At 46.2% G+C, this 144,179-nt stretch overlaps 1 protein-coding gene across 4 annotated transcripts; it reads right to left on the bottom strand.

The window, feature by feature from the left end:
• Nucleotides 1-22,551: 22,551 nt before the first annotated feature.
• On the bottom strand, nucleotides 22,552-116,185 carry LOC144114410 (phosphatidylinositol 3,4,5-trisphosphate 3-phosphatase and dual-specificity protein phosphatase PTEN-like). 4 transcript variants are annotated; one of them, XM_077648133.1, is made up of 13 exons: nucleotides 116,111-116,185; nucleotides 115,394-115,502; nucleotides 111,685-111,795; nucleotides 102,878-102,962; nucleotides 98,985-99,029; nucleotides 87,439-87,613; nucleotides 84,899-85,006; nucleotides 77,649-77,790; nucleotides 76,070-76,248; nucleotides 72,220-72,371; nucleotides 63,965-64,039; nucleotides 35,759-35,867; nucleotides 22,552-23,633 (listed from the first exon to the last, which is right to left on the bottom strand). In XM_077648133.1, the coding sequence occupies exons 3-13, from the start codon at nucleotides 111,767-111,769 to the stop codon at nucleotides 23,493-23,495; spliced, it is 1,296 nt and encodes a 431-aa protein (XP_077504259.1). In that variant the 5' UTR covers nucleotides 111,770-111,795; nucleotides 115,394-115,502; nucleotides 116,111-116,185; the 3' UTR covers nucleotides 22,552-23,492. The 4 variants fall into 4 exon arrangements, with proteins under 4 accessions (XP_077504259.1, XP_077504260.1, XP_077504258.1 ...); XM_077648134.1 differs by lacking the exon at nucleotides 63,965-64,039 and having other exon boundaries at nucleotides 116,111-116,180; XM_077648132.1 differs by lacking the exon at nucleotides 116,111-116,185 and having other exon boundaries at nucleotides 115,394-115,532.
• Between the last annotated feature and the right edge of the window lie 27,994 nt (nucleotides 116,186-144,179).

The raw sequence follows: 144,179 nt of genomic DNA, 5'->3' as shown, positions 1-144,179 counted from the left end.
CGGGCGCCTCCTCGGCTGTATTTTGTTGATTGTGAAGCATGGCTTTGTGTTCAATATTATTTAAGACTTTGTGTCTATCCACTAGCACTATGGTGTGCACAGCTTTTCGGATCATAGAAATGATTCTGAATTTGTTTCGCTGTATCTGGCGTGCTGACAAGCTGGCGGAAACCTATCGAAGTACCCATGAAGTGATGCTTTATGTGCCCCTCCTTCCCCCCTCAATTCGAGGTATTTCCACCAGTTTCTCCAGGCAAGATGTTATCGTTATTGGTCGTAGATTTGGGAGATTTCCCAAGCTTTGGGCTCGTGACTATATGTATGCTTTCTAACAGAATGGGGGCAAGGTGCCTGTTGTCCAAGCTTTGTTGTGCTCCAGGAGGTTTCTTTTTTTTCCCAGGGAGGTTTCGTAACATGCCGTAGGTGACATGGTCGGGTCCTGGTGCCATTTTGCTTTTCTAGCGATAGCTACATTACGCTAGCACTTCGAGCCTTCAGCGTCGCACCCCTTGAGCTGCGTGGCCGCCCTTGAGCTCCGTGGCTGGTCACGTGGTGCGCGGCGCGCCGGCGAAACCGAGTGCGGGGAGTATAGGGGGGGACGGAGCGCATCTACGTCCAGGGACGAATATGAAGGAACGCCCAGCGAAACGGAGCGGCGAAAGGCTGACTTTGCAATTCGACTGAGCAAGTTCCACTCGGCCAGATATAGCTATCGCGTCATTCCACGTTTAACCAGAGCTAAACCACAGCGATTTTTTAGTTTTTAAGTTCCTACTTGGAGCATTCGGAGTTTATGGCCGTCTGGATCTTCCCCGAGTGCTTTTCTGCACTGCTTCTCTGAAGTTGTGGTTGTTCAGAGTTATGGGGCGGAACGCATCTCGCATATTTTCTTTAGGTTCTTCAGTGGCGATTTTTACAGCCATTTGAAGCTTCTTTAAGTAGTATTTCTATGTCTATGCCCTAGCGAAGATCTCAAAATTTGCCACTCTATTGACGTATGAAGTTGACCATTCATGTCGTCGCATTCTTAGAGCCAGTTCTTGGTAGCCAGATCATTTTCGTACTGTTGTGCCTCTGTGGTAAAACTGTCACAAACATCGTGCACCTTTCATCATTTTGGTTGCGCTTCCAGGCACACACCGAGTTCTACTTCTGCAAGGTTCAGTAGGTGCCTGTCTATATTGGGGTGTTTCTCTGTGCGAATAATTTATTTACATTACTGATTGATGGTTGTTTGAATTACTTTCCTCCAATTTACGATGTCCATGTCCTTGGTGTCAATTTATTCCAGGATTATCTTGCTTTTTTCCAATCCGTGAGATGTGTGGTGTGTCGTTGCACGCTTGCCTTCTGCTGACCCTAGCTGGATAATTCTGCGATCCCTTCCTCAGCTTTCTAAAGTTCTCCCAGCAGGCTTTGTGGCCTCCTTTTACCACAGTCAAGTCGGGGTTAGTGTCAGTTTCGTTTCGTGTACCTTCCTTATGGGTTGCGAGTTGCCACTATGCAGAGTCGTCTGTTGATATTGCACTTTTTTCGAGGTTGCGACCCTCCGTGCAGGTCATCAACGCATCTGAGTCGTACAATGGTGTTTCGACAGTTATTTCTAACTAACTTCCTGCAGGGGTGGTACATTTGGTCTACAGGCGTTGGGAGTCCTATGTGTTTATTACTGTTAGCTGGTCATCATTAATTTGCGCAAGGGTGATCACATGTTCCTTGAGCTCGGTTGTCAGTTCGGGATTGCTTACCTGAACATTATAACCAGCTGTTGTTAATTTATCAATACTGTTGGCCGGAGGCCGTTACAGGGCGACTACAAGATATACAGGATAGCAGTGCTGGCGCAGTCAAGAACAGACCAAGTAAATACATACAAAAAAGGCGCAGTGCAAAGCAAGAAGCAACAGACAAAATAGATCAGGGTGTCATCAATTTTGTCACAGACGCTAGATTGAACGTATTACATCCAGGAACATGTTTTTATTTGGACAAATTATCATATTTAACAATAACATCATTTTTAACAATAATGACCGTATGCAGCCGTTATTGTTGCCTTCGATGGTTGGTTTGAAACATTTTTGTTTTTGCTGGTTATGCTCGACCGCGTGAATTTTCGTAGCCGGGCAGTTCAATATCCACGATTCTTGCAGGGTTGATGTCTAGCTTTGCGTTTGTGATTTGCACGAACTGCAGGAGCGCTTTTTGTTTCGCTTTCTCTACAGTTGCAGTGCCATAATGCGATGTTGATTTGCGGGTTAAACTTTTCCTTCGTTTTTTTTTATCCATGAAGTTTTCTACGCGGGTGGAGGTGCCCACCTCAGGAATGTAGGCTGCTTGGTGGCAGCGGGGAGCTTGCAGCTCGCTTGCATGGGTTTTGGAGAGCTGCGACAGCAATTTCCATTTTTCGGATTGTCAATAGTCTTGGTTGATCCTGGCATTAATTTCCTCATTTTGCTCAATTAGTCTTTGCGTGAATTTGTCTCTGCGTTGCATGTCCCTCTGCATCGTTTGTATATGCATGTTTGAGTGGTAAATGACGTTCGTAAGTTGGTCTGCATTGGTTAACAGGTCTGCAATTTCTTGGAAAATGCCCATGCTGCATGCCTAGCTGCATTGTTTGAGGTGTTAATTTCATTTCATTACTCTCAGGGCCGGTCACGTTACATAGAGGAGCGATTAATATAACGAGAAAATCAAGATTAAAAAAAAAAACGAGTGGCTGCAGTGCGCAAGTAGAAACGGCATCTTTGAATTTTACATGGTCCATAACTGTGATGACGGAGGAGGGCATATGTACGTGTTTCCAATCCGAGGCAGTTTTGGGGACGAAGGAGTTAACAGGGATTGCTTTAGTATATTGTTAGTGTAATATATTTTATGAAAAGTGCACAGGCCAGAAATGCGACGTCGTATGGAAACATCTGGAAGATTAGTGTTTTATTTGGGAAACGCTGGCATGACGTAACTAGACATTATAAATCCTGCAGTGACATTTTAAATTGATTAAAGTAAGTGTATAGATCCCGCACCGAGGCAGCGTACTCAAGCTTCGAACGCACTAGTTTTATACAGCCGTAGTTTTAGAGGAACAGGGGTCAGGGAGAAGTTTCCACGGATGAAACCAAGCATCCTTTTAGTGTCATTAGTGACATTATTCAATGTGTGCCTTCCAGGACAAATCATCTGTTATTTGAACACCAAGATACTCACTTATTAACTTGGGTGAGTGAGGTGTCTAAGGGAGTATGAGCACGATATTGTCTGCTTAGTCATGCGTCTAATTCTCATCACTTTACATTTCTTAACTTCGTCTCATAAGGCAGTGTTACAGCAAGTTCCAATATTTTTGATGTCATTTTTTTATTGATACTGTAAGCCCCATCAGGGACTGTAACAGGAAGGGTGATGAATAATACTACCAGGTGTAGTGCACATATTGGTAAGTAAAACAACTTGAACAGTAACATATGGTACAAAACGTTACAAAATCGGTTAGAATTCAAGTTGAGGTACAAATAATAGGCTGCATTGTGACAAGCAAAAAAAAAGGAAAATCGCCTGTAGTTAGTGCTGTAATTTTCAGTCTAGGCACAAAAAAACGGTAAAAATAAACAGGGCAGAATAGGAAAGTGTGGAAAATGAGGATAACTACTGGGAAACAAACAGGTGATCTCTAACCAGGGTACTAAACTCATCTAATGATGAGCTGTTAGTAATATCTGTTAAAAGTACATGTCAAAAGTACATGGAGTACATGCATCCACATAGGTTAGTAACTTCTCTGTGTAAAACACAATCAGCGAAAAGCCTTATTTTGGAAGTAACTAAAGAGGGAATGATCATTAATCTAGATTAGGAAAAGAAGAGGTCTTGGAACTGATCCTTGTGGAACGCCAGATGTTACAAGAGAAAAGGGGGAGTCATGATCATTAGCAGTTACATATTGGTGCTGATTACTTAATACTCTATCCATTTTAGGATATCAAAATCAATATTTAGTTTACTTAGCTTATGAAGCAACAGTTGGTATGAGCGTTTGCAAAAGTCAATATAGTCAGTAAGAGATGAGCGATCAAGAGCAGAAATCAAATCATTAGTGAATGCAATTTGTTGTTTCGCAGGAATGATACTTATGAAAACCGTGTTGCGAGTCTGCAAAAAAACGAATTACATTCCAGGTAGTCCACAAAGTGTGAATAATATGTTCAAGGAGCTTGCACGGAATTGATGTCGTGGGTTTTTCCTGATCGCTTTGCAAAACATGCCTGGAATGGTGCAGTCTAGCGGTTTTAGAAGGGTGGGGAGTTGGTGGTGAGCCGGGCCGGTCACCTGTGTGTGGGGTGCGGCGGCTTGCCTGGTAGGCTCTGCTTTTTTTGATGTTGCCTGGATTCTTGGTCCTTCGGCCTTGGGTGGGCTCACAGATGGGTTACTTTGTCCCGTGTTCTGGTCTCTCTCTAATTCTGCTGTGGATTTGTTTGGGGCCTCGCAGCGGGTCGAAGCGATTGCTCATGTGAAGACTCGGCCACTCACCGCCTGCTTGTGTTGTATGCTCGCCGTTTTCTATTGCCTGCGCGCCTTTGCTGCTTTGTCAGCTTCCTGGCATGTGGGGCAGGTTGGCGAAGTGGGAGCACACTTACCGTCGCAGTTCTGACAGTGAAACTTACATTCGCGGAGAGTATCCGGGTCCTCACCGCCACTCTCTTACTGCATATTGAGCCATATAGTGTGGTTGTCTTGTTCGGGGAAACGTAAACGCGATGCATTACATATCAGGTGCAAAGCGTGCTTCGTGGCCTGGAGGGGTACACGCGGATTTCTAGGCGGTTGTAGAAGGCGTAGCGGGCACCTTGCATGCGCCTCCCGCTCAGGAATTCGTCAGATTTCTTCCTCTGTCACCATCACCGAGGTTCCACAGATGACACCTCTGGCATTGATGCGGTCGCTGGCCTCGTAGGACGTGGTTGGGCCACGGTGGTTGGCTTTTAGGAAGAAGGCTACTGACTGGATGCGCATAAATTGTTTCGCAGCTGGGGCTCGGTGCGTGCCTCTGGCAAGTATATTTAGGGTTCGGCGTAGCTTCATGGAAATCGCCTTTTTCCGCTTGTCACGTTGGCGGCTTTCAGGACGCTGGCTCCGAGCAAGACTTACTGATTTTAGCGACGTTGATGTTATTAGCCAATTTCATGATGATAGTGCAGCTTCAGCTCTGTCGTGGTGAGCCGACCACTCTCCATTCGTACATCGGGGGTGCGGTATTCATGTTGGCTGGCGTGACGGCTATGGATTGAGCAAGTGGCCCTCCGCAGCAGCCCGACGAGCGCAGAGGGCACTCCAGTGCGCGGCGCCTCAGAAAGCCCAGACGGGGGCGGCGAGGCGAAGATCTCGGGTTACAAGCGTTGCACGGAGCTCCCCGAGGCACCTCTAGCCCCTCCGAGCGTCTCGAAACCAGCTGTGCTTAGGGAGCTATGTTCTCGTGCCCTACAGGCATAACACCAAAGGCCCAGATGATGGGTGACTCTTTTTGTTCAACGGGTTAGCCACTAGGGGTTCAGAAATGGCACGAAGATGACGCACGGCTTGTTCGCCAAATGGCTTGCCGAGTTCGACCATGGCGTGGCGTAAAAAGGGAAGTTTCTGCTCGTGCTCGATATATGTGCTGCCTTTTCGGACTACGGTGATCATGCTCTTCTGCAACAGTATGCAAGACAAGCCATTGGACATTTGTCATTCACGCGCTCAAGGTGTCCTATCGGCGAGTGTGTCACCAAAGCAAGTTGTTGGCAGTGGACCCACCAGATGCCGATGTCCCTGTAAGGATGTCTCTGTTCGCCGCATTGGAAAGTATTAAGGCCGTGTGGGTAGAAATGACTGCACTCCGCAGAGTTTATGAACCCAAGGACGATGGACGCTGCCGAACGCCCACGCGACCAGACGCACATAGGACCTGTCGGGACTGTACAGCCGGCCGGATCTGTGTTGCCTGGGTGACGTTGTACGGATGTTGACGCCGACATCGCAAAGACACGCGCTTACTGAGTCATTGTATGCGAACTATGAGCACACTTTAACTGCCAGGTCTGATAAAGCGACAACACTGAGGCGGACCAACCAGAAGGTGCTGTAAATGCTTGAAGAGCGATTAGTTATATATATCGCGACCATAAAGCAGGCCGTTCGCAACAAGGGTCTCGGAGAGCTGCACACAAGTGTCCGCTTTCGAGAAGCAGATGAGCATACCGGATTTTTTTGCAATACAAACGCCACCTTTGTCCGACTCTGGATTTGGGACAGTATCAGAGGAAGCCCATTAACTCCGAACCTGGGATACAACGAATGCAATCCGCGCGACCGCCAGGTTCAATACGTGGTCTCGACTGTATGTGTGAATAAATATATATATATATAAACTGCGCAATGTGCGACAAGACAAAGTAGAATTGCGCAGTGTATGTAAAACTTGTACGTAGTCTCTTCGGCCATATGCCTAGATATTTTCATTTCTACTGGCGTTCGGCATTGAACCACTGCTGTCGCTCTTCTGGCGACACTGCCTGTAACTTGTCTAGTGCACCGTAATGCAGTCATTCCCATTTGCACTGCAGCGCAAAGCCCGTGCCAAAATTGCCGAGATAATCTGGGCCTCAACCCGGGGCTAGTCACATGGCTGAACTAGGGAGAAAGGCGAGGCATCACGGCATAAGAAGTTGCAGTGTAGTATGCGCGTGAACCGCCCTTAAAGGACGTAAACCATGACAGCCAACGCATGGAACGAACCCCGTTTATTCAGCAACTGATCCTTGCTATGCAAGCTGCATTGCGTTTCGTTCGTCGCGATTACCGCCCGACACAAAAGTCAAGGGTTTCGCCAGTCCGCCGAGTGCAGCAACACTGAGGCTTTTTTTTTGTCCCATCTAGTTCTTTTCTACAAAGGCAACTTGCCTATTTAAGTACACAGATTTTATTAACTTAAAAGTGAAAGACAGCATCCGCCGTAATGTTGGACTCAAGCAAAGATCTACAGTGTGTGTGCAGCATAGAGACATCCACGACGACGATTAAAAGAGCACAATGTTTATTTACAGCAGCTTTTGGCACAGACTCATCTGTATGATACGCACTAAACACACACACGCTCACATACAAAAACGCGCGGAGGGGAACAAAGGGGACAGACAGAAAAAAAATCCATGTATTCGTACAGATATATCACAACGTCGGGACGTAAGTACACTGGGAGATGAGGAAAAAAGAGGGGGGGGGGGGGGGGGGGGGGGGGATGGGGTAAAACGTTGTGTAACACTGCGCAGGCCTGGCAGCAACAAGCAACTAAACAAAGCGCGAAACAACACAACGAAATGGACGCCGCGGCAGCGCGTCGCATTTCGTTTGCGTCTACCAGATGTGTTTGCACCAGCGTCACTCTTGGAAGTAAAACGCATCGGTGTGACGGGAAAAAGAAAAAAAAAGGAAAGTAATGAAAGGGTTGGATGATCCTCCACTCAGTGGCCAAGTGCAACGACAGACACAAACTCCTCCCTCAATGACTTCAACCTGGCGCTCAATCCCTTCACGCAATGCATTCAGAGGTTAAACATCCCTAGGTGACCGAGGGCAGAGCAACCAAGAACTGGCCAAGATACTGCCACGAACCGTCGGAGTATTGCCTTGCCGATGGAACGAGATACTGCGACGTGACACCACTGCTAGCCCGCCCCAGGCGTTGTCGAACCCTAGCCGCCACAATGAATCTCACCATCTCAAGTGCTAGAGACTGCAGCGAGTTGACGGAGCGGAGCGACCGCAGCACGTCGCGCACCGAAGGCATCGCCGGCGGCATTACCAGGAATGAGAGCTGAATACCACGAACAGTTCTCTGTTGCGCCGCAACCGGCACGATCCATCGTCACAGCCTCGCACCTGCCCCTTCAGAACCTAACACCCCAAGGCTACATGCATGCACGTGACCTAGGCAAACCGTACTTCGCTGCCCTCGTAGAAACATCGGCTGGAGCAGTGTGGCGGCGACTGCGCTGCTCCCGGTCGAAAAACACAGCAAATATAACATGTTTAGACTATCGATAACTGCACGCGTATTGCTGCGCGCATGATACGACGAGTTGGTTCGAACGCGCGAATTCCGCTCTATGGCCCGGAGAGAGGCCCCGAACACCTACAGAGACGCCAGCTCGCAAACCTAGCGTCCTCCCCTCTCTGTCACTCTGCAGAGCGGAAATCGGGCATACGGTACGCTGTTGTCACATTTGGTGTCAATCAACGCGCGCACCTCCGTCGTCGGCAAAGGGACGTTACAATTACACAGCACTTCCAACGTACCGCGCTTGCAACGCGTTTCGGCGCACCTCTCGACAGGTGGAAACAAAGGTAAGGCGTCGAAGTTAGATGAGCTTCAGCTCACGCGACCCGCACGCGGTGCCGACTGCGCGGCTACCGAATATGCTGTGGGGTGAAGGAAACTCCTCGCGCCGCCAGATTTCTTGCTAGATTCGGTCTCACCAGCTTTGCGTAGCACAGCAGGCCATGAACGCGAAGAAATAGCGGCGCCCGTTACAATGCAGCGTTGTACAAGCTAGTGGCAAGTTTACGAAAAAAAAAGCATGCGAACAGGGTTTCGCCCCGCCGCTAGTGCCTAATTGTTGTGATTACCTTTACCTTACCCATCCCTTGCTTTTTGGACGCTTTGCATGAAATCAAACGCGTCTCGGAAGCATGTCCAATTTTAAGGTGCTAACCGGCTGCTGACGGCCCACATGCCACCGCAGCAGAGCGATGCACCGTTGGCGCACGTTTCGATACCGTGATCGGACCGGTCAAAACATACTCCCCCCCCCCACCCCCTCCCCCGAGGCGCCAACCAGCTCCGACACCGATGGCAGTTTCACTTCGGCTGCTTCAGCGCATGGCGTCGATTCATGTACCGCCCCGTGAAGGAGCGCTGGCCCATCTGCAGTGTACACCTCGCACGATGTCAGCCTGCGCTTCCGATTACGTCATGGACGAAACCGATGCAAAATCTGGTCTGCAGCAGATGCGGGCCTTCGTGAAACGGACAGCCCCTCATCCAACAGTCTACTGCGGAAAAAAAGAACAAAAGACCTACCCTGACTCTCGCTTACGCGGCCACAGCGGGACCATCTGATAGCACGACGCGTCCTCAGAATTCGCACACACAAATGGAACTTTTTTTAAGGTACTAACACATTGGCGGAAAAATGTGCGGCGCGCCACAGGCGGCAAGCAACGTGCCGCGAACCTTGCCGCAGCGGCGGGTTGATCTGCCGCGCAGCGAATCGGTCGAGCAGCAGTTTTCGGCAGCGTGCCGCGGAGACCAATAAAAAGCGCCTAGCTTAGTCACGTGGGGAGCGTCTGCACTGCGACCTCTTGGCTCAAACATTCCAGCGGCTGCGGCGGAGCTCTAGAGTTTCTTACTATTAACTAGAGGGAAAGCTGGCAGCGCTGCACCTGAACCACCATGGGCGCGCAAAGCATCATGGGGAGATGAGCTACTTGGTGCGGGACAGTAGGTTTTTTTCAGGAACACAGAGTGGCGTCACTAAGATGTACCATTCCGTATCCACGGCACGCTCTGCGCGCAGAAAATTTCGGTATAAAAGTAGTGTGCAAAAGCCATAGTAGCGAAAACGCAACAGCACACGATGCCAATAAAAGGTTTTTGTTTTCCGAAACGCTGTGGAAAAACCTTGTAAAATATTGAAGCGACATTTTTTCGAGAACATTCTTTAAAAAGTGAGCCTGTTAATCACGAAATATTGGCTTTTGTGGTCTACAATGCTTGCCCAATAGGAGAGCAAACCATTGCTCATTTTGAGCAAATTTGCATTTACATGCTTTTCTGCTCGTTTGTTACAATTTATAGACAGGATATGGAATGATATACATTATTAATTGTCGAACAACGTCTGTTTCTTCATTACTTTTTGGCCAAAAGTTGTAGTTCTGCAGTCGGTAGCTCTCCGCCCCATGATGCTTAGAGCACCCATGGTGGTAAAGGTGGCCTCGATGAAGCTCCATGCAAACTCCCATAGGCCAGCTTTCCCTCTAGTATAGTAAGGAACTCTATGGGCGGATCCGCGCGCACACCTCCAGATCTCTGGCCTCGACCTGTTTGGCATGAAGAGAGCTATGCTCGGCGGCACTTTCCCCCGTACTCCTCGCCACCAGTACGGGCGTCCCTTTCGCGGCGGAGGTTGTGCCGCCAGCGGCGTGCCACGCATTTTATAGCTACATTACGGTAGCAATTCGAGCCTTCAGCGTGGCGGCGCCGCCCTGTGGCTGCGCCGCCACCCCGTCACGTGGTTCTTCATGTGGTGCAGAGCAGCTGCTGCTGCCGGAGGCGCGCTGTCGAAATAGAGCTGCCACAGCTGTGTGCATGCGCCGTGTCAAGCGGGACCAAGATGAAGGAACACCCATGGAAACGGAGCGGCGAAAGACTGACTTCGCAATTCAACTGAGCAAGTTCCACTCGGCCAGCTTTAGCTATCGCGTCACTCTCATGTTTAACCAGAGCTAAACCACCGCCAATTTTTTCCGCTAGTGTTCGTACCAGCGGCGGCAGCGAGCCGCGAGCACTCCTCCAGAATCACGGACCTCGACCGGTTTGGCATAGTTTGGCATGAAGAGAGCTGTGCGCGGCGACGCTTTCCCGCGTATTCTCTCGCGGCCTGTATGGCCGTCCTTCCGCGACGGAGGCTGTGCTGTCACAGGCATGCCGCGCGGTTTTCCGCTAGTGTGTCCGTACCTTCACTCCTAGAGGCAGACCCTTAGCGAGTGTTCTTGAAAGCCACTGCTTAACTCCTTGCACACAAAAACGGCCGATCGGTCGGTCGTCGCGACATAAACAGAGTACCACTTCGGCCCCTTTTCGTGAAACCGGTCAACAAACACTCGCGTCAAAGAGGAAAAAAATGAAATAAAAAAAAATGTTCGCGATGCGCATCCGTCAACAAGAGTTCCACAGCCGTGTTGTATGTACGTAAGGCCGGTAGCCAACTTCCAGACGTAGTTGACATACGGCACTTTCAACACCATTTGAAGCAGACGGCGACGACACAGCACAAAAGTTCCGAGGCCGCACTTCGCCAGAAAAAACAAAACAGCGAACCAATCACGTCGCAGTGAAGTAACGTCCATGGGAGCGTCATCGTTGCGTCATCACTCGGTGCGCTGGGAAGTGGGCCAGCTGGCATTCCTCGACAACCTCGAGTTTGTGCGCGGCCAGACACGGTTCGAACAGTAATGCACGCTTTCACACACATACACACACAGACATGAGCACGAACGAGTGACAACTATGGCTGGCGTACGTCGCTTGAAGTCGTTCGTTCTGCTGTCGAGCATGACACAGCGGGCGACCGGGCCCACGTCTCCACCGAAGGTGAGAAGATTCGACTCTTGCAATGTTACACTGTACACTGCCATGTGTATGGCACCACCACGAGCTCCAAGCAGTTGGCACAAATCTTCCCCACAGACAACGGCACTCACAGACAGCCTAAAGGCACGCCGGGCCACCCGGCGTCAAGCTTTGTCTGCTTCTACCCGAGCATGCAAATTCTGTGACGTCTGCATGATCGATATCTATGGTCACGGACGTACTCGTCGCTACCCGTTGAATGACCCCGGGGCCAATATTGGAGGAGCTCAGTTTGCCCTTAACTGCACGAACACCCGCAAACAGAGCAACAAGATTTTTTTTTTGCTCTTCTTCACAAGACATGCTTACTCCGGAGCTGGCCAAGCCCACAAAGAGGACTCGGCTAAAAGCACTTCAGACACGTCACCGTTCTTTCGTCCGCGTTATGTAGTCTCCGCACTATATTGGCAGTGGGCATTTTTTTTATTTGTCTCTTGCGCGACCGTTTCGCTCCGCCATTGGACATGTCCACGCTGTGCGCTGTCCAGATCATAAATTTTTCGAGCCCCCCATCAGCGTTGTCAGCACAATAATGTCATCCGCCTTTCTTTTGTGCTACAGACCACACGGACTGCAATGCACTTTTCAACTGGCGGTGCTGTGCGCAACACGCGATCTGGAAAGCTTCGCAGAAGAAAGTGTTTGGGGGGGCTATGGGTGCGTCCTCCACGAAGCATGTTCGATCCTAGCTTGCTAATCACAGTCCCCACGCTCGGATACAAGCAGACAAATGCTTCCCAAGGCCACCAACAGTGTAGTGCCAACCTCCTTCACGTGCCTCGTGCCGAATGAACTAGGATCGATGTATGAAAGGGCGAGGGGGGAGGACGTAAAGGCGAGATGCGCAAACGAAAGCAGGCACTTTTTTTGTTTTGGTTTCTCTCTCTCTCCCTCACACACAGACACAGGTTGACAATCAGGGCTATGCGACCAGCGATGAGCTAGGTTCCCCCGAGGTTGGGCATCCTCCATCTGTGCGATTGTGACGATTAGAAGGCCAATAAGCTCCACATAAATAAAATAAGACGGAGTCGGACACGAGCAAGAATATAGTTTCTTCAGGTTAGGCTGCTGTCATACAACCTCGGACCATATGAGGTAAAAACCAAAGCAGAAAACAGCACAAGGCTTAGGAGCTGGCGTGCCACGTTTGCCACATTGCAGGCCACATGGCGTTCACAACACACACACACACCCCAAAGGAAAAAGCAGACACGCCCATTGCAGCAGCCCACCAATTCCTGCTCCAGTAAAATGGCCACAGCCATAGACGAAGGAGCATGTGTGCACAAGTTCAACTGTACACCACATCCAAGACGCGAACCGCGGCTCAATCCACATACACTAACAATCCATACTTCACATAAAAAAAGGACCTCACAATCCAGTGTGCGCACTAAATAGGCAGGTCACGGGTTATCGTTTGTACACGTAACAGGCACACTAGTACAAGAGCACAGGGTTACACTTTCATTCGCAACTCAACCAAGGTACATAAATTAGATAACTGCACAGGTTTTGTTGTAGCAAAAAATAAAGGAGCACAGAATGTGGAAGTATCCAGCTAGTGTGCAATGGGAGGTGCACAATGACACTACAGAAGGTGAATGTGCAACATTCCCCCACTGTCAGCAGTGCAGATTCTCACCATGCGCTCTGAACTGTGGCAAACGGGTACAACTACGGTGGCCACACCAGCAAACCCAAAGAACGACGTTTCCGCGACTGCTGAGAAGTTTTTCACAGAAATTCGAAACCAGAAGTTAGAAATCCTGGCCCATTTTGAGTGCTGAAGTGCGATACAAAAAGAGAAAAATTGCCACCCGGTTTTCGGACCCACTCTGTGGTGCCGGTTTTGGGACCCACTCTGTGGTGCCTCCCAAGAAGCCGAAAATAAGACACTGCAAGGAAACTTAATAAATGCTTGATTCTTTTAGCTTAAATTGGTATATTTCGTCAGTCTGTGATACACATCTGTTGCCCGCGATTTCTAACGGCTAGTACCCGATCGAATGCCTGGTCAAGGTACTATCGATGCAATAGGCGCAGTGCAGCAACCAGCCGATTTTAATCGACACCTTTCAAAAAATTCTTACTCCGACGCCGCTCGCTTGATCGCACTCTAGTTTTGCACGGAGACCCCACTTTGATGCCTACTTCATTCTGCAGTGGTACGTGCCCGGCTTGTGCGGTAGGAAGGAAAAACCTCTATTGCCTGCAAGATTCAGGCTTAAATCAGCTTCCTCTTTATACTGGAGCGCCAAAGGTCATCACCATACGAGTAACTTAGGAATGAACCAGCACAGCCATCCACCGGGAAAACAGAATAAATAAACTCGCCACTGGTCTGACGAGTTCAGCTAGACAGTGGCACCAGTCCATTCGACTAGCTGAACTCGCTCTCCACAGATGCAAGGCGGTTGTGCGTATAGGGCAAGGTACCACCACCAATTTTTTTTACTATATGAAGCAGACCATGTAATGCAATATCAGTGCGTGACTTGAGCGCTAATAGGTTATCGTATTATTCTAAACGTTTACCACGTTCAGTTCATCAGTGCCAGGTGTGGCTGTGTGGCAATGCGAGTGGCACTAATAAAAAATAAGCAAAATTAAACAATAATAAGCAAAAGATACATAAAAACCATTTTAAGAGGCAAGGTGGCACTCGCCACTGCCCCAATTCAAAGGGATGCCAGTAGTACCTATCCAGCACTCAGGCATCATGCAACAACTTTTTGATACAGCACATTTCAAATTTGAAGCTGGCACAGCGCTACGTGTATAGCACACCACTGGATATATTGATCCAGTATGAAGGGATGACGGAGTCAACGTAAAACACATTGAATTCCAGAGATCTACGCAGGAGGGGGGTTACAGCCTCTCAGAAGAAGGGATCATTTCACTGCTTTGCAGAAGCTAAAAAAGAAATGAAGGCACTGTTGCGGACTTAAGTAGAGCTTCTGGGAATTTCTTCAGTGCCAAATACCTCGGCTAATACATACCACCAACAATAATACAACCAGCGAGTGGTCAGCCGCAGTGCAAGGAGGTGGAAAGGAAATGAAAGGTGCAGAAGAGCTGAACCAACAGTTGCATGCTTGGAGGCCTTCCACAATGCCAGTGAATGGTACTTAAAGATTTTATGGTGGTTCTGTGTACTTAAACTCTCAACAAACTTCATTTAAGCCATAAACAGAGCCTTAATTTCAGTTGCAATGTTAAAATTATCAGGAGGTTTGTTCTGGATGCAGTCCACAAGCTAAGCTCAATTGTTTTTTTGCTAATGTGCACACTTTTTTCTTAATTGATCGTCATGTGCCTGTGCACAAGTCTGGAAGCAAGTGTACTTAAACATTCAAGACAATTTCTTTACAAAGCAGAATTAATTTGATTAAAAACTACATATCTACAAGTAATTACAACACTTGCTGAAAGAGGGAGTTAATGTGCATGACCCTGATACAGACCCATGCATTTCAATTTAGTACATTTCTATTTAGGCCAGTGCCTCTGAAGATTCAGAAGTTCACATATCTGCTGTCAGCTTGAACATATGCCTGCCTCTGAATGTTTCAAATGAATGCTTCACTTTTACTTCCAGGCACTGGTATCAATACAAGGCACTTAGGCATTCAAATACATGTGTGCAAACCAACCATGGCAACAATTCCAGAAACACAAGGGCCACACATTATGAAAGTGGAACAAAAAGGCAAAGGGTTGCACAGTTTCTTAGCATCTGATGCCATTTGGCCAAGGAAGATAGAATTAAGCAAAATTTTAAGAAAAAGTGTGCACATAAGCCCTGCATTTATGTTTTAACAGGTGGTGCAGTGAAACGGCAAGTACTCAAGAGTTCACAGATATGAATTCTGTTTGTAAGCATGCAACAAGGTTTAGTGGTATACCTCTGGAACCCATGGCTTGATTTCAGACTCATTAAATGAGGCCACGAAGTCTTTTTTTTTTGCTAAAGTGGCAGCAAAACACCAAAGGATGAGGTGCTGCACTGTCACCAGCACTGCATACAGAATGGCAGCATGACTTGGATCAGCCCGTTTCATCTACTTCCAGCTTGGCCACTCAGTTTAGAACTATTCAAATAATTCTAAAGCCTTCAGCACAATTCCATGGCAGAAACACATACAAAGTTCCGGTACCATCATTCATTCAATCATTTTGAATTCGACGTCTAAGTTGAATACCATCTGATTCGAGGGCATCTCACAGCCAATTGTGCACACAAAAACAACAGCAAAACTAATGCAAACAGTGCAGTCCCCTCTAGCATTGCCAAATGAAATAAACACTGAGCCACGTTTTCCAAGAGTGAATATGGCCAGGTACTTTCCAGACAAACTTGACTGCCACTTCAACAATCTGAACATTCTACTCAACTGTCGTCAGCAATAAAAATGACAGGCTGCCCTGTCCAGCATCAGAAAGTTGAGTGGGTAATGAGAAAAAAAAAACTCACAAGCTCATCTTTGCCAAACACACATTCATTATCCCAAGAACTTAAACTCTGCTCAACAACTTATAGCCACTGGTTGGGTTCCATTGTTGCTGTTACATAATATTTCTCAAATATTACTGAAAGCCACAGAGCCAGAATCACTTCCAAGTAGAGATGACGACAGGACAGATTATTTGAACACTGCAACTACTGCTTCCACACAACACTGCAGTTTTTATACTTGCAAAAAAACAGAGAAAACCTCTACTAAAATTAAATTGTCTATCAACATCAATTTCAAAATTTTAGAACTTTTACATAGAAGACTGTTCTAACAGGGCACCCCATAATATTTCATCTTTCCGCAGGCAGATTTAGCCGGAGGGCATTCTCTGTATGACTGCTCCCCCTCCAAGCTTGTTCTACCCAAGACTCTTCAACAAACTCAACTCTGCACCACTTACTAGCAAGCATGCGGGGAGACTGAATGAGCAATTCTTTAGGCAAATAACCCAAGTTCTTCGCACAGCACTTCAAGCACCCATTTCGCACACAATGCACCCTTTGCTAAGCCCCAAACGCAAGTTGTCGAGCTGAAGCTGCAGCCAATTATGGTGACATGTGCTAGTCCCAGCCTAACAAAGCAGTGTCACATGTTAAACGTAGGGGGTGTGCTGCTACACTTTATCAGACTCACAGCTGGCCCCTAACAGTTACCAGCACTAAAAAGGAAAAAAATAAAATCTACAGAACTGAATAACATGCCATCCTAAAGCTTGAAGTGTCTACAACTCAGGCAGCAAATGATGTGGGGGAATGCATGCACTGCCCCATGCAAACACTGAACCTCTGAGAGATTAAAGGGCGTATCCAATTTCAATGTCTACAGAAACCCACTCAGCAACACTAGGGTGCACAAGTGAAAATTAGCAAGTGGGCTTCACTCAAATTTGTTAGCTGCGTTTGGGCATACAAAAAAAAAAAAGAGGAAAGAGGAATGGGGCAATAAAAAAACATTGTAGAAAACAAGAAATATGGCATGAGATCACATGCTTCGTCTACTCTCTTTGATCTTAAGATTTTGCAATGGAAGAGCACTAAAATTTATCTCTGAACAGTGCAGTTTAGCAGTAGACAGAACTCGGTACCTGGACCAGCTACATAAACCATGCAAGAGTACAGGCCCATACTGAAATAAGCTTCCTTCAGGTACGTAAAGCCAATGCACCAATAACAAACAATTTCATAAAAAAGGAGCCCCCCTCCCACTCCTTACCGGCAACAACAGTTTCATAAAAAAAATGAGCCCCCCCCCCATCCCTACCAGCAACACTGAGATCCAAGACTTCAGTGCTTTTTGCCTTTTATAGACCCTTTGCAAAACACTAGAAGTCAGCTTCCCTGCATAGCAAAAAACCCCTTTTACCATGGCAGTGCGGCCTGTCTTAGGAACAGAATTTGGGTGCCAAGCTGGAGACTTCCATCGCAAGCCATTTGGACTGTATGCACCTGCCAAGCAGTGGCCCCGCAGAGCTCCGTTTCATCACCCCACTGTAGCTGCTACACACGGCAGAAGCAGGCAGGAAGGGTGTTTGGCACAATTATGGTTCCAGATGCCTCCAGCACTGCATCTAAGTTCTGCCCCCATAACAGGCTGCATCGCTATTATGAAAGGGTTTTCACTGTGCAGGAAGCTGGCTTCCAAAGTTTTGCAAAAGGTCTTTAATGTGCTCAATGTCACAACAACACCCCAGAGTGGTTTTATCCCTAAATGTATATCTTTCAGAACAGCCTGTAGCTCACATACTGTCAGCTAGTGGGTGAAGGCAGAAAAATGAATGATTTCCCACTTGCAAGCAGCAGCACCTGAGCATCAGCTTACCAAATTACAATGTGTAATGCAGTAGGTAATCATGGAAACACAAAATCATAAAGCAGGCAATGTGAATGTGAAAATGGCAATGCCAATAAAAACTGCCTCTGTGCAACTAGCCAAACAAGCAACCAGTCAGCCAGAATATTTAAGAAGTTCATCAGTCCTTAAGAGATAAAAGTGCTGGCACTGCAACATTAGCACAATAAGGACAAAAACAGAAAAATATAAAAAACAAAATATATAACCAGGACAAAAGTTAAAGGCATCGCATAAAAACATCAACATAGCACCACAAAGAAAGGGAAAAGAAATGTACTCAAGACAGTGTAAAGCGAGCGAAGAAGGTGACCTGTAAAGAAACCCAACCAGCACAGCACGTAACCAGATCACTGCAAACAGCATGCAGGTGTACGAAGGACAACTTAAAGACAGTAAGAACTGCAGTGATCTGTGGATAGTGCTACCACGAACAGCACACAAAATTCAATGCGATAAGGATGGCTAAGATTATTTAAAAAAAAAAAAAATGCACATTCCATCAACAGCTCTACAGCAAAGAAGTCGTGACCAGAACAGGCAGCAGTCAAGGTGACAATGAGGCAGTTGCCTGTCCGGACAAGCCAGAAGATAAGCAGAAGCTCAAGCATCATTTGTCAGCAGTGCTGCTGCAATCAAATCTTTGTCTGCATTTGCTTTGGAGCAGTGGCCTTAAGCATGAAAACAAAACTTTTGAGAAGGTAAAAAAAATTCTGAAACCATGTACTCTTTCCCCTGTGGCCTGAAACGACCGCTTACAGACAATGCTCTTATTGATTACAAATAAATTAAAAAATTGTTGCAGCTCAAACAATCCTGCACTGCAAAGCAGGAAGCTCATAAACTAACATGGTTTCTCAATGCTTTGCTCAGGGATCAAAATGGTCTTCGGTAACGTTATCAACACACTGCAGAACACAAGACAGATTCATAACTGTAGCTTCAATGGATTTGGTTCTTTGCCAACATGAATCATGCTCATGAAGCAGACAGTGTTTAACATGCTGTCGTGAAACAACGATTAACTGAATATTCTGACAAACTTGAGGTAGAACATCTCGAAGGCTTCAGAATAGAAACCGACCCCACATAAATCTACAGGTTTTAGAAAATACAAGGCTGCTTGACACTATCATCTCCACACAATTGCACAAGACCCCCTAGGATTTATGCACAACTTTCATTCAAGAAGACATGTGGCTTATTCCCAGTTCACCGATTTTTGTTTGATTCTAAAAGACAAAAAGACAACAAGCTACAAAATAAGAAAATATGCTCAAAACAACACAGAAGAGCAGCAGAACCACAGTCTATGTACAGTAAAGCAAGGAAAACATTACGCAGTAGCATCTTCACAGCCAGTGCAACATCATTGGTCTTCACTAAGAGATCATTAAGCCTCACAACTTGCCTCGTCTCACTAGCAGCATATCCCCACAGCTTGCACTTAAACCTTGCACTGAAATCAGGGAATGCAAGTTTAGCTTTGGCTGCACATTTCAGTACTCAATGAATTAGTGGAGCAAAATTTACATCTGAACAAGTACCTGTGCATTATCCAATCATATTTTTCGTTGCTTGCTACGTGCCAATTAGTTGATGCAGCCTTATACTAGGTTTCTGCAAATCCACTGCTGCATTCACATTTATGTTCATGCAGTCAACTCTACATATTCGCACACTAATGACATGTTTGTAAACAACAAAAATTGAGAAATGGACACGCATGTTCCTTTTAAGTCACATTGGTGAACAAATGTGGCCTTTGAAAACAAGTGCTCGGGATCACTGTCAATGTCTTCAATTATCAGGTACCACTCACTAGCTAGTGCAATTCAGATGCAATCGTAAACTCTCTATGAACAAGGAATTGACTGCAATACGTCTTCCTGTGTGCGTTTATTCAAGAATGCACATCCAGTCCAAAACTCAATGCACATCAGTTTTGTCTTCTTTCTAAAGAATAAACTAAAAATGTGACTGGTTTTTATTTGCTAACACACATACCATATTTACACGATTGTAAATCGACTCGGATATAAGTCGACCCCCCCAAATCACATTTCCGAAAAATAAAAAAAACTTCGGAGGTTGTTTAAGCTTGGCCTTGAATAGTTGAACGCGATAGGATTACCCAGCAGCCGCCGCTTATCGCCAGCCGCTATTGGCTACCACGCGCGGGCATGCCCGCGGGCACATTCCAAAACGAAAATGTATTAGTCCCTGGACTACTTGTCCTCACTAGCGCTGCCGTCATGATTGCTGCTGCGGTCCCACAGCACGTCGTTTTAACATCGTCGTCCAACGAAATCCAGCAATTCACAAACAGCCACATCACGACATCGCGTGGAACAGCTGAAAATTTTCCTCGCTGCAGCTGCCACACCTGTATCACCCATTGCGAACGTCGAACTTGCGGCACGGCGCGCGGCTGTTCGTTTCTTCGGCGTAAAAAATGACAGCCATCTTGAATGTAGCCCTGAAGGAGTGCCGGTTGCTTGACGGACCTGGAGCACAAATGATGACTGACGAAGCACTACATCAAAAATTTGTGAAATGCGCCAAAGAGAAACTACGCTTGCATGGCGTCAGCTCTTTCGTCGGCTACCGACACTCCCCGGAACTGCTGCCGTTCTGAGCGGCCCTTCCATCAACTATCATTGCTCCCTTGAGTACCAAGCGCCATTTGAAATTAAAAAAAAAAAAACTTGTTGGATGCTTGAGCTTCCTGTCGAATGCGGTTGCGTTATCGGGCCGACGCTGCTTATCAGCAACCACAGTCAGCAGCCATGTGTGGGGTGCCAGTCTGCTGCTTATCGATAGCCGCCATCGGCCGCTGCCCGCGCAGGCAGGGAGGGGATGCCAGTTCTGCTCGTTGACATAGCAACTGCTCAAGGCCAGCACCAAGAGCGATGCGACGGGAGCCGCGCAGCAAAAATGCAACCACACTGTAGCTTGCCCGATATCTTGTTTGTCTCGCCTTTACTTATAGAGCGGAACGGCAGCCCTTCCATCAACTATCAACGCTCCCTTGAGCGCTGCGAGCGTGCATTTGAAAGTAAAAAGAAAACTTGGACGCCTGAGCTTCCCTTAGAACGCGACTGCGTTATCGGGCCGCCGCCGCTAATCAGCAACCGCAGTCAGCAGCCACGTTTGGGGAGTATGGGGTGCCAGTTTGCTGTTTATCGATAGCCGCCATCAGCCGCCGCCCGCGCGTACGAGGAGGGGATACTAGCTCTGCGCGTTGACATAGCAGCTGCTCAAGGCCAGCATCGAGAGCGATGCAACGGAGCCACACAGCAAAAATGCAACCACGCTGTAGCATGCCTGATATCTCGTTTGTCTCGCCTTTATGAAGCAATGTTTTCGTTTCGATTGTAAGTCGACCCCCCAATTTCAGATTTTTAAATTTTAATAGGTGACTTACAATCGTGTAGGTATGGTAGTCCTTCTAAAACTGGCAACATTTTTTTTTTTTGGCCACAATACGTTTTCTTTTCATTTGGTATAGTAGAAAATAACTGCTTCCAGAAATGTAAAGCAGTGCAAATCCAAATGGTACCTCAACCAGTGCTGCAGATCATGTTTTGTAATGTGACCAATACTCTAATGAGATCTGGTCTCTTTTGAACTCTTTCCTGACCCTCTCTGAATAGTTGAGCAGTTTCTGAAGCCTGGAGAAAACCTTCCTGGTTAACTGCAAGCTCACTGAAGCTTTTGTGTGCACCTAGCGTTTTCTCACTAGGCCTTCAAAAGGCAGAGAGAATGAAATCTGGCAGCAAGATCTCAATAGGACAGACATCAATTGTAAAGCATTAACAAAATGACACCTCCATACATGCACCCCTCACCTAATATTAATATTGTCAATCATTCAAGCCTCATTAGAAAATGTAAATACATATAATACTTGGCTCAGGCATGCACAGTTTTTAGCCTAAAATGCAACTTGTGTTCACTGTACAAAAAAAAAAGGCATTACGCTCACTGTCAGAACACTTAAGATTTTTGCAAGCACACAAAGCCTCCATAAAGCTCTACTAAATAGCCAGTGTGTGTATATATATATATATATATATACATATATAAACATATCCAGGTACTCATACACATGCCACAGCAACTCTCAATACCAAGCCTCCCTTCACCAAGACGACTCACTGGGCATGAAACAACAAAGAAGAGAGCTGGGCTCTGTGACCCAATATACACAGGATAAGCAGGCTTTTCACAAACCACGGACTTGCAAGCAGAGGCAAGATGCCTGGAAATCTGGCCACTCATGTACTCATGTATGCTTTCACTAACAGGTGCTTAAAAAAAAGAGTGAGTGGTGCGATGCGATATTTGCAGGGAGGGAGCCAAAAAAAAATACCTGTGAGGCCCAAATTATTAAAGCACGCCACGAAAATAGGAAGGTTGGTTTATGAAAATAAAGATCTAGCTTAAGATAAGCCCAAACTGAATTATATATACCATACGTCTTGCTCTTTTCTGGGCCAAGTATTCATCACGAGCCTTGCCAAACATTGAACTGAAGCAGCGTCACATCAATGACTTGGCAGGTAACCTCAACAATGAGGGGTCACTAACATGTTAAGAAAACACACCTTCCTTTTTTTTCTGGCTGGTCACTGCCCAAATTACAAACTCTGCATTACTCTCCACAAGTAATGAAGGCGGAATGCATGATGTCATTTGAACACAGTGAAACTAACTGCATTACAGCACACTCTTTATGCACCAAATACAATGCTTCCGACGTCATGAAGATCACAAAGAATCTGCACTAAGTGATGTGAAGAGCATTCCAGGTACTTAACAAAATATGAATCAAATGCCCGCATGCACAATTAACAGCTCATCTCTCGATCTTAGACACCCATGATTTGGCTTTCAAGCAAAAAAGTTAAAAAGCAAAAGCAAATTCTCTAAAAGAGCTACCAAAATGACTAACACAAACAATGCACATCTAAGGACACAATTATATTGCCACTGGAGTTTCAGCTGCCTAAAACTCCTTCCTCAACATGGTACAACTTCTCCATGCTACATGCATGGAGAAGTTGGGTTGCCAAGTAGGCCTCTTAGAAGCACGATTCTTTTCAATCATTAGCAATTTCTCCCCCCAAAACCACGACAGTTTCACATCACAATTCCTGCCAACAATTCCTTTATCAAAAAAGAGTGTACCACAAGGCTTCTGACAACAACATGCAGCCAAACGTAAGTAACCCCAATTCACCACAGGAATCAACTGTGAGCAAGGCAAGGCCTCACTGCTGCCAAAAAGTGCACAGCAAGGTTCCTCCTAGTCAAACTGCCTACACAATTCGCCATGAAAAAATATGCCTCACAAGAGCAGAAATGGTGTCCAATCGCTGTTTGAATAAATACAAAACTGTTCCACAACAAAGCACACCACCAACTCCACATACAAATACACACATACACTAACACAAGGCAACAGTTACACATGTATATGGGTGAGAGAGAGAGAAATGCCAATGGTGTGGCAGAAGGTGTGAGGATGAGGGGGTGCTTGTGCCCGTGGTGGCATGCTCCGGGCAGTGGGGATGAGTTGTGGAGGGCGACGGGTGTGTGTGTGCGTATGTCTGTGTGCGTACGTCTGTGTGCGAGGGGTGGGGAAGAAGCAGTGCTCCCTATATGTGGGTGGCTTCCTGTGTGTCCCAGTCGTCGTCGTCTGTCGTGTCGCTCTCAGTGCCAAAATCACTGCCGCCGGCGTCATCACCCCCAGCAGCCGAGGGACCAAGCTGATTCCGGGGCCCAAATTTAAGCGACACCTGCAGGAAGTAAGGAAAGAACACCTATTGAGAAACAACTGGGTAGAGCCTAGACAACCTGCCGCTAATGTAACCACAACTGCAGTAAGCCTACAAGACGGCCCCCACTCTGTATGAAAACACTGCTACCAGAGTCCTTCAATAATTTTCTGGTCATGAAGAGTCCGCATCACACTATGAGAGAGCTTTGTACGCTGCCAGGAGTGGGCGCGCCGCGGCACTACCGGCCAAATGGGGGCCAGTGGGGAGGGAAAGTGCTGAGCACTGGCAGCGATGTGATGCGATGGAAAGAATTGACATGAAATTTCTTCAGTTTATTCTGTGTAGTGTGCGTGAAATGCTGTGTGGGATCGTAACGATGAATGCTGAAGATGAGCTGTGCACCACACTGCTGGTTCAGCTGCAGGAGAACGCATGAAAACGCGTCATTTTCTGCCTCACCCTGTGACTGTGAACGACTAGGAGTGCTTCAATAGGCCATGCCACAGCAGGAAATGATGGTTGTTTCTTTTAGCTCTCAGAACGGATGCTGTCCTGACTGCTCCAGCTCGTAAAAGGAGGCCTCCTGGTGTGCTTGTCAAAGTCGGGATTGATATCTTGACCACTGACAAGCCAGTAACGTTATGGATGCCATTTAGATCTGTCGCCTGATCAGGACACAGCAGAAAATGGCGCCTATCTCGTGGTCGAAATCTCCAGCACAACTGATGTAAACCATGGCTAGTATGTAGCAGGAGATAAGAAGTTGCACACTTCATTTCCTGCTTGCTTGTTTCATTATTAGATTCGCGCTGTGGAATCAGGAGCTGTATGCGCTTGAGCTTTGCTTTTTATTGTTGCAAAAGCATATAGGTGAGTACAAACAGAGATGTGGCCGTGGCGTGCCTCGGCATTGTATAAATGGATAATGCAAGCTGTACTGCGTAAACAGTGATTTCGCCTATGTCACGTGTTGTTCTCCATGGCAGAAGATCGATGAGTGTAGAATTTCTTTTTTTTAGAACTTACGAACACACTGTGGGGCGACAATAAATGAGTCACTGGCATTTGGAACATGGGTGCTTGTTTTTTTTTTATAACTTGTCAGTATATTTCGAATACCTGTGTGCTTCAGAGGTAACTATTTGTAACTGTACATTAACTTGACAGCTTCATATCTGCTGTCAGCATTCGCCTGCAGTGCTGCGTTAAGTTTGCTCATGTGATGAACGACTTCAAAGCTCTGTGGTAAGAGTTTACATTCCTTGCGGCAGTTCCGCCAGGTTCTGCCACACTTATTCTTCCTTAAAAAACACCACTCGAAGATGAAAAGCATTCCAAGTAGTGACCATGGCACACTGGAGGTGCACCGAAATATGCGAAGAGTATACGCGTTGTTAGAGTGCCACAGTTGTTTCCTGTATTTCTTTTTCGCACAAAGTGGAATGTTTGTTCTGCAGACGTGGCTTACCTATATTCACACGAAAAAAGCCTAAGACATAGTCATAAATGAATACAAATGCCTTCTATAGCCTTTTTGCAGTAGCTTGTACCACAGCCCTGCAGTGCCAATGCAGCCTCATTGCCTCCTGGCTTGCTGCAGCGCACCTAGCAGCAGCTTCTGTCCCTATATCCAACTTCCTCGAAGGATTCATGACCAGTAAAAAGGTATTTAAGGACTCTGATACTACACAAAGCATAGCACATGCACTAAAGCCACCACTTAGAGCACCTATATAATGTAGCACCACTATGCTCCCCAAGCAGCGCACTCATAAGATATGGGAAATGAAAAACCTTTCCAACTGAAGATGAAGCTTCGCTTTATAGATTTTGACTTCTTGACACCCGAATGAGATTAGTTTACAATAAATATATAGTCAAACTCCACCACAATTAAGTTCAAGGAGCACAGGAAACATTTCACAGAAGCAGAAATTTAACAGCAATGAAATCAACCAGTAACAGTGTCACAGTAACAGTGACACTGAAGTAGACAATGCATTAACACAGACTAATTTTAGAAATCAGTCAGTGTTAATCGCTTTTTCTCTTTTAACAGCAGCGCCACTGCTATGGCACTATTTTTGCAATCCATTCGCAGCTGCATCGCAAGCATGCTTTAATATACTCCAATAAGGTTCTTACCACTTTAGGCCTGCCAAATATTTCTGTACAACTTTACAGACATGACAAGGTTTATTCAAACACCCAATAGAACAGTTCAGAAAGCCAGAAAGAAAAAAATGTTTACTTAAAGCTCTTGCATCCCTCTCCAATACCCCCTCTTTCCCATTCGTGGATCAGATTGTATATTTTTCAATAAATGTTGAAACTTCAACTAGAAGAAGCCATCAAAATATTTTGACATGCTATAATGCATCCATGTGATTACATCATGCTCAATCTCGGTGAATGTCACGCCATCACCCAGATGGTAGCACGGTGACCCCTTGCATGTGCTCAGCACCATAAGGAGTCATTGACAGGTTGCTGGTGAGTGCATGTAAAGGTGCCAAGTCCATATGTGAAATCAAGGACACTGCAGCGGAAGTGTGCACCCCTCCTTTCCATAAAAAAAGCTCAACAACCAACATGCCTAAGGCAAGTACCGTAAAAACCCGCATACAATACGAGGTTTCTTTCCTATTATAAGCGTCCTAAATTTCCGCCTCATACTATTTGAGGTTCCGAACAAAAATTTTCAAAATTGTGCTCGAAGTTTTGGTTTTGCTATTGCCACGTGGCTACGCTTTAGCTTTCTTACTGACGCGTGGCTACAGCTTGGCTTCGTTACCCTAGTGCCACGTGCCACTGTGACCATGACTGCTACGGCGTTGTTACTTCGTTGTTGAGTCGTTGAGTATGCAGCTCGATAGCGAACGTGCTCACGTGTAAACCACGCTTTGTGAAGTGCACATTCTTCATTTTTCTGCAGTGAAAGAGCAAGATGTCAGGGCCACGAAAACAGTACTCCGCTGTTTTCAAGCGAAAGGTGATTTTAGCTGCAGAGAACATCGGCAACAGTGCGGCCAGGAGGCAGTTTGGTGCCACCGAGGGAAGCATTCACGGATAGCGACGACAGAAGGAAGCCCTTTTTACGTGCAGCAGGACATGTCGAAGCTTTCGCGGCCCAAAGAATGGCACATTCCCGGAAATTGAACTCGCCCTGAGTTCATACAACAATAGCGAGCCGCGCATCTAGCTCTGAGCGTGGAGCTTATGCAGGCAAAAGCTAGGGAGCTTGCAAGAGAAAAAGGGATACCGAACTCTGCCTTGAAAGCGAGCAAGCATTGGATCCATTGCTACATGTGCCCTGCTGGATTTTCAGTACGCCGGCGAACCTCGATTTCATAAAAGCTGCCTGAATCTTTCAAAGAGCTGCTTGTGGCTTTTCAGGGCCACATTATTTTGTTGTTCAAATCAAAGAACTTTCAGTTAGGGCAAATAGGCGATGCGGATTAAACGCCGGTTTACCTGGACATGCCATCGCTGTTACAATGTTGTTTTCATATGCTAGTTTCGTTTTAATTCAATTGTCACGTGGCGCAACCAAGAGGCAACACCACGATCGTGTGAGAATAAAAGGGACGGCACGAGGAGAGCATGTGTAGTCTGCACAGTGAAACGCAGTATGTGTTCTTCGGAGTGTAGCCGTTGGCAGCAACCGCAGAGCCGGTACGCATCTCGGCAAGGGCCATCATGCTCGTAACAAGTGGCGACGAGGGAAATAGACATTCAAGCGATTCAAGTTTATGTTCTAGCGGCCCCCGTCCACTTCTGCGCATGCGAGTTCGTTCTTCTGCTACGGCTGTCAACGTGCAAGAATTCCGTCATGCCAGTGTTCGGCAACCTCGAAGCATTCGATGGACGAGGTGGAGATGCATGGCCTTGCTATGTTGATCGCCTTAAAGCTTTTTTCGATGCAAATGGCATCGCAGAAGAGAAAAAGAAGTCAGTCTTCCTTAGTTGCTGTGGACAGAAAACATGTGCTCTCTTATGGGACCTCGTTAAGCACGCCATACCTCAAGACAAAACCTTGCAAGATGTTCTTTCTATTCTGGGTGACCATCACTGCCCCAAGCCATCTGCTGTCGTGCAGCTTTTTAGGTTCAACGTGCATGCTCGCGTAGAGGGCGAGTCTGTCAGTAACTTTGTGGCACTGCTCCAAAGCCTTTCTGAGCACTGCAACTTCAGAGCTGAGCTTAGCAACATAATGAGGGACCATATCGTGTGCGGCATCAACAACTCAGTCGTGTAGACGAGGCTGCTCGAGAAAGCAGACCTTACGTTTGAAGATGCCGTAAAAATTGCACTTGCAATGGAAGCTGCCAAGAAAAATGCTGGCGAGATAGCGAGCTCAAGCAGAAATGCGCTTCCCACATATCAAGTCGCGGCATCAAAGCAGCTACCGCTGCGGGGACGAACACCTCGCGGCATGTGCAAGCACATCGGCAGTATGCGCAATTACTGCAGGAAGCAGGGACACATTGCTGATGTGTGCAACTCGAAGAAAAAGCAGGGTTCATCGCAGAAAGGAAAGTTCACAAAGCCACATGCGTCCGCGCCTCCAGCTTTCAAAACTTCGCGTGGAACGCATAAAGTCAATACTGTTGACAACAGCGCTTCTGCCGACGTGTTTGACATGTCGCCAGTCAACACAGTCGCGCCTTCGACACCTTTCGCCTTTACCGTCAGCGTTTGCGGTAAGCCACTCGATATAGAGCTGGACACCGGTGAGAGTGTTTCCATCATGGGAAAAAAACATCTTCAGGAACTGCTACCCTCAGTACCTGTCATGCCATCTGACGTACTCCTGCAAAGCTATTCTGGTGAGCTCACACCAATTCAAGGTAAAGCGGATGTCACAGTGCGGTTCCGCGACAGAAGAGCAGTGTTACATTTGTTCCTGACTGGGGAATGTTCACCTACACTTATGGGCCAAAACTGCATTCAAGGACTGGGCATTGACATTTCTCTCGTCCGAGCTGACATTCATGCTGTTTCTTATATTGAGGGCCTTGTCCAAGCGTTTCCTGAGGTGTTTGAACAGAGCCTTGGAACTTTCAAGGGTCCAAAGGTCAAAATCCACATCCTGAAAGACTCTGCACCCAAGTTTTTTCAAGCCACGCCCACAGCCCTTTGCTCTCAAGGATGGGGTGTCACAAGAGCTTCAGCGCCTGCAGAGGGACGGCATCCTGGAGCCAGTTGCTTCTTCAGCATGGGCTGCACCAATTGTTCCAGTGGCTAAGAAGGATGGATGTGTCAGGATTTGTGCAGATTTCAAGGTTATCATTAATCCAGTTGCTGTGGTGGAGAAGCACCCAATTCCAAGAATTGAGGACTTGCGAGCCATGCTGTCAGGAGGTGAAAAGTTCACTAAGCTGGATTTGAAGGATGCCTACCAGCAAATAGTTGTTGATGAAGGCTCCAGAAAGTATGTCACAATTTCTACACACGAGATTATTCCAGTACACGTCTTCCTTTTGGTGTGTGATCGGCACCAGCCTTGTTCCAAAGGGATATGGAGAACCCTTTCTGGGGGCTGACATATGCTGCAGTATATTTCGATGACATCCTTGTCACTGGCTCGAATGATGCAGAGCACTTTTTTAACCTCAAGGATGTCCTGTCTCGACTCCGTAATGTTGGGCTTAAGTTGAAGTTCGACAAGTGCCATTTTTTCGCCAAACAAGTAGAATACCTCGGACACATCATAAACAAACAAGGGCTGTCTCCAAGTTTGAACAAGGTATCTACCATCCTTCATGCACCTGCACCCCGTGATGTCAAGAAACTCCAAAGTATTTTGGGACTTGTGAAGTTCTACAGGCGTTTTCTACCAAACCTTTCCGGACACCTCTGTCCTCTGCATTTGCTTCTCATGAACGAGAAGAAATGGGTGTGGGAAAAAGAGCAAGAAAACACATTCAGTGCAGTGAAGCAGATAATAGCGTCCGCCCCAGTCCTAGTGCATTTCGACCCAGAAAAGCCACTGTGTGTCAGCTCCGATGCCTCTCCGTATGGGATTGGCGCAGTTTTGGCACACCGAGAATCTGATGGTCGAGAACTGCCCATTGCTTTTGCCTCCAGATGTTTGTCTCGTGCAGAACACAACTACAGTCCACTTGACAAAGAGGCACTAGCCTTCGTATTTGGTGTTGAAATATTCCATCAGTACTTGTGGGGCATTTCTTTCACCGCTTATATGGATCATAAGCCTTTACTGGGATTACCGAGTGATGACAAACCCATTCCAGCAGAAGCATCACCACGACTAGTCAGGTGGGCATTGAAACTTTCTGCATACAAGTACAAGCTTGTGTACAAGCCTGGTCTGGACATGGGTCATGCACCCTCAGTAGGTTGCCGTTGCCAGGTAACAACATGTATCTGCCTACGCCTACAGAAATGTTCATGCCTGAACAAGCATACCCAGGATTACTGTCACCTGCCACTGTGGCACAAGCGACGAAAAATAATCCACTCTTGAGCCATGTAGTTCTTGCTGTCCTGCAAGGAGAAGGATTTCCAGCAGGACCAGAAGGAACTCCATTCACAGCAAGCAGCAGCGAACTCAGCCTCCACGAAGGTTGCTTGCTGTGGGGTTCCCGAGTTATCTCAAAATCCTTGCAAGCCGAAGTCCCAATGCTACTCCATGCTGGGCATCCTGGCATTGAGAAAAGCAAGACAATTGCCAGAAGCCACGCCTGGTGGCCAGGAATTGATGACGATATCGCTAGGAGCATGAAGAGCTATACAACCTGCAAAGCCCACCCGCGTGCACCACAACGCAGTCAGCATATACCATGGCCATTTCCGCAGAGGCCCTGGTCAAGGCTTCACGTAGACTTTGGGGGCTGTTTTTGGGTCGTACTTTCCTGGTCATTGTTGACACCTACTCAAAATGGGTCGAAGTTTTCCCAGTGACGTCAACGTCAACAGATGTTGTTATCAATTCATTCCGAACAGCACTTGCAAAGCATGGACTGCCAGAACTCATCGTGTCCGATAATGAACCTGCCCTTGCAAGTGAGCAACATTTGGAATTCTTGACATGTACCATATTTACACAATTGTAAGTCGACCTATTTTTCAAAATTTGAAAATCCGAAGTAAGGGGGGGGTCAACTTAATATCGAAACCAAAGCACCAGACCATAAAATAAAGGAGAGACGATGACTAGACAATGACATATCAGGCATGCTAATGCGTGCATTTTTGCTGTGTGGCTCTGTCGCATTGCTCTTAGTGCTGGCCTTGAGCAGCTGCTATGTCAACGCGCAGAACCGGCATCCTCACCCTGCGCGCGGCAACCGATGGTGGCTGTCAATAAGCAGCAAACCGGCACCAGCGCACTCCCCACACGTGGCCGGAGATTGCGGCTACAGATAAGCAGCGGTAGCCGATAACACATTCGCGTTCTACTCTTAATAGGCGACGTCCAAGTTTTTTTGTTTGCTTTTAACTAACCGCGCACTCGGCACTCAAGGGAGCGTTCATAGTTGATGGAAGGGCCGCTGTTCCAATCGAGGCAGGACCCCCCGTAGGAATCGCAGCGGCGCCGGGGAGTGTCGGTAGCCGACGGAAGAGCCGATGCCGCTTGCGCGTAATTTTTCTCTGGCTCTGGCGCATTTGACTACTGCTGGCCGCATTTCACAAGTTTTTAATGTAGTGATTCGTCATTTGTGCTCCGGGTCTGGCAAGCAGCCGGCGCTCGTTCACGGCTACACTCAAGATGGCTGTCATTCTTTACGCCGAAGAAACGAACTGCGCACCGGGCCGCAAGTTCGACGTTCGCAACGGGTGATACAGGTGTGGCAGCTGCAACGAGGCAAAATTTTCAGCCGTTCCAAGCGATGTCGAGATGTGGCTGTTTGTAAAGTGCGGGATTTCGCTGCACAACGATGTTAGAACGAGCTGTGGGACCGCAGCAGCGATCACGACGGCAGCGCTAGTAAGGATGGGTAGTCCAGTGACTAATACATTTTCGTTTTGGGATGTGCTCACGGGCGCGCCCGCACGCGGCAGCCGACAGCAGCTGGCGATAAGCGGAGGCCGCAGGATAGTGCTATCGCGTTGTTCTATTATTAAAGGCCAAGTGTAAACGACCTCCAAGTTTGTTTTTTCAGAAATGTGATGTTGGGGGGTCGACTTACAATCACGTAAATACGGTGATGGAATATGTCGCTTGCTTGTACCTCCCTACCATCAGCTTCAAATGGTGCGGCAGAGCGCGTCGTACAGACTGTCAAGAACAAGATCAAGAAGAGTGGACCCGGATCATTTCAAACCCAGATTTCACGGTTCTTACTTCATTACAGAACCACACCACATGAAGTCACAGGCAGAGTACCGTGTAAAATGTTCATGGGATGTTCAAGACACCTTTGGATGTTCTTCACTCAAGTCCGAATACTTCAGTGCTGCTGAGACAACTTAGAAGCTGCAGGCCGATAAAGGGTGCCGTTCTTCTCCACTGCCAAACGTAGGAGACCACGCATTCACGAAGAACTTTTGGCAGGGGCTACCGTGGGTACCTGCACGTGTTATACAAGCACCACAGGTCAGTCAGCAGCTACAGTCTCTCTCAGTGAGAGTACTGCCTGGCATAGGCAAGGTGACCACCTTCGTCCTCAATCCCAAGAAGTCTCCGAGCCAACCGCTGGGCCTCCTGACACAAAACGCTTGCAGCCATCCAGTAACTGTGCGTGACACTGACCTTGCTGTTTCTGCACTCTGAGCCAGCACTGAGTGAGACTAGTGGCACAGAAGAGACTGCTATGAACTTTCCTAAGTCAGTGTGCAGCAAGCTTCAGTTGCGAAGAAGCACTAGAAGCTACAAGCCAGTGCAGCACTACTCAACATAATGCTCTCCTTGAACAAACTAATGGGGGAGGACTGTTACAATGTTGTCATATGCTAGTTTCATTTTCATTCAGTCACGTAGCGCCACCAAGAGGCAGCGCCACGATCGTGTGAGAATAAAAAGGCACGGCACGGGGAGTGCATGTGTTGTTTGCACAGCTGAACGTGGTGGGTATTCTTCGGACTGTAGCCGCTGACGACGACCGCCGAGCCGGTGCGTGTCTCAGCAAGGGCCATCATGCTTGTAACAATCGCCCCTCACCGTGCACAAGAACGGCTCTAAACAGGTTAGCATCCGGTCCACTGGCAATGAGAAGACGCGAGTTACAGTCATGCTATCGTGCACGGCAGACGGCCACAAGCTCTCACCCCGTGTCACCTTCAAGCGCAAGACAATGCCGAAAGGCGAGGAGCTGCCCAAAAATGTCATCGCGAGATGCCATGAGAAAGGTTGGATCAATGAGGGTCTTGTCCTTGACTGGGTAAAGTCCGTGTGGTGTAGGCAGCCCAGTGCACTGTTGTCATACCCGTCCATCCTCGTGCTGGATGCGTTTCGTTGCCATTTGGCCGACTCTGTGAAGAGGCTGCTAGGCGACTGAGGCACTGAACTCGTCGTGATCCCGGGTGGGATGACCTCACAACTGCAGCCTCTTGATGTTTGTGTTAACCCTTCAAGTACGCAGTCAAAAGGTGCCACGCTGAGTGGATGCACTCACGTGAGCCTGCAGTGACGCCGACAGGGTGGCTGAAGTAGGCATCGCCAGCCATGCTGTGCAAATGGGTTGTGGACGTGTGGGCGACCATCCCAACTTTGTGCGCTGTTCTTTTAAGAAGTGCGGCGTCTCGAACACCCTCGATGGCACAGAAGACGAGTACCTCTGGGGTGATTTGTCGGACAAAGAAATGTCTGAAGAAAGCGCCGCTGAAGATGAAATTGATTGAAGTGCAGGGCCCGATTTCAATAAATACCTTCTCTTTGCTTTCGTCACTTGTATTATATGCGGGCAAAACTTTTTTTCCCATTTTGCATCTCTAAAATTTCACCTTGTATTATATTCGGATTCGTATTATACACGGGTTTTCACGGTACTCCACAAGCATTCACTGTAAAAGCTCATTAATTTCACTCCCGTTAATTCGGAAATCCAGATACTTCGTAGGCGAACAGCATTTGGTGTTCATGCAGTGAAGCCTCCTCACAGGTGACGGTGCAGCTTATAATGGGTGCAACATGGTAGAGGCAGAGCTCCACCGCATCGCACTGTGAAGCATGCAGGAGGACCTTTACAAGTTTGGAACAGTTCTGCTTAGATGCTCGCGACAGTACACACGCAATAAAGCATTGATGGCAACTTTAAAATGCAGTCATTGCCACGCGGTGTCGTCGTCTTAAAATCAAACAACCATTGCCCAGTCTTTTACCAAACAAATTTATCATGCTGCCCTCAATTTTTGGCTATTTTCCCAGGTCATTTGATACTTTGAACATTTTCTTCCGGTCCCCTGAAGTTCAAATTAACGAGATTTTATTGCATAATAATTAGACTGGGGTGTTTTATTAGTCAAATATGATGGAGAGAAGTGAAGGCCTGTGAATGCTGACATCAATAAAGAAAAAGTCAGGACCATGAGGTTATTTGTTTCACATGCATTGTCTTGCATAATTATAGGCCTGCCTCTCACATCATTCGCTGTTTGCGTTGCGTTTTCTAGAGATCAAGAGACTTCTCTTAGAAATGATCTCTAAGGGGGGATGCAGCTTTCAAATAGCGAGAATCTCGAAAAAAATCAAATTTTAGATAACACTGGAGTATATATCTATAAGGTCTTTCTAATTATATAGCAAAAGATTTTCCCTGAAAACAGCCCAGAAGTGATTTTTAAAAAATGTTCTTTTTTTTTTGACCTGACTACACTGCTTGCAGAAAGCACAGCATGACATTGGTTTCATGAATTTTCATGCAGTTTGTTGCACTGTGTTCCTCGATAAAGTCTTCATGCAGTGCCATTCGTATATTTCTGAATTACTTTCCAATCTTTCCCTCTCACAAATTTTACATGACTGTAAAAAGTGCATTAGCAAGCATGGATATAAAGTTCTGTGTAGAAAACACTCAGTAGTAAGGTGAAAAGTTGGCGAGTTGAATTTGATTCATGGTGAAAGGTAGCTTGAAAAGAAAAAGGACCAAAGGAAGAGGCAGGTTGAGCACTCAGGTTGACAAAAATATTTGGAGACTGCATGAACTATTCCTTTGGCTAAAATTCAAGAGCGACTCTAGGCTCCTACCGTGTTTTGTTGTCACGCCAGGCTTTCTGCAAGTTTGGTGGAGGAATGGAGCACATTATAACTACTGAAGATATATGAGTGAAAATGTGCATTTATTCATTCATTTAGTGCACTTTCCAATAAGTGCGCCAAATTTCATCACTCCATGCCAAAAAATAAAAAACTTCACCTCCGAAAGCCGTGCCCCATCTTAAACCATATCTAATTTTCAAATTCGCGTGGAAACAACATAAGCGTTTCCATACTGATCGCACTACTCTAACACATAGACTACTGAGTGGAGAAAGTTGTTTTGAACAGGATGCGTAGAACTTCCACGATACCACCTGCCTAAGCACTTCTTGAGACACAAGCATTCGTACTCTGCTGAGGTCACACACAGAATGCATCTGTGCGACTAGGGCATGTCGGGCATACCAAAACGAGAAACTCTATGATTCAGGCAAAAATGTGTCACAGTCCCAAATGTGGCCTGCTTCGGTTGCGACCAAAGTGGCTGTTAGTGGTAATGTCTGGTTGCACAGAGGAACAACTGCAGCACAGGTTCCCTACGCTAACCTGTAGAGAATGGGCAGCTGTTCTTGGTGAAACCAAGTGATGGTGCATGAAGGTTGATGGCCTTATGTCTCTTACACAGTAAAATAAATTCTGAAGGTTTTACTTCCCCAAGACTTCACTGACGTAGATCTCATCGAAAAAAATATGTTCATTTTGGGGGGAAGTTTGTTGCATTATATTTGCTGCTGGTGGGGAATGGAGGTGCTTTGTTGCAGTGGCATTTGTTGTAGTGGGGCTTCGCTAATTCCCAAAGCAACCTCAAACTAAAAATTAAAACACAGGGCATTACTACAAAAAAAAAAACCTCATTTAAAACAAAGTGTTCAGCTCATCACTACCCGTCTGTCTGCACAGCCAAAGAAACCATAGTGCAGTCTTGTGATATAAAGGGCACACATTGATCATAGCAGCAAAGATGAGCAAAAATGCCAACCTTGAAGTCTTTACTAAATTTGCTGTGAGTTTTGTCCTTGTATGCCTTGTCAAGGTCGTCCTTGCACAATACCAGTGTCCTCACCTCTTCTTCACCCCCATTGTGAACCCTGCAGAAGAAAATAAGTTCTATGCAGACAAGAAAACAATTAAACAGCACAACTGTGAACCCTGCAGAAGAAAAGTTTATGCAGACAAGAAAAAAATCAAACAGCACAATGGACATACCAGACAACTGCCATCAAGAAGTTGCAGGCAATGACAAAAGGTAAACAGAGGTATTATTAAGGATTCTTTAATGGTTTGGACACCAGCAGGAGGTGTCCTGCATTACTAGAGTCATCACAATGATGGAAGAGGTAGCCACATGCCAGGTGTTCTACAGACACCATTGCTATCATCGTTTTTTAAAGCAGTGTTTTCAGATATGTAATTCGAAAAACTGCTGACCTAGGCACTGTGCAGAGAAAAAAACAAAACTCCACACTATTCCATAGACTTAAAGGGACTCTCTATCACTTTCTGTGGAGAGCACATAAACTCGCTCGATCACTACATTCTGTCGTCATAAGCACCTCAGTCAAATAATACACTTCTACATGCAGCAGATAACCCACAATCGTGCATGAAAGTTGGCAAGCCCTTTCCAGAGACTTTTTCATGGTCACACCCTCCTCCGTCTAATACTCCTGCATATTTCCATTCAGAGATGGCTATTGGTTTATTGGTTTTAGATTTTTTTTCAGAAGTCACGCAGCTACCATGGCTGCGGCCAGTCAGCTATGTCACTCCTCTGCTGGGTCAGAAGCTTCACCACCCCACTGGGGAATCCCCCACACGTCAGCAGCCGGCAGTGGGGCCGAGTGAGTGGGGCCAGCAGAGGACCACCGACCTCTGAGCATGCAAAATGTGACGAGAGGAGAGGAAAGGTGCGAAGACGCTGAAATTCAAATACTGACTACAGATAACTCGGCTTCTACAATACGCATTAAAAAAATTCTTGCTGGACGGTAATTGTGAAGCGGTGTTATTTCACATCCCAGGAATACTGCACCTTTATTGAGAGCCCCTTTCAGATCCTCTTTCAGAAACTAAGAACTATTTCGACATCATCATCAACAGCCTGACTACACCCACTGCAGGGCAAGGGCCTCTCCGATGTCTCTCCAATTAACCCTCTCCTTTGCGAGCTGCACCCACCCTACGCTTGCAAACTTCCTAATCTCATCCATCCACCTCACCTTCTGCCGCCCCCTGCTACACTTGCCTTCTCTTGGAATCCACTCCATTACCCTTAAGGACAATTCAGCAGTTAATCGTCAAAATTTGCCTTGAAGAATCCCGTACAGAGTCGAACTCTCATCAAACCCAGTAAATAGTAATGACCTTAATGTTAATGAACTCACATTTTCATTGGAATGACATTTCTTGAAGTCGTGTCAACCCATTCTCAAAGGCAATGACCTGTACTTTTTTTTTCTTTTCCAAATATCTGTAACCCCAACCCTTATGTAATACCTCCAGAAGGGTCTTTAAGGAAAATAATGTGAAGTGAAGATTGCAATGTTGCTACATCGGAGAAATTCTCCTGCGAAAAAAGTGGGACCCACGTAGAACATAAACTCTCCATGAAGGTTCTGAAAGCAATTATTCCTATTTGACACTATGTTGTGTTCCCGACATTCCATTATAAATTTATAACAGGAAAAAATAATGAAACATAAAAACACATTAAACATCCCAATCGACATCTACTTTCACTTTTAGTTGCGATGGCCTTTTTTGATTTGTTGATGCAGTATAAACAGGCTAGTCATACTGACCAAACCTAAGCTGTTATCGTTAAAACTTATTTTGCCAGTGCCCACAAATGACATAGTAGGTCGTAATGAGGAAGAACTATTACAATGAAATGAACCGTGGCTAAATGCATTGCTTAATAGCAGGGCAACGGACATGATGCCTCAATGATGCATTTGTCCCTAGGGATTTTTATCTGTTGCATAGGTGTAGATAGTTATAATAGTGCTGCTGGTTTTGTAATCACTTCACTATCTTTGGTTTAAAAATTTTTTTTCTAGCTTTGATTCTAGTAGGTATTAGTATTTAATGCAAGTGTCACAGCAAAGTGCACCCTTCCTTAGTCTGCACTGTGTCCATGCTCCCTCCTTCTCCTTCTGGAGCTTAGTCACAATAATGCTATTTCCACTCTTTAAATCCACTTCTAAATGTGCTTTCCACCCAACATTTGCATGCATGACAATGACTGTTATTTAGTATGTGCGCCGAGGAAATGTTCTACACAATGGCTGCTGTCTTGTTGCAAGAGTGCCTGTCATACACTTCAGGTTTCTTTTCTGTTACACCGATGGCAGGCACATCCTGAGTACGTAAACTATATCTAGTTACACACATACATATTACATATATGGAGTTACACTTTGAATGTGCTTTTACAACATAGGCAGCATGTTCGCTCTTCATCAGCTGGAAAAATGCATCTGAGTCTAAGAGCGGACAGTAGAATTCCATTTATTCGAAGCCCAATGGACTGCGTAAAATATTCAAATTAAGTGAGCATTCGAATTATCTGAAACGAAGCAAAACGAGAAAAGTAAACGTGAAACGTTTTTATACTGCATGCAGCTCTTTGAAGGGACTGAACACTGAATTTTGAGGACCCAATTTTTTCCACCGCAACAAAAATCTTGCTGTCTAGGGTGCTGGATTCCGCAACGGTAATGTTGGAAACACCAAGGAAAATTTTTACCAAGAACATTTAAATAAGTGCATGTGCCCATTTTTATGCATCCCGATGCTGAAAACTGTGATTAGCGAACGCGATGGCGATTACACGTCGTCAAAAGTGCTGTATCAAAAACTAATATAGATCTTACCCACCAGGCTGTATTATTAGGATATCCTTAGAGTAGAGTAGTGTCCCAGTTAGTTTCCACACCCAAAGATGTAACGGCACAGTGATGCACGCCTCATCGACGAAAGGTTTAGTAGGCCATGGTTGCTGCTCCATTTAAGAAATTCAAAACACTATGGTGCCATCCAATTACAAAAGCTGAAAGCGCGTGGTAGACAATGCGAAGGGAGCGTTGCTTTTCGTGAAAGGACACACTGGAGAGAGAGTAAACTGCAACAAAACATGATGAACACTCATGAAAGAAAAAAACACTGGGCACTTAAAACATATAAGCGATATTTTACCGAGATGTGGACAAGTGGTGGGCTACACTGACAATGGCGGGTTTTTATGCGATTTTCAATGCCAAATTAAAATTATGAATCCTCATTTCTTTGATACTGCAGTGCTCACTTCAATTTGAGGCACGATCTTTTCACTTTCGTCATAATCTTATGACACGTTTCGGCCAGTGGTCAGTCCCTTTAAAATCCCTACTACTGCACTTGACTAAGCTGCGGTCTACATTTAATGAATAATTCCCCTTGTAGCAAAAACACTAAAATTTTATACTCGTCATGTTTGTGGCATCACTGACAGTCACCAGAATGTCAATCACGCCAGTTTTAACATCTGCAGAACATGGCCACGCATCAATTTCTATGTGATTCAGTTACTGGCTAAGCTCTGCACTGTTCGTCAGATATTTTATGCTCCCACTCTCCGAGCACGCAAGGGCAGTGTCCAAGGGCAGATACATCAGGTTAGTGGCGCGGCACAGCCCTAAATAGCATGTGCAGAAGGGCTGGCGACAGGGGCAGTAAATGCACTTCACCCAGGCAATACAGGACCGGTGCAGTGTTTTCTACATGAATGAGTGTGGACTCGCACATGGCATGCACGAAATAGAAACTACTGATGATTTTCACGAAACTGTCGTCATGCTGTGGCAGTGCAGTGTACTAGTCCAAGAAGAACTGGCACGCGCTGAACCGCACAGTTTGCTCCACTGCCTGAGTGTTTTGCTGGCCCATTCAGACATTGTCGAAGTTCTGCAATAAAATACATCTTAGGAGTGCTGTTACATGGATGTTTGTATGCCAATGACATAGAAGAGCTGCTAAGTATTACTGCTTAAGTTTTATAGTGCCAGCAATACAGAAAGCACTTGGGAACAGGAAGTTTCCGCAATGCAGTGGCATGTTTGTAGGGATGTTACAGTGCCCCTCTTATCAGGCACCCAGCCTGATCCCTAAAGATTATTTGCTTGGACCACAAAGGCCTATGTAAATATGAGGTGCCATTTATTTGGAAACATAGCTAAGCACACGGGCAAATTTCAAATGCAAGCAGTTTGTGGATTGTTGTCTCTGTAATTGCAGGCCTTATTAGAGGAAGCATGCATAGTGATATGGTGCTTTATTATCAATGAAAAGGGGAGAGCGGAGTTAGATATTATGTCATTCGAATTCTATTTCATTTTGATTCTTTTTTGCACTTCAACTTTTGCATTGCTGCTGGAATAAGTCAGACATATGGGCGGATGGCAGGAATCAAATAGGATCGGACAAAAAAACTGTCATAGCGGCTTTACATTCATTACACGCCTTCCACTCACTGGTCACGAACAAAGTGAAAGCACAAAGCATAGTTAATTACCCTGAGAAGACATGCAGTGCACGGCAAAAGGCAACCTCACTGTCCTCGCTTTCCATATGTACACATTTAGAAATCTATTTTCATATCTAAGGTAGCACATGGTTAAAAAAACTCAAGCCACAGTGACTTCCAAACTTTTCTAAAGCTTGTTTTCTGCAGAACAGCATGACATGTTGACAACCGCTAGGTCTTGTTTACCTGATCTGTGTTTGTTATTCACCCACTGTACAACAGTCCTCATCACTGATAACACTTACGTTAAATTGCCTTCAAAGTCTTTGCATGTTCAGCATCTACTGCTCTGCTTTCATGCCGAACATTTTCAAACGCCACACAATGAATTCTTCCTTGTCTATTGCTTATTCTTTTACATTCTCAAGAAAGGAGATTGGCCCACATGAGGTTGCGACCATAGACAAACTAGCGCAAGGTTATTTTGAAATTTTAATCAAGCACAATTCTACTTAACTGACCCTGGAAACAATCCTCCGTAACCCTGCCATATTGGATAAAGTGATGTGCAGCCCTCTAGGTCAATATTCTATGTTGGCAGTGCATGCGGTTCGAGTGCGCTGAACGCTGCTGAGCACGTTGGTGGTCAAGTGCTAGTGAACTGGAGAGGTCATTTCAGCTGGTGTAATGTCACCGTCTTGTGCAACGATGAGAGTAGCATTGAAGAGTTCGATTAAGTATTGAACTGCTGAATGCGAGCCTGCATGCCGATTATAAGCTGCGCGACACTACGATCAGAGAAATTCAGGCGTTCTTGAGTTCGCAGCGAGCTTTGGCGTTCGTGCACAGCAACCCAGGTCTTCTAATTAAGCTAAGTGGTGCAAGCTGCCAGCTTCAATTATCCAGCAAAATTTACATTAGAAACTATGGAACTGCAAGAATTCCACAAATTATTTGGTATTTCTAATTTTTACCAATAAACAATTACTGAGGTTTTACTGTATTTGCATTTACATAGCACCCATGACTGTTTTACTGTCATTTGCATTTCTTTAATTCCTTTTTCCTGCTCAAACAGGAAGTCATATCCAAGGAAGCTAGCAAAATCTCACATTTCCCTTAGCGTCGACCTCAAGTTCCATTTTTTTTTTGGAAGTAATAAAGTTTTTCCTCCTCACTAGAGCCCTAATAGCCACTGGCACATGTCAACCAGGCGAAGAGAAATTTTCTAGATCTACACAAGCACAATTTTTCAGTACACTACTTCGCAAACAACAAACAATGAACACTCATGACACTTTTGCTCTGCTTCAACTTCAGAATTACAGGCAGCAAGCTCTGTATACAAGGAATGGCTTAATTTTTGTGAAGACCTTATTTTCATTTTTCTCACATATGGCATAACACTGATGAAAAACTAGTCCTGCAAACAATTAGAGTAAATGGCAAATTATAATTCCACAAAAAAACTCAAAGCTAACTTCAAATTTTCTGTGAAGGAAAGGTGCAGTCATTATCCCCTTCAGGCGCTGGGTCCACATAAGTGGACGCAACCTAAGCCTCCTCATATTTTCGTATGCAAGACGAATTTCCACCTTCGAGTACTGCGCTCTTACCATTTGGAAACTTCCTGTCAAGTTTGTGGTGCCATCTCTTGCAGCTACAGTGAAATGCGTTTGTAAAAAAGAAGAAAATATGTGCATCACATCGTTTTTTGGCGGGATGAGTGAATAGCTTTTCTTTCTGCATTCCATCTTAACAAATGGTCGTGAATGATAGAATTTAGGGCTTGGAATATGTTGATAGGTTAATGTAGAAACGGCACACCAATTTTCATCGCCATAGACAAAGAAAAAGTGCTACGGCGGATGTTCAGAGTGGCGCGCCCACATATGTGGACGTGGCAACTTAATGCCGAACATATCAAAGTGGTGTTTTCTACCCACATCGGACCGTTTTTTTGTGGACGTATGGTATGAAATGGGCTTACTGCTTACTGGCCTTGAAAATTATGCTTGTACAAAGAGAACGCTGTATGACTCCAGCGCTGAAGCGTTTTTCATGAAAATAGCCAATGGAGAAGCACATCCAAAGAAGTGCGGCCGACCGAGCAATGAAGACCTGCAGATGGTCGCAAAGAACCGCCACTTAGCTAAGTCGCTGCCAACAAATACAGCGTGCTATGACCAGTGCTTAAAGTGAGGGAGGCCCTCTACCAATATTCAAAAAGGATCAGAGACCACCTGTGCTAGATTGTAAAACGCCTGAATCCGAAAAAAGCAACCATTTTCAGGCCCGGTCAGAACATTTTTTCCGTATCATTTTGAAAATTTCGCTGCGGTTTTTAGCAAGAATCATTAAATTATGTATGAAACCCGAGACGGAGAAAAACACAAATTGGCAGCACTACACAAGGGGGGATGAAAAAGGGGAACCCGTGCCCTCACATCATGGTCAGTTCAGAGCTGGCCGCTCAGCTCCAAGGCTACAAAACAACAATCAGCACATAGGTAGATCGAGGGGACAGTTCGTCAGGTCTCAGACATAAACTGAGCAAACGACGACCTTGAAAAATGATCTCATTTTTGCAAAAACCACGTGTAAAACAGGCCGCAAGATGCTCTCGCTCTCTCTCTCTCCCTTTCCACCTCTGCACACATCACTCGAGAACCCTTCGATGCAGCCGGACATGAAGCATTACTTCTAATAGAAGCAACCATTGGCCCAACTTCTGAACACGTTAATTACAAAATGGTGCTGACGTGAAGGCTCGCCATCTAAAAGCCACATTCAGTGCTCGAAATACCGACTTTTCCTCTGCCTGTCTTCACAGAATGACTGCTTTTATAAGTCATGAACTACGGAATAATTGCCTGAAGCATACATTCTCACAGCTAAACATTTATTCACATCAAAAGATCAGTTAGAAAAGGAAAGCAAATGTAGTAGCGTTTACGTGCATATTCATAATTATGCGTGTACAGTTGGCCAAACTTTTAGCTGGCGTCCGTGACGGCCGCGTTTTTCATGCTCCTGCAGCTTATGACGGAGCAAACTTGCGAAAATATCAAATCTAAGCACAGGCTCACAAAGCCCATGCTTAATATTGAGCTTTCCGCAAGTCTGCTTCGTCATAAAGCAGAGGAGCACAGAAAAAGCAGCAGTCGCACATGCTAGCTAAAGATATAGCTGGCTGTATGCATCAGTGCGTAGATGCAGCAATGGCGTAGAGGCAGAGAGTCCGTCTCGCGTGCAGGAGGACCGGGGTTCAAATCCTGGTGCCGCGCAATTCTCCACCGGATTTGAAAAAAAAAAAAATCCGCGTGTCGATGGAACTGCATAACAAGGCCTGGGGTGTGGCCTGATCTCGGTGACCAGAACCGATAACGCACTCCCTCACCAGAACAGGATTTGGCCACCCTGGTGTAGTACTTAGCCAAAACTTTCTATGAACAAACCAATTAACCCTCGGCCCTCTTTCCCCAGCGGCTGCGGTCAGACCTGTGACGCAGCGGAGAGTGCTAAGAATTTCTGGCTCCGGACAGGCCGCCATTGGAATCTGAACCTGGCAATGCTTAACGCTAGAACTTTATCTAGTGAGGCTAGCCTAGCAGTGCTGCTCGAGGAACTAGCGGGAATTAAATGCGATATCATAGGGCTTAGTGAAGTGAGGAGGACAGGTGAGGCGTATACAGTACCAAAGGACGGACACATACTGTGCTATCACGGATTAGCGGAGAGACGAGAACCAGGTGCGGGATTCCTCATTAATCAGGATATAGCTGGCAACGTAGAGGAGCTCTATAGCATTAACGAGAGGGTAGCAGCTATTGTAATTAGGCTCAATAGGAGGTACAAGCTGAAAGTGGTGCAGGCTTATGTGCCTACATCCAGCCATGATGACCAGACCGTTGAAAGCTTCTATGAAGACGTGGAATCGACGATGAATAAAGTAAAATTACAGTACACTGTACTGATGGGCGACTTCAATGCAAAGGTGGGCAGGAAGCAGGCTGGCGACCATGTGGTAGGCTACTATGGGATAGGTTCTAGAAATAGCAGGCGAGAGTTATTAGTCGAATTCGCAGATAGAAATAATTTACGGATCATGAATACCTTCTTCCGCAAACGAGCGAACAGGAAGGGGACATAGAAGAGCCGCAGTGGAGAGAATAAAAATGAAATCGACTTCATACTGTGCGTTCAACCTGGCATCGTTCAGGATGTGGCCATCCTCGCAAAGGTGCGTAGTAGCGACCACAGAATGGTAAGGCCTCGAATTAGCTTAGACTTGAAGAGAGAACTGAAGAAGCTAGTGAAGAGGAAGTCCATTAACGAGTTAGCGGTAAGAGGGAAAGCATAGGAATTCAGGATATCGCTGCAAAACAGATATTCAGCTGTAACTGAGGAAGGCGATCTTGATGTTCATACAATTAACGATAATCTGACAGCCACCATTACGGAGTGGGCAATAGAAGTAGGCGGTAGGACCGTTCGACAGGATACCGGGAAGCTATCTCAGGTGACGAAAGATCTGATTAAGAAGCGCCAAAGCATGAGGGAGTCTAACCCTACCGACCGAATAAAACTCACAGAGCTATCAAAGTTAATAAATAAGTGCAAGGAAGCCGACATAAGGAAGTTTAATATGGAAAGAATCGAGCATGCTCTAAAGAACGGAGGTAGCCAAAAAGCGGTGAAGAGGAAACTAGGCATAGGTAAAAACCAGATGTGTGCGTTAAGAGACAAGGAGGGCAATGTCATTAGCAATATGGATAAGATAGTTAACTTAGCCGAAGAGTTCTACACAGATCTGTACAGTAGCCAATGCAATAAGAGCGTTAATGAGAGAAACAGTAGCGCACAGCAATGCATCATCCCGCCAGTAACAAAAGAAGAAGTAGAGACAGCCTTAGGAGCAATGGAAAGGAGAAAAGCAGCTGGGGAGGATCAGGTAACAGCAGATCTGTTGAAGGATGGGGGGGAGGTCGTGCTAGAAAAACTAGCCACCCTGTATACGCATTGACCTCGACCATACCAGAAGCTTGGAAGAATGCAAACATTATCTTAATTGATAAGAAGGGAAGACGCCAAGGACTTGAAAAATTACAGACCGATCAGCTTACTACCCGTTGCCTACAAGTTATTTACTAAGGTAATCGCTAATATAGTCAGGGCAACTTTAATCAACCAAATGATCAGGCTGGCTTTCGTAAAGGATATTCCACAATAGATCATATTCACACTATCAATCAGGTGATAGAGAAATGCGCAGAATATAACCAACCTCTATATATTCATTCATTACGAGAAAGCATTCGACACAGTGGAAACCTCAGCAGTCATACAGGCATTGCGTAACCAGGGTGTAGAAGAAGCCTTACGTCAAAATACTGGAAGATATATATAGCAACTGCACAGCTACAATAGTCCTCCATAAAGTCAGCAATAAAATTCCAATAAGGAAGGGCGTCAGGCAAGGAGACACGATCTCGCCAATGCTATTCTTCGCCTGTTTACAGGAGGTATTCCAAGGCCTAAATTGGGAACAGTTGGGATTAAAAGTAAATGGCGAATACCTAAATAATCTGCAATTCGCTGATGACATTGCCTTGCTGAGTCACTAAGGAGGTGAACTGCAAATCATGATCAATGAGTTAGACAAGCAGAGCAGAATGCTGGGTCTAAAAATTAACACGCAAAAAACCAAGGTAATGTTCAACAGTCCAGCAAGAGAACAACAGTTCACAATTGGCAGCAAGGGCCTGGAAGTGGTAAAGGAATATGTATACTTAAGGCAGGTAGTGACCGCTGATCCGGATCATGAGAGGGAAATAACTAGAAGGATAAGAATGGGGTGGAGCGCATATGGCAGGTTCTCTCAGATCATGAATGGCAGTTTACTAATTTCCCTCAAGAGAAAAGTGTACAACAGCTGTATCTTACTAGTACTAACCTACAGGGAAGAAACGTGGAGGCTAACGAAAAAAGTTCAGCTTAAGTTAAGGACAACGCAGCGAGCCATGGAAAGAAATATGATAGGTGTAGCGTTAAGAGACCAGAAGTGGGCAGAGTGGGTGAGGGAACAAACGCGGGTTAATGACATCCAAGTCGAAATCAAGAGGAAGAAATGGGCTTGGGCAGAGCATGTAATGCGAAGGCAACATAACCGCTGGTGCTTAAGGGTAACAAAGTGGATTCAAAGAGAAAGTAAGCGTAGCAGGGGACGGCAGAAGGCTAGGTGGGCGGATGAGATTAAGAAGTTTGCAGGCAAAGGGTGGATGCAGCTAGCAAAGGACAGGGTTAATTGGAGAGACATGGGAGAGGCCTTTGCCCCGCAGTGGGCGTAGTAAGGCTGATCATGATGATGATGCATCAGTAAGTCTGTAAGACAGTTCATTAAGTGCCTCCACAGTGGCTCAGTGGTTATTATGCTCGGCTTCTGATGCAGAAGACATGGGTCGACTCCTGGCCGTGGCAGTCGCATTTCAGTGGAGGTAAAGTGCTAAAGACCAGTGTACTATGCGGTGTCAGTGCACGTTAATGAACCCCAGGTGGTCGAAATCATCCAAAGCCCTCCACTATGACGTCCCTCATAGTACGGGTCGCTTTGGGACGTTAAGCCCCGTAACCATAAACCATTTCACTCAGTCAAAGACTACAATGCATTCACTAGGACCATCTTTATTCAGCTTAAACCAAGCAGTCTACATGGCCAACGGGGCACCGCACCCATCTTGCAATCCGAAAGTCTTGTTCAAGAATAATGTTTTGCTTCCGTCGGGATTTTCACTCATGGCCAAAGACAACGCCGGCTTTTCGGCGACGCAAGACCCTTAATGCTATCGTGCTAAATATAGCACTCTTCGCGCACCCCACAGCTGAATTGTACATGCAGAAAATAAAAGTCTTGCAAAGGTTAACCTTCCAACGAGGCACCTGACTTTCCATTTGTTTAGGTTTCTTTGCATCTTTATGTTCCCTCCGTAAAATATTGAACCCAGCAACGAGCACAAAAGCCGCAAGATCTTTTGATGGCTTTTACAAGTCAGATTCTGTATTGAATGAGCCATGTTTACAAAGGAAAAAGTAAGTTTAATGCTATCATTCAAATTTCAGCAGTCACAAACTACTGGATATGTTCCAGCAGACTGGCAGATTGGCAAAATAATTTCAGTATTTAAGAAAGGCAACAAGCCTTCTCCAAATAATTATCGACCGATTTCCATCACTTGCATCTGCTCCAAAATCATTAAACATGTTGTCTACTCGAGCATCATTAATTTTTTATCATCGGTTAATTTCTTTTCTCCCAATCAACACAGTTTTTGCAAAGGCCATTCACGTGAAACTCAGCTCGCATTTTCCTTCATGACTTGCATTCTTTCAATGATCAGAACATTCTGGTTGATACCGTTTTTGGACTACGAAAAGCCGTTTGATAAGGTTCCCCATCAGTGTTTATTGCTTAAACTTTCATATCTCAACCTTCATCCATCAGTGTTGGATTGGATTCGAGGATTCCTAACTAACAGCCAACAATTTGTTTATGCGAACTCACATTGATCTCCGATGACCCCTGTCCTTTCTGGTGTGCCCCAAGGATCTGTCCTTGGTCCTCTACTTTTCCTTATCTATATTAATGATATGCCTATTAATATCCGTCTGAAATTCGCCTCTTCGCCAATGGCTGTGCCTTATATCGCCCAGTAACAAATTAGGCAGGCGTTTCCAGCTTACAAGATCTTAACAGAGTACTAGAATGATGTGACACTTGGCTCATGACGCTCAATGTAAGTAAAACTTCCCTGTTGTCATTCCGCCTCAGCCGTAACTATGTGGTTCCTACTTACTTTATTAATGATAATATCCTCGCCCTTAGTGACTCCTGCAAATATCTAGGCGTTCATATACCTAATGATCTTACTTGATCAAGTCATGTAAATAGCATCGCCAACTCGGCTAACCGTGTTTTAGGCTATCTACATCGCAATCTATCGCTTGCCCCGCCTTCTGTTAAACTGCCTGCATGCAAGACCCTAATCCGCTCTAAACAAGAATGTGCAAGCGCTATTTTTGACCCTCATCACAATAACCTCATCACAACCCTCAAATCCATTCAGAACCGCACCACTAGATTTATTCTGTCTGATTATTCTTACAGCAGCAGTATTTCAGCATTAAAAGCACAGCTCGATCTACCCCGCCCTCGTATCCAGTCGTAAAATAGCTGGACTCTATTTTACAGATTTCATCATTCATTACCTACGGATAACAATATTATCAGACCACCTTACCGCCATTCCCGCAATACACACTGCAACGCTGTGTACCCCCCACGCGCATACACTGTTACATACCAGAATTGATTTTTTGGCCACACTGCCAGCGACTGGAATCACCTGCCAGAACGTACTGCCAACAACAGTGACCTGTCAGTTTCAAGTTGGCAATCGAAGCCCATCAAGCAAGTCTTCTCTCCTAACATTTTTGCCATGTTATGCCCACCCCTCATGTAATCAGCTGTGTGCATATATTGCAGTATTCTAACAGTTTATATAAGAATAGCGCATGGTATTCAATTCAATTTGCACTGCACTTTTACTGTCTGAAGAACTTGAGTTTGAATGTTTGAAGCTTTAAACAGTTTTAGAACCTTCCTATGCATCTGAACTTTAGATATTGATATATCGCACAATTTCTGAATGCCATTCATCAGTTCACACTTGCGAGATGAATGAAGCTGCTCTTTCGTCGATGGGTTGACTACCAACATGTGGAAAGAGCATGTTTAATAGCAATAGATGCTATATCTATGTGCTGCTGTCCAATCAGATCCCCCAAAACAAATGAGTTGACATCCACCATGAGCTGCAGCTCATTTCCGGGCAGCCACTCCATGCTTTTCAATTGGGACTAAGGTACAGCTTGGCACTTGACATACCACATGGTGCATTCGTCTGGGCATGGACACATATGCCTTAAAGAACATGCCAGCAAAGTGAATTCTGACGGCAGGTGCTCTGCATAAACAAATAAATAATAGTCAAGGACGGGAAGCCACCACATGCATGCAAAAGCATGTGCTCCTAAGGCGATTCCACGACCCCTTTCATCCATTACAATAAAGAAGCTAGTTTTTTATTGCAATAATAATAATAATAAAAACATAAGGAACAAAAGGCACTAGCACCACAAAGCCAGCACACACAACTTCACATTACCCAGCAGAATCTTGGACCTAAATCTGCATGTACGACTGACCACCATAGTGAACCATACACAGCAGCACAAAAATTGGCATGTGGAACCTTGAGTAACTGCTAAATTTGTTGGGACTTGCCTGCACCACTGTCCCCTCAGGTTCAGCTTCCCTACGATGTCACATATTCTTTCTTTTTTAGTTGCTTTAGCTGCCATAACTCTGAAGAGAGGGCATCTGCGCCACCACAGCACTAGCACCACGAATGGCGTGACCGTTGCAGGCACATGGGGAACAGGTTTTTTTTTTTCCTCTTTATCAGAAACTCATCGCATGCAAATAGACCAGCTCAACTCAACTTTTCGCCAGCAGAACAGAGCCACCCTCATGGAAATGCATCTCACAAGCCCGTCCCATCCAGCCTCAGGGTGTCTCCCCTGCCCTTGTGTAGGCGAACACTTGCTCGTAAGCATGCTGGTGAGCAAGATATCCCCGATTCCTTAGCTTATTCCTTCCAAGGAACTTCTCATCACTTCCTAGCTGGTGTTATTGTTTTAGCAGCAATAAACGCCACTTTAGTCAGCACAAGCCGCATTCCTCGATACCGAAGAGCACGGTCCACCCTAGATGCCATGCGTGCTGTTGCGCTCGTTATCATAGGGTAGGAAAAGCGGTTGGACTGTCAGCCATGAATAAGCAGAGAAAATGCAGGGAAAGTGTTCATAGTTAAAACTGAATGTTGAAAAGTAAATTTATCAAGCTATATTTTGATGCATTACATTGTACTTTAGAAACTTTTTGCTCAGAGTAAAAAATTTACATCAAGGACACTGGGAAAACACTTTTGTTATGTGGAGTCAGAAAATATTTTCTACGTCAAAAATTTTAACGGTTAATTTTAGTGGTTAGTTTCTAAACACATCTAAAACATTTTGCACCTTCGATAATTTTTTAAATATTTTTCTCCAAGAGATATTATCTAGACAATACATGGTGGGTGAACAGCGCAAAAAAGGCGGGACAAAGGCAAGAAAGCGCTTATCTTGCCTTTGTCCCGCCTTTGTTGCACTGTTCACCCACCATGAATGCTTACCAACTCGCCCAAATCTCAGCTTTACTAGACAATACAAATTTTTTCTTAATTTTCAACTTTTTGTGTTTCGCGATTTTTTTTTGCAATATGAACACCATGTATTTGTGTAGAAATAAGTGCGTCAAGAAAGCACATCCTATTGCCATTATTTTCATCCAGTTTGCTATTTTTTTTACACCTCGTATTTTGCAGGAAAAAATTCTGCCTGAGACCTATCAAAAAGAGTCATTTTTCCCAGAGTAAGAAAAAAGAGTTCCAGCGGAGACACGCACACTCTTTTTGTTTTGGCTCAGCTCAGCTGGCTTGGCTCAACTAGCTTGGTGTGGCCATGCCCGAACAAACACCCGTCCGCCCGCCCGTTTGTTTGTTCGTCTGTCTGTCAGTTATCAACAAAAGCGTGCAGTCAACAAGTTGCATCCTCGTGTTCATGTCGCCAGTGTTCAGCCTCGTTCACTTCAAAAGGAGTTTTGTATCACGGCGCGATCCAACAATTTTGTGATAATCGATGGCGCCGGCCAATCATGGTAAGATATAGCAACCATGCTGAACACCGGCCCTTAGAGTCAGGTGCGCATTTTGAACGCGACGTTAAAACTAGCACGACGGTCACGAGTGCATAATGTGAATATTTAAGCGTTAGCTGTGGTGTGAGAGGGGTTAGGCGTTTTCGCTCCCCATTCTGAGCTCTCCCAATCGCTGGGGGCCTGAAGCTCTTCCTCCATAGCATTTAAGTGTATAGGATGTTTCATAGAGTTCTTGTTTAAACTGCTATGCTACTCTTTGACGCTCAAGTGTTTGCCAGTTTTATAAGTGTACACTGGTGCACAGTAGCACACTGAGTAAGCCACCTCCACACCGGCGCTCCTGTCAAGGATGCACAACGTCTTGGCGCTCTTCCAAGTTCGCCAAGTGTGCCATCCCAGCAGGAGCTCCTGTCAAAAGATAAACAAGCCATGATGTTATCGGTGCGCAACATCTCGGCACGCTGCCAAGGTCTGCACTGTGGACAACGATAAACTGAAGAATGTGCTAGGAAAAGCTAAAATTAAAAAAAAAAAGACTACATCCTCAACAATAAAAATGGGTGGTGGGTTTTATTATGCGGTTGGGTTCATTACGAGGGTATATATGGCAATTAAACCATCACAGTATACCATTACAGTGCTAGCTGTTAAAGAGAGGGTCAGTAGTAGTAGTAGTAGTAGTAACAGTCCTTACCAACCACAATGACATGATGATAACATGACCACCGTGTATATATACGTAAAGCCGAAAGCTGGGCAAGTTTACTGAACGCTCATGATGCAAAATATTGAGCAAAGGAAGCACGAAAGACGGATAGGACGACACAGACAAGCGCTCTATCGCACTGCGTCGTCCTGCCTGTCTTTCATGTTTTTTTTTTTCTCGTTATATTTTAATCACATATACAGTGCCTCGTGCCAACTAAGCCATTTGGAGGTGGGGTGTGTGTTCACAAGATTGTGCCGAACACTTCAAAGTACCGCCCAAGATAACGTCCTAAAACAACTTCATCATGCGGCATCCTGTGCACTTGCCCAGTAGCGGATGCACAACAGTGATGACATAGCCACCAGCGGCGACATGGCACACCAGTCGCATTGCGGGAGAATCATTAAGGGGAGACGTGGCTCTTGAACATTTTTATTATAAAAGATATCTTAATAAAACAAGGTATCTGTATACGTTCTTTCTTCTTCCTTTTAAAAATACAATTAGTTTCAGTGTATCTCACTTTCCCATATAGGAAAGTAACTGAAGCCTAATTAGTTAGTCTTATGGGTGTGAAGGCAATTTCTTTCAACATTTTTTGGTTTCGATTGAAATGATGCTGTAGCCAAAGACCTGCCATGTGGAGCTATGCAAATTATATTGTTGTGGAAGTACATCATATAAAAACATTAAATTTTGTCCAAGCACCATAATTATGCTGCATAGTAGGTAACATTATGGTTCACAAAATATGAAATGTTTGAGTCAGCTAAACAAAAACACCATAGCTCCACAGTTTAGTTCTTTCTTAATTCAACGGTATAAAATTAATTGAAATTGCACCCTAAAAACATAAAAACTTCCATAAGGCTAGTCATGTTGGCAAAAAATACGAAGATGAGAAAACCACATTTGAAGTGCGCACGCTAGGCATTCGGAAGTCGTTGTAGATGCCTCAAAAAACATAGGTATGCGAACGTTCCAAACATATTTCACAGTAGTGAGTAATACCAGGTAGTGGGGAAGTGGGCCAGCTATCAAACAAAACCAAAATGGCGGCCATAGGGGACGCGGCTGTGGGAAGCGACGGTGCGAAATCCTTCCGCATGTTGCTCCGAAATCGCCATTTCCGGGCTTTGTAGGCGCGAAATATATAGTCGACGACCGATTTTTCAGACCCTCTAGGGACCGCAAAACGACCGAAAAATCAGGCAGTCCGGAAAATCAAATTTCATCGAAAAAAACATGTACTTATTGCTATTATGCTGGAGGAAGAGGTCACTTGTGTTGCAGACATTCTAAAGCTCCTAATGCCTAAATTTCGTCGCGCATCACGTGCACAGACGACAGGCGGCGACCGCTTTCACGAGCTCGGCCTGGCTGTGCTGCCCTCGGCATGTCGCCGATAAACACATTGGTTGGGACAAAGTCTAAACGGGAAAGCGAACATGCCACTACGGAAGCTGCATTGCGCCCGCGGTACAATTGGGCCCGGAACAAGAACGTGAAGATGGCGAAACAAACAATAAGAATTGAGAAACGGCCAAAGCAAGCGCTCTGTCGGTGTTGGCCTCCATCATTAGGCCTAGTGACTAGAGCCAAAATCGGCATCGTATTCGGCGATACTGCCGCGAATCTTTGCAGTGTTTGTTCCTTCAAATCTGCAGCCACGCCACCTTATCGCTTTGTTTGCAACGCAAGACGCCGCTAGATTTATCTCGATTGATCGCAGCCAGGCAGAGCTAATTCTATGTTGTTCCGGAATGTTCTGGTAACTTTGCACGCGTTATCTCGAAAGTTCGCTATCAGCTTTAAATTGAGCACGGCCGACAACGGCGGGGATTCTGTTCAACAATCGCCGGGCACGCTTGTCGCTTCGCCGCCGTCGAGTGATTCAGTCCATTGTGGGGGCAAGTCAGCCCAATGAACAGTTTTCTTTTAGAAGACCTTTTGTCCGTCTTAATCGCTCCTTCGACTACCGTCACCACTACGTGACATCTGGTGGAGGTGCTGGGTAGCCTTCCATGTTCCGGACGCCTCCTTCAAGTCGGGACGCCAGTCCTCTGCGCTTAGCACCAGAGGACGAGCCAGCAGTTAACTGCAGTCCGAGTTCGAGACCCTGCCGGACCGCACCAGAGCGAAAGGACGCCACTACAAGCACCACTGCCTCGCCAAAGATCTCAACCCCGATCGTCCTGCAGTTGCCGCGGGCACCGCCAACTTTCAATGGATCCCTAGGCAAAGACCCCGAAGAATGGTTGGTCCAATATGAACGCGTGGCATCATTCAACAATTGGGATGATATGGCGAAACTCCGCCACGTCTTTTTCGCACTGGAGGGCTCAGCACGCACGTGGTATGAGAACCACAAGTCTTTTCTATCGACGTGGGAGCTATTCAAGAAGGAACTCTTGAAGGTATTCACCACTGTCGTGAGGAAAGAAAGAGCCGAACGACTCCTCGAGTCCAGGATCCAGCTTCCGAATGAGCTGGTCCGCGGTTATGTGGAAGAGATGAAGCGCCTCTTTCGCCGTGCCTACCCCCAGATGACCGAGGAAATGAAAGTTCAGTTTTTAATGCGCGCCGTAAAGGAACAACTCTTTGGCAGCCTCGTCAACCAGCCGCCAAAAACAGTCGACAAATTCATGCTAGAAGCCTGCACAATCGAAAAGACCCTCGACGTCCGGGTGCGGCAGTGCAACTGCCCATCCTCTGTCTGTGCAATGTGTCCGGACACGACGACCACCACCAGCGACAACTTGCGGGAAGTGATCTGTGAAATCGTCCGCGAGGAGCTACGCCGATTACTGCCATCTTCCCCATAGCCGCAAGCAGCGACTCTCATGGACATGGTACGGGAAGAAGTGCAACAGGCACTTGGCACCCCGACGGCCACAGAACCCCAGGTCATGACCTACGCCGCTGCAGTACACACTCCTCAGCCCCAACGACAACCCGCCCCCCCCGTCCTCTCCGACATGAACAACTTGTTCCCGAACGCCGCCTCCTTGCCCCTGCCCGCCCAGCCTATGAGCGACGCTCAAGCCCCAGAAAATGCGACGTCTCGAGAACTTCCGACAACCGGCCGTTGTGCTTCCATAGCGGCGAGGCCGGCCATATTCTTCGTCACTGCTTGTACCGACTAACGGTCTTCGAGGATTTGCCGTTGACGCCCCATGACCACGCTTCGGCCAACGTCCGCAGGAAATCGACGAGTAATTGCGTCGAGAGAAGTACACGCCGAACCGCCTTTCGCGCTCACCATCACAGTCAACCTAGCACTTTGCGTCGCGACGCCGCAGCTATGCAGCCGCGGTACGAGGAAGGTCTCCCAGCTCCCATAGGGGAAACTAAAGACAGCAACCTCTGGAGGAGAGGTTGCTCACAAGCGAAACGCCGAAGATCCTCCATCGACCACGCCCCATGAAGACGCTGCACCCGCTACGCCGCATGAAGACGCTACTCGCTGCACCGACGCCGCACAAAATGACAGCCCACGACGCGAACTGCCTTCAAAATGACGCCGCCACACAGAAAAGCTTCACGACACGCCCTACCCGCGATTCGCGTACGCGACGAAGCCGTGACCCGAGGCCGAATAGCAATGCAAGAGCCAGGACATCCGACTTAGAAGTGACTATCGACGGCCGGAAAGCTACCGCTCTTGTCGACACAGAAGCCGATTAGGTTTGGTTTGGTTTATATGGGTTTAACATCCCAAAGCGACTCAGGCTATGAGAGACGCCGTAATGAATGGCTCCGGAAATTTCGACCACCTGGGGTTCTTTAACGTGCACTGACATAGCACAGTACACGGGCCTCTAAAATTTCGCCTCCATCGAAATTCGACCGCCGCAGCCGGATCAAACCCACGTCTTTCGGGCCAGCAGCCGAGCGCCATAACCACTCAGCCACCGCGGCGGCACAGGAGCCGATTACTCGGTGATGAATGGAACATTTGTTGCGCAGCTGAGGAAAGTCACAACTGCTTGGGACGGCCCACAAGTTCGCACCGCAGGGGGCCACCTCATTACGCCATCAGGGTGATGCACAGCGCGAGTGACTGTCAAAGGATATACCTATCCTGCGTCCTTTGTTGTGCTACCGCAATGCTCCCGCGAAGTGATCTTGGGCATGGATTTCCTTAATAAGCATCAGGCGATCATCGACCTGCGGTCCAAGCTGATCACGCTTTCGACGGACGAGGCCATCCCTTCGATGAAAACTCTGAAAAATCACGTTGGCCTGAGTGTCCTGGAGGAAGAAGTGAGCGTCCCACCCCGTTCAAGCGTTATTGTGACCGTAGGCGCCACGAAAACCATGAACGCTGAAGAAATCATCGAGGGGAACATGCAGTTGCTTCTAGACCCGAGGAATCAGCACCGCAAAAGGCATTGCACATTTCCGCAATGACCATGCCGAAGTACTGCTCACTAACTTCAGCGAAGAATACCGAAACATTAACAGAGGAACGACGATTGCATTCTTTGACGAAATATCCGACGTAAGAGACTCCTTAGCCATCTCCGACCCCTCCACAGAAGATTCACCTGACCAAGAGAGCTCGCCCACTTTCGACATCAACCCAGCCCTGCCCCGGAACAGACAAGACCGGATCCGCAATCTTTGAAGCTACAGCGAGTGTTTTTCATCATCGCCGAAGGTCCGACAAACGCCGATTGCCAAGCATCGCATTATAACCGACCAGCGCGCCCGACCGCTCCGTCAAAGCCCCTACCGCGTGTCGCCACGAGAACGACAAGCCATCCGGGATCAAGTGGAAGAAATGCTTCACGACGACGTCATCCTGTCATCAAACAGCCCAAGGGCAGCACCAGTGGTTCTAGTGCGAAAGACGGCGAACTTCGATTCTGCGTTGATTACCGTCGCCTGAACAACATAACAAAGATGGACGTCTACTCTCTCCCCTGAATCGACGACACACTGGACCGGCTCTGCAACGCCAAGTATTTCTCATCGATGGACCTCAAGAGCGGCTACTGGCAAATTGAGGTCGATGAAAGAGATCGTGAGAAGACGGCATTCTTCACTCCAAATGGGCTCTTTGAGTTCAAGATGATGCCATTTGGTCTCTGTTCCGCACCAGCAATGTTTCAACGAGTAATGGATACAGTACTGGCAGGCCTGAAGTGGCAAATTTGATATATTTAGATGATGCCATTATCTTCGCCTCGAACTTCGAAGAGCACCTCAAATGACTTCGAACAGTTCTAGACGCCATTAAGTCGTCTGGCCTAACCTTGAAAGCAGAAAAGTGCCACTTTGCCTATGAAGAGCTGCTGTTTCTAGGCCACATCGTTAGCAAGGAAGGAGTATGCCCAGACCTGCAGAAAACAGATGCTATTGAACAGTTTCCACCACCGGCTGATAAGAAAGCAGTGCGCAGATTCCTCGGACTGTGCGTATATTACCAACGATTTGTGAAAACTTTTCGCGCATCGCCGAGCCCTTGACAAGACTGACGAAGGCAGACGTGCCATTTAAAAGGGAAGCCCGCAAGCAGAAGCCTTCAAAGAACTTCAGCGTCGTTTACAGTCCCCACCGATTCTCGCGCATTTTGATGAAACCGCCGATACTGAAGTTCATACCGACGCAAGCAGCATGGGCCTAGGCGCCGTCCTCGTTCAAAGAAGCGACAGGGTGGAGAAAGTCATCGCATACGCTAGCCGTTCCCTTTCCAAGGCCGAGGCTAACTATTCGACGACTGAGAAGGAGTGCCTTGCCATCATCTGGGCTATGTCGAAATTCCGCCCCTACCGGTGCGGACGACTGTTCAAGGAATTCAGCGATCACCACGCGCTGTGTTGGCTTGCCAATTTGAAGGACCCCTTTGGCCACCTCACTAGATGGAGTCTGCGCCTCCAGGAGTTTAACGTCACCAACGTTTACAAGTCCGGACGCAAACACTCTGACGCCAATTGCTTCTCATGAGCCCCTGTAGATGCGCCACCGCCGGACAACAATAAGGATGCCTTCCTGGGACCCATCAACTCCAGCTCTTTTGCCCGGCAGCTATGCTCGGACCCCGACCTAAAACGCCTCATAGAGTACTTGGAAGGCAAAGTCTCTTCACCCCCCGCCTCATTCAAGCGAGGACTTTCTTCCTTCTGGGTATAGAAATATGCCCTCATGAAGTACTTCGCAATGAACAAAACAGCCAACCTCGTTGTTGTACCTACTTGGCTCCGCGAACTACAGGCTTCACACGACGAGCCGACAGCTGGACATCTCAGGTTTACTCGCACCCTCCGACGTATTTAAGACAAGTGTTACTGGTCCTGACTGTCTGCCGATGTCGCACATTATGTGAAAACCTGCCGAGATTGTCAGTGACGAAAGACCCCTCGCACCCGACTAGCAGGATTTCTGAACCCTATTGAACCCCCCTCGAGGCCCTTTCAGCAGATCGGCATGGACTGGCTGGGCCCTTTCCCAATGTCAACGTCTGGAAATAAGTGGATCATCATAGCGACCGACTACCTGACCCGCTACGCCGAGGCAAAAGCCCTACGGAATGGAACAGAAGCAGAAGTCGCCAAATTTTTCGTGGAGTGCATTCTTCTGCAACACGGCGCCCCCGATGTGCTCATCACGAACAGAGGAAAAGCATTCACAGCGGAACTAACGCAAGCCATCCTGCATTACAGCCAAAATGGCCACTGGAGGACAGCTGCATACCATCCGCAGACCAACGGGCTGACCCAGCGCCTGAACAAAACCATCGCCGATATGCTCGCCATGTATGTCGATGCCGAACACAAGACCTGGGACGCCATCCTGCCTTACGTCGTCTTCGCCTACAACACCGCAGTGCAGGACACCACCCAGATTACGCCTTTTAGGGCTCGTCCATGGCAGGGAGGCTACGACCACGCTAGACACCATGCTGCCCAACGTTACCGAAGAAAACGTCGACGTCGCCGCCTACCTTCAACGCGCAGAAGCCCGAAGACTTGCCCGATTACGGATCAAAGACCAGCAGCGGACCGACGCCAGACACTACAACCTACGAAGGCGCAACGCGAAATACAAGCCAGGAGACCCAAGTCTGGGTTTGGACGCCCATTCGCCATCATGGATTGAGTGAAAAGCTTTTGCGCCGCTATTTCGGCCCGTACAAGGTTCTTCGTCGGCTAGGTGAACTGGATTATGAAGTCATCGCTGACGCAATGACTGCATCCCAGCGACGCCCCGTACGACCAGAAGTTGTTCATGTCATCCGTCTAAAGCCATATTATGAGCGCAAAAGGACGCTGCGTTTCCACACTGTGTTTATTTTCACACGAGCTGTTTTTTATGTTAATAGTCGCCTTATTCGTTTTTATGCATCGATCGGGTCGATGCTTTTTTGAGAGGGGAGACATGCCGCGAATCTTTGCCATGTTTGTTCATTCTTCAAAGCTGCCGTCACGCCGCTTTACTCCTTTGTTTGCGATGCAAGACGCAACCCGATTTATCTCGATTGATCGCATGCAGGCAGAGCAGATTCTACGTTGCTCCAGAATTTCTAGTAACGTTGCACGCTTTATCTCGAAAGTTCGCTATCAGCTTTAAATTGAGCACGGCTGACAGCAGCGGGGATTCTGTTCGACGACCGCCGAGCACGCTTGTCGCTTCGCCGAGTGATTCAGTCCATTGAGGACGCAAGTCAGCCCAATAAACAGTTTTCTTTTAGAAGATCTTTTGTCCGTCTTCATTGCTCCTTCGACTGCCGTCACCACTACGTGACAATATGCACTTTGCGGTGGCTTGCGTATAATGAGGGGCGCCTTGCCTGTCATCGAAACGCCAGATATTTACGGTTTTACGTCAGAAAGGTCGGGGTTGCGGCACGTTTTGCTGCGGGTACGCTGATCTCGTTTTAAAATGCACCACCATTTCCTCTCGCGCTCGCCGTCTCCGTGAAGCCATATGCCTCCCACGCGCTTCGCTGCTACCTCTTTCCGTATTCGAAACGAAAGACTCGGCATAGATGAGTTCTGTGAACTCTGACTGCTTTTTAAAAAGTTCGTGTGGCGGAAGACGTTCAAGAACCATACGAATTCGAAACCACGCGGGTGCAATGTGCCGACTCGCGCAGGATTTCAGTATCGCAAGAGGCCCCCTTTAAGCTTGAACTTTGTTTTATTTGATCAAGTTTACGATCTCTCCTGCAGTTTGAAGTAATAAGGTTCCACTGTACATATTAATGCCGGCTTGAGTATTGGCAGCGAGTGCGAATGAGGTTCGAAAAATCGAGCAGTCAGTTGCGGTGCGTCTGAAATTTCAGGCGCTCTTATACATTGGCTCTATGGGCCATGTCACGGTGCCGCGAAAAAGTCCAAATAATCAAGCATGTCCGAAAATTCAGGCAAGCGAATTTTCGGTCGTCGACTAGATTACTATTAGTTCAAGGTAGAATTTAGACCTTGAAACTTTTTAGGCAGGAACTTTATAGTGAATTGATCCCGAAAATAAAATTTTCGCAAAATCGAAATTTTTGCATTTTTTTACTATTTCAAGACCCGCATTTCCCCCTAAATGCACCCGAGGAGGAGCATCGTGCTCTGAACGTTGCACGTATGTGGGAGGTCAGAGCCACAAACGTGCAGCAGGTCAAACAGAGGACGACCACTATCATAACTACTCGCAAATGCACTGCATAATAAGATGCTCAAGTCTATACCAACACATTCCTCACACCAAAAAGCACTCGTAACCCTCCCAAAACCAGGAACATGACCATAACGCACTCATGCGTTATGATAAGCAAATGCAGCAATTGCAAAAGCACAACATATCATTTGCATTACCAGGGGCTAATCAACATATAATTTTTTTTTTTTTGCACCAAGGGCAAGAACATAAAAGCACACAAGTATTTGCTGTCCACTAAAGCTGGTTCTTTTCCTGGTTTTGTGCTGCAAAAATGGATCTCATTTTGCAATTTACGATAACAGTATACCGTATTTACTCGAATGTAAAGCAAATGCGAATGTAACGCGAGGTGTTTTTTTACATGCTGCCCAGCGGGAAAAAATAAAACCACGGATGTAACGTGAGGCTTAAGGACGCAAAACAAAGTACCTTTAGTAGGGATCGTGGCCAACATGTTTATTCATCCTGCTCGCTTTCGGAGGCAGAGTTCTCGGAAACGGAGTCCTCCTTTTCGCTATCGAAGTGTCCCTGTCACTTCTGCCATATCAATGTTGTTCGCCGCAGAGAGAATCCATTCCTCTTCATGAAGTTTTGGGCCCACCCACGAGATGCTCTGAACTTCCAATCTCTTGAGCAATGTCTCTAACTTTCCAACAGATCAGCTCAACACTGACCCCCATAAGACGAGTTGTGCTGCTCGATAGTGAAGTCTGCCACTTTTTCTCCAGCTCGATGTGATGGCCGTGGCAAAGCCCGCAATCCCGCGAAACCCTTTGCGGTCGGGCTCACATTTAAAATAAAGCCCCTCCCACTGCAGCCGCCATCCGCGTATGGTTGACTTGTTGAGGTCAAGTCTTCGAGCTGCCGCATAATTCCCGACCTCTTCAGCTAACAGGATCCCTTTTCTCTTAAAACAAGCATCGTACTGAGCACGATGCGTTGCCATCGTGTGCACTGAATCAATACACCGCGAGCGACGCCACAAGAACACGACGCGACGACGCGCTGAGCGGGAGGTTGCAACGAACGCTAAAAAATGACTGAAAACAATGCTTTGACTTTGAATGGATGAGGATTTGGCTTCCGCAGTACCCACGTTGCCAGCATAAGATCGCAAAACTGCGGAAACCGAAACCAAGCTGACTGCTTTGAAATGGCTGCAACGCGGCACTGCTTTAGGTACAGTGCACCGTACTTAAGACCAATCAAAGTGCGGTATTTGATTATAACGCGAGGGTAGACTTTCAGGGAAAAAAATCCGGAAAAAACTCGCGTTACATTAGAGTAAATACGGTATGTGTTTGAATATATTAAATGCAATTCGTACCAAACTGTTATATACATCAGCTTAGCAACTAATTCGACACAAGGCTGCAGTGAAGCTCCGCCAAAATTCAGGACTGCCGCACAAAATTCCTCCGTGACAAAAAAGTATTCCATCGTTAAAACTCTTCTTGTTACCTAAACAAGAAGCTAATCACAAGAAAAAAATGATAAGCTCTAGAATTTTGATACCTGGCTTGTTTAATAAAGCCAAGCATTAAAAACTTGGTTTTCTTTACTGTTGTGATTGGCTAGCATAGTAATATAGGAAGCCGCAGACCGTGGCCCAGTGTTAACGACTTCTGTTTTTTTAGGCTGCATCCTTCTATAGATAAAACCTGAGTGACGACTGTTTTTATTTCAGTATTTTTATGCTGTGCACAGTCAGGCATCACAATAACGAATGGCTTAGATAACAAAACTCTTGCTGCAATGAAATTGTTACCACTGGCAACTGTCCATAAGCTTCAATGCATGTCATGTATCTTGGCAACAAAACTACTTAAGCTTGCTGCCATCTTGCATCAGCATAACTTTTCTGAAGCAGCAATCTGCAAGCTTTCGCCTTGAGCCAGCCTCACCCAGTACTTAAGAAACAGCCAAACAAAGCCCCACCTAACAAACTGCACCTAAAGCATTTTTAATGGGATGGCAAGGAAAAACAAAAAGCAACGTGAAACACGCATAAGCTTAGACACATATGCAGATATAGCAAATGCTAAAACTGCTGACACCAACCCTAGTTTAAATTTATTCGAGGTCAATCAGGCCTGAATCACTCCTTTACTGCTTACTATAAAAAGGAAATCTGGAGGCCTAATCTGCTGTTTTCTTTGACCATCTTATGAAAAGCACGAGGCTCAACAGAAGTACCAAACCCACCAGTTGGCAAAACAATGATTCTTCAAATTGTTTCTCATGTGGGTTGGGTTTTACACCACAGACCTTTTCCTCTAGACTTCACAAGCGGTGTGCGAATATTCGAAATTTGTAATACGAATCGAATATGTCTAAGTTCATATTTGATTTGAGAATTTCCGAATATTCGCCAGTGATCATATACTCACTGGCTTTCAGCGATGCGACCGTGGCAAAACCACAATATGTGGGCTAACTACCAGAAGATCGAAGATTTCGCTTTCTGCTATATTGTTTATCACGTGGGCCAATCATAATCAGATGCTGCTAGGCTTGGCCTTCGGGCAAAATTCCACACGTAGGCTTTCCCATATATCATAGGGACGGCTGAGTCGTGAAAATGTGCGCGGTTTTTTGTTTATCCTCTTATAAAGTGTTATGCACTTAGTACGAACAATCATAGCACTCACCCTGCCACCTTCACAACTCTTCAAGCTTGAGCCCTGCCATCTCATTTTGGTCATCTGACGAAGCACTACATTAAAAACTTGAGAAACGCGACCGGCAGTAGTCAAATGCTTCAGAGCCAATGAGAAACTATGCGTGAATGGTGTCGGCTCTTCCGTCGGCTACCGACACTCCCTGGCACCGCTGCCACTTCGAGTGGGGGTACCACCTCGATTGGAACAGCGGCCCTTCCATCAACTATCAACGTTCCCTTGAATGCCGAACGCGTATTTGAAAGTAAAAAGAAAACTTGTTGGATGCGTGAGCTTCCGTCAGAACGCGATTGCGTTATCGGGATGCCGCCGCTTATAAGCAACCGCAGTCAGCAGCCACATGTGGGGAGCGTAGGCTGCCAGTTTGCTGTTTATTGATAGCTACTAATGGCTGCCGCCCGCGCACGGAGTGGGGATGCCAGTTCTGTGCATTGACATAGCAACTGCTCAAGGCCAGCACCAAGAGCAATGCGACGGAGCCGCGCAGCAAAAATGCAACCACGCTGTAGCATGCCTGGTATCATGTTTGTCCCGCCTTTACTTATAGTGCGATGTTTTCGTTTCGATTGTAAGTCGACCACCCCCACTTCGGATTTTCAAATTTTGAAATATAACTCGACTTACAATTGTGTAAATACGGTATGCACTGAATGCACTAGTAAGGATGTACACAACTGGTGTACAACATGGCTAAGCAATGATGCATGCTCAATATCATGCAAGGCCTGGTAATCAAGTAGGGCAAAACAATGCCTCCTCTCGCATTCCCTCCACCAAAACCTACTCCCACACATATCATTATAGTCGTGTCTCACCTGCGACATTTTCGTATGTTTGATGTTGCCTGCATGTACTGCTTGTAAAGTGATCTGGCCCGAGTTTTTGCCCTTCTAAAAGTAAGGAGAGAGAATGAATGCACTTATGCTTGCAAGCTACGTCAGAAAAGGGATTTCAGTTTCTTGCATACAAAGCCAAAACAATGCAAATGAACTACAGTAACACATTCAGAAAATAAACAATAAAAAGCTAAACATTGTAAATGAAAACTAACTCAACTCTGTTTCAGGGCTCAGCAAGCATTTTTCTTAAAATTAATGATGATGGTATGAAGCACACATCTGATGCTCCTTTCGAACTGTGTGTGAAACGAATATTAAAGCGAAAAAGTTTCTCTACGCTTCTTTCAAACTGCATGTCAAAAAAATCTTAAAATGAAAGAAAAAGACAGAACAGAAGCACATACAAGCAGGATTCGAGCCCACTCCCTTGTGAAGAGGTTCTGCCACAATGCCACAGGACCACTGTTCCGCATAGTTGTAAACTGACGTGATGATACCTACTAACAGTTGTGCAGCAAGCCCTGTTCGAACAGGTTTTTTTTTTTTTTAGTCATTTAATGCCCTATCTGGAGCACATTTTGTTTGCACAGGTCTTGCATCTCTTACTTGCTTTCTGCGTGACAATGCATTAGAAGCAGTTTTACACTTGCAAGAACAACCTGATAAGCCATTCCTATTATGCCTTTCAGGGCAGTGGAAACTATGCCGATACATTATTTAAATGTGCCTTTTGCACACCCCTAATCCATAACCCAGGTTTATAAAAAAACATTTACTCGCACATTTTACACTCCCTGCTATGCCAGACTATCGCATGTGCACAGGTGCGCACAAGGCAGGCTTGGGAAGATCAACCAGGCCGCGTCGTGTGCGGCTGCAAAAGGTGTGAGTGGCAAGGGGACGCCGCCACACCATTCACGCAGCTCTAAGATGATGCAACTGCCAAGGCCAAGCCAAAACAAAGTTATAACTGATGCATGCGAGGGGCGAGCACGACTGGTTTTTTAGGGAGAGAGTGCGAGACTAGGGCGGACTATCGTGCCACGATCACCTTGATAACAACCCCAACCCTACTAAAACACACCAACACACAATAGGAAACAAATCAGCACCAGCTAAATAGCCATGAAGGAGATAACAATATAACGGAAGGAAATAACAGCAGCAACGACCGCAACGCCACATATCCTTCCCTAAGGAATTCAAAGAACATAACGCGCAATATACAGTACATAGCTACATATAAGTCAACCTTTTTTTTTTTTTTTAGAAAAACAGCCATTCGAAATTGGGGAGTTGACGTATATGTGGCGCCGACCTATATGCAGGGTCTAACAGTTTTGCCTGAGCCGTGGGTAGTACGCGTTCTGTACCGATGCCCATTCCCTGCAGGATACAAGGAGCTCCATGTGTAAAAAAAAAAAACAACTAATTTGAAATGTGCGCCATTTACTTGGCTTCCTCGCGCCTTCCCAGACAAACGGTTCTGAAACCGCACTAGAATCAGAAATTACCAAACTGTTTGCTGTTTGGTTTGCTGCTAGTCAGCTAGGCCGCATGCAAGAGCACTGTTTCAACGCCTTATATCTCCATTTGACCTTGACTGCAAGTTTTGCAATTGTATCGTAGTGTGTTTGTTTTGAGCTGCGCACGCGCCATCATGCCATCCCATGGGGAGCTACATAACGTGGGGCAGGGCAGGATACATGTGCAGACTTATATTTGGAGTTAACATTTTTTTTTTTTTACCAGCGAGGGAGGCGAATTGGGGGGGGGGGGGAGGGGGTGCAATATGGGGCACATACAGTTACAGTTGAATGTAACAAACCTACACATAGTGAATTCCTCAATATTACGAAGTTTATCAATTCCTCAACCCCCTCCCCCCATTGAAGCGCATATACGAGACCTCCATGTAACAAAGGTGCTGCGTAGGATAACCTTGATATAACGAACTCGACACACAGACTATCTCTGTCAGCTTGTACTGAATTACGAAAGTTGGCAGAAACGTTTCACAATGATAAAGCACGAACTGACAGGAGAGGAATATATACGATCGCAACAAGCGACCGAGGTTGACATAACACATCATGCTCCGGCGGCGGCGGCGCTTCTCCACTGCTTTCGCTTTTGGAACGTCATACCATGTGGCACTAAACAATTCATGCTCAAAAGCAGCAAAAACTAATAGCACATTGCAAAAAAGACACAGCATGAGCAGTGCGCGTCCATCACCGCCGGGCAGTTAGTTGCTCATGTGATACCAGTGCTGACAGCTTTTAGGCGTCGGGAGCGGGGACGATGGAACACGCTGGCGACGCAAGGAGAGAAGTGACCTAGAGAGGAAAAGAAGCGAGTCTTCGTGGCTGGTCTACCAGCGGCAGTGCGACCATGCGCGCTTTTCCACTACCCTGGCTGTGGTGCTCCTGCCTCCCCCCCTTTCCACACCTTACTCGTAGAGGTGCTGCGAGAACCATGGCAGCGGTGGTAGCGGCTACTGCCGCAGTCACGCTATCAGCGCGATTGCGAAACATTTTTTCGTGTTAATGACTACGAGTAATGGGGCTTTTTGTAAACATTTTCAAGGTGATTTCATCTACATTTATTTTTATTTTGGTTTCCCTTTTGCACTGTCCTTTCGAGTCTTTATCGCAAAAACTGCATATAACGAAAACCTGGATGTAATGAAAAATCCTAGTTTTTCAATTTCATTACATGCATGTTTAACCGCATTACTACAGTAAAACCCTGCAATAACAAAACCGCCGGGGAAGGAGAACTTTTTCATTACTGCGAGAATTTCACTGTCGCAAAAATGGACTAAATAAGCACACCCATTACTTTCCAGAAACAAAATTTAATGAAAAAAGTCGCTTATTTTGCTCTGCTTCACATTGCTGTGTAGGAGCTTCCCGATTCGGGCTTCCCAGGCTGATAAGCTATGCATAGCTTCGTCGTCGTCGTGGTCACCGAGGAAAGTCCGGACAACATCAAAAGCGTCAAGCACATCACACGAGCTTACTTGCTTAACTTGTGCTTGGTTTTCGCCATCCTCGTCGTCACTCTCCTCATTTCATTTGCACACAATGTTGATAATAGCGCCACCGTTGAATTCCTCGTGCACGATCAAGTCGGCATATGCGCAAAAGAAGTCAACCAGTTCAACAGCGTCTGGCACCATTGCACCGACACAGTGAAGCGCGTCCCATGCTTCAGTTAGTGGCTGCAGATCGTCACCGCTTGCAGGAACACTCGCTTCTGGTTCTGCCAAGGCGTGCTGGCCAGCCATGAAACTGGCGTGCCTGAAGCAATTCTGGACAAGGGTGGCCGAAGTAGCAATCCACGCCCCGGAAAGCATCTCCATGCGCTATGAAAAGATCAATTTCAGTCAATCGCTTCATTTCGATGTTTAACAACATCCGCCGGATGAGTCTTCCCTGGTACGCAGACTTGACACTCTTAATAACCCCTTGGTCAAGAGGTTGAATAACAGATGTGCAGTTCGGAGGAAAAAAAATCAAGCGGACGCTCGTCAGGACAATGTCTTCAATGTGGTGGGCACTGCAGTTTTCCAAAAAAAGGCAGCCAGATCTGCCCTGCTTCTGCATATCCGCATCAAAGGCTACCAGCCAGCTGGAGAATATTGCGCGCGTCATCAAAGCTTTCCGGTTAGCAGTGTACTCAACCGGAAGCCTTCGGCTACCTTTAAAGCACCGTGGTGTCTTGCTCCGGCCAATCACGAGGAGGGGGTGCTTGTTAGATACGTCCATGTTTGAGCACAAAAGAATGGTCACGCGCTTTCTGCTCAGCTTGCAACCATGGCATTTTTGTCCCTTCACGTCGAGCGTTTTCGATGGCAACATTTCATAAAAAAAATCCAGTTTTGTCCGTATTATAAATCAGAGGGCTCGTATTCGTCCATTATGAATTCGTAACTTTCCTGCATCCAGGACGATGCTGCTTCAGCGTCGACGCTCGCAGACTGCCCCGACAACACCCTGGCGACGATGCAGTGCGGTGCTTTAAATTGGCTTAGCTAATTCGGCGCTCGCCTTAAAGTTGTTGTGCCCCAGAATGCACGCGAAGTCAATCACCTTCTGCTGCAGAAGGCTTCCAGACAAAGGCATCTTGTTCACTCTCTTGTCGAGGAACCACTGGAATACGGCTTTGTCGATGACTTTATAGACCGGCGTTGCCACCGTCTTGTTCTGAGCGCGCGCCGTATTGAAGTGCCGCCATGATGCTGTTCTTAAATTTCAGAATCATAGAAAGCAAGCTGCACGAGATACTGAATTCCTCTGCAATGTCCGACTTATTTCTGCCTTTTGCAGCTTCAATGATGATTGCAGACTTTTCCTGCAGCGTCAAAAACTTGCACTTTTTAACAGGAGGTGGCATATTTCCGACAGGTCAAAAAAAAAACACTGGACACAAGAGTCACGGGCGAATTCGGCATGCACGAGGCGGACGGTGAGATAGCGTGGTCGGCGTGCACGAGGCGTGGTAGTGAAAAGAAAGAAGGGTTCGTTGTTCTGCCTAGGTGCTTCCCCGGTTGGCCGGCGGTGTCACGTGAAACGTCACGTGTGTGCATAGTTGCCAACAGATGGGCTAGCAAAAAGCCACTTTCAGAGAACAAAAAAAAAAATCCTGTTGCTATCGTCATCATTGCCGAACCGACAGAAAGTAAACAGCAATGGCTGCGCCAGTGCTTGCTGGCAGAAATGCACAGCCCCAACTTGTCAGATGAGAGTGTTGCCGCAGTTTTGCCACTTCTCTGTTCCCAACTGGCTGATGTGCAGAAAAAATGTTGCAGATCACTACCTAAAACTTTTGTTAATGTGGGACTCCTTTTTAAAAACTCTTTGCTGCTGAGAGGGGGCAAATGCATCACTCTATGAAAGTTAGCCAGGGGTGCCAGAATTTTTCGTTGCCGCAAGAATTTCGTTCTTGAGGGCTTTCGTTATTGAGGGGTTCAACTATACCGTATAAGCGCATGTAAGGGCCGCACTTTTTTTCCCAGATTTGAGGGCCAATTTTCGGGGTGCAGCCCGTACACACAATTTGCGAAAAAAAAAAAAAAATTTTAAGTAGAAACACACCAATCAGGAAGTCAGCAGCATTTATTCTACGTTCAGTCACCACTCGCGATGTATTCCAACCCGGAGATGGTGCTGTGCTCCGGTGCACACTCATCCCACAAAAGGCCGCGCCGCATGTCCACTGTCAACGCGTAGCCGTAGTTTCGCACTTCCATCACTTAGCAGACCAGCTCTTCTTCCAGTTGGGAAACTTGCATGGCTTGCCTCGGAAAGCGCTCTTTTTGCAGCTTGTGTTCCCCAATGCATCCTTTTGGTTTTACCATCGTCAGACGCACTTCTCGGCCACGTCGAATATCCTGCCCGCCGCGCACTTGCCATGTTCGACAGCAAACTCCCAGCCGTGTACCAATTAAGGTGCTTGCCCATTGTGCTAAACCTACTAAAACTGCAATGCTCGGCGGCAGCGCGCGAAAGCCACAACTACAATGAACCACAACTCTCGTGGCTTTGACAGCCACAAAACGCTGGAGGTGGTGATACTGATGCCAATATGGATAGCGGGAGCTGGCGGCGGAGGAAAAAGTTGACGATGATCATGAGCCGCGGCTTTTAGCATCATCCATGAGCAGCACCTGGAAGCTCCTGTGCACATGCGTCGCCTCCGCGATCAATCGCGCAGTTGCTCGCAGCCGGAGCCAATCGCGGAGGCCACGGCGCGGTGCGTGCATTTTCGAAGGCTATTCCCACGTGGGTCCTGTGGAAAGTTTGGGTGCGGCCCTTACTGGGATATTATTTTTTGCTAATATTTCCTTCTGGAAAACAGGGTGCGGCCCATACACGGGTGCGGCCCTTACAGGTGTTTATAAGGTATTCCTTTGGAATTTGTTTTGAACCAAGAAACCACTATTCACGCATGCCTAGGTACAGTAGGGCCTGACATCGGACAGATAAGGCTTTACATTATTGCACAGTTGTTTCAGCATTCAAAAAAGAATGCAAGCTAGCATTCACTATTACTGTCAGTAGACTGCGTGGCAAAAGAAAGGAGTGCATTCGTAACACAAGGGGAAAAAAAATTTCACTTCTTGACAGCCGAAGTAGGGGCCCTTATATGTGATGTGCGAAAAAATTTTTTTATAAAGTAAAAGCACACCAATCAGAGAATGAGTGGCATTTATTCTACATTCAATCATCACTTGGAGTCTTCCGACTCCAAGCAAGTAGTGTGCTCTGGTGCACGCTCATTCCACAAGAAGTCGCGCAGCATGTCTGCTGGCAACGCGTAGCTGGTGTTCCGCACTTCCATCACATAGCAGAGCAGCTCTTCTTCCAGTTCGGGAAACTTGCATGGCTTTCCTTGGAAAGAGCGCTTTTTGCAGCTTGTGTTCCTCAATGCATCCTTTTGGTTGCACCTTCGTTGGACGCACTTCTCAGCCAAGTCGAATTAACTGCCCACCGCACGCTTGACATGTTCCAAGAGCAAACTCCTAGCCATGTAGCTATTAAGGTGCTTGGCCATTGTGCTAAAATTTCAACGCTCGGTGGCAGCACACAAGAGCTACTACTATAGTGAACTACCACACTACCACAACTCCCGTGCCTTCGACAGCCACAAAAAGCTGGAGCTTGTGATATACTAATGCCGATATGAATACTGGGAGCTCGCGGCAAAGGAAAAACTTAACGATGATGATGCCCCGCAGCCTCTCGCACTATCTGTGGGCGGTACCTGGAAGCTCCTGTGCACGTGCGTGGCCTCTGCGATCAAGCACACCATTGCTTGCTACCAGAGCTGATCACATAGGCAACAATGCTTGCATTTTGAAGGCTATTCCCACCTGGGTCCTGAAAAGTTTGGGTGTGACACTTACAGGGATCTTTTTTTTTTTAATGTTTCCTTGGGGAAAACAGGGTGCGGTCCATACACGGGCGCGGCGATTACAGGTATTTATAGGGTATGCAGTAAGCCAGTAAGCCCTGCATGATGGTGCCCATCCATAGAGCTCCTTGTGCCAAAAAAAGAAATCATCAATTCATATATAAAATTGGTTCCACTAATAAAAGTTCGCACTGTGTGCTTATTTACCTAGCTCACTTGCACTGGCGGTCGCTTTCTAGGATATGGGAAAAACGAGCACAACAGCAAATTTCCGGTTTTTCTGCAAACCTCCAGAGTGCGTTTTGAGCCAGGTTCCTAAGCTACAAGACTGCTGGCAGTTTGGTTTGCCGCGTAGTGAGCCGGGCCACAAGCAAGTGGAAGGCATGAAAGTTACATCGTTTTATTGCTTTCGATTGGCACTTTGCTCCAACTCCTGGTCTTTATTGCAACTGTGCAGCTGTTGCTTTTAGCAGCCGCGCATGCAGCTGCTGTGCCTTCCGACAGGACTGAACCACCTACCCATAGAAGTGAACCGAAACCCCACAAAGCAAGTGTTCCAAAAACATTCACTTGAGACGAATACTTAAAGGTTTTGAATACCAAATATTCGGAACAAATATCAAATATTAGACACTTTACTATTAAACCAAACATTCAAAATTATAAAACATGAGCAAATCCAAAACCCTTCACTTTTAAGGGTTCTTCAAAGTTTATCCTCATCTCGGACAGTAACAATATATAGGTCAAACACATGACATGGTAGCGCGCATGTGACCGCAATGACCTAACACTGAGTGCTGTCAGAGAGAGGGAATGGGTTTTGCGCAGTTGCTTGTTGCAGCGAAAGACGCAGCGCACTCACAGACACACATGCATAGGCAACTGCCGCACAGCTGAAGTACTACCAGCTCTCCTACTCATGCCTCAGAACAGCACCACTACTAGAGAGAATGTGTGGCAAGTCTTCCCAGCTCTGCACCGCTGTCAGGACTATACTGACACCACCTTCACAGCATGCATACTCACAGACGCACATATGCCAGACAGCCCGTGGGTGCCCTTGCTTTCCTCAACATAAGCATAGCATCACGTTTTACACTCACCACCCCTCAGCGTGTTTTCCCTCCGTTACTCCACCCTCCCTTCTCCTTTTCACTTCATCTCCTATCTATAAATAATCTACAATGACCATGACCCGGGAGACCATTCAGTAACAGCAGTCACTGTAAACTCAATCCAGCAAAAAAAAAAAAAAAGCATTTGCACTAATTATGCGAGCTTTGGAGACAGCAGTATGATGTTCCCACCTGAGTTCCGCAGGTGCTGCTCCTCCTCCCCCGGCGACACCATTGGGATGTGGGTGTGCATCACCTTGTCCTACACCGCTACCACCACTACTACTGCCACTGCTATTCCGTGGAACAAAGAAGGTGTTGAACCAGAACTGGAACACCTTCTCCTACATGAGAAGGGAGCAAGAGAAGGAAAAGAAACAAATTAGCTATGCTCACATGTGCAAAAAAAAATGCACTTGGTACTGACTACAGACAAACCTTGTTATAGCGAACAGGTAAAAAAAAAAATGAAAAATAGTTCGATACAGCCGAAATATGTAATACAGTAGAACCTCTCTTTAGTAAAGTGACCCGGACCAGCAAAAAATCTCTACTATATCAGGGTCTTTACTATATTAGTTGTTGGTGATGGCATGGCTCTGAGGATGCTCTCTCAGGTATTAATTGGCTACTTACTAAGCACAGTGCTGGTTTATAAAAGAAACACTCCCAAATAACTTCCACCCTGTTCCTATTGTCCCTTTATGCGATAATTAATTATTTTCAGCTATCACATCACATATTATCATGTTTTCGATTTTGTTTACATCTTGTGGAAGTATCGCATTTGCACAGATACAATGTGGCTACGAATAAAACGAGTTTGATTTCAAGAAAAAACCAAAGCTTTGCATGAACACGGCGACATTTTCGTCAGCCTCAGCATCATTTAAGAGGCAATAGTTAAGAAACGCGCACAACACAGTTTAGACGCGGCGGTACCGCTCACTCAGTGCTTCCGTTTCTTGCTGCAGCTTCCTTGTGCTTCATGCTGCCGTGCTGCGAACGTTAGCTGTTTTCTTCCCTTTTTACTGTCTTTCATTTCTCAGCGACCCAAGTCGCCTTCTTTCTGCGTACATAGCTAGCTTTACTTTTTCTTCCATGCGTGCCACGCGCTTTGGCTCACAGCCCCAAGGACTTCCAGAAGTTGGCTTCTCCTCACAAGTTTAGAGTGCTGTGGTGAAGTTATCTCAAAGAGCACTATTTTACCATATAAAAGCGTATTAGGGCCACTTTTTTTTGTAGCGAGAGCTACACTGGGCTACCAGTCGAGCATTTCGCGGTACATGGAAGAGGCCAGTTGTGCGTATGCGCCGTTACCCCGGCTACCGAAGAGGAGCAAAGTGCGGCGTGCGCTTCGCCGTCGCCGTGACCGCACGCGCCTGCTCCATCGTCGAAGTCTAGCGTGGCATCACGCGGATGAACAGTAGTGCGCATGCGCCGATACCATGGTAACCAGAGAGACCCCACAGCTGCGCTGTGTTCTTCGTCGCCGCCTTGCCACACGGCGCTCTATCACCTGAAACCCGTGTCGCATGCGCAGGATTGCGTATAAAAGGCGGAGATGTAGTGGGCGTCTATATCACGTTTGACATGCATGCAGAGGAGAGTCCAGCCGCTGCTAAACGGCAGTATAGACAAGAGAAGATAACTCTCCCGATCCTGAGGTTGTCGCCTGGCAGTTGGCTTGAACCAAATAAGAACGCTGGAGTCTGTGTGTACGTGAAACAAGGTATCACCACTGTCAGACATCTCCCTTCGATCGCGGAGAATAATGGTGAAGGCTGCTGTGTTCGGCTTCTGGAAAGCGGCATTATCATCCAAGGAGTCTACATAGCACTGGGAACATCTGTCAAGCAGACGATTGATGTGGTTGCCACGTGTATACCAGCCTACGGCACGGTTTCACAGTTGTGTGTGACTTTGGGTGATTTCAACAGGAAACAGGACTCTCTTAGTGTATGAAAGAAAAGTTTGACTTTAAAATAGCTTCGGACCCTCACGTCCAGACTACACACTGGAGAACTACTACAGTGCTTGTACACTAAAGAGGCTCTACCTAATTGAATACTGTATCGAAAAAAATGAGACCGCTGCATGCTACTTCACTAATATTCGGGCCGTCTTCGCCTCTGTCAAGCAAAATGAATAAAAGATGTGTATACCCAATGTCTCTCATTGCTAAACATACAGTGACCACAACAAGCTCAACCAGGGATACGTATACCTCTCGCTACATGTATCCTGGCATAGCCGAGCTAAGCCACTGCCAATTTTTTTTCCAGATTTGAGGGTCAATATTCGGGATGCGGCCCATACATGCGATTTTCGAAAAAAAAATTTTTTGAAGTACAAACACACCAATCAAGAAATTAGCGGCATTAATTCTACGTTCAATGACCACTCGCGGTGTATTCCGACTCCGAGCTGGTGTTGTGCTTTTTAAGTTCTAGCCACCCTAGCTGTGCTCTCTGGTTGCTCTGGTGCACACTCATCCCACAAGAAGCCGCGCAGCACGCCCGCTGTCAATGCGTAGCCGTTGAGCAGCTCTTCTTCCAGTTCGGGAAATTTGCACGGCTTGCCTCGAAAAGCGCGCTTTTTGCAGCTTGTGTTCCTCAATGCATCCTTTTGTTCACACCATCGTCGGATGCACTTCTCGGCTACGTCAAATTTCCTGCCCGCCGCATGCTTGCCGTGTTCGACAGCAAACTCCCAGCCATGTAGCTATTAAGGTGCTTGCCTGTCATGCTAAAACTGCTAAAACTACAACGATCGGCAGCAGCAAGCGAGAGCTACAACTATGGTGAACCACAACTCCCGTGCCTTTGACAGCCACAAAAAGATGGAGCTAGTGATACTGACGTCGATATGGATAGCGGGAGCCGGCGGCGGAGGAAAAAGTTGACGATGATAATGAGCTGCGGCCTCTGGCGCCATCCGTGGACGGCACCTGGAAACTCCTGTGCGCATCGTCGCCTCCGCGATCAAGAGCGCCGTTGCTCGCAGCTTGAGCCGATCTCGGAGGCCACAGCTCGTGCATTTCGAAGGCTATACCCGTGTGGTTCATGGTTCGTGGTTCATTGGGGTTTAACGTCCCACAGCAACTCAGGCTATGAGGGACACCGTAGTGAAGGGCTCCGGAAATTTCGACCACCTGGGGTTCTTTTACGTGCACTGACATCGCACAGCACATGCGCCTCTAGAATTTCGCCTCCATCGAAATTCGACCGCCGCGGCCGGGATTGAACCCGCGTCTTTTGGGTCAGCAGCCGAGCACTCTAACCACTGGGCTACCGCGGCGGCTATATATACCCGCGTGGGTCGTGTAGAAAGTTTGGGTGCGGCCCTTACGGGGATATAATTTTTTTTCTAATATTTCCTTCTGGAAAACGAGGTGCGGCCCTTACACACATTTGTACGGTATCATCTTCAGTATCCATTTGCCCCTGAATGTTGGCCTGTGCACAGATTAAAGAAACACCCATTATATGCACTGCACAAACACATGCATCACAAAAAACAGTGACAAGATCACCAGTTCAAGCACTGATTGTGCTTTGAAAATGGATAGAAAATCTTTTTAACGCCACAGCACGGTGCCAGTGCCACTGCCAATCAAGTAGATACACAACAGAGTGAAAAACAGTACGCAATGGCCAGCACACATGGAGTAGGCCCCTACTGATTCAGCTAGTGCATCAGTTTCAAAGGTGGCAGAGTTTTGATTACACATGATTATGCTTCAAGCCATAACCACGATTCATGTCAACAAGGTTCCTCTGCATATTGCTGCTTTTCTAGTGAACTGCGAAAATAACGTTATGAACAAATGCAGCTGTGCAAGTGCCGGTCCGAACAGGTTGCTCTTAACACAAATGAAGAAATGAGAGAATAATTTAAGAAACTTGAGCATCACAGCGGCCTTTGTTCTTGCCTTCACGCAGATGCAACCACCATGGCCAGTGAAGGGGCCACGAGCATACCAGGTACCCTGGGTACCACAGCACCACAGAGCTTTAAGGCGGAACGGAGAGGTACACACCTTCTTCATCATTTTGGGCTTGTTGTAGACCTCAACCTTGATGTCGCCCTTGAGGGTTACTGTGCATTCTAGCGGGAAGCGGAGCGGTGTGGAATTTCCTTTGCGCCCCTCCTTCACAGGAGACATGTACAGCTGCTCCAAGCTGGTGGCACCGCTCTTCCACAGCACAAAAAACAGCGCTGGAATGACCACAGTAGTCTTTACACAGACACACAAAAGCCAGACATGCCTTAGCTCCCTCTTCCTAAAAAACTTTCTGGCTACACCACTGGACATGAATGACACTACAAACAGACCATCTGTGCTTCAGTGCTTCAATCTTCTGAGGCAAAATCCACACAAGGAGGCTGAATTCTTCTTTTGCAGACAATAGACTGCACATGCATCCCTCAACATGCTTCAAAAGCTGCCTGTCCATCCATGCACAGCATTAAGAGCAGTCTTCCTCAAACTATCCACAAGTTAAGGGGACATGGATCATAAAATGCATAAAAATACGTGATGAAGTCTGCTTTCTAGAAATCACATTTTCGGCATGTTTATGCATTCACCCTTCTTTGTTAAAAATATCAAGGTCCTACCCCATCTATAAATTTAAAAAAATCTAAATCTAAGTTTCAACCACCCGTAGAACTAAAAAAATGCAGGAGAATGGTGAGACACAGCCAAAGTTCGTGCCGCTCGATCTGCTCCTGCTCGTCCAATCGTTGTCATTTTGGTGTCGTTCGAAAATTCACTTTCTCCACTATGCTCCTCCTCCAAAAAGACACAGGTCAAGCAGTGCACACAGATCACCATCACACAGTTGCTCCTGTCATTGGAAGAGGGAATGGAGGAGAGTACCAGCGAGGCAACATGAGAGTGTTTTCTGGGGCAACGGTGGCAGGCAGACCAACAGTGGGAACATGCGGGAAGTAGGTGCCTCCGCGCCCGGTCTACGAGCGGCAGCGCTGCCATGCGTCTCTCCTCTAGCCTGGCTGGTTGCCTCAGACTCCCCAACATTCCCCACCCCACTCGTAGCAACATGCAATCAACATGCATTCATTTACAATGCACTAACTTTGTGCAATTTTTAAAGTGACACGAGAAGCAGAGAGACCATGGTTATTAACTGAAAATAGCTAACTTTAGCCTTGATAAATCATCACTGGAATGCTAGTTCAGCCTTGCTTGTGCTCCCGTCAGCCAAACAACCTCGATATGCCCAGTGTACAACACCCTTTAATGCTTGTTTATGGACATGATACACAAGAATGAGGGACATGACTCTCTACTTCATTTGTAAGGTACATCAAAATGTCGGGAAATCCTTTAATTTTTACCATTTCCTCAATTTGTCATCATCATCAGCCAGGGCAAAGGCCCTGCCTCTCCTATTAGCCCTGTTACTGTCGAATTCCCCAACAACTCTCAGCTCTTTGCGTTGGCAAAGAACCTGAAGTAATAAACATTGTTTGACACCAAATTGACAGTGAAAATGAGAGACTCAGCATGTGGCCCCCCAACCACAGCAATTGAATTTCCATATTCATACATCCTTGCCCAGCGGCAGCCACTGACAAACAGCAGGTTAACTTACAGCAGGTCCCTCCGTTGAAGGTAGGCACGGGCTCAAGAGACAGCGAATGCAGCTCCAGTGTCTCTGGGTTGTACTCCTCGTGCATGCTGACTAGCTTGGCATAGTACTCCACATACCGCCGTTGGCTAGGGATTGTCACCCCCTGCATAGTGTACACACAGGTAAGGACAGGTAAGCAACAAGACCAAGGTGACAGTTTGAATGTCAACAATCAAAAGAACACTTAATTTATGTTCCATATTTATGTGTGTGTTCCAATTTATGTTACTGCTCCATATTCACAAGTAATAAAGTATTTACTTAAGAGCAAGTAAACCAGTTAAGGGGGGACGCGGGTCTTGAAATCGCGAAAAATGGTCAAAAATGGCAATTTTCAAAAATTGCGATTTTGAAGTCTTTAATGTCCCAACTATGCCTCTACAAAATATTTTAGCTGAATTCCAACTCAAAGTATGAAAAAAACGGCAATTTAGAAACGTCGGTGAGCCGAAATTGAACGCCAAGCGCGAAGGTTTGCCCCATTTTCAAGCTGCCGTTGCTCCGCGCGACGCGAACCGATCGGCGCCATCTTGGTCTCGTTTGAAAGCTGGTTTCCCGCTCTCCAATTTGGCGCCTTACGGCAAGCTGTAGACCCTCGCACAGTGGAGCTATCAGCACCCGTTCGCAAGGGGGGAAAGCGTCGCGAGACGGCCGCCGATTGGGTAAAACGGGCGCTCCTCGAGGCGCAGCCCTCTGATTGGCCGTGACGCATGCTTTGCCCCCCGCGGCCGCGTTGTTCGGCTCCTTCCCGTCGTCTGCTTTCGCCTGCACGCCCGTCATTTTTCGCGCTCCTCTTTGTTTCCTAGTATTTTTCGTTCTGCCGTTTTCCTTATCGTTATTGTAGACATTTTGGCTATTGAATCGCTTCTTTTAGCCCCGAATTTCGTGCTTTTGTGTGTATTTGCCTGCCTGGTGTCTTTGTTCCGTGTGTCACGATGGCCCGAGACGCGCGCTTGAAAGCAAGCACGCGAAAAACAGTCGGCAAAAAGAGACGCGCATGGAATAAGTAGAGCGCTGCATCGTCGAGAACTGCAGCTTCGGTGATGCCGCAAGCTGCTGTACCCTCGGTGGATGCGGCTGGACTGAGCTCGCCAACAACAGCTTCGCCGGTGGACGCGGCTGAACAAACCCTGTTGACGCCAGCATCGCCGGTGGACGCGGCTGGACAATGCCGATCGCCGTCAACTTCGGCGTTACCGCAAGTCTCTGCAGTGCCGGTGGATGTGCCTGGACTAAGCCCGTGGAAAATATCGACTTTTGATACGCTGCAAGCCGCTTCGAATTCCGTGTCGTCGGAAGCGGCCGAGCCGGCTGACCTAAGCCTAACGTCGACTTCGGCGTTTGCGCACGCCGCTTCGTGCCGACGGACGCGGCTGAACCGAGCTCGCGTGCTCAACGCTTCGACAAGCACGCGCAGCGCGGACCTTGGCAGCGCGCCAAGCCGCTGCCGCCGCTGATAACGTCATTTGTTTTTTTTAATATATATATATTTTGAGGACAGCTCCGAGGGGGGGGGGGGGGGGGCGCTCGGCGAACTTGGCAGAGCGCCAAGACGTTGTGCGCTCTAAGCTGAAGCTTGAACATTTGAACATTCGCATTAGACACTCCTCACTGTCCTGTTTTTAACCTCGCAAGAAGCAGTTTCTCGCTTCAACCAAGGAATGGCAACAACCAGCAGAGCTGTTGCAGCACAGCTTGGTTACAGGCCTGGGAGCTGCCTCATTGGTAGGAGCCTTGAAAAAGATAAACAGAGGCTGTGCAGGTCTGATAAGGGTCACACCAATGCTGAAAAGGTGAAGAAGAGGATGGCCAAGAAGCACAAGCCTGACAGCACCCATGACTACTGCCCAGGACTTTTGTGAATGTGTGGCAGATTCAAAGAAAATAGCAAGTGATTTTCGGAGCTTTTTTTTTGTCAAGTGCCAATGCAATACAGAGGTTTTCATAATCTTTACATGAACAGATTTCTGTAAATTTGGTGTTATTGTGTTCAGCAATGACTGGGCGGCATGCTAAAGCATTAAATTTTTCCATATGATCAGTAAACAAAAATGGCAGAGTAAGCAAAACTTTGAATGCAATTTTCTCAGCTTTGCTTTTTCGATCAAATGCCTTTGCCTTACGGAACTTTTCATAATGTTTGCATCGACTGATTTTATTAAAGTAGGTATCATTTTTTTCAGCAACATCTCAGCTACATCCTAAAGCTTTCCAATTTTCATTAAACCCAATAGACTAGCAATTAGGTCAGATCTAAGCTAATTACTCCCACATTGTTTTTTTCTTTCCTACTTTGTTATTCATTCATGACCTATGTGGTGACTTTTTAAAAATTTCTTTAGCTTTAGGATGTGCAATGGGCCCTTAAGAATGACAGCATTACTTTAAAACTAGTTTTTTTAATTAAGAAACCACCATAATGGCCCGTAAGAAAAGACCTAAGTGGCATAAATTATTTTGCCATATCTTCATTTCTAGATGAGATATATAAAATCTGAATATATATTTGGGATTAGCATTCAAAGATATATCTGCATGCCAATTTTCAGGAAGATATGTTAAGAAATAAAAAAAAAGTTTTCAAGACCCTCATCCCCCCTTAACTTCAGCCATAGGTAGGTACTACTGTGTGACAGTAGCAGAAGCAATAGGGACCACATTCCAAGTTAATAACTATCACAAAAACCATCACTCCAATATTACTTCTGCTGGAAGCAGGCATAAGGGTGTTAATGTCTGAAAAATGGGAAACCCCCTTCAGTCTCGCAAAACCTTGGTGTGATACAGTATTAAAAAAATTATACAGTCAAGCCCTGCTACTACGAACACCACAACAGCGAAATTTCCCACAGAATGAAGTATTTCCGATTCCCCAACAGCGAACCATACAAGGTAATGCAATTATTCCCCCCCACAATGAACAATTTTTGCAGCAAGGTTCTGCGCCAACGAAATTTTTCCGAGTAAGTGACTTTTTTTTGTGCATCCACATATGCCATGTATCTCGTTAGGTCTCACCAAAAACTGCTGCCAAAGACAGTTTGTACTTTCAATAAGACAGCTGACATTCCCTGCGGAATAAAAATTATTGTACAGATATATGCGTAAAAAAGATGCGATGCAGAGCGACGCCTGTCTGCGACGGTTTTACCGACAACTCAGACTCTACGCTTGTGAACCGCGGTCATTGGTGCAAGGTGGCTTTAAACACGTCACATTTTATGTGAAAAGTGATGGCTACTTCCAAAGCACTTTTTCTGAAGCTTAATTGCAGAGCACGTTAGGCCTAGCGACAGCAAGCAAAAGGCACGCAACCATCCGCTCTCGTTTGGTGTGCCGGCAGGCGGCACGTCATTGCAAGAAGCCTGCCATCGGCTAGACTGCACTCCAGTCTCGGTTTTGCATCGCAGGCGAGCATTGTGGTAACGTTTTTATTTTATTTATTTTTTTTCCCCTGTCTGGTGCACGCGGACACTAACCTAGTACAGGCACTGCTTACGACAGTGGTTCTATGCAGAGACTCAACAACGACACTCTGCCAGTTTGTACCTCGCGTCGCAAAATATCTCCGAATCAGACCAACCACATTTCTAGCATGTCATCTCAAGCATCGATTTCGAGGTGCATGTGACCTCTCAACATGCAGTGACACGGGAGCATGCACGCCTAGTCCACGCCAAAATGCCTCCAGGCAGCGTGGTCTCAGTACAGGTTCTCGCAGGACGAAAACGGGGACGCTTTTAAAACAAGTGCGGGAAAAAAATATTAGATTTGACAGCAAACGTAGCGGGTGCATTTGTTACACGAATATGTCCATTGTCAGAGATTTCCGGAGTAGCAAGAAAATCACGCCATAGCGCCAATTTCATAATGGTGAAAGACCGAGGCTGGCAGATTTTTGAAAAATAAACATTGTTCATGAATTATCTGGTCCAATCTGTCAATATTCTGGCACGATTTCACAACAGCGAAGCTTTCACTATAAAGAAATTTTTTGCTGGTCCCATGAATTTAATTGAAGCGGAATTCCGGTGCCTGTGAAAGGAGGGCACAGTTATTGTGGCAGGGGTACGCTAGGGCCTTCAGCAACTGAAGGAGAGAGTGCTCTTTCTCCAGGCGTGCCAGCAAGCATGCTCGTGGCACGCTGAGTCGTACTGGTATCAATGTGATGCCAAGACCTACAAGCTAGGAGCACCGGTGAAGTTTCCTAGCAAAGCAGGCCGTAGTTGAGGTTGCTTATGAGAGACACTTCCAGCCTCATAAAGATGATAGGTACGTGCTAACCGAGACATTCACGATAAGGCACTAAATGGTAAGCAAGCATCAAATGCAAGAGGTTCAATGGAAGCCGAGTCGGGGATTTCATACAACTACGTCTTAAGTGCACCTGTAGCTTCAAAGAGGGCACCTTAACGAGGTTTTATGGTATCTACTACTCTCATACTCAACTGACCACTGATTTCAAACTAATACTTAATTCATTCTGATGCGTCTTAAACCTTACTTATTTTTTCACAGCTTAATTTCTAGAATGAACCGTTTCCTTTCATCGTAAAAGAAGCACTGCCCCTTTGAAAGGTCAATTTTCACTGCATTAGATGACTGGACAAAACTCATACGTCATCAGGGCAATGACTAAAATTTCACTGATTGTAAATTTAAGCCCACGGCCAATCTACAAAGAAAGTCAGTTTGTTTAGAGAAAAAGATTAAAAGGTAACATCTATGCACAATGGCAATAACTGCAAGGAACTAAGGAAGCTAAAGAAACTAGCTTTCAGGAAATTGGAACAGCACAGTACAGGATTTGTAATCATTGTTAAATGTGCACTAAAGAGGATTCTGAACTCATCTTTTTACCAAAGGAACTCGACCTGCACACTCCAAGCATTCATAGAAACTTCTAATTATTGTCCTGTGCGGCAGATTTCCCTACTAAATCAATTTAAACGTCCCGGCTCCCGCATTTCTTTTTAAATCACCTCCGAAAAGAGGAGGAGTCAGCCAACGTGTGGAGTGCCTTTCAGCCAGTCACGTGGCGGCTTGCCGCTCTGCCATTGGACTAGTGATACGTCAGGATCAGCGAAAGCAAAGAGTCCATGCGTATTTTTATTTCGGTGAGCCTAATTTGCGGCTATGTAGTCTGCAACAAATTCTTTATTGACGGAAACCTAAAAAACTAAATCGAAGCGAAAGCAAAGCCGCCACGCAACTAGCTGAAAAGAACTCCACGCGTTGGTTTACTCCTCCTACTCTCCGAGGTCAATTAAAAAAAAAAAAGACGTGAACTGGGACATTTAACTTGATTTAATAGGAAAATCGGCCACACAGGATAATAATTCACAGTTTCTAAGAATTATCGGAGCGTATAGATCGAGTTCCCGCTGTAAAAAAAACTTTCAGATTCCTCTTTAGTGCACCTTTAAGGGCCATGTGTTCCCTTTGAGACTAGACATTCACTTCACCACCTATCAAAAACAATGCAGCCAGACTACCTACAGTAGCCGACTGATTTTTCGGACTCCACTAATTCGAACCTGCCCAATATTTCGGACTTCACTGAGGAACCATCGCGCACCTCATAGGAATGTTTACATTTTCACGACCGATATTTCGGACTTTGTGGAGTCCAAAATTTTTATTTTTCGGACTAAAGTAGATGCCAAAAATACTGTTAAGATAGTTTTTCAAACGAAAGTTCGTAATTTCAACATATTATAGACGCGAGCGGGCATCGTTGTCACGAACAACCCGTTTTCAGCCACTGTGCAAGGCGCCATCTTGGATTTAAATGGAGTCAGCAGGCACTGACAGAGTGGATCAGATGGATTGGTGCGAATAGGCTTTGCTATTTGTTATTCATTGTTGCCATCGAAATGGCCTACAAATAGCATGCGATCGCGCTGAAAATGCCACAGAGTGAACGACGCCACCCATGGTGCGGGGCAGAGGTGCTAGCTTTGCTTGCGTCGTCCCGTGGGTTACCTCTCGGTCTTTGCGAGCGACGTTGCCCATGCGAACCGACTGTTCTTGCTTTGCGCAACGCGTGCATTCGTTCGCGGCATAATTTGCAGCCGCATTGCACCGTCCGGTATCGGGACACGAGGTGCTGCGGACATGACAAAAGCATGCCTATGGCTCAGGTAAGTAATATTAGCCCTTGCAAGCGGAACATGGATAGCGGCGAAATATGCAATTTTGAAAGCTAGTTTTTCTTATGTTTTTGAAGCTCACAGATTATTCAACCTCTTCAGACCATTTTCCAGGTTCCGCCAAGTCTGAAAAATCAGTCGACGACTGTAGCTCCCATTACAGTAGAATCTCAATGACGTGATCCCGGTTAATACGAATTTGTGAAATTGCCTGGCCAGAGTGCAGTGTATCATATAGGCAAAATATTAGATGTTCCGAACGCTCTCCTGAGCCACAACGGATGGTACGAACGCTATGCCCACATATCGCCATGACGTCGCGATTGCGAGTCAGCAGTATGCACTGCAAGCAGCGAGAGGCAGCGCGTGGCCTGCACATTGCAGACATCGTGATCATCAGCAGGGTATGTATCGCAAGTAGTGATCGATGGCTGCACGGCCGTCAGTAAATCCCGTAAACAAATCTGCGTGAATTCATTCCCTGTGCTTTTGTTTTGGATGACAAATTTCAGATGATATGAATATTTTTCATGATCCCACGAGATTCGTATCATCGATATGTTATCGTACCAGATGTGATATAAGCAACAAATCAAATGCGACAAGGAAACTGAAATAAAAACACAAACACAACTTATTAGCTCCTGCAAAGGAAGTATAAGCAAAGGTTGAATAAAACTTCTCAAGGACAGTCTGCCCTTTCGAAGTGAAAATAACATGTACTAGTACTGAGCTTCCCTCAGGGAAGAGCTCATTTTGCTCTCAGTGTTTCATGGTTCATGGTTCACAGGGGTTTAACGTCCCAAAGAGACCCAGGCTATGAGGAACGTCGTAGTGAAGGGCTCCAGAAATTTCAACCACACCTGGGGTTCTTTAACGACTATCCATGTTTCAGTTGTCTTGTCCGCATTCTATTTATTTCTAAATGTACAGAGCAAGTGCACATAACCCATTCAAAGAGGTGAATCTCTACAGCCCAGTGGCAAATGCACAGTCAACCAAGCTTTGAATGTTTAGAGAAATGCAAGACCAGCAGAAGCTACAATACAGCCCTGCTACCTTGAGGTCTGTCGTCCTGCGCTCGCTGTAATAGGACAGAGCGTCTCGTGCAGTGGTGAACATGCGGCAGTGCACCAGGTAGGAGCACACCATCACCCCTGTTCGGCCCTGCAAGTAGAGATGTAGTCAGCTCACAAACAGACCACCGGGTGCACAACTACGAGTGTGGTTGCTAGTAAAGCCAACCAAACTATGTCCATTAAACAATACCCAATCACCGCCATGCTACTAGTACTGCACGCTTCACAGTTCATTAAAGAGGCACGCATCATTATGTGGAATGTTAAATACGATTGCAAGGCCAAAAGCAGTCTGTCGACAAGCATACCAAAATGTACGCTGCTCCCAGAAAACACCACAAGAACCACAAAAATTAATACCATAAATGGTACCCCTATGCCATAGCCAAAACTATATAATTTTCCCAGACCGGTGCATGTGGCAGAAGGACTAAAATATTTACATATACATTTAGAAACCTGAAAAAGTTCTGCACATCTCCATAAAGTTGAGCGTGTGACGGAATCCCGTCTGGCCGGGAGCGTACATTTGAAAAAAAAATAAGAGACGCCGGCCAGTGAAAAAAGGTTCGTTCTTGACGTTTCGGCTTCCGCAGTTAGTGAACAAGGCTTCCGTGTGGAAGCCGAAACGTCAAGAACGAACCTTTTTTCACTGGCCGGCGTCTCTTATTTTTTCAAATGCACATCTCCATATAACACACTGCAAGCCTGGATACATATTTGCTGAAATGGCTCACCAGGCACCACCGCAATTCAGCCTCAATGACTGCTTTTTGTGTAATCGTGAATTGATGTTAGCATCATAACTACTGTCTGGTGTGTTTTCTCCTTCATAAGCCATGACAACCACAGTAAACGTGGTTTCAAATCACATTTTCTACTATCGCATTCTCGTTATGGTTTATGGTTATGGTTTATAGGGGTTTAACGTACCAAAGTGACTCAGGCTATGAGGGATGCCGTAGTGAAGGGCTCAGGAAATTTCGAACACTTGGGGTTCTTCAACGTACACTGACATCGCACAGTTCACGGACCTCTAGAATTTTGCCTCCATCGAAATCTGACCGTGGAGGCCGGGATCGAAACGGCGTCTTTCGGGTCAGCAGCCGAGCGCCATAGCACTGAGCCACCGTGGCAACTTCTACTGCATTCTCGGTCATCATGCAAATTCAAACGATGCTCAATTCAACTACCATAAAAACCGGAATATAGGTCGAACTTTTTTTCAAAAAAACCATGGCGAAAAGTCGACCCTTATCTTATATACCAGTCATTGGCAGAAAAACTACAGAAGTCTTGCAGCAATGGGCGGCTGAAGTCAACAGCCTTCATCACCATCGCCATCAGCAGCAGTGCGGCGTGGCGCCAATTTGCAATTCCGTTGTTTGGTTAAAGGCTGCTTTTTCACACTTTGTTTCCAAATGAGTGGAGGCCGGCGGCAATTCACCGTCGCCTTCAAGAAAAACGTGACTGAGTACGCGGAAGCTCACGACAACCTGGCAGCACAGCGCGAATTTGGAGTATCCAAAAAGAGCATTCAGTACTGGCGGAAGCAGGAGCTGCGTAATACAACTTGCAGCAACCAGAAGAAAACATAACTTCGTGGGCAGACCGCAGCGTATCCAGAATTGGAAGTAAAGATTGTGCTGCGTGCAAGATCGCTGCCTGCGACTACCGAATGCATCCGCGTGAAAACGGTAGAGATCGCGCATGCCTCTAGACTCACGAGGGCGCAATTCAAGGGCTCGCCATCCTGGGTGCGGCAGTTCATGATGAGGAAGGGCTTTGCTCTATGGCGCCGTATTTCTGTGAGCCAGAAACAAACATGCGGATCGATGGGCGCACGATACTGTTAAAAAATTGACCGGGTGTACATACGAGCAGCATTTAAATGAAAATAAATACGGTCACCATTGTGGAACCTGTCGAGTCACATTTGTTTCAAGGTAAGGGTGTCTTTAAGTACTTTTTACACTGGAAAATAATTTTTTCATTTTTAGAATTGGTTAGTTGGGGGAGTCGACCTATATTCCAGTCCGACCTACAGTCCGGTTTTTACGGTACACTGCACAGTAAAGAGAAATCTGTTTTTTTCATTTTCTCTCTCTCTCCACACTTAGCTCCATCCTTCCACTACCCAGAGGCCTCTAATGTAATGAAAGGAAGTATGCTTGCTATACTAGGCAACTGGCAGGCTACTTTAAGAACAAGTTTACATGCTGTACTTCTCTTCGGAAGGTTGTGTCTAATAGTCATTATAGCAGTACCTCCTCACATCCTATGGAAGAGAAGACTAGTGACAGTAGCAGCGTCACTACCAGTCCCACACTACAGCCACTTACATTATAACTGACTTACATTCCATGATTGGACTAGATAGGAAAAAAACTAAACTATTTTAGCATGAATTACACACATGATTTCACAGAATTCCTTTCCTGCAAATCACAAAATATCAATGTCTATATGCTAGACCTAATTGCAGTCAAACAACCAGCAAAGCACTCTACCAACACATACCTTGCCTGCTTTGCAATGGATGACAGCAACATTTTCCGAATGGCTGGACAGCCACCGTTCAACATCCTCACAGAAGGGCTTGATGAGGTCAATTTTAGGTGGGTTGTGGTCCTTGAATGGGTAGTGTGCCACTCTGTTCTCAAACTTCTTGGCGTCATACTGCCGCTCCGAGCACCTGCGCAAGACCACAGCAAGGCTCCCATTAGACTGCTGCATCTGGTGCACAAAGCCTATACCTGTTCTAAAGCGACATTTAAAACCGTGAACAACAGACAATGTACCTCCACACAAACTAAACACTTTCACAGCAACAGATGGAAACACCTAGCTCTTTACATACTTCACATGCCACCAGCATAGGCCAAACTTACATTACAACTTACGTGCACACAAAAAGTCAAAACAGAAAGAATGTGACCTGGTCTCACATCTATCCAGCCACACATGAAGAAATATACATTTCTAAACAAAGCCATGTGCAGCACTGCTCCCCACTACTGAGTGGCCTTGGCAAGGAGAAAACAGAGGGCAGTAGTAGATGCAGCAAGGCATCATAAGCAAGAAATCTCATTTTTAATGAAACAGATATTACCTGCTATCTTGACAATTTTTAACTTCCAGAAGTTTCAATCTGAGCAAAGTGACTAGGAGTAGACAGCGGTCCGAAGAGTGCCAAAATCTCCTATGCCAAACATACACACACAAAAAAGACAGGTGCTATAAATCGTGAAAGGACCATAGCAAGGCTACTTCACGTAAAGATGCACAGTTCTCTCTTCTCTCTTTGTGAAAAAGTACAATGTGCTTTTATGAACAGTCAGAAGCAAATGTTTATGAGATGAGGGTGCTCGGGAAGAAATTCGTTTTAGCACCACTTCGCAGCATGCCAGTCGTTTGGTACTGATACCAGCAGACATAGCATGCACATCCCCACTTGCAGGCAGGTATTTTGGGTGACTGGCCTGTGCAACTGCATCAAATTAATTTTTTACTCTCACCCGCATCCCATAAACTCTTGCTGCCAACTGTAAACACTAATTTGCTGCAAGTTGCACACAGATTTATTAGACAGCACAGTATGCAGTTTCAGCACACCATCAAAATGTAGCATCGACCAATTCAACTGTTTTCAACGAGCTTAAGTTTAGAGCTACATTCCAGGAAATGAAAATGCGTGAAGTAATCTAGTGTTAAGAAATCCGAGTAGTTCATAAATGGATGAGGGGAACAAGGGGAATGTAACTGCAAAATAAAGTTCAGCACCTTGGAAGTGGGAAAGGAATGCCTGCTTTAAAACACTGTAAGTTTTCGTTACTGTGCCAATAGCTGGCTCTAAAAAATGCCTCCAGTGCTATGCAGCATATTATTAGTGTTGTGGTCCAATTTACACAAAAAATGCATCTCTAGCAGCTTCCTCTCTTTTGGCAGCATAGTAAAACCTCGATACAAAATAATACTTGCAGCCGAAAACTTTGTTAAATCACAAATTTTGCCAAGGTTCCTATGTTTCAGCGGACCAAGAAAAATAACAGGCCTTGAGAACACCCCTTGGTAGATGGCACCAAATGTAGTAGAATGTCAACAATACGATTACAGTTGACCCGTATTTCACGATAAGATTATTAAAAACGTTTTATCCAGAGTGCATTGCGTGCAATATGTTACGGTTCAGGATGACGTGAACAACAACACAAGACACAGCAAACGATACGAACATGCGAACCACCAGGCCGGTGATGACGACGGTATTCAGACGGGACTACTTGGTGACATATCAAGAGAAAAAAGTTATAAACCAGCAATGCGGAACAGTGTGAAAAAAAATAACATATTGAATCCCTAGCAACAAGCAGCGCCTGCATCGATGGCAGGCGGCACGCTTCGCGGCTGGTTGTAGAGCACGTACATCGCGGGTCTCATATGTACATGACAGATGGTGCAGTGGCATGTTCTACTTCTGTTCTGGTCTACAGATTGAAGCTTGCCAGCAACATATGAGCAAAAAAAGGTGCATGCAAATCACAGTCTGCCTCTGCTAAAGTTTTCATTTTCGTTTGCTTGTTAAGGAGGCTCCTGGAACATGGATGCAATATGTGAGGACTTCGTTAAATCAAAAGTGGGCTGTGAAATTACTTCATTAAATCACGGAAGAAAATACACGGCTTTTCAATGGGGCAGAAATTGGCAAAAAAAAAAAAATGCATTACTTTGCAAACTTTGTTAAATTGAGGTTTATAATAACAAGGTTCGACTATACTACTGGACTTGAAAATTTCATACTTTCAGCTAAAGAACATTTTTCAAAAATATCCAACATACTTATTCCTCACTAAATTGAAATGCATTAAAAATTTAATCATCATCATCAACAGCTTGACTGCGCCCCATATCTCTAAAATAAACCCTGTCCTGTGTCAGCTGCAGCCACCCGATCTCCGCTAACTTCTGGATCTCATCTACTCACCTAACTTTTGCCGCTCACTGCTACCCTTGCGTTCTCTTGGAATCAGTCCGTTACCCTTACCAATCATCGGTTATCTTGCCATCGCATAGACTAAAAAATGCATTTAAAGTTTATACCGGCCAAATGGTCACAAAATGTTAGTTCCCCCAGACAAATGATTCGGTAGTGTAAAAATGCAAAACGGGCTTGAAAAAGGCTCAAGCAAGTACTGTTTACAGAGATATCAGCAAGAACTTCTGAAATTACCACTATCAATGGCTTGCTGGTTTCACCTCATTTAGGAACCCCTCAGCCGTTAACTGATGGTAACTGGGATCTGGGTGCACACATTTTGGTTAACTAGGCAGACATACAACCATATTTAAAATAGCCCCACAACTAGGCTAATTCCAAAAGAGGTTTTGCTTTCGGAATTGATCAAAGCTCCTAGCTGTTAATTTTTCTGTATTAATCGTTGCACACCGTCAATGGCATTCCATATGGCAAAGAGCACGAACACGATAATATGCAGAAAACTTGATATCCAATAATGATAGGCATTCCTCATCCAGCACTTTCACATTGAGTGCAGTGAAACATGCTTCAATTTCATTGAAGTGAGAAAATTGAACACTCAAAAACAGTGTTTACCAATCATCCTTCATGAGCTGTGCGACATATACAGGACAAAAGTGTATCACTGAACTTTTTTCTGTGGAAACAATGACATTAAGCTACATGCTGTTGGCTACCACTCAACGAACCACTCATTTAAAGAGACAAAAGATATTACAAATTTACAAAAATGAACGAGCAGTCTGTATTCCATCAAGTGCCACAGCAGCATAAAAATTTTTCAGCTAGCTTGATTAACACTGAAGACATTGGTGATTAAAATGATGCTCCTCTCTCTCTCTCTCCTCACCCCCCCCCCCCCCCCCTTTTCTGTCTAACACATGCTGATGCACCAGAAAAAAGAAATAGATTGAAGAGGATCACGCCTCGGCCCGCCCATATCATTTGGGAATGTCCAATGAGACGGCTTGCCCAGATTCCCCGCTCTACATCAGAGGGGGAGGGGCGGCTAAGAAAGTGCGGTGAGGTGTCGCCTCAGCCGGTCGCAAGCAGCAACTATTAAAAATTGTTTGTAAATTACAACATCCACTCAGCTTTTAAATTTCACTTGAATGCTCACAAAGACCACTTATATAAATCTGTTGCAATACAACATGGCCATCAAAATTATTTCACAGTCCCTTAGACAGGCGCTGGGCAACAATATAAGAACAAGGGTCTACTCTTGTATGACGGTTCACGGGTATGGGCCTGAGCAAGGCTGTCCACAGTGAGATTCGAGAGTATTCACCAACCTCTTCAAAGCTTGCCATAAGTACACCGCCTCCATCATTCTCCCCACTTCCGGTTTCCCTAGCTAGCACTATATTCAGAGCCGGTCAGTATGGCAGATGCCCATCAGGGATCATGAGAAGCACAAGCTCCACAGTATACAGACAGTTTACTACAAAATCTAATGCCACTGTAACTTGGAAACGCCCTCATTGACCAAACGTCATGAATTTTGCCTCATATCTTTCTTTTTAAGAAACTTGAGAACTGAGAAGTGGCCCCTACACTTCCAAGAGGATTAGTCAAGAGTGTAGTCATACAAATTCTGTGGGAAGACACAGCATGGAAAAAAATAACTGCTGCATTGCCTTGCTGCTGGATTTATTCCAACGGTTGAAGCATGCATGATTCATCAAGCTTAGAAGCCTTTCAATGAATTATACTCCATTTCATGCTTCAAGTGCAATGCCATCAAAGCTAGTGCTCTTGTTTGCACTGCCTACACCTGCAATAAGAAAGTAGCGCATTCCTTGTGGTGGGCTAAAAATAGTAAATGTTTTGCCTGCAGGGTTATTACGTGATACATGTGTCATAAGCTTGATTAAATGTGCTTTTGTTACTGACGACGCACAGTCACTTTCTCACAACCTTAGACCACTCGGCCACAAAACAAGTGTGGAGTAACACACCTCCCTTTATTTTTTCCTACAAACTATTTCCATACCTTTCCCAGCATTGCACCTGATGTATGAAACGGAGTACAGTTCACTTGACGATGCAGATTTTTTTTTTCCCCCGAACTTACATTCTGTAAACTTCAGTGTATGACTGTACATGTAGCTGTAGAACACCAATTGAAAATATTTAATACAACACAGCATTTAAGTATGTGTACGGAAAAAGACGAAGTGTCCCTGCTAAGGTGGTTGCACATGGCTCCAGTGATAAATCTCGCCATCCGCGTAAATACATCCCTTATATCAAGAAAAGTGACTTCACACCATCTGAGGAAGCTCCCAAAGATCATGTGCCGTCTGACTGGGTGGCAGTAAGCAAATGTCCTTCAGTCATCCCGGCAGCTGGACTGGGCTCCGAGGCTAGGCCTAGGGCCACCAGTGACGCGCTGGCAGAGGTGACTTCGCCGGCGTCAGTCACGACGGCTTCAGCAACACCTCTTTTGACAACTGAGCCTAGGTCCCAGTTCCTGGTTCCTGCTCCCGGTTCACGAACGACAGCGCACATCACGCCTTCTCCAAATGCACCTCGGCCCATGAGCGATCTGCCCTCTAGGCGCAACTCGGCAATGGCTGCCCAGCCTCCACTGCTGGATGGGACTTCACCCGTGCAGCGTGAGGAGGAGAGCTCTCCGATGGACCTGTCTTCAGCACCTCCATCCGTGCAACCGGCTTCCCGCAGTTCTCAGGGGACACTGCACAGGATTCATCTTCTGCCAACTTCTTCTGCCAGCGTATGCCAACCAGGTGGCTGTGCCAACATCGGGATCGGTATCGTATAAAGTGGCCATTAAAGCTCTGCCAGCCAAAAGCCTGACAAACATTCCGAACAGGATTCTTCAGGTGAACCTGGACGAGTGTCTTGGGATCAAAGGTTTCCGTGGCTTCACGTCGAGAACGAAATCTAACACCATCACTGTGTGCCTCCCGACTTTGGCTGCTGTCGAGCGCCTGCAAACGCTCAAGTGCACATCGATTACAAGCGAGATCTCGGTGCCGGTCCCGGTGTACCTAGTAGAAGGTTCTGACCTACAACGCTGTGTTGTCTACAACGTCGACGTTGTCGAAGACCAGACGACCCTCCAGCGTGAGTTGTACTGCCCAAACCACCGTGTCATCCAAGCACGGTATATGGAAAAGGGGCGCTTGTGCATCGTCACACTACAAGGCCCACCAACTCTTCCAGAACGACTTTACTACTATGGCTGTATTCTGCGGCCTCGCCCTTACAAACAGAGTGCTGTTTATTGCTACAGCTGTTTCAGACCTGCCCACATGCGCCGATCGCGCCCTTTTACAACGCAAGATGAGGCTCGGCCCCAAGGCACACCGTCTTACAGGTGCGGACTTTGCAAGACTGACGACCACGAGATCACCTCTCCTACTTGCCCAACAAAACAGAAAGCAACTGAGAAGGTTCGACGTGGGATCCGTAAGCAAGTGCCTCCAAATGAAAACAGAGCCCCGATACAGACATCCAACAGGTTTGCGGCTCTCCAGTGGGATGAAGACGACTAGCCGGAGCTTTCTGAGCCCAATCCACCTGCAGCCCCTGCCCAACAGTCGTACAGTGATAAAGTGAGCAAGGATCGCCGTCGCCTTCAAGCTACACAAAAGCACAGCATACTGGAACCTCTGCGTCACGACATGGCAGCAGTTGGCGACCAAATTGCACGCCTTTTAGCCGAGGTTTCTAAGCTACGGCAACGCCGTGAACTGCTTGCTCGCCGTAGACAACCAGCGGAATCCCACTCCGCGCCAATCAAAGCTGCAGCGCCTTCGACTACGTCCAGCCCTCATGCGTTTTTCGCAGACTCTATCAGGTTTCTGCAGCACTGCAGGACATCCCTCCTCCGATTTATGGTAAACCAGTTATCTAACCTGACATCAGTTCTATTACAACGCTTGGAAGCCAAATCAAAAAAGACGAGTACACGTTGTTGTGGTGAGCTCCAATGGAACTGCAGAGGCCTCTCCACAAAGCTGGGAGAGCTCAAATCTCGACTTCGCATGAACAAGCTCTAGGTGTGGGCCCTGCTACTGCAGGAGACCAATGCCTTGCCATCCATTCCGGGCTTTAATGGATACACGTCTCCTTCAATGAACGACCGTCGTGTGCACACTGCTGCCCCTCCGGGAAAGACGGCACGGTGTACGTTGATGCACGTTTTCCTCAAGTTCACCTCTCTCTAGAAAACTGGTGCCCCTCATACCAAGAGGTAGTCGCAGTGGCTGCGAAGCTTCCCAAGGCAACTATGGTGGTTGTGTCATACTATGCAAGACCCGCCGGTGGAGCTCCCTCCCGCATTATTCTGGGGTGGTTATTAACTCAAAGATGACAACACCCAGGGTGGCCTGTTTTAGTCGGTGGTGACTTTAACGCCCCTCATGCCCCTCATCCAGACTGGGGGTACCCTACTTCAAGCCCCCGTGGTAGGCGTGTGCAGGACGCATTCGCGGATGCGCTGTTTGTTTTACTCAACCATCCAGATTCAATTGGGTTAACACGTTTTGGCGGGCTAGTTGGTTAAGCATCTTGAACAAACAGCGCGAACAAAGACGAGCACAAAAGACAAGAAAGCGAACGACACGGCGCTGTGTCGTTCGCTTTCTTGTCTTTTGTGCTCGTCTTTGTTCGCGCTGTTTGTTCAAGATCCAGATTCAGCAATGCGGACTGTGCGCCATGCTCGCAGTCCAACATATGCTCCGGACCTTACGTGGTGGTCAAGACCCGGGACTCCCTCATGGCACCTGGAGCCAGACTGCTGGGGTAGTGACCACCATCCTATCATCATCGGTCTCCATCCATCAAGGGCCCGCTGATTACGCTGTAGGTGTTCTGTGGTCAATTGGAACACGTTCCTCACCACCGTCGAAGATCTCTCTCTGCAATCATCTACACTACTTCTGGACTGCATACAAACTGCGCTGAATAAGGCTACTACTGTCACCTGGACGGACGTGAATCGCCCGGCGCTAGATGTGGGTCTGCTTAACCTGTGGGCTGCTCGCCGACAAGCGGAGATGGCAGCTTCCCGAAACCAGACTTCTGCGCAAGCACGGACAAGGCTGAATTACCCTACTGCCAAGGCTCGCAGATATGAACGCGATCTCTCGCGACGGCAGTGGCATGCGTGGTGTGAGCAGTTCTTGACAAAGTCATCGAATGCTGCTCTCTGGTGAACGTTTTATGCAATGGAACATGGTTCCCGTCGTCCTGAAGCAGCGGCCACAGCATGCTTCGCAGCTAACTTAACTCCAGATGATTTCACCAGAGAGGCAGCGCAGAAGTTTTTCCCCAAGTATGATGTGTTGCCTCCAATGGTCATAGGAGCCCCCTTGGCTGCCATTCCAGCATATGTCGATAAGCTCCCATCCACAGCCAACGCCGAGAGAATTGCAAGCCCATTTTCAATGCCCGAGTTGCTTGCAGCAATAGACGAAGCCCGTCGTAAGACTGTGCCCGGTCCGGACTCCATTCCGTACGAGGCTTACAAGAACTTAAGTTCTGCTGTACTGCCTCAACTCCTCGCCACCATTAACAAGGTATGGATAGAAGGCGTCGTACCAGAAACCTGGAAATCAGCTATTGTGACCCCATATCAAAGCCGGGGAAGCCGCCGACAGACCTCGGAAATTTCCGGCCTATATCGCTTATGTCAACATAATGCAAGCTTACCGAAAAAATGCTTGCCACACGACTGTCGTGGTGGCTTGAGCACCATGGTTTCTACCATCCCGCCCAAATTGGCTTCCGTACGTCCATAGGTACAGAAGATGGACTGGCTGTCTTGGCATCAACAGTTCTGGCCTCAACTCGCAGCCACAATGTATATACTGTACTGACCATGGACGTTGAAAGGCGTACGATAATATCATTCATGCTGCCGTCATGGAATCCTCGTTAGAGTGCGCAATTTTGTTAAATCCTTCATTGAAGGCCGACACTTTGCCATATGTCTCAGTGGTGAGGCCGTCGGATCATTTGTGCCTCTTCGCGGCGTTCCCCAGGGATCGGTGTTATCGCCAACATTTTTTAATATTGCTTTTACCCCCCTTGCTTGGCACTTACACGATGTCTCTGAGATTAAGTTTTTATTGTATGCTGATGACATAACGGCGTGGAGCACTCACAACGACCTGATGATTCAAGCAGCCGGCCTACAATCAGCCATAGATATTACGTTGACTTTTCCTTCGTCAATTGGTCTGCAGCTTTCTGTGAGCAAAACCACGTACGTGTCAGTCGCCAACCACTGGGGGCGCCATAAGCTCGCTGCAACACCAATTCGTCTCCATCTATCCGGAACTCCAATTCAAGAAAGTTCGAGCGCAAAAATCTTGGGCTTGACAATACACGAGTTAGGAACAGGTACTGCTTGGCTTTCTCGGGCTAAAGTGCAAGCAATTCAGGCGTTGGATCTGATTAGACACATTGCTCCTAAAACAGGCGGAGCCCGCTCTCATGTTGCACGACAGTTGGTGCAGGCGGTTGTGCAACCGCGCCTCGTTTACCAAGCCCAATTCCAGCATTTGACGAGGGCTCAATGGGATCGCCTAGAAGCTGTTAACCGAGAGGCAATGAGGGTCATCACTTGCCTTCCCCGCATTACCCCGATCGTGGCTCTCCAAGAACATGCGCAGCTGAATACACTTGATGAGCTGGTACAGCAACGACGCGATGCTCGCCGCCTAAAGTCAAACCTTACACACACAACGTGTGCATTCAGGGCATATGCTTCATCGCACTCCATTCTACAGCCGCCCCGCCAGTTCTTCCTCCCTGGCGTTTTTTGCAGCTAAGCGACAACAAACCAACTAATCTACGTCGGCCATCAGCTACCTGCGCGGCATTGTCGCTTCGCAACCGAATTACAGAGCAAGGCGGCAATCTGCCGCATGGCTCTATCGTTATGTATGTTGACGCAAGCATCCAGGCCTGCGAAACAACAACGGCAGTTTACTGTCCTTGCAAGCCTGCCCTGAACAAAATGTCAGGGTTTTGCCTCTCGGAACCTCCTTCCTCCTTCTGTGCGGAGATGCTTGCGGTTCAAGAGGCACTTTGCTCTGTGGCTGCCGTCCCCATGCTACCTACGGCCCGGCCCGCATTGTCATTCGCATCGACGACCTTCACGTCACACGCCTACTACGACGAGTCAGTCGCACCCCAGAAATCTGCCAAGACATCCATCGTCTAGCGGCACGCATCCCGCAGCAAATCCGTATTGAATGGGTTCCGCGTGACCTCCTGAGCGCACAAAGCCGCGCAGATTCTGCGACCTGCCTTTCGACCCCAACCTCGTCTTCGCCTCGAGTCCTCACTCTGGATGACACCACCCTCCTTTTAACAAGAAAGGAACACCTCCGGCGCCGCACACGTGCTCTAATCCCTCCATGTGTGGTAACCCTCCCCTGTGGTCTTACCCATGCAGAGGAGGTTGCGCTTCGGAGGATACAGGTCGGGGTTGCCCTAACTCCAGCTGTGACACGCAAGTGGCCACATTTCAAAGATTTATATCCCCGCTCCGGGTGTCCAGTCTGCAAGAGCAGAGACTGTGAGGCGGATATCCACCACCTATTGTGGGTTTGCCCGGCGCTGAAGGCAACGAGAATTCAGCACCTGGCGGCGGTGGGTCTCTCACCGAACAATCCGGATTCCTATATTGCCTGGAAACAGGGTCCATATCATCGTTCACTGCTTGGTTTCATTAGATCAGCCCACCGGTTTTCATTTATTTAAGCATCTTACTCATCTCTCATTTCATAACCTTTATGCCCTGAGGCAATAAACATCACTTGAAAAAAAAAAAAACTGTGTACCATAAATGTAAACTGTTTTCCAGCATTTCCCTTCATTCCTACTCGCTTTATATATTCCCTTAATGTGTTCTGTTGGGTTTTATGGCACAAAGGCAGCGAAGGCCATCATGCGCCAAGCATATCCCCTTTATATCCATCTCCCTGCCAGCTGATGTTCATGTGCCAGCCCTGCATTTGGCAGTTATGGTGCCCAGCTTGCTTCTTTCCTTTTCTTTTCCCCATAACAATAAATAATGCCACTACCACCACCACTATCATTACACCAAAAGCCTTTAAAATAAAGACCACCTAGAGTGTTGTAACAATCCATTACTTATATTCTGTCATTTAAATGAGAGAAGGCAAAGTAAAAGCAAATCAACACCCCTATTTATACAGGAGATTGTGTTGAAGGGTGCACAGATGACCAATTAGGTTGTAAATGAACAGTGCTCACTTCAAAGCTAGAATCAAGCTAAATATCTATGACCACAAAATTAACTAAGGAGCTGGCGATGTGCTGACACTTCTTTACGTTCTAAAAACCAGCGGAACCAGTTCTCGCATACAATTTCAAACTGGGGCTTTTGATAAAAAATGCTGCCCCTACACAGCCTGGTAATGCAGAAGGGAATTGCCCTTCCTGAATGCATTACCTAAAACAAAACGCATCAAAGCATTATCAGCCACATTCAGGAAGAGCCAGCACCGAGCAGATCACTGATATCAGCAACTCAATGAAACAAACAAAAAGATGGGGGAATCAACAGCACATGCTGGGGAATGTAAGAGCAGCAGCAAGTTTCAAAATGGTGGTTCTTCGCTGCCCCAAACTTCTATATGCTGGACTCAAAAAGGGCCTTGCATGCAGCCGGTACTATAGAATAGTTGGTATAGCTGTGAACCTTGTGTAATTGCAAGGAACAGCAGTGTGCAGCAATGTAATAGCCGTAATGTTGACAGATATACAAGGAGTACAAAGGCTTTCAAAATGCGTATGGTTAGAGGCAACGCGAAGGAACATAGTGTTAAAATATACATGCATACAGGTTGCAACCAACAAAATTCGTAGGCATGCTACAGGGAGCACATTCTCCCAGTCCACACAGGCAAGTCAAAATACTCCAGTGTTACTAGTAAACAAGAGGGCTATTGAAGACATGTGCCCAGCGATGAGTCGAATTAACTTTCCAGCACATCACAAAGGTCAAGGGGACACTCACAGGTTGTATATCTTGTAGTGGCCTCGGTGCTTCTTTTCAAGAAACCTGCAAAATGGCAAAGAAGCGAAATAAGAGCATAAGGTAAGGATGCACAATGAAGTGCACAAATGTGAAAGACAAAAAACCAATAAAGAAAGGCAGCTTCTGCAGGCACCTAGCTTGCTGCAAGCAATGCATAAACACACTAGACACAGCGGCTACTGCCGTGCTAAACGCGCACAGCTCACAAAGCAAGAAGAAAAATACAGCTGGTTAAAATGTGTGTCCAATTCAGACACAAGCTTGAGAAATTACACAAATTAACTTCTACTAAAAGCACTGCAACTTATGTAGCACACCCGATAACATCAGGAAGGCAAAAAGGTTGCTAAATAATGCATTTACTAAGCAAGTAAGAGGGAGACAAAATAAGCGCTACACTTATGAGTGTTGTGGGCTGCTTACTCCACATGCGAAATTTACCAATTCACCAATTAACCCATCTATGCTGAAACTTCAGAAATTTGAAAGAATTAAAATATTGTTCAATATAAAATGTTTATTTCATTTCACAATTCTGAATCATTCTTTTTCTTGGCGGAAATATTTACCTCGACACCGACATCTGAGCAATCCTACAATGTAGGATATGTAAAAGGCAGATTCACTACCTGTAACATCCGGTAAAGCTTCAAACATTTGACCCCAACTTAAAAATCGCATTCTCATCATGCGTGCTAATTTTCTTATGACCATGCACAAAAATTATTTGGTTTTCTTGCACAATTATAATGCAGCCGATGGGGTTGAATTTCAAAAATGGTGTCCAAAGAAGAATGGTGGATCTTTCTGAATGCCAAGAACGCACAAAACTAAACGCACATAATAAAACCCTCACACAGGAAATGTTTAGACCCTCTTGAACCTATGCTAGGAGGTGCAAGCTTTTTACACAATAAACTTTGAGTTACTACACACAAAAGTGGTGTCCTACATTAGTGTAGACAGTGTTGTGCACGTATGTTTTTATCCCTTTTTCATGACCATATGACACGTGCAACCTGTATATATTCATTACTATTGTGTAAATAGTTTCTATGTACATCACCCCTCCCCCTATTTCTTCCTATCCCCTCACCTCTTTTATTTCATTTCTCCATTCTGCTTGCTATCCCTTTCTTTTGCTGCCCCAGCTAAGGTGCTTCAGTATCGATGGCAGATGCCGGGGCTAGCAAAAATCCCCCATTTTCCTTCCTTGTTTATTATTATTCTTAATAAAACCACTTACTACTACATGCAGGACACTAGGCATATATAAGGCAACACAGGTCTGTCAAATTCAATGTTGGCAGCAGGAGGAAAGCACTGAAGGGCAATGGATAAAATGTAGAGTTTATAAGTACTAAACAAATGATTTTGAACTAACTGTCGTAGTCAACCTATCTCAGCTCTAAATCTCTCCAGTACGACTGATGAGCACCCAAACAGCTCAACAGATGCCCTCACAAGTGCCTGTAGACTCCAATAAAAAGTATTCTGACTAGCTATACTCACCTCGACACCTTGCCACTTGGAAGCCACAAGCCTCCTCAACAAATCAGGACTGCACACAGATATTGAATGAAATCCAGCAAGCCTAGGCGTAGAAGCATGTGGCACTATCTAGGTTTTAAGCTGTAAGCTACTCATACCACTAAAGCCGTTGCTGACAGTTCCTCCATGCACAACAGGCAACAGTGGATGTCACTTTAGTAAAAGCTGGAGCACTACCCTGTTGTGGTCCCCCACGGTGCTCTGGGTATTTTGTGGTCCCTTTAATTGAAACATGCAAAATTTTGTTCTGATGATGCCTACACACTAAAGTAAAACAACGTGGTTTTAATGGCATTGTTTACTGGGATATACAGTAAAGAAAGCCGGTAACTATTTTTTAATGTTACTGCTCTTGAACTAAAAAAAAATGCTTTAAAAAAGATTGGCCGATGATTACGATTCTCGGTAATGAGATTTTTGTGCGCAGTGACTGCAGTATGTGGAACATATGGAACCGCATAAGGAACATGTGGTGCCGAACAGAAGCGGCTCTGGGTTTCGGCTTGGGCAGCGTGCAGTGATCTGCCGTCGCTTCGCCTCGCACAAACGGATGCCGGCGCGCGCTACTCTAGCACCATCTCTGAGTGAGCGGTGGCCACAACTGGCACTTCTCATGTGTTTGCCACGCACATTATCGATGACATCATCGAGCAGACGACGGCACGCAACCTGCCTTCACACTACCGTCATAACCTTCTCCCTACACTCTCCTCCTCGCACTCTCTTCGCTGTCACCATCTTTCAGCCTCTGTGTTCAGTTATGCGAACGATGGTGAGGCATGAAAACCGAGAATGGGTGCCTAAGAGCTGCACTCTAAAATATATGTCCAAACACATAAAATGCCATTTTCTTCACTAACATAGAAGCCTACCAATGCTCCTAAAAATGCCACTCCTGCATGCTGTCATTATGCAGTCAGGGAGGAGACATTTACCTTGGCACTGTTTTCTTCCACTGTGCAAGAACATCGCCTCTGCATGCTACATAGCTTTGGCAGCGCTACAAGAAGCTACTGAGATGGACTATAGTCACTGCTACTCCACAAAAAAAACTGACCTTCTGGCAAAACTCTCAATAAAATAATACAGCCCGAGGTTGGCTCAGACAAAAGCTTGGCTAAATCACATTGAAATGTTCCAGTAAAACATACTGGAATAACATTAGCATGAAAATGATGGGCAAAGTTTAATCGAACAACCTCTACTGTTACCAAACCCTGCTATGCGTTCATCAAGTATGACGCTTTGTTTGCTTTATGGAGGTTTAACATCCCAAAGCAACTGAAGCTATGAGGGATGCCGTAGTGAAGGACTCCGAAAATTTCGACCACCTGGGGTCTTTAACGTGCACTGACATCGCACAGTACACGGGCCTCTAGAATTTCGCCTCCATTGGAATTCGACTTCCGCGGCCGGGATCGAACCCGCGTCTTTTGGGTCAGCAGGAGAGTGCCACAACCAGTGAGCCACCGCTATGGTGCAAGTATGATGCTTAACAGAGCAAAAAAACATTTACATGTCAATCTGCACCATTATTAAAACATGCTAGAAACAGAGACATCAAAACCCAACCAAGCCCATTAAATTTACCTATACGCACCAAAATGCACCATTCTTGCAGTCAGCTATGTACTTTTAAACTAAGCTTTTTTCCATTTTTTGTCCATTACGAGGACTTCATGTGCAAAATGAACAGAAGCTACACCTAGATATAGTAAAACAACACAATTGTGATGCAAACGCTTCAGTAGCTATGCCCATGATACCTCTCGCTTGAGTTGATTGTTCGAGCTGACATGCATATGCCAAGGCCTAACAAGCACATGCCTGCGTTCACCCTATATTGAGAAGGGCTGTAGCTCCTAGAAATAATTAAGTTCTACTCACTTTACAAGCACTTACAAAACGAAGAACTGCCAGCATGTGCTATGATAGGCAACATAAAAGGGGGAAAAGTTTTTCAGCTAGCAATTTAATGCTGAAATATAACGGCTGCAGAAGCCGCCATCTTTATCGTGACAAGTGCCATTCACAAAATGACACTGCAACAGTTATGAGGATATTCAGTTAGCGAAGAAAAACCCTTGTGGTCAGAACTGCTAAAGGCAAACCTAAAGACTGCAAATGCGACCAAAATATGCATAATGTGTGACCTCCCTAAAGACGATGTTTCAATGTAACAAAAGCTCTACATTAATCAACTATGCCAATCAGGAATACCCTCAAGTGCAAATAAATGGCAAATAAATCTATTTCACTCAACTTCTGCTTTAACAATAAAACAACAAACTACACAACAAAACAGAAAGATGCAGACTTACTTTTGGACATCATCCATGTGGTTGCGGAAGACACCTTCCAGCTTCTCAGCTGGGAAGCCCATGGCAATGATATTGTCGCTAATGTCTATCATAGCAACCAAGTCAAGGTACATAACCACACAGCAGCACTGGTAAACTTCAGCAGCAGTCAACATGCAGAGCTCTAGGAAATTACTCTTAACCCCCCTTTCAAGCATTAGCACAAAGAATTTGTGCACAATTAATTTTTCTAGCATTCCAAAGCAGCTAGAACAGAACATCTTGTTCAGAGCCCTAACCCAATGAATGTGGTATCACTTCGTGCCTTGTAATCCATTCTACTGAAAACACTTTTTTCCACTGTTCAGTAAAGCATGAAGCCCAAACAAATCTCACACTTCATTTCATGCTCTACAAAGTCTATCTGCAGTTCACGAAATACACATATACAATGACAGCCAGCCTCAGAGGAAGAGCTAGATGTTCAGACACAGACACAAATCCACCTCTATGCCTCAAGGTTACGCTGTGGTCTGTGTGAGCAACTGCAAAGGAATGTTCAAGAATGATTTAAAGCAACTGCAGTTCATTAACACACTGTTATTCGAGCCCATGAGTATTTTTTATCTTGTCCCCATTGAAATGATGCCACAGAGGAGAGGTATCGAGCCAACAACATTGCCTCGTACTTAGCAGCAGAACATTACCTCTTCTGAGTCACGTTCACAGATGTGTGTTCATGAAAGAAAGCTGCGACATCTGTTGGCTCAGTGAAAAGTCAAAGCTTAAACTGGCTGTGCTTTATTTTTGATGGTAAAAGTAGTCAGACATTTTTGCTAGTAGATAATGACAACTGGAGTGCATAAGGCAACAACAGACAGCAGCTACAAGCACAAGGTGGAGCTTGTGTCATGGTAAGTTATGATTTTTGCTTATGTGGCATGCCTGCATATGCTGAACACTAGAGCCACTTCTCTTGCACCAACAGAACATTACATATATTATCTACTTTAATATTAAAACTATTGACAAAATTTTAGGCAGAATTCTGTTTACGTGGGAGCCTGTTTCCAAGACTTCAGCCAAAAGCAGAATTCTGACTTTTCATCCTGCATAGACATTAAGTCTATACCTGACAATTTGTTAACTAACAGGGTCTGTGGTTCAGCATTACCTCTCTATTTAACACCTACCAGTGAAGAGGTCATTTCAGACCATAAACAGTGCTCTGCGCATCTGCTGCAGTGGCTCAGTCATTCAGCTGCTAAGCACAAGGTCGTGGGATCAAATGCCAGCTCTGGCGTCCATATCAATGAAAATTAAATGAAAAACGCCCATGTGCAGCATGACGTCAGTGCCAGTTGAAGAACTCTTAGGGGGTTAAAATGTACTCACAGCCCACCCCTTTGGCGCCTCTTCCTCTCTGCCTCACATCACTCCTTCCTCTGTTCTTTCCCTCACAACGCAGTTCAGATATCCTCCAAGAATGTGACAATTCCTGCACCTTTTTTCATAAGACATTAGCATTTACTATTCAGTGGCCTGCATTGCAAACACTAGTGCACTGCCCTTTTTTTCCTTCACTCCCTCATAAAAAAAAACATGCTGTGAGAAAAATCTGTGCTCTAACAAAGAGTTCAGAAATTTCCTGCCTGCAGTTTTTTTTTCTATTGAAACATGCAAAGGTTACCAAGAACTAAAGTAGTGAATATAATGTGTACTGGCATGACCTGAATAATTCATTATAACAGTATTTTTACACTGGAATTCCAGTTTCAACAGAAAGAAGCTCAATGTGCTATCCTTCACAGGGACGAAATCTAGGACAGAAGTAACATAGCCCAACTAAGTTATGAATGCTGTGGGCTCTCATCACCTGCTCACTTACACACATGGTGCACACAAAAACACTGCATCATGCTTTGCCCTATTAAAAATGACATCCAACAAAAGTGAGCTTGGCAGGTCTATCAGTTCAAGCTAATAATAATGGCAAAAAAAAAAAAAACAGGCATTCATATCTGATAGAAGCAATGCCGGCAAGCACTGCTTCTACCAATTGCAACTGCTGCTGAAGCATAAGCTCAACCTCAAAAAGCCAACAGAACAGTGGTTCCAGATAATGGTGCGTATCAGCAATACTGTCCACGTGCTTCATGTTTCTAGCAAGAAAGTTAACTGTGTAATATGCCCCCCCCCCCCCCTTTCCTGGAAAGCAACTCTTTTTTTGGATGGTCACTGCCCACTGCACTCAGCAAATAGGACATAATGGCAGTCGTGGGATCACTGGTTCCATCCCTAACACATAGCATAGCACAAAACAAGGTACTTGCATTAAGAGATTATGTCAGCACATGCAAAAAAACATCACACTCAGGGCTACCAAGGCCAACTCAGGATGCACACAGACCATGAAGACAGAAGTTAAGAAAATGGCCCCAGTTCACTTGCCCAAGTCTGGACACAAGGTCACTTTTCAGAACTGTAGGACCACAAGGTAAGAAGAGGAGGCACACACAACACCCATGGCTGCCTGAAGATTGGATTATACGGCTGTGAAAATGGACTTCACCCAAAGAACGTAGTTCAGAAAGCTGTTTCAGTGCACTGCACAAACACTATAGAGTGCATAACAGTTAACACCAGCCAAAATGTTGCATGTAGTCACAAAATAACACTGCTGTGATCTACCACAATCAGAACACGATCACAGAGACCTAAACCAAACTTTTTTTCATATCCACAACCCAACATTAGTGAGATTTAGAATAGGGAGGCCCTATTGGTTAGGGCGATAGGAGAAATAGGGGGTGCCAGTGCGCATGCCCAAAACAATAACCCAAGGGGCATTATTGCTCTGTGCACGCGCATTGCCACGTGAACTGGTGCATGTACACTTGCACCCCGCTATTCCCCTATCCCCCTAACCAATATGGTCCACCTATTCTAAACCTCTGCACACTCATTTGGACAAAACAGAAGAGGAACAGGCTTCTATTTTTATAGGGCTTTTATGGGGTCCCAAAGTGACTCTGGCTATAAGGGATGCCGTAGTGGAGGGCTCTGGAAAATTTCAACCACCCGGGATTCTTAACGTGGACTGATATCATAAAGTACATGGGCCTCTAGTATTCACCTACACTGAAATTCGACTGCCGCGACAGAGATCAAACCCACGTTTTTCAGGTCAGCAGCCAAGCACCTAAACCACTGAGCCACTGCAGCAGCAGGAACAGACTTCTAAAGATCACCTTTCTTACCACGTGCAAAGACTGACCTTGTTTGCTATTCTAGCCAATTTCCCTATCTTGCCCTGTGTGAGCTGGATAGGTGTGGTAAAACTTTTTTTAAGGGGGTGGAGACACCAAATTTTGGTTGCCGTGTTCTGTTTCATACGTTGCGTATTGCCCCAGGACGCGTGATACATGCTGCACAATTGATATAAGTGCGGTAAATAATTTATTACTGCATTATTTATACTGAGCGATTTCGGTTTCTGAGCGTCAGGGTGTGCTGCGACGTCACAAACAGGGAAGAGCAGCAACCCTGGTCACATGGGCCCCAATAGTTGACGCACGTATTGCTGCGTCGGCTGCTCTCGTACACATGCTGTGCATAGCAGCGCCTTTCGAAATCACATGTTCCCCCCCTACCCTCCCCCCTACATGCCCTTCCCCACTCCCCTGGTCCTCAAGAGTGATGCCCAAAGGGCCAACATGCGTCGGGACCAGTATACCCCTCCCCCCCCCCCCCTTCATAGCAACAACCACCACCACCATATGCCAACAAACTTCGTCGGTACTGCGATGTGCTGAGAAAAGTCAAGCGAGCGAGGAACGACACTGAGTCCTGAAACCAAGCGGCTCGCTTCGGCCGATCTCAATCGCCAACCGCGTATGCCAACGTGGTTTCCTCGTTGCATTTCGCTTCGCCACGCCGACGCCGATGATCGGCGGACATCTGTGTCGGTGTCCCGTAGTTGACCCTGGTCACATTACAGCGACACGATGTCTCACTTTTCCTACCGACAAATACCAGTCTCTGTCTTCACTTCGCGCCGCCCGCGCAGCCGCGCTGCGAGACTGCTCAGGGTCCCGTCGCTGCCGATTACGATATCTGCTGCTAGTTAGCAAACAGTCCATGTATTGGCTAACTGAATGCTTCCAGACAATTGCACGGGGTTCAGAATTAATCGCACGGGTACGTAACTCCTCCAGGAATGCGCCCATGACGACTACTGCATCTCGGCGCTACTTTTGTTTACATATCTGCATCTGTATACAGGCACCAATTGCGCGTTAGTTTGGCAAAAATTGCAAGCTGCGTTCCACTTAGGTTAATCAAGTTCATCTCTTTGCGCCGGTTGCGGGTTTGCTTGTTTGCGCAGTGCGATAACTTTGCAAGAATCGCCGAAGAATGCGAGCGCCAGCCTGGGGAATGCTTCATAGCCAGGTTGTTGACAACGTGTAGGACCGGCGTTTCTGACTCGTAACTGCTTTTTCCGATATTTCCAGTACTTGAATTTAAATTAGTTTAGAGGTATGTTCGGCACCCATTCGAGATAAACAAAATGGCTTAATTTGTTGCCCTCAAGCGACGCCGCCGACTGTAGCTGCCGCCGCGGGCGCCTGCAGCATTGACCGACAGGCTGTCACACCGCCTAGCAGCGGCGCTTCCCGCTTGATGTATTTGCGTCCTAAGATGTAAAAAATCCTCGATTTAAGGTCACTGTTGTCAAAATTACGCTCGATGACCATATGTATCCGCTAAAACTTGCGAACTCGCTCTCCACAATCGCCGACATTGCACATACGAAACCGGCGGACTCGCTAGGCCTATTCGTATTGCAGGTGAGCCGAAGGGTGAACATATGAAGTGTAGTCGCTCGTTTCGCTTATTCGTATTACGGCGAAGGTGCAAACAAGAGTCATCGTCTCATCGACGTGAAGGTTTCGCTCGGCCACCGATGTCCGGCTGGTGCGTCAGCAACGGCATATATGCCGACCAGCACATCGACAGCCGAGTCGCCGAAGCAGCGCCTCGCCGATGTCGCGCGTCGCTCTTCATAATACGTCACGTTACTGTGTTGTGATGTCACTGCTATTCACTGATATCGTTTCCAGGGCTCTACGTCACCACCTACAGCGCTAGCGATGGGCCTCCATCGTGAGAACGAGCACTTAAAGACTCTTCGCAGCTCAATCAAAATATATTTTAAGCGCTTGTTGCGTCCAATACTTAGCAGTGGGTGACCTTACATACAGAGGAAGCCCATAACAAGCTTACTATAGCCTCAAAATTTGATGTCCCAACCCCTTTAAGAATTTTATTTGAATTGAGAAAAGAAATTCATAGCTCACAGCTACCATGCACCTTTAAGTTTCAAAATATGCAATTCTACTTCCAACATTCTTTAGTTTCAGGCAAATAACGCCTCGAGAATAAACAAGAATATGAGCACTAATTGCTAGTTCGTTAGGCATGTAAACTTTAGAACACCATTGCACTATCAAGCTCTCTAATTTTCTGCAGAGCACTCATTTTGGGATTTGGGAACACATTCCCCTTCAAGTCACAGGTATTGAAGAGATGATGGTACAGTTTAACTGCACATCAACAATACAATGTTTTTGTTGGAATGTTTTTCCTGCTTGTTCAGAAGTATCCTACAACAAGCAGACACTATTTACAGCTCAAAAGATCTTCTAAATTCATTACATTTTTTAACAACTTCTGTAGGTATGGGGCTAGGGTCGCCAATGTTACGTCTAGACATAAGAAATGTGCATGGCTGGAAAACAGTAGAAAATACACCTGGCTAGAAAACTAAGACAGACCTCAAATAAAGCAAGAGGCCACATAAACTAAGATCACTTTTCAGAAAAGAGTGCCCCAGGCACTTAGAATAAAAAAGTCTCCTTCCTTTACAAAACCAACAATTAACATGTACAGGTACAAAAGGTACCACACCATAAATTATGTAAAGATAGAAGTGTGCTCAGCACACATTGCATTCTAATATTATGCCCACTTTGTACTGAAAGACCCAATCAGAATAGCATGGATGTAAAAGCTGTTATTAACAAAAAAAAACAGTGAGGCCCCTGTCACCTTCACAACTTGCAAGGATGCAAATGCAATCACCTACCTTACAACCTTTACCTCTTAGGTAAAGGTTGCAAAGTAGCAGATGCCCCATCATAGCATCCAGAGGAGCTAACAATGCCAAAGAAAAAAAAGTAAAGAGACCGCTTCCCTATACAACAAAGAAACCCATACACTGGCCTTATCACCTTCTGTGCCCAATAGCCCACTCTGATAGAAAGATAAGTGCTGATATGGAGCGGCACCTTAAAGAGCTCCCATGCTCGTTGCTCCAATGTGTCTCTTGCACCAAGGCACACTCAAAATGGCGTGACGGCCAGACGAGCAGGTATTCCATCTGTCACTGCCCTGAAGAGCTATACACTAAGCGACATTAGCCACAAAAACTGAATCGTACACATCTTGCCCCAATGTTTAACCCTACATCCCAGTTAGCAGAGTAGTGTTAAACACAGGAGCAAAATACAGACGGCACAGAAGTTCACATACAGAAATAATTCCACTAGACCACACACAACTTTTTGATACTTATGTTTCATGAAAATTAGAAATAAGCAGTTTGATCAGAAACCTCAGAAAAAGATACGAAAAAATATCCATTCTTCATCTAAAAAACAAAAATATAATGTTTCTAAAACCCTCAATTACACAAATAGTGTTAATTTTCCTTGAAAAACATTTCACACAAACCATCATCAGTAATAGTAGTGGTCTGATGCCCTTTGCTAGTAAATTCAAGAATTCTCAACTATTCAGATTAAAAAATAATAATATTGCCACAATGTTACAGTCATGCAAGCTTCAAACTACCTCCTTTGGATTTGTTGCGACTCAATCTTGTTATAAATATGCAATCATTATACAAAAACCTGGGCACTGCATTAATCACAGCCTACATTTTTGGTCAATAATTTTCAGAGATGACGACTCCGATGCATAGAGAGTAGCTCGTGCAGAGGAACCAAATTCAGCAGAAGACGATGGGTCTGCACATACTCACTGCTTACTTTGGTCCAACCTAACGAAACTGTTGCAAACACTGAACAAAGAATGTAGAGAGGAGGAGTATCAGAAATTCCTCTTGAAAAATAAGGCAGATATACTTCTTCAAACTGCATTGTGCCATGCTGTCCATGGCAATAAGGATAAGCACACATTCAGAGACTCATCCTTTAAACTCTGAAGATAAAATCCAAAAATTGCCTAACCAAATACACAGAGTGCACAGTGTGCGTAAATGAGTGGGCTGCAACAACTTAGGTATATATTCACCGTAGTACTGGAACGCCATGCCAAAATCATGCAAATGTAATGCTAGCAGCAAAAAAAAGAAAATAAAAATAGTCACCTTGAAATAAAAACCCAGGTAGAAGCACTAAACAACACTGTGTGAAAAGATAAAGCATGCTCACGCTACAAATAAAGCCCATGTAGCAAGAAGGCCAATGAACAACTCAAGAAATTCAGATACCTCTCACCAGGTTAAGCTGTTTATCAATAAGCATATGTGCACGGTGATTTTTCACTACAAAGTGAAGAAAATAGTCATCTATTTGGACACTTGCAGAATGGAAGCAAACACTGTGCAATTGCCATATTTGGAGAAAGGAAAATCCACAGACTGGACCTCATCAAGTTATACAGAAGAGAGCTGAGCTAGCAGTCTTCAATAAAGCCCAAAACAGCTTGTGCTTTGAAACAGAGGAGAAAAGTGAAGCAATGTGAATGGTGCTGTAGTCTGACATCTGCAGAAACGGGTAGATGTTAGAACTAGAAGCACTTTAGAACAGAAGTTCACCCTTTCAGCTAAAAATCTCACTAGAATTATTCTTTGAGAAACCAGTGAATTTATTCTATAAAAAAGCAGTCAAATCTCTGTCAGTGGCACCGCTTCTTCCAGGGAAAAAAATGCAGCAGCACCAAACAGAAAAAATAACTGCATAAATTTTCTTTCATTGTTTGAAAAGTAAAAGGAGAGAAACATGAATTATGCCACATCTGGCATTTATTGCAAAGTTTCTTGCAGGCATGTCACCTCTTCAGCATCAATGATGCTTTTCAAATTCCTTTACAACAAATGTGCATGCAAGGTGTACTTGAACATCCCCCAACTTCTTAACAATATAGAATATTAAAAAATGCTAAACACTGTTATTTCATTTGAAACCCAAAATCTAATACACAACTTAATTAGATGTTCAGAGTCTTGAATATTCCCACAACTCTAATGAGTACAAACCTAGATACCTTACTGAAATAAGCAACCATCGCAGTAAGATGACATGGTGCTCATTGAAGAAAATCTGCCTGCAAGAAGCCCCTTCTCCCAAATGTTCAACAAACATAAGCAAAAACACTCCCAATGTTCACAGAAGCAACGCATGACATGGCAGAGGTTTGGAAGAGAACTGGTACCGTGAGTAGAAATTCACAGTGCTTCCATAGCCAACCCCACCTAGCTAATGAACATCAAATGAAAAATGTCTCCATGTTTCCTACAACTATAATTTTTTTTTTGTTTCGTACACTTCGGCAATGCAGCCTACTTTCTTACACACCCCTAAGCTCACATTCAACACTAAATCTCATTTATGTAATATATCATGGTAAGCAGTTCTGCTAAACTGGAAGGGCTATCAGGTGCAACTTGCAGCTGCTAGTCATGTTAAATGAAAGGTGCAGATGACAGGCATACAAAAATTAAATGGAACAGCAAAGGATACAGGACAAGTCCAAATCAAAGTCCTCATCCTGGTACCGCTTCTTGTTCTTGCTCACAACCTGTTTTATGCGTGCAGTCATGGTCATCCTAGACCAACATGAGGGGAGACACCCTGTACCGCAGTAGGCAAGCAAAGGTACAGGAAAGGTCACCAAATAGTCACACACAGCAGCTGGGAACCGATGAAGCAATGATATGCACATCACGGGTTTGAACTTTAGAAACTTGTGATATGCATTTGAAATTTGCAGAAATGTTTGTCTCTTGCACTACAAGACTTCAAGTTTTCAAAGAGTTGCAGTTAGTTTAAAACACCTCCTTCTCTTAAGAACCTATTGACTTGCAACAAATTTGCAACTGCACTTTCTCCCAGCAGCAAGCTGGGATGGAAAGGAATGTGTTCGTTATAAAACATTGTGAAATATATAAAACACTGTGAAATACTTTTCCTTAGTTTCATGCAACAAAGCATGAAAATAAAATGCGGTTTACAGAGACCACATCTCTGAATAGTTCAAAGAGCTTTTCCTTGTTTCAAGAGTATGAAACTGTGTGCAAGATGAGCATGTCCAATGCAAAGATGGTGCAAAATCATTTCTATCGAGCATTCTTGTTGTTTACATGACTTCCATTCACCCAGGATAACCTTTACCAGGTGCGGTCTGATTTAGAGCAAAAGCATTTTCAGTTTAGGTTTCGAAGACAGCCTAATATAGCTGACAGTAGCAAATCACAAGACTAGTGTAGAAACCCTATGCTGCACTTAGCCCACCAGTGGCAAGGACGCATGCACTGTAGCTAGGACTGCAGCAGCAAATGGACCGTGAAATAGCTGCACTCACTGAGAACCACTTCAGACTACATAGCACCAGACATTCCACCACTAGCTTTTGATGTAACATAGGGATACAAAAAAATCTGAAAGAAATATAGAGCAGAAGCAGCCTGAAAATAATAAAAATATCTATAGTTAAGCTGCAAACTACACAGTGCATTCTGTAGATACCAATAAAAATATATACTATTCCTCGCAGATCTACCCAAAATTTTGGTGTCGACACACTGACGGCTGCCTATGTACACCTCACCAAGCAGGGTACAATGACTATGTGGTCACGTGTTCTACCTTTAAAAGTCAATTCAACTGAAAGCCAGGCACAACTAGAACTGAAGCAGAGCACAGCATACATTTATGAATCAGCACAGCATACATTTATGAATTGCCAGTCTAAAAACTAAAAAAAAAAACACCTGAAAGATACAACTGTGCGGCCTGACACAAGGCTTGCATCCTTCTAGTACAGCTGAACAAATATATCGAGCCTTCACCCAAACTGTATTGGAACTGCTGCATTTACAAAAACAAGCTTATGAGCTAGCAATCACTGTCAACACAACTACCCCAAAGAGTCTGCGCCACTGCCCCACACAATCTGAACATATGTTCATATGTTCAGATCATATGGTGTCAAATATACACAAGCCATTAGACTTGTGCAGGCACGGTAACTGGCTATAGATCCTAACTATTGAAGCGTTGCCCAAATCAACAACAAAAAAAATCATCTGGCAAAAATTCTACCACTGGTCACAAAAACACCTTCATGAACATTTCTGATAATGACATGGAAACTTGACAGATTCAATGATCAAAACTACTGCATCACAAGGGCCAGCTCAGTGAGGTCATCTCGACTGCCAAAGCTACAAGGCTCTAAAACTAAAAACTAGACCCCCTTCTTTTTGTTTGTATGCAAGGCAAAAATTAAATGCAATTAGTAAAAAGTAAGACTGGAACCAACACGGAGCACTCTTAGAAGCAAGTCTCATCTTTCAAGCAACACTGCAAACATGAAGCCAAATCCTCGGAAGCAGTAATTCCCTCCCAATGAAGCCTGAGCTTTCAAGTAGAAGCAATGAAAGGAAAGTGATTTCAGTTACAAAATCTAGGAATTTTCTTGGAACAGGATAAGAGTGCTGCAGAGTAAAAGGAACCATGGCTGTCCATATTTTGAATAACGAAACATGCCAGTGCTCAAAAGTAACACAAAATGTGCATTAATAATGAGCCCACAAAACCATGGCTGTGTGCTATCAGTACGCCAATGTTCAGAGAACTGATATGGCATTTTTTTCTCTTCAATCAGCCCACTTGACTCCCGTTGCACGTTTTCCAAATGTGTACGCAACTGTTAGTGTTCAGCGTAAGAGCCTTTTACAAAAGAAACACATTCCCTACAAGCAATCATGATACACCCAAAGGAGCCCACAAATAATGCAGAAGTTGGTGACCACGAAATAATAATAATAATAATTGGTTTTTGGCGAAAGGAAATGGCGCAGTATCTGTCTCATATATCGTTGGACACCTGAACCGCGCCGAAGGGATAAAGGAGGGAGTGAAAGAAGAAAGGAAGAAGAGGTGCCGTAGTGGAGGGCTCCGGAATAATTTCGACCACCTGGGGATCTTTAACGTGCACTGACATCGCACAGCACACGGGCGCCTTAGCGTTTTTCCTCCATAAAAACGCAGCCGCCGCGGTCGGGTTCGAACCCGGGAACTCCGGATCAGTAGTCGAGCGCCCTAACCACTGAGCCACCGCGGCGGGGCTGACCACGAAATCGGAAATGCCGATTTCCTGATCGGTAGTTATGGCAAACAACGGCAGTCATTTTCAACAGCACAATAAGAAGGAAAGGAAGAACTGAGCAGCATTTTAACATCACAGCAGTTCGGAGAAGAAAAAAAAAAGCAGGAAAGAATTGTTCTTATCAAATCGAACGACACGGCAAACAAACAAAAAATGCTGCGGACCGAACACTGCTGCAGCAAAACCACGACCGGCACGAAGCTCAAAGCGAAACGCAAATGCGCAAAGCAAAATAAACGGCCGTGTGCTGCCTAACCGTAAGCTAGTGTTGAGAAGGAAGACAACATGAACACAAGCATGCAGTTGGAAACTGACGAGAGGTGCTCACACAAGTTCAATATTACGGCGTCTAGCTCATTAACCAAGTATCACCCTTTCCTCCACCCGAAGGAACAGCGCAGTCCCAGTACGACTGTTGAACAAGAACACGCCCGCACCGAGAAAACGACTCGTTCACAATCACAGCAACAGCCAGTTGTACTCTCCTTTACCTTTGCTCAACCTCAACGATTCAGCGCTGTTTAAAGGAGAATAAGATCCCATACAGATTGCTCGCCTTCAGAACGAAATAAGCCGTGATGAAGAAGAAACAAAAAAGGCCGTGACCAGACGACAGCTGATTGAGCAACGCCGGTCCCCGCACGACGACGGACGACGATGGAGGCGCGGCATGTCCGTTTGCGCTGCTTGTCGATACAGGCGAAAAAGAAAAAAAAAAGAGAGGAGGGGAAATGAAGAAAAAAGCACGGCTGGCAAAAAGCTCTACCTTTGGAAGCCAGCTTGGACCGCTCTTGCTCTGTCCCCGACGAAAACCCTAAAGGCTCCGGGCATGGAACGAAAACGAAATCCACGAATGCTACTACGGCGCGCGCGAACGTCGGGGATCTACGGCAGACTAATATGTCGACGGATGCTTTTATGCTTTCCATTTCGAACAAAAATGCAGCAACACGTCGGCACGAGCACGAGGAGGCACGAGCACGAGGAGGCACGAAGAGGCACGAACACGAGAAGGCACGCGCACGCACACGCGCGCATTGGGAAGATCAAGAGGCTCACCTCAACGAAAGGAACCGGCGAGGGTCTCCCGACGCTGTGGCAACAGTGTCGCTCGGCGGTTGTGTCAGCTCCAAAGGGTGATCATCTTACGCTAGCGCGCAGGAGAAACCTGCAACAAACGTGCCACCGGGCCCAGGGCTCGTTCACCAACGGCGTCCTCGACGCGCGGGCAGCATCGGCAGTCGCACACCGCACGGAGTCGCGAACGAGCCTCCGACGACGCGACCGCTCACTTCCGCGGGAGGTGGTGGTGGGGTGGGGGAAGGACTCGGAGCGGAACTCAGTGGCGGTGCTGCTCCTCAGCGTTTGCGAAAGGCGGCCGCCGAATTGCGTAGCACGCCGATACGGCACCCGAGGCGGTTTCTCCAGCACGGACTGGCCACATTCGCTTCTCCGTCGGCAAACGAATCGTGAAGAAACGAAGACAGTTCTTTTTCTTACACCAACGTTAAGCCTAATACTGGATGCTAGGCTAGCTATCAGCACAGAACAATGCTTTCGGGTCTTCCCATTCGCACGGGGGGCCTAGCGAACCGCGTGGTTTGTGTGGCAAGACGGGCCGCACTACCAATGGCCCGATGCCGGAGAGGGGTTTCTCGCAAAGGAAAACTCACAGTACCGCCTCTGCATATACCTGCCACTAAAACCGGGCACAAATGCATGGATCACCTCGTCCGGAATCATATGCTACAACCCCTACAACCACAGAATACCTACAAAACTACAGCTCCTTGCTGCTCCCGCTGCTTGCTGCTACGGGAACCTCAGTGTACCGTGAGGATAACACCAAGGTCGCTGCCGACGCCATTTTTTGTCTCTTTAAAATTGGATTTCACAGCTAATTTTTTTTCTCAAAATAAACATAAGCTCGTTTGATAACACTGTATACTAATATCACGGCAACGAGTAGTATATTTCCTCCAGTAATGACATTAATGCCAATACAAAAACAATTGACCCCGTTAAACCGGACGAAAAGATCACTGCAGTATTGATCCCATGTTGCCATGCGTGGAATGAATGGAGAAAAGCCGCACGATTTCGTAACTGTCGACCAAAGGCAAATCCGCAAGAATTCAGACAGGTAAAAACTTTCGCATAGCTTCATTGCTGAAATGCGGTTAACGTTGGCCAAAATAAAAATTTCGCAGCGCAGATGCGCACTTCCTTCGCCTCGAGCCTGTCTTTGTAACAACAATTCACGTTCTCGAAGAATAGTTTTCACAAAATATTAAAGCAAAGAACAAAACTTTAGACGTTTTAAAAAACTGTAAATGATGCTAACTAAAGCTTTAATGTGACGCGCAAAACAGTTCAACTTGGTGAGTTTCGGTTTCGGGGTCATAAAAGTTTAGCTTTGAAGTGCGGCTAATCTGCGAATGTCAGCTTGGCGGCGCAAAGAATGTGGATGCAAAGCAAAAAAAAGAAGGGCGAGCACTCTGTATTCGTAAACCTGAGTTCTTTTACCGTGCTTTTATCTATTTTTCATTAAAACTTACAAACTAACCAACATTCTTCGCAGTAACTACTCGCCGCACCGAGGCACCACCACCCAACCACCACACTCATACTTGATCACCGCTCGTCCCTACCCTCCGGTGAAGTTTAGTGGTTATGTTGAATGCTACTGAGCACAAAAGAAGTTCATTGTGCTAGTTTCTGGTGCAGATCCGGGCCGACTAGAAATTTTTATCGGTGATAGACGCAAAGCCTGCAGAAACAGACTACAACACACTTGTAGTTAACAGGCGAATCCTGATGGGTTCGACAACTTCAGGCGTGTCAACTGTTTCTGAGCCTTGCGTCTACAACGGATAACAATTTCCACTCGTCCAATCACGTCTCAGGTTAAGCTATATTTTATTGCATTTTTACTCCCACACCTGAAATGCTTCAGGGATGTCGTACCAGTCCTACTCTTTCAGGGGCTCATACACGCATAGTTTTTAAGACAAGCTTCGACTTCATTCTTATATAAAAAAATGGAAACAGAAATCAAGCCATGCTCAGTGTGCGTCTGTGTGCGGCGGGGGGAATCTTTGAAAGGAAAAGGGAAAAGCGTCTGAATAAGCATGCCTCCGACGTAAGCACACGTGTCAGGGTGGCTTCTCCGGTGCGTCTATTACGTCGCCGTTACACACACTCGTATGAACAAGGTTCACATTATATAGTTTACTCTTGCCACCAAAAAAGCGCGTTGCCTTGCGTCTGAAGGCTTACTAGGATTTCTTGGCAAACACAGAACAGAAAGATCAAAATTCCAAGAGGACCCTCGGGTCCATGCGTCACTGTAAGGACAAAGGGGATATATGCGGACTTCAAAATCGATATTACGCGTTGAGAGCAGATGTCATTCGAAAAAAAAAATACCCTTCAACAGATGAGGTAGGGGAAAGAGCAGCAGCTGCCGCTTCAGAGGGCCGTTTCCCCAGACTACTGAAAGGGGATTTCAGTAGTCTGGGGATTCTTCCCGTTGCGATTACAGGGGCCAAACACCGACGTCACAAAGAAACATTTAGCAGCTGTTCCTGAAAAAAACACACGCAAACGTCATGTTAAAAGCGTTAAAGGAGAATAGGCACCCACCTTTTAACGCGATAGCGTTGAAGGCGCCGTTCGGCGGACAACCCGGCGCCGGCGTGACTGGAAAATCCTGATTGGTCGAGAGGATATAGTGGCATTGAAAAGCAGTTTCTCTGAAAAGAAGAAATGGTGGTGAAGTGGAATGGAAGCGCTGTTCTTTGGATCGGGAGCCGAGCACGCTACCTCTACTCCACTAAGGAAAGTTTGTTGGTGGGATAAATGAAGGCTTTGTGCGAGCACTTGGCACAGCACAGAAGGCGAATTACATTACAGGAATATTTAGTTAACTACGGTCACAAATTAGCATCACCAATTAATGTGGATAGTGACGTCTAATAAATCGGTATATGATGACAACAAACGTGCGGGTGGTTTTCGATGTCCATGAAGGGTGCTCCAGTGGACTCCCAAGCGATCGTAGGGATCCTTTAACTCTATCGTGTCATACTGTTGAGGTGAACTTATGAGTTCCCCAAGTTTTTTGTTGGGTGTTTTCTTCGTTGTAATGACGCGTACGATATAACTGCACTTGGACCACCACGTGCTATTCGCCTCTGACCACTAAATAATTTATAATTGAATTTCTTCTCTCACCTGTTTCTCTTCCGGTGTCAACGGCCGAGCGATGGACATATGATGTCGAAGGTCAGTCATGCCCAAAAATTCTGGGCAAAAACATTTTTGAACGCGGAAAAAGGATCATGAACGCAGTGTTTTCATATATTGTAAGGTTTCACTGCAACAATCAATGTATCCGCAGGGGGGGCGCTGTTCCCTCTGGAAAAATGTTTTTTTTTTTCTGGGGGGGGGGGGGGGGGTGGTCGGGGGGGGCGGCCACCTCTCCTTGCCCTAAAGCCCCTCAATAAAGCATAAGTAACGCAAAGCTTTGAACTTTCCGACTTCCCTCCTCTCCTAGCGTGCCGCCGGATAACCGAGCCTCCCATTGGCCGAGGCGCTGTGGTCACGTGTTAGCGCGCGCTTTTTGGCTCCGCAGCACATAGAGTTTCTTACTATTAATAGTAAAGTACTCTTAAAGTAAGGTACTATTAAAAGTAAGAAACTCTATGCCGCAGCAGACGCCGGCACCATTGTCGGCGGTAGAAATCGCGCTTCGTTTTCTTTTTGTGCGGCAGAGTTTTGGCGGGAAGCGTTTCTCGAGCTTTGACCGCATGTACGCGCTGCCACGACGCCGAGCTTCTGTTGCGCTTACGGGTGCAACAACCGAGGAGGCAGTGGGAAAAAGCTTTTTCGTCATGCCGTCCGGAAAAAAACAATGCGGCTCGCCGAACAGTTTGGCTTCGCAAGATCGGTTACAGAAACATTGATAATGTGCTGGATACGCGTCTTTACGATGTGAGTGTCCGTTCTTCAGTTGTCACGTTTTTTGTTTTTGTGTGTTCATGCTGCTGGCTCTGCGGGTGTAGGTTTGATGTCGCGGGCATTACGTGGCGTATTAGTTTGCTTCTCGTTCGCGGGCTCCACTCAAAACTTGCGCTTCATGTTGTTTGAGCTCGGCCGCTTGCGCTGCTCGCGCTGCAGGTCTATAGCTTTCATTCTGCGCACATCGCTGGACTTCTTTTGTTTCCTTCCCTCACGAACTCGATACTATAAAGACGGGTTCTCGCTTTTTGAGCGATGCTGTTCATGCTGCTCGCGGTGCAGGTCAAGCTTTCATGTTGCGCACATTGCTGACTATTTGCGCTGGTAGGCTTCTTCCCAAAATCGGTCGTTACTGTGCCTAGGCACAGTAACGGCAGCTATCTAGCTTGAATACTCCATATCTGCGTGGATAATACTTGAGAATGCAAGCGAATACCTCCGTTAAACGTAGATGCGTGCATTTTCTCCTTGAAAATTGGAAAATTGGTATCTTGAGGAAAGGAAATGGCGCAGTATCTGTCTCACATATCGGCGGACACCTGCACCGCGCCGTAAGGGAAGGGGTAAAGGAGGGAGTGAAAGGAAGAAAGAGGTGCCGTAGTGGAGGGCTCCGGAATAATTTCGACCACCTGGGGATCTTTAACGTGCACTGGCATCGCACAGCAAACGCAAAAGGCGCCCATGTGCTGTGCGATGTCAGTGCACGTTAAAGATCCCCAGGTGGTCGAAATTATTCCGGAGCCCTCCACTACGGCACCTCTTTCTTCCTTTCACTCCCTCCTTTACCCCTTCCCTTACGGCGCGGTGCAGGTGTCCGCCGATATGTGAGACAGATACTGCGCCATTTCCTTTCCCCCAAAAACCAATTATTATTATTATTATGCACCGCGCCGTACGGGAAGGAATAAAGGAGGGAGTGAAAGAAGAAAGGAAGAGAGAGCTAGGTGCCGTAGTGGAGGGCTCAGGAATAATTTCGACCTCCTGGGGATATTTAACGTGCACTGACATCGCTCAGCACACGGGCGCCTTAGCGTTTCGCCTCCATCGAAACGAGGCCGCCGCGGTCGGGTTCGAACCAGGGACCACGGCGGCTGCGTTTCGATGCAGCCGCCGCGGTTCCGGGGTTTCGCGTCAAACAACTTCCTAAATGAACAACGTTTTGCTTCAAACAGGGCTGAGTAAATTCGGGTTTTAGTCTTTCAGCGCTTGAATTTTTATTTCACGCTGCTTCGACCGAAAACGATTAATTAACTGCGGCAGACCAGGCTGCTGCGCGTTATGCATGGAAATTACACCAGGAAAGACAATGTTCTATAAACAGCCATTATTGCATATGCTGACCGAAGATGACAATCACCTAAACAAGCAACATTCTAGTGAGCCATGCAAAGCTGTAACTGCGCGCAAAGCAGTGGTTAAAAGCCTTTTTTGATTGCTGCTACTCAACCCAAACAATTAACCCAACACCAAAATTGTGCTCACAACCGTGTTACAGTGCGCAACTAGGGAACCGTATTCGCCTATTTACAAATAAAAAATAAGGGACTACCGTCAGTCGGATCCATTTAACGTTAGCTTGCGAAGTGTTCGAGGTATAGTAACTCCGATATAACCACTAAGCTTTCCTGCATTAAGAAAAAAAAAATAAGAGGAGTATGCGCCTACGCACAGCCGACTGCACGACGAAGCGCGCCTTTGAGAGAATGGATTACGGCAGCATTACACCGCCATCCATCCAAATAAAGCCTAGGCCGCAAGTCTAGTCGTATATCAGTCCCCTTAATTCCTCTTGGCGGAGTTAAATTTCGAACAAGATCGGGCAAACGACGCCGGTTGAAAAACAACACTCCGAGGATGTTCACTTCTGCGCCGCGAGCTCGATCGCGCATGCCACTTCCCCCGTGAGCAGCAGGCAGTCAAAACGATCGCAGTGCAGTAATCTCCGACAAAGCAGCGAAACATGGGTCGGGGCAGTTGTTTGGGTTGCTATAATTTTTTATCTCCCATGCCATGATCTCACTGCGGCTGAATCGAAGACAGAACATGCCACAAAGAATTGATTCGGGCGCGTGATCCACTGCGCGCCAACGCTCGAGCCTTGGGCAACAACACTCGGAGGATGGGCTGCGAGCTCGGCCGCGCGCGCCACTTCCGCCGTGTGCACCGCAAGCAAAGCGATCGCAGTACAAAAAAAAAAAAATCGACGTTGCTGACGGCAGTTATTTGAGTACCTGATTTTTTAATCTCCCATGCCATGATCCCATTTCGACCGCAGTCAAAGCAGAAAACGCACGCACGGTCTACTGCACGCCAAAGGGCGAGCGTTGGGAGCGTCTGCTAGCATCCCACGGCCTAGGTGCCGCCACCGTCGGCGCCCGGGAGGAGCCGACACAAGGAGCGCCAGCATATAGGAGGAGGAGAGGAGAGATGTCGTTAATTTTAGTTGATTGAGGGCTGTACCTTGCCCTCCCTGTTCCGGGGTCCCTGGCTGTAAACGACACTGATGTCGTTGTGATCAAATGTTGCTATCAGAAACCGCACTGCGCTAACTTCAACCACCGGCTGGAGAGCGTCGTCGTGAGGGACGCGCGCTATTCAAAACATGCGTCCTACAGCAGTGGACTTACGCGTTTTGCTCAGAGCGCAGAAGACACTTTCCCAGTAAACCTATCTCTACGAAAACTGTCCCTCCTGACGGTCCACGACGTCTGCACTGGATCTCTCCCTGAATTTCAGTATCACGTAAAATTATTTGAATAATCAATTAAGTCATCTAGATTATAACATTCCTGGATGGTTCAAGGAACACCAGCGACGCTGCTTCAATTTCATTTCTGCTGCTAGTACCAGTTTTTATCTTTTTTAAGCCTTTGATTCACACTAGCATTTTGGCGTCCATTGCGACTGTCTTGAACAGAACTCTTGTTTAATTTTTTTTAACCTTCCTGGGTCGCTCTGTTTCTTTTTTTGATATCAGGTGGATATCATTATTCGCAATTTTGGCACGTTCCAAAGTGTTTCCCTTTCATTTACCTGCGGCAGCAAGTATTTTCGACAGCTTGCAAGCGACGTATATACGCTAAATTTTTTCGCGCTTAGCAAGCGTGAGTGTCGATGATTTTTCGCACGCTTGTTCTAAGCGTGATGTGTTTTCACGCTGAAAAATCACGCTTCCTAAGCATGACTCACAGGAGGCGTAACGCTTGACAAGCGTGAGTGGAGGAAATTTTTTGCACGCTTGTTTTAGGCGTGATGCGCTTTCAGCGCTCACGCTTGCCGTGCGCGACTGGCGATCTTCCGAACGCTAAAAGCGAAATAAAGCTTTTTCAATTATTCGATGCGGAATTCTCCTCCTCTGTAGGCCGTCAGAAATCATTTAAAATGAAGTTGAAAGGAGGTAATCCTTGTTGTGCCGTATTTATGGGCTTGGCGGCTGGTTGTAATAAACTGATGACTACCATTGAATAGGTAATTACAAAAAAAATTCATTTCGCAGATATACGTAAACAAAAACACTGCGCTGGGAGAACATAACACAAGATAGCTAGCTTTTTTAGAAAATCAGAATGTGGTTTATAGTAGAAGTAGAATGAAAAAAATTAAGACATTCCTTCATTACTTCATTGGTCACCCTCACCATTTTATACTTAAAGGCACATAATGCGTGCTTAAGCACTGCTCAAGATCGGCAATTCGTTATTGTGTGCTATGTCGCCTCGAACGACTATGCCTTCACAACAACGCTTTTCTCGCGTATATACTGAATAACAAGCGGATTTCTAAACACTTAAAAAGTTACCTATCAGCGCTTATTCACTGTCGTCGCCTTTACAACCTTAGCGTGAGCTGAAAGTTCTAAGAAAAAAGGTAATATTTTTTTGTTGAAACTAGTTTCATGACATCGTCCTACATATGGACTCCGTAGCTAACGAAAGTAGTGCAAGAGGGGGTCATCTCATTTGAACATTGTTTAGGAGCTGCATTATGAAAATACCCGTTCCGAAAAGTTGATATGTTTTATATCATGCCATAAAATAAGTTTAGAGAGCGCGAATTTGTTGTGTAGCTTTCTGACGAATCCAAGCTCCGTTGGAGGCTATGCAAGAAATTTTTTCATAAAGTATTTTGCGCAAGCACATCTAGCCAGTCCTACAACTAACCCTCTGATATGCATTCTTACGGCGTCACCACCTATACGTTAGTAAAGAAAATTAAGCGAGAAATGCTGTTAGGTTTCACATGTAGAAGCAAAGCTGAGGCGCAATATACGAACGCGAAGTAAAACGAATTTTAAATTTGAGTGGAACTTTTTATTGATAGGTTACAAAAATGCTCCCCTCGAAGAACAATCTCAGAAACAAATAAAAGAAGAAAATAGGCTCTAGATGAATCCCTGGTGCCGGTTTAAAAAAGCGCATGAACACTGCTATGTAAAGTCAGGCAGGAATAAAACGCGAGAACGCATATGCCGCATTTTTTCCACTTTTCAGGTAGATATTCCTTTCTAACTATTTTAAGAATATATACTTCGGTGCACCTTTCGACCTTAAACATGAATCAGGCTAGTTGTGCGCAAGTACAATGGTAAGATATTTTTTTTTTGCACGCTGTTTGCCTTTCATTCCGGCCTGACTATATACTTCTCTCAAAGTAGAGCTTCGACAAGAAAATCCCGCAGCCTTTTCTGCGCGCATGTAATTTCGCCTGTACCGGCACATCCTACCACTGCTTGAATAAAATCCCGTATACGCAATGCTCTTAACGTAATATACGCACAAACAAAGCACCAAGGCCTTCTTTGTGATGTGTCGGGTTGCAAATTGACGATTGCACGGGCTCTTCGCACCGCGACAGCTAACAGCACCGCCCGCAGCAGCACTGTCTTTACGTACTAGACCGCAAGCATATTTGTGCTGCCTCCTAGCAATGCAAATATTAATACACACGACTGCGACTTCACCCAGCAGACTGAAATTCTCAAAAGGTAAAAGAATTGTATCTTACAATAAAAGGCTAGGTTGTAGTGCCGCCTACAGACACATGCGAATTCGGTACAATACTGTTAGATCGATGTGCCGCGCACTGTCATAAAAAAATTGGAGGACGCTTAAGCTCCGTCTTAAAGAGTGAGGCGCGACAGCGTGTCGCAGCGTTGCCGAGGGGCACACGGAACGCCATCGCCCGTTCGGCGCGACGCGTGGCCCCTTGGACAATTTAAGGAAATGACGCCTGTCTCACATATCTCGGCGGACACCCGAACCGGGCCGTAAGGGAAGCAAAATGAAATGAACAATTCCTTGTAAGGAAATGAAATGACGCCTGTCTCACATTTTTCGCTGGACACCCGGAACGCGCCGTAAGGGAAGGCCCAGCTGATCAATCAGGATTGATCGATCGATCAATAAATCAATAAATCGCTCGATCAATCAATCAATCGATCAATGATCAATCAATCCATCAAACAATAAATCCATCAATCAATCAATAAATCCATCTATCAATCAATACTTGATGCTGTCGCGTTAAAAAATCCCTTCCCTTACGGTGGGTTCAGGCGTCCACCGAGATGCGCCATTTTTTGCTCACGGCCAAAGACGCCGACGCCGACGACACCGGCTTTTCTGCGACACGAGCTCCTTAACGCTTTCGCGTTAACAATCGAACTCCAGCTGCAATGTGCAACACAAAGAGGCACATTTTTAGTGTGGCCTTAACGCGCGGTTCTGTGCAATGTGACTGGTTTCAACGCGTTGTAATGTTCGCTCCGACTGTGCGAATTACGGTATGCTACTTTTTTTATCTAATTTTTGAAGCGCTCAGCGGAGAACGGTGGGAGCAGGCGCTTTTACCCCCACGCGCGAGCAGCCAGGTGGCTTAAGGAGCGCCGGTGGTACTACTCTCCCAAAATTCCCACTAACGCGAACCACAACGCGGCCGCGAAACTTTGGCGCCAGAGAGCAAAAGCTAATGAACGCAAGACGCCGAGACAGGCGAAACGGGATGGCGAACGAGACGACTCACAGCAACGGCAGCGAGAGCAACTCTCTAATGAACGCAAGACGCCGAGACCGGCGAAACGGGATGGCGAACGAGACGACTCACAGCAACGGCAGCGAGAGCAACTCTCCTTTCTTTGTTGTCATCTCTCCCGGTCGACCACACGACCCGAGTCAAATGGCAGCTACGAACATGACCTAACCCTAAGGCGAAGTTCTGAGGTAAATAAGAGAATCCCTTACACTTCACTCTGAAAACGTCGTTGCTCTGAAAATAGTGCGAAAGCATATATTGAGTAAATACATTAAAAATAATTTGCTTACCTAGATATTCAAAAATGGCCGATGAGCGCCCACAGCCCGCAGAGAGCGGCGCCAAGTCGCACGTGAACTCTGGGCAGTCGTACACTGTGTTCTTGAACCTACTGCGAGGCACACCCAGCAGGTCAACCGATGCCAACACACTCATAATATTGTTGCTTTTGCACCACTCTTCACCACCAGAAACAAACGCGCCACACAGCACACGCTTGAAACGCAGGCAGACAGACGCAACGCACAAAAGAGACTACTAGGGCCGATGGCTCCAACGGCTCCGACGGTAAAACCACGTTTTCGCGCCTATATCGCTGAAGCGAGCGCCACCTTTCGAGGCCTCCTCATCTAAAAAACAAAAAAAATGGCTGTGGTTCAGCTCTGGTTAACGCACGGATCTCCACTAGGTGGCTGGATGACGCATCCCCGCTTTCCGAAGTCGGCGCAAGTGAAACCGCCGGAAGTTCAATGGGATGTCCCGGAACTTGGTGTCTGCTGTGTATTTTAATGCAATAAGTCGCGTCTTTCGACCTTCCGTCCTCAGTTTTTCGCGTTGTTTTCGTGTAAAGTAATGTGTAATATCAAAGGAATAAGCAAGCTCAAAGCGAGAAGTGTGTACATTGTTTCGGGAACCCTGTAATTTCAGAAAAACCGAAGAAAACAGGCATGCAGGTCTCACGCTGCCGCGGCAAGGGGTATGTGCATTAAACACCGTGTTCTTATCTGGTTCTTGTCTTCCGAGCATAATTAGGACAAATAGCGGAATGACAATGAGTCGAGGTCATCTTAAAAACAAATTTTCGTGTAGCAAAGAACAGGCGAATGATGGCGCGGAAATCCTGATATTCGAAGAGCCACTCGTTATACAGCTGCCACAGTTTCAGTTTCGAGTTTGTGGCGGACGATGTCTCTTCTCATCGACGGCGGTTGAGTTGTATCGCTTTAGGGTGTCAATTACCTTCCAGACGTGCTTTCAACCTAACTCCATAGCACAGCCATGTTTCATCTACACAGCGCGAGAGAAACGACTGACGAGAAAGACGAATGTAGCAGCGCGTGTGACAAGCGCTGTTAGAAGTCAACTGCACCAAGCATCACGAATAAAACCCCATTACGGCATATTTTGCTACAGTACGAAACTATACTTGATACACACCGTGAAAGAATCAGTACCATATACATTTGGACGCGCTAATGTGAAACAGCAGAGCACTGTCGGCACCTCAGCAGGTAGTGGCCTCGCCCTCGCTCCGGTTATTCGGTCTAAACATAATTCGGTAGAGTGGTGACTGCAAAGTCGGCTGCGTGGTGAAGGTTTACACCTATTCTTTCTTAAAATCCCCAGGATTCTGGCCCATGCGCTTCGAAAAACCTATCGCGCCATCTCGCGGCAGCCGGCGGCGCGGCGGCGCGTAACTCAATGGCGATGAAAAATAAAAATTTATACCCCGTCGCGCATAGAAGTTAGAGATTAGCTCTCTTGCCTAGATATTAAATGCTTCTTAAAGATTCATTTAGTGGAGTTTCATCAATGTAGCTTACATGTTGAGTTTATCATGCGCAATGAGTTGCGATTGCATGGAGCCAATGGCGAGGTACTGAAAAATACCCCACTTGACTTCACGTTATCGCTCACCACAGCCCTAATTTGCAATATGTCGACAAGCTCTCGGAGCTTCAGGTAGCGTAATATGCTACCTTTAAAGAAATATAAAGTATTTTATATCTGAATGGAACAAAAGTTTTCCTGCGCTGTTTTTCTATTGAACATGTATCCCCAGCATCGGCAAGAAACGTGTGGCGCCCTCTCTCGGTGTGTTGGCAAGGCGCACGTCCCTCCTACAATGTCCCTGCTTTGGTAGATTGCTTTGGGATGTTGAGCCGTGCCGTACGAGTGCGCACTTTTATCAAAAGTGCTCCATCGGAGTGAGGCTATGACCATGGGCTGCTACATAAAATGCTACAAGAAAGCGCGTGCCTTCTATGAGGTATATAGAGGAAATTTTAAGGAGACTCTTTTGCTTGACAGGTGAATTTTTTATTAAGCGTGTACAGTGACCACACGGGCATAGGTTATAGTGGAATTGCGTGCGCATTAACAGTGCAAAGCAATGAAACTTCCAGGTACTTTCGTTCAAGCAGTGAAATGCGTAATTCCCGGACGCAAATACTTAGAGCTTACTCACCGATACTTTTATATGGTTCTTGCACTGTGCATTGAAAATATTAAAATCGCGTATTAATGACTACATTTTAACAATCATAATATTAGCTTCAATAGCAGACGGCTCTTCGAAAGTTTTCTCGGTGTGGTGAAAGTGCAACACGGATGCGTTGAAGTGAAGGTTGTAGGTGCTGCACTGTAGCAGGCGGCAAACCTGATGCTGCGTTCTATCACAGTAGGTGATTTGTCCAATGTAACAATTAGTAGTGTGGTAGTTCACAACATTTCTTTCTATGTTGGTAAAGCGCCTCTCATGATTCGATCGTTCGCCGTCGATAAGGGCTTTACCATTGCTGTAATCGATGCTAGTTTCGGCAATTATGTGAACGGTATACGTAAACTATGAATCGCTAACGAAGACTTCATAGAATGGCATGCTGGGAACTATTCTGAAGAGTGTGCCATCTGTTCGGCAAGCAAGTAAATAGCCGTTACCCAGAGCAGCGATCAAGAATCAAACCTTAATTAAATGTTCTTGATTATGATTTAAATTTGCTGAGAAATGAACAGAAGGTTTTGTCGCCTAACACGACATTTCAAACCTTATTAGGTTTCTCCAGCGCGGCGGCGGCTGGGCGCTCCACCCAGTCCGCTTGTGCAATGTGCCGGTAGCGTGATTAATTAGCGACAGGACGCTACGTGCGCGCGGCCCTGAATATGCAGTGAATTTAACGTGTTGCGAATATGTGCAACAGTACCTATAGGCACTCTCGCACGAGTGGAGCGAACATATTAATTTTTTTTTATTTTTGCATATGGTGTGCGAGCCTACCCCCGTCTTTTTTTTTTCTGTCGTTCTCGTACTTCTCGCTGTCCACTCTCTTTGCCTTTAATTCCCCCGGCTGCAGTTCCGGTGCTTGAGAGATTAGATAGCAATCGCCGGGCCGGCAACATTTTAAGCTTCTTTTTTGTATTTTCGTCAGTTGTTGTTGCCTTTGAATTGCGATTGGCAAACTGCTACTTCTTCAAGGTGTGGGTCGGGGGGAGTTGCAGGTGCTTTTTAAGCACACAAACCATGGGAGTAAGAAGAGGGAGCTGTTTCCAGGGAACGATTAACACTCTCCCGCGACTTTTAAATGTGCCATGATTGGTTTCCACAGCCTACGACACCAAGCACTCGAAGAAAGGTATATATTGCATCATGACCACGCCTTAGGCCTTTTTTTCAGGATGACTGTCTTTGAAGGGGTAGAGGAGGCGTCCGATAATGGTGGCCGGCTTGTGTGTAGTTTGCTTCTCTTCCTTACTGAGAATACTGGCCAAGGTTTCGCTGACACCTTTTACGTACGAATTGCATGCGCGTTTTTGCTACTGGCGTGTCCTTAGCCTAAGCATATAGAGTTGTTTTCGTTGCTGCCTTTTCGGTATTGGATGACACATCGAGTGAAGAATCTTGGGTATCCATTTCTTAGAAATGATTTCTCTTGCTGATGATGAGTTTTAATAGTGCACCAAGCGCAATGGGACGAAGTGTTTTCTGGAACACAAGGTTAGGTGAAAGACCATTGTCCGAGCACTTCAACTAAAAGAAACCAAGCGCCAGCCTTCGAGCAAACTTGTGCCCATTGGAAACCAGTGGGTACACGGCGGCACTGGGGAACGAATCAAACACCGTCCTCGAGCCGCATGCTTAAAGCGATATGCCATTGCTGTTGTCGCTGATTTTTAAAACAAATAAGCTTGAATTTCAACCTACCCTTCGGACACAATTTTTGGCAGTGTTCCTCCCACAAAGGCTACGAATACAAGACGCACTGTTCCCAGCATCAAACGGATGAAGAAGGGGGAGGGGCGGTAACATGAAGGGCCAAGGATGTGAGCAGGTGCATAGGTAGGGAGAAATTACTTTTCAAGAGCTGCACGGGCAGCCGGTTTGCAGGGTGGTTAAGAGGAGGAAGGAAATGACAGTGGGTAGGGGTATCCTGCTGTGCCTTTGCCTGCCTCCTTTTACCTTTCATCGAATCGTGGAGCGCAGACCGTGGTTGCTTCTTGAATGAAAACTAAGCATTTTGACAGATTTGCCTGTCTGGTTGAGTTTGAAGATTTATAATAAACTGCGCACCTCCAACCAAAAACTAAAATTAACCCAACGTTTCGAAGCCGACTCGGCTCCTTCATCAGGGGTGACTGAGGGCAGTAGCTAGCGTATTTAAGTATGGAGGGGAGGAGGGGGTCAAGAGAACGAAAGCTGTGATGCGAAAGGCGTGGGGGAGGGGGAAAGGGGGGGGGGGGCGAAAGGCGGGGTTAAGGCTGCGAGTCATGTTGCCGCACTGTGGGGAGGCGGTCAATGGCGATTTTTTTTTTTGGTTGAGTTGAAGAGCGAAGTCCCTAGTCATATACTGGGGGCAGGTTTCCTTTTGTGCGGTTGATGTTTGGGGTGGTTTGGATGTGCCAGGATTCGAGAAGGAGCCTTCTGTGGTAATTTGTTTCGGTTCCGAGGATGCTGGTTTCATCGAAGTTGATTCTATGGTCTGAGTCCTCGGAATGTTCGGCTACAGGATTGCGCTCTCTTGCGAAGTTGCGGACGTAGTTTTTATGCTGCCGATTTCTTTCTTTTGAGATTTTTGGTTTCGCCGATGTAGCTTGCGTCGCAGTCGGCGCATGGAATTTGGTAGACAATGCCTTGGGCTCTTTCTCTCGGCGGCCGGTCTTTGGGAACAGGTAGGCAAAGCGCAACAGTGTTTGTGGGCTTGTGCGCAACCTGGAGACCCCCCTTTTTTTCAGGATGTGGGCGATCGTTTCGCTGACACCTGCGACATAAATTAGTGACGTATTTTGGTGTTGCCGTTGGTCTTTGTGCGTTGATTTCTTGACGCATGTTGTAATGTTTTCGAAGTCGAGTGGTTTTTTGAATAAAGTGTTTCGGGTAGCCGTTCATGATGAGTTCTTTGAATATAGTGCGTTGTTTCTGCTCTATGTTTCTGCTCCCTACGTTGTGAAGCACGACGAAGTCGGTGCCTCTGCCGGAACGGCCCGGAAAGGTCATGGACACACTCTTGTCTCCAGGTTGACATAAAAAAAAAACTTACAACCGCTAATGTGTCAGTCCTGGCAAAGGGTCTTTCCACACACGGACAAAAATCTCGCAAAAATGACATCAGAGCTTCTGCAGAAGATCAGTTACATTCTTTAATGCCTTCCACCAACTTAAGGAATTCCACCAGCTTTGTTAAAAGCACAGCGCATGGCACAGGTAAACAGTGGCACAAAAACAAATTTCGGATGGTTTAGCGTGGTTTCGTAAAATGCAACTATAGGAGCGCTAGCAGTTCGGTTCTCAGTGCTGTTTCGGTGTTCGGTTCCGTTGCGCACGGACGCAGTTGATGAAGACGACGATATCCGAAACACAGCGCAATGGACTGGTATTTTAGGACGCAGAATGTTCGGCTGCGGCGGTGCTGCAGTTGTCTAATGCAGTAACCAGCAAAACTGATGTTTTCTCGCCGGCCCGGGTTCGAAACTCACTCGCGGCCGTAAAACATTTTCGATTATTTTCTTTACGGTCAAGTAAATTTCACACATACAGACAGACCACGTCGAAATCCACAATTGAAACCTCAGTGCCACAATAAAAATGCGACCCCGTTAGCCCGCTGTTGTTCTACCAGCTTGTGGAGGCAGCGGTTGGTACCAATGCGGCCGCTAGATGGAACCGCATCATTGAGTGGCCGTAGTTCTCATCAGCTCACTCACTGAAAAAGACGGCACGCTGAAAGGCTTTTCCTTAGGGCCTTTACTTCGTTGCTTGTCACGCAACGAGAGTGCACTGTGTTGTTATAGCCTATGTAGAGTACAAAATAAAACCAAACATTTCTAACGGGTGAGACCTTTCTTCGGCCACGTAATTGGTAAAAGCTTCAAAAACCACGTGTTTTCGCCTTGTGTGGCAAGAAACGAGTCGAATGGAGAAACTGTCCATTTTTCCAGAGACCATCTGGCGACGAAAAGCGTCGAGCATGGTGCATCGAGTCCCCAACGCCAATATATCAAAAACAAAACAACACCTCTAAGTAGAACACAAAAATCACGAGACTCGGTTACCACTGCAGAACGCCAGATATCTTATTCTTTATTGCCATTTATTTTCATATTGTTTTGAGTACGCATGTCGTCAATATTCTTTTACTCGTGATGTCACTGTGCTCGTATACCTCTCAGCAGGGAAACGTGAGTGCGTGCACTGAGAATGTGGACAACGCTTTTTCAAAGACAGCTGGTTCGCATGATGTTATCAGCCTCGCGTCACTGCACCCTAAGGCAGCCAAACACAAAGAAGTATCGCCAGGGTGGCTCCTTCGAAGGTACCCGCTTTCCCAGTGGATAGCGTGGCGGCGCTTGCCTACAAACGACAAACAGCATTCATTGTCTCAGAAGTGAATGGACAACTTGCAGAATGCGCCAGCTCACGGGCGCTCGCGCACGTGTTGGAAGCGGGGTCCGGTTTACGACAGTCGGAGTACAGCGGCGCTCTTGGTGATTTTTCTTCATGGCTTGAAGCTCTTACAGAACTTTTCTTCGCGGTTTAAGTTGTCCTTTCAGCGCTCTCCAACCTCTCTTCTTCACGGCTCGAAATTCTTTCCGTCCGCAGAAAGAAGCACCAGAGTCCAAGAAAGTTTTTCCTCCTCCTCCATCGGCTCGAGAGGGGGGAGCCAGCCAGCACCAAGCGCATGGACTGCCAAACATGCCTCTGACGCCGTTTTGTTCTGCTCTGTACTCGATCCAAGTGGTCTTGGCCGGCCTTCACGGTGTGTATTGGCGCCTGAGGGGCTAGGCAAGGACTGAAATCGCTTTCAAGAAAAATGGCTGTTGGGCAAACTAAGAGAGGAGGCTTGCGAAAAAAAAGCGAGTGACTTTTGTTCTTTCAGAGCGAGAACCTTAGGGTGTGCGAGTATCAAATTTTTGCTTGCGAACTGAATATTTTCGAACTATTTTGAATATAGGCAAACAAAAATACATGTTGCTGGCAACGGCTGAAATGCGCTAACAGACGGGACAGAAGAGAACATATACGCATGCGCTGGTGTGTGTGTTCTGTTCCGTACCGTTGGCGCTGTCCAGTCGTTTGCATCAACATCCACCATCCAGCCCGACTTAGCCCTCTTCATTGAACAAAATATCGAGTCTTAACAAAAGTTTTTCGCGCAACAGAACCATGAAAGGAAATATGTATCAGATCATAACTTCATTTCACTCGTTATTGTGGTCAGGAGATTTACTCGTTTACATCGTTTTACGGGGTTTAATGTCCCAAGGCGACTCAGGCATAGTATGAGGGATGTCGTAGTGGACAGCTCCGGATATTTTCGAGCATCTCGGATTCTTTCATGTGCACTGACATGGCAAAGTACATGGCCTCTAGAATTTCGCGTCTATCGAAATGATCGAAATGCGACCAACGCGGTCGGGATCGAAGCCGCGTTTTTCGGGTCAACTGCCGAGCATCATAACCACTGAGCTACCGCGGAGGCTCTGGGGTGATTTGAGTAATGGCATCAATAAACTTTATTTTGTATGACAAAGCTATGAAAACAACTCGTTGGATAAAATTACTCTCTTCAGTTTAAAATTTAACCCGTCACGTTCAAATAATGCCGAATTGACAAAGCTCAGGTGATACTGAACTGCTATTATGAACTGAATCTTGAGAAAGCATTGTAAGGTGGTGAAGTAATTTCTTACAGGCGGAGTGACGTCAAACGCTGCTACCTGAACAGCCCGACAAAACGCAAAAACATGCCTCTCAAAACAAAGAGAACAAAGCAAGTTACAACGCGGGCAGAACCATTCCTTCGACGCTCGCTCACGACCCCTAACAATAATCGGCCACCACCGCGCCTGCGACAAAAGTGAAAAAACTAACCACGCAACTACTATTTCCTATTTCTTTCTCCCTCACCTCCCAACTCTAATATCTGTCACCTCCGGCATTCACTCCCTCTGGCCTCTTATCTATCCAGTGAATGGTGCGCAATGTGCTGCCTGTTGTCATAGCCACAGAGGGATGAAACTACATTTTTCCAAAAACCTCAGAATTAAAGGTAAAATCTATTTGAAAAGGTACATGTTGCATAGCTAGAGCTGTTTCTGCGAATCCTAGCATTGAAGGAGGGTCGACCAATTCATTCAGACGTGGCTGCGCGCAGGCATGGCACATCACCCGTGTGGCTGCACGTCACATTCGACCTTACACATCACGTCACATGTGAGGACGATCGAGACAAGACATTTTGTACAGCGTCAAGTCTAAGTGGGATTTTCGTGATAGTCCACCACATTGACGGTGCCGTGTATATCGCCAGGCACTTGAGCTATCCCAAAGCGATTCTTTTAAAGTAACTAAGCGAACGCTATTTGGCCAGGTTAAGTTACAAGCGGTCACGTATGCCTTGCAAGCACGAAGTGCTAAGCATAAGCTTTGGTTTAGGTAAAGTTAAATTACTGTTACTGTCTGAGGCAAGTGTGAATTCTTGTAGCTTGGTTAGCTGTGAGAATGTAAATGTAGAACACAGGTCTAGAGACACTCGTGCTCGATAGAGAAAAGGATAAAATAAAGCTGGATCAGCATTGCACATAACGTCAGATGAACGAAATTCATGGATACACGGGAGATTGAAGAAAGCCGCCAAACGATTTCATTAATATTGACATGAAGATCCTTTCAAAAGTCGGCGCAGCATAGCAAACGTATGGAAAATATTTTATGCTAAGCGATAATTCGAAGCGCCTGGCGATGTCCAGGCTACTACTGACAAGAAAAATCTACAGAGATTATCTACATCCCTCTCACTGGGAAAGCATGGATTTGTGCTATGCAGAAGACGACAATGAGCGCGCAGTGCCGCGGGACGGAGCGGATAGAAGCTGACGAAGACGACGCTCTGCAATGCACAGAGCAAGAGCGCGGTGGAGTTTAATACGAGGCGTGTTCGGCTGCGGCGATAACCTCACTTGTAGCATCACAGGCTACAACTTAGGGCGTTTATGACAAAACAGACTTTCTACCCGACTGGTTTCAGCTGTTGAGGCGGTGTCTATGTTTGGCGCCGTTTTAGTTGTGTTGCCTTTTGTCAAGCTAGTGCTGTGCAGGCACTAGCTGAGTGCTTAGTAAATAATCTGTATATAGCCCCTTTCTATACATACATAACATCGTGCAGTAAGTGCCACGTTGAAAAAAAAACATGTGGTGATTTATATTCAAGTAGTCTTGTGCAGCGGCCTCTGTTCGCGTCTCCGCGGGCTCGACTCCCATTGTTGGATATTTGTGGTTTCTTTTTCTGCCCCTTTTTTCTATGCTCGGGACGGAGTGGACACACATCGGCAAGAGACGATCGTTCTAGGCACTGAACCTCCGGATTAGGGCTTTCACGCTTATTCATGCCGATAGAATAATTTTAGTCAGCCCAAAAGACAGCTCAAAGTAAGCATTTGTGGAAATCCGTGTATCGGGCATGGCTACGACTTGAGGTGAGAACGTATCTATGGCGTGGATGATTAGGAGCTACATTTTTAGAGTACGCTGCTGCCGGTGGTGAAATAGAAAATAAGAAGCGGATGGTTTGAGCGGTCATCACCCCTCGCGCTCTCCTAACAACGTACCTTAATTCCCTGCTCCTTATGGGTGATAGAGTTATATAGGCTGCATTCCTTGTTCATAAGATCTAGTTGTAACGAGGCTGAAACGAGGCAGCTGTGGTTGTCTGCAAGCGAATTTAATTCGTTTCTTTTCGAGTTGAACGATTCGCGGATTAGTTGTCGTCACTTATGATGTTATCGAAACGAACTGCATGTCGTCTCGCTAGTGTGACGCCGGAGTTGGCGGACCATCGGCCAACTGCCATCTTGTGCGATACCTGGCGCCGACGCCGACACTCGGCCGACTGTATTCGCTGGCGCAGTGTGACATAGAGCCAGACATCACGACAACACGGTTTTCGCAGACCGAATCGGCCGACTGTTGGCCTAGTATGACAGGCCCTTAAAACTACAACAGACGACAAGCAAAGGAATCCGACGCGCACCGCAATCCAGGATGGCGAGAGCACGGGCGGTCTCGAGGGTAGCGCGCGCTCCCCCCTCGAGACCGGCTGAGAGACACTGTTACAGTTAACTAGAATATTCTAGCTCACTATAACGCTCTGCTGCCGAGGCTGCTACTGGGGTATGCCACCCTAGCTGGGGTGCGACAACCGGAAGTCTCAAACTGAACTTCAGCGTATGACGTATTAATGGGCGGGGTCCTGTCCTAGAGCTGTCTTCTTTATTTTTCGGTGCCCCGCGAGTATTAGTGAGGGGGGAGAGGAGGAGCGTAATTTTTAATCGTCTATATCTACCTTGTTATTGATGCTAGCTCAAAAATTCTTGCGCTGGGGTGGCGAGTCTTGGAATGCCTATCTCTCGTCTGTTTTACGTAACCTCAATTAATTTATTGCACAGTCCCTTTAACCTCAGCAATGAACGTATTTAATTCCTTTAAAATTCAGAATAGCTACAACCTTGGTCCGTTAAAGGGAAGCTGAAGCACTTTTCGAAAAAAATGAGATCTCTACGTCATTTTATAGTTTTAGTCCACTGAAACAGAATATCTCATTCAAAAAGAGCGGAAATAAACGCAAAAAGTTGCTTTTTAGAAGAAAACGCGCCCCATCGCCTCAGGGCGCCGAGCGAACGCTGCTCTTGAACGCGACTGGTCGGGACCGTCGTGACGTCATCCACGGGGATCTCCGGCCGGCACCGACGGCGTTGCTGCGTAGCGCGTTGCTTCAGCAGGCTTTTAAGGACTACGTTCTGGAAATTATGGATAATTCAAGCAGTGCTGAACAGTTTGGACTTTCCCCATGCATGTTCGAGCCATCAGCAGCTTCAGAAAACGGCGGAACCAACGACGCCGCGGAGTGCGACGGCAGCGAATGTCAAGTCGCGTCATGTTCACGTGTTGGATATCTCGACTTGATGGATGGGTGGATGACAGCTTTTATTTCCACCGGAAATGGAGAATCCTTACTACTCAACGCCCCCGGCACGCAGGCCTGGAGGGCGGGGGCCGGAGCCTCCGTGACTAAAGGCTAACAAAGAGACTTTATCTCTTCGCGGCTTCAGCCGCCAGGCGGATTGGCTTGTTTCTGCCGAGCGGATTCTTCGCTGCGCAGCAGGGCTTCCCAGCTTTCTCTGCTATCAATATCTTCGTTGACTCCGGTGTAGTCAGCGCATTCCCATATTCTTTGTTTCTGGATACTGTGGAACCGCCGGACTGTCGGGATCTGGACGAGCGCGCGCAAAACTATTCCGAAATCGTTGAGAACTACAGACTAAACAGAAAACTGGCGCCACCACCTGATAAGAAGCTAATAGAGAAGTGACCGCATGGCGGCGCCTGCAAGTCGGAAATTTCGTTAACCCAGTATGGGCCTTTCACGTCCTACCAGGGTAACACGAAAACCAAATATCGACTGATACGTATGTTTTGCGTAGGTGCATGCGTGTGCATATGTTTTGAGTAGGTGAAAGTGGCAGTAAAAAAAAGTAAATTGCGTCGAAACGTTTCAGTGTACCGCTGCTGCATAAAAGCCTGGCCACCAAATTCTTGTAACGCCTGTAAACATCTAAATCAGATCACCGGCACTCTTACACGAGTCGCGTGAGGTAAAGCATTTGTTTGTTCATTTATTTATGTTTACTTGCCTAATTACCCCCGAAGGTCTTTTAGAACTACAAAAGAATGCAAAACTGCATGAGTTGGAGTGGGTGCACTGCTGTACTACAGCGCGAAGAGACGAGGCGACCGGGAGGAAGCTCTCGTGTGCGCTTTCCTTCTGTCGCTTGTTAGGGCTACTGTTCAACCATGAAACTTTTGCACTTACCCCCTTGCGTTGTTTTTTTTTCATGCTGAACACGCTTTTGAAAATAATTATGGCTGCGTTTCGGAGTTCGCAGTGCTGCTCATCAAAACTAGTGCGCTACGAGATATAGTTGCTGCTGTTGCGTATCGAGATAACCGGCAGAATTGCTTGTGGCAGATATATGCGTACCGCTGCTCGACCACTTTGCCGTTCTTACTCGAGGACAAATTTGTATGAATTCTGGCCCCATTGTCGATCGTCAGCCATGACCAAGCGCTCATGAACGCAAATGTTTGCTTTGCTCAAGTATACTAGGCCTATATAATCGGTTTTTTGTTCAGTTAGGTGCGGCTGCATGTGCTGCGCGCTGATGAGATTAAGAGAATTGCTTGTGCTGCCACGAGGTTCAAGCAATCAGGAAAAAGCAAAAAGGTACACAGTGCGTAACAAGCTCAAAAGTTCAAGACTGTGCCTCAGTAAAGCATTGCTGGAAGGCTTTAGCTCAGCATGGATGTGAACCAACTAGGAAAGGCAAAGAGTTTACAAACAGGTAAGAAAGTAATATAACGAAACGAAAAATATTGCTGCACATATCCTGTGCAGGCAGTTTCGGAATGTTGCGTACAACCAGATTGTCTGGTTAACGTGGAAGAGGCTGACGGAGAACAACCGACGGATTCTAACAAGCTGTGGGCTGAGCGCGGTTCGAAAGAAGTACCATACCAAAACTGGTTTATATAAAGGCTTCAAGCATTACAGGGAACGCCCGAACGAGAGAAAGTAAACGGCACTGGCAGAAGATTGCGTTGATCTGTGGTTCGCCAAAGCGCGGGCCGCAGCGAAGCAAGCGCAGCCGGACGGACGGCCGACTCTCCGTGAATGGCGTCACTTCCGCCAGTTCTCCCTCTCTGCCGTCCCCTCACCCGGCGCTTCCGGAAGCGACGAGGGCGTGTCGCCGGCGGGTTTTTAAGAAGCGATTGCAGCTCTGTTTGCGGATAGAATCGGGAAAAAATTTACACACATGATTTTCAAGGTCCTTTCTTCCCAACCACAGCGTTTAATGCGATTTGAAAACCGTTTCAGCTTCCCTTTAAGTTTCGAGACTGATTTATTTTTTTCTCTAGAAATGATTCCCCAAAACAAATGTTGGTGCGTATGTTAAGGGCTATCTTTTCGGGCTAACCTAAGCTATTTATGTTAATTGCTGAGGCAGCCACTAGATGGAACTACACGTGGAAAATACGTTGTCACTAGTCGTCTGCGCATTCTACTGTTAGTGAATGTGGAGAGGTGGACGTCCATCTTGAACAGCGTGTAAACATAAAATTCTGTGTGAAGCTTGGCAAGACAGCCACACAAACGTATGAGCTCCTTCGTGACGCTTACGGCAACGAGACATTCGCGGGCGCGAGTTTTCGAGTGGCACAACAGGTTTGTTTCGGGGAGACCGTTGGTGGAAGACGACACAAGGCAAGGGCGCCCTTCAGCCTCACGGAATGAAAACAACGTGGTTAGGGTCAGGGAAATCGTACAGCAAAACCGCACCATTACAGTCCGCATGCTATCAGATGCTCTCAACATTAGTAAGACAACATGCCACAAAATTTTGCCTGAGTACTTGTGGAAACGAAAGCTGAATGCCAGACTTGTGCCGCACTCCATCACACAGGGCCAGAAGGACACGCGGGCATGAGTGAGCACTGATTTGCTCTCCGAGGCAGAGAAGGATGCTGCATTTGTCGACAGCATCATTTCTGAAGACGAAACATGGTGTTTTCAATACGATCCTCAAACAAAGAGGCAGAGTGCCGAATGGCGGTCCACAAGCTCTCCAGCGTCGAGAAAGGGGCGGCGGCGACAGAAGAGCAAAACAAAGATGATGCCGATAGTTTTTTTCCGATGCCAGAGGTGTCATACACCACGAGTTCGTCCTACAAGGGCAGGTGGTGAATCAGGAGTTTTATATCCACATTCTCCAACACATGCGTGATGCACTGCGCACCCTGACTTATGGGCATCTGGACAATGGAGCCTTCTCCACGATAACGCAAGGCCGCACACTGCTCTCAGTGTGACAAAATTTCTCGCCAAGCCCAGCATTACTGTACTTCCCCATCCGCCATACTCGCCTGACCTCTCCCCATGCGAATTTTTCCTGTTTCCTCGTGTGAAGAGAGCCCTAAAAGGTCGCTGGATGGGGAGCGTGGAGGCCATTTAAGACGCCACGACAAAGCAGCTGACAGCCCTGCCAAAAGAAGCGTTTTTCATCTGTTTTTTGACCTCAAGAAGCGTTGGAAGCTTTGTATAGACTGCAAGGGAGACTATTTCGAAGGGGGGCTGCACAACTGATTTCAATGTTAAACGCATTTTTTTTAATGGACGCAGTCTCGGAACTTTACGGACAAAGGCTGTACTTATTTATATGCACCGTGGATTTTTTAACGCAGAGCTATGGACATTTTTTCGCATTACGTTATTCCGTTCGTTTTTTTACTTTCTTTTAAGGTTGTACTAAAATATGACATTTCTCTTCCTGCCCTCACATATATGCATTCGCTCCTCTGCCCCTTGCGCCCCCTCTTCTCACTTATGAACGTTATAACGGCGTAATCGCGTGAAGTGGTACCTGACCGCCGCCTTTTCTTTTTAATGCGTTATAGTTAGGAGCCTTATGGGAAAAAATGCGTATAGGGTCACATATTTCCCAGAACCAGAAGTGATAGCTATACGTTTCGCTGTATCTTCATCGCGTCCGTGTTGCCACCTTTAGACACCTTCGGGGAAACATCTGACCACAGCATCCATGTGACCGAAAAAGATGTCTGGTTGCGTGCAGACAGTCATGTAGAGGCCCGCAAACACGAACATGATAGAATGGCGCAAAACTCAACGTAACAATGCATCAGCAGCTTATACTGCAATCGCACTACCTACAAATATAATGCAATTAGGTGCCCTGTGACTATTTTTTTCGACGTACTTCATACTCATGCCTGTTGCTGTCTCCCCGCGCTTTCAAAGTTAAACCTCCTTAAACCCTGCATTCGCCGTGCCGACATGTGCACCCAGCGTTAGCCTGCCATCTAGACTCTCATTAGTTTCCAGGCTATGACTGACGCTACGTATTGGGAATACGACCGCTTTTGGCAATGTGAGACACGGCACTATTAACGCCATACACAAATCGCGTACGACTTCATGCATTAATTACTGAGCCCCCAAAAGCATCTGGTGTTGCATGTCGTCTACCATTCTTTCATTTTCAACCGACGGCCCGTATATAGCCTTTCACTGCGAGCGTTCAATCGCGCCCGTCAGATAGCTTGCGCCTCCGTAGCGGAGTGTAAAACTTTGCCACGGCAATGCTGACGAAGGCTGAACAATTCAGGCCTCCGTATCGACTCTACGGGTACCCGAAGTCGCATGGGAACACGCGGAAAAAGGCGGCACCAGATCGGACGCTGAATGCAGGGCCGGATTAAGAAAAATGGGGGTCTTGGGCTAATGCGCATGCAGGCCCCCTTTCCCTATACTGACCCCTACCCCCCCCCCCCCCCCCCTGTCACCTGCTTCGCTACTGGAAATATGCCATGTTTCATTTTAATTCCATCAAATTGAAAAGAACGAAGTGCGATCAACGGGATTAATATTATTGTTATTATTATAAGGAAAACCACAAAACTTGCTTGAAACACGTGCTGTTGTAAACACCAACACATATGTTCAATTTGTGATTAATCTGCATTCTGTTTTCAGCAAAATCTAGGCTTTAAGGAAAAGTTTAGTGCGCTCAAGACGAACAAGAACGTAGAAAAGACAACACAGCTCAGATGCTGATCCTTCTGAAGCTAGTCTTTGTTTGCATCACTAAGTTCAATCCCGTGAGGAGACGCATGGTTGTATCCAAAACATTCTTTATTAAAATTCAAGCATCAGACTTCAGTAATCGTTATACACGTTACTCTACAAATATGCAATAGATATATACAATACTTAAGGCAATACAAACATCATACAAATGCACTGGAATACAGATGAAAATTACCAACTGTAATTACAAAACATTATCTGAAAATATTTTCGTTAAATGTAAGACAAGCAAGGACCACACCAAATAAACGTGGCGCTATCAAAAAAAACAAAAATACAGTTCTTTATAAGCACGCTAAATATCACAAGAAGAACAAGCAAGAGACGAACAACGAAGATTTGCATATCTTGAATTACACTGCTCAGCGTTCCATTGGCAACGTGGAGGCTGGGAGGCGACACAGCGAACTTACTGGAACTATTCATGTATAGCACAAACAGCCCTCTTTTAAAATGGCATATTTCGCGCCTTCGCTTTGGCGAAATCAGATATAGTCTGTTGGAAGGATAGATCGCGGAGGAGGTCCCTTTCAGTGGACATGATAGCAAGCGAGTTCACCTTTTCGTCAAGGAGGCTCGAACGAAGGCGATTTTTTATCAGCGACAACTTGGAAAACGATCGTTCGGTCTCACAGTTTGCAACGGGTATGCTTAAGTACATTCGCAAAGCAATAGAAAGGTTCGGAAACACATCAATAAGCTTTCTTTCGTGCAGCAACTTCATTATTCCCACGGGACTCGTGTCCTGGCGCACAGAGTTGTGGAGAAAGTTCGCAAACTGAACGATTTAAGCGGAAAATGCTGGCTCCAAATCATTTTTGTAGGTTTCAACCAACCTCTCAGCCTGCTGTGGCGGCAAGGCCTCGCTCCCAACGTCTGTCAGCAATTTTAAGAATCCGAACCTTTCGCAGAGTTCAGTGTAGGCAGCCTTTCGCATTCGCAAAGCAGAGCCTAGACTGTCAAGTACAACATTGTAGGTCTCTACGATAACCTTTTTTCTACCTTGTAGCGCACTATCGCATTTTCCGTCCGGGTGCTTCCTCAAAACGATGCGTTTGCCCTCATCCTGATAACATTGATTGGAACTTAGGGTGCGTGCTCTCTCTTTGAAGGTATCAAAGAGAGGTCGCAAAGAATTAACAAATCCTTCTAGAGCACTCAGCAGGCCTACAGCAGTTGAAATGTGTAGGCCTGGTTTCCGAAGTGCTACACTCATTTTGTCAAAGCGCTCCAAGATTTCACTCCAGAAAATCGCCATGAATGCAGTCTCTAGAGTTTTGTCATTTTCTTGAAGACAGAGTGCGCTTCGTTCCTAGTGTCACTGTTTTCTTCCTCGTTCTTTGATACAGCTTCAAGGCGACACAAGACTGCATTGAAATTTTCCAGAATGGTCTTACATGATTCAGCGTGTCTCAGCGGAGAGACTTTGCAAAACAAGCTGCTGGCCAGTTCCGCCCATGCTGTCCAAAAGGCACCTCCATCGCTTAGGTGAGGCAGCAAAGAACACATACAGTCTCTGAATGACAGTGAAAAATTTGACTGCCTCAAGGCAACTGTCAACGCTACACGCGCCAACTAAGTTAAGTGAATGACCAGCGCACGGGACGTAGACTGCCAATTCGCTCAGGTGTTTTATTTGAGCTAGCAGTTCTTTGTATTTTACTGACATATTACTCGCATTATCATAAGCTTGGCCCCTACAATAATCAATTGAGGTGCCATTGCATGGTCATCAAGAGGGACATCACGGTATCGAAAAGATACAAGCCGGTATGCGATTCGATTGGGACAAATCCAAGAAAGCGTTCGTACACTTTCCCGTCTAAATAGTATCGTAAAACAACTGACAACTGATCAACGTGAGTAAGGTGTGGAGTCGAATCAACAATTAAAGAGAAGTATTTTGCGTGTTTCACTTCGTCAACGAGACGTTCCTTGACAGCCTTTGCCATATTCTCGATAAATTTATCCCAAATGGTATTTGACAGATACGATGGGTGACCTTTTCCTTTGTTCCGTAGCGTTTGATGAGCTCCTCTAGAAAGGGATCAAACTTGGCAATGGCCTCAAGCACTCCCATATAACTGCGATTTCTCGGTGAACCAAAAATCTCCTACTTGCCCCTAAACGCTAGGTTGCGCTCAGCTAGAAGCTTAACTACGACTACACGCTTCAATACCTCTGTCCAGTAAGCGGTCTCAATGACAAGATGCTTAACCAGCTCCTTGTCAGTTGTGCTGCTCGAGTTATAGCGGGCGAGTCATGCTGCCACGCAGTTCCGGTGCGCGACGCTGTTTATTGTGCGCAAACCTTGTCTTCTGCTCTTTTACAATCAGAAAAGCCGGGAGTGGTGAAAGCACTGGGGTTGCTTGAAATCGAAAATAGTTTGCACATGAAACAGTAAACGGAACCTTTGGACTCCGAGTACATTAACCAGTGTCGCTCGTACGCCTCCACATTTACAGCCTTTCGCACGAAAAGATGAGGTGGCATATAGCGTTTCTGAGTTTTGTATTGCCTTTCAGAAGACGGAAAATTTCCTGCCCGATTTTGAAAATACAATGGCCCTTTCTCAAGGCATA

This window comes from Amblyomma americanum, chromosome 1 (assembly GCF_052857255.1).
Source record: "Amblyomma americanum isolate KBUSLIRL-KWMA chromosome 1, ASM5285725v1, whole genome shotgun sequence".
Taxonomy (NCBI): domain Eukaryota; kingdom Metazoa; phylum Arthropoda; class Arachnida; order Ixodida; family Ixodidae; genus Amblyomma; species Amblyomma americanum.
This window is presented reverse-complemented; position numbering and strand designations above follow the sequence as displayed.

Excerpts from the sequence above, each read along its gene's own strand:
- LOC144114410 (XM_077648133.1), bottom strand. The coding sequence starts at position 111,769 with ATGACCATGACTGCACGCATAAAACAGGTTGTGAGCAAGAACAAGAAG. Across the intron at positions 85,007-87,438 it reads TCCATTGCAAAGCAGGCAAG|GGCCGAACAGGGGTGATGGT; the intron begins GTATGTGTTGGT and ends CTCTACTTGCAG. Across the intron at positions 76,249-77,648 it reads CTTCAACGGAGGGACCTGCT|CGCTGTTTTTTGTGCTGTGG; the intron begins GTAAGTTAACCT and ends TGGTCATTCCAG.